We start from the raw sequence: 144,179 nt of genomic DNA on the forward strand, positions 1-144,179 counted from the left end.
CGCGCGAAACTGTGATTTCCGCCTATTAAAAACACAAACCCTGAGCTCACCCTGGTCGTCATTATGGAGACTCGTTTCCGTGAGGGTCAACGTTGACATGGTGCTTGGCTCTGATAGCGTGTCTCCATCTAATTGTAAGAACACTCATTATGGCTGATAAGGAAGAACATAAATCACTCAGAAAGGTTTGACCTGCAGCTGCCCCTGGATGTTTTTGGCTGGGAGGGGGGCTCTCATTGGCTGACTCAAAAGATCTCATTATATCTTTGTCTTGACCAAGATAGCCGCATCTATCATAGAGTTGGAAAGACCTGCTGTCATATATTTGGCCTCTTTTCTGTGTGGTCGGATAAAAGCAACCTGACACAGAGTGGCTGTTCATCGCCCGGAGAAAAACATTTATGAGTTTCTGAATACAGATACGGACTGTAGTATGTAATGGAATTCTTCCATCGTTTTCTGCTATTATACAATTTAATGATGGCATGCGCTTTTAATTTTTTTTTTTTTTATCAATTTGCTTTTTCCTGGGGGAGTGTAAAAAAACTTGACTTGACTGCAGATTTCACTTACCGTCACTTTAACTTGTAAAATCTATGTTGAGTTTTCTCAAGCTAATAATTTATGCTTACCTCTTCTCGGTAATTTGCTGCTTTATTTATTTGAAATTTGGTAATTTGCTCCTCTCAAGTTTCAATGTCAGGTTTCAGCTGTCGCTAGGGGTGGGAATCTTTGGACACTTCACGATTAAATTCTGATTATGATTCAGGGGCTATGATTCGATTATGAAACATTTATTTATGTATTTTTAATTTATGTATATCGATGCACTTTTATACAACACACATTTATGTTTGTCTCAATAAGCTATAATCACTAACAAAAAGCCTGGTCTGAGTTACAAAAATGGCTTAATTTTATTTTCAAACTGTAACAAACAATGTGGCCCCTACTTACAAAAATAGGAACTTTACTTCACACTAAGTGCTTGGCACAGAATCCATTCAAATGACAAAACATCAATTCCTTTTAAAAGTGCTTTCAACAAGCCATTGCTACAAAACCCCAAAAGACAGGTCACAAGTCAATTGAAATGTGCTTAGCTATAGTGAGTGTTGTGCAAATTTGCAATTTCTTATCTAAGATCAAAACTTGATCAACATGCTTAGATAATAGTGTGCTGTGAAATAGAGTCGAGACGGTTTGTACCTGTGCTCCAACATTTGCAGCTGTGTTCAAAATCCCTTATTTTCCAAGACGGAATAAGAACACTAATCCTAGGTAATAAATGACATGAGGGCCTTTATAATTTGCTTTGTCTTTTCCGATGAGGCTGTCAGCTTTGGAATTGCTTCCTCGAATGTTCTCTGGTTGTACTCACAGTAACAACAGCTGTCTCCCCAACTCCTCCGCAGGGTATAATTGAGTTATATGAATTCTCATGTTTGTTGTGGTCCAATCAAAATGATTTCATTTTAGCGTGACACAGCTTCCATATAACGTGGCTCTTGTTCGGTTCACTTCCGCTCTCGACATTGTAGAAGCCAAAATGTTTCCACTGGTCTAGTCTAGGCTTCCTTGCTGCTGCCCTCGCAACGCAACTCCGCAAGTGGAAGAAAATGGATGGCATTATTTGGCATGCCATAGGCAGGACTGCACTGCATTTTTTTTTTTTTTTTAGTAGACATGTGGTTTAAGTAATGCTTCCTGTCCTTTATCTAAATCGTCCTTTGTGGGAACTCGATATGCCTCTCAACCTTGCGTTTGAAGGCTGAAAGTCTGAATGAAAAAATACAGAAATGTGGAATGATATTGAATGAGTTGGAATATTGTTGAAAGATATGGTGCCAAATGGTAATAAATGATTAGGAATGATATTTAATGATATAAAAGAATGATCTTGAATGATAGTGGTGACAATATGCCATATTTTTGTAAAAATGTTGAATGATATGGAATGAATTTTAAAAACGTTGAAGGATATGCAATGATGTTGAATGATATATAATTATATTCTATATTATAGTATATTACATAATATCATATTATATTACATTACATTCATTCATGGCGGCCATGCCTCAGGGTGTAGAGACGGTCGTTCATTAACCAGAAGGTCGGCTGTTTGGTCCCCGCTTTCCCCAAGTCATGTGTCATTGTGTCCTTGGGCAAGGCACTTCACACGGATTGCCTCTAGTGCTACTTACACTGGTGTATTAATGATCCGAATGTTTGGTGGTAGTCGGAGGGGCCGTGGGCTCACAGTGGCACCCACGCTTCAGGGCAGCTGAGGAGCGTTGTTCATGTTATACCCGATTTGGCTACTGAGGGGCAGTGTGGTTCCACGCGGTCTAAAACATTATTAAGTTGTGGCCACATTTAGAGAGTAGAAGGAAAAAGACACGATCAATTTATTCCAATAAAATGTTGTTGTTTTTTTTAGCGTGGAGCCGTTCTTTTGAGTGATAAAAGTGCTGCGAGTAGCGCGCTAATTAGCATTAGCGAGTCAGACTGGAGTAGATCATTAGAATTCCTTGCACATCTATAGATTGAAGCAAAATCATTGTCAATCAAATCATTTTGAATAAATAAATCATTCTTAATCAAAATCGATACTGCATCGAATCGCAGACCCAAAAATCGTAATTGAATCGAATCGTGAGACATTCAAAGATTTCCACCCCTAGTAATAATGTATCCATTCCATTGTAAAGCCGTCTTTGAGTGTCTAGAAAAGCGCTATAAAAATCTGATGCATTATTATTGTTATTATTATTGTTATTATTACTATTCTTCTATATATTATATGGAATTAGGTGAAATGATAGCGGTGAACTCAATGTGAACTGAAGGTGAATTAAATGAGTTGAACATTTTGAATGTAAAATGAGAACAAATTGTTTAATGTGGCATGTCAATGAATGGGGAATTTGTGTATGGCAAGGTGAATTGAATGAGGAATGGTACAAGCCCTAGCCTAACTTAACCTGCCCCTCGGAAATGAATGAGGAATTTTTGGGGTAAAAAATATGCAAAAAGCTAGTGAAAAATGTGGAATTTTTGCTATTTGGGAATTGGATCAATGTTGAAAATTAATCCCAACATAAACTGAATGACCTGAACATTTTCAATTTCGAATGGGAGCAAAGTGTTGAAAATGCCATTAGAAATGAATGGGAAATGTTTGGATAAAAAAGCTGAAATTGCAGGAAAACAGTGAATACTTGGAATGAGTAAGATAGAAGCCCAACTGGCGTGAATTTTTGGAGCATGATGAAGTTGGAATGATGAGAATGGGTCGAAAATTGTAGAAGGAGTAGCACGTCAAAATAAGTGTGAGGAATAAAATGGCGGAATACTAAAAAAGTCAAAGTTGTAGAATATGTATGTAAAGTCTTCACACTAAAGTCCATGTTCTACAGTATGTCCTCTTGAGGTTTACGGAGGATTTTTTTTTTTTTAAATATAGTGAGCAAAAAACTTTTGGGTTTTGGGGGGAAAAACAACAACCTGACGCCTGCTAGTAGGAACCTTGTGTACCTAACTGGACAGACACTAGCTAGACAGAAAATGTAAATTAGTGGATTTATTTAATGTGCATCAATTACAACCAAGACCAGAAAGAGAGCGATCCTTTAGTGCAGCTTTAAATAAATCTAATGTTATGAAATGCATTTGTACAAATAGAACATTAATAAGAGCAAATAAATGAATAAACAGTATTTTTGTCGTGTTTTACAATGACAGAAAATGGTTATGTTTATTTGTCCTCTTTTTTCCCCTAGGTAAATTTCAGTTTTGAGTTTGAGGGGGATATGGCACTGTTCAGCAGGGAATGTGTTTCGTTATGAAAGTGGTTGGCCTTTGACCCCGCCTCCACGCTAATTCGCCGCTTGAGCGTTGACAACGCGTTTCTCGGTACGTCCAAACACACCTCCCCTGTCTCCTCCACGGAGCAGACCTGCACATGACTGCAGGAGTCTGACACACACTGTTATTTCAGCACATGGATAATTTTCTTCTTGACACACCGTAATCCAGGACAAATATTCTCTTTCTTTCTCCTGTGTGAATTTGGATTTGCAATCAGCGATTTGACTGAACAGTATGGAAAGAACAGACTGGAACATTTTGCTTCTCAGGAGCACTGTTTGGACTCAAAAGAAAAACAATCATTGCACTGGACAAAATGTTTATTTTTACTTGCCAAATGAGACATGGATGTATCCATGAATCAATGCAAACACTCACTATTAACATTCCAGTGCTCATTGTTCTCTACCCAAAATCTGAACCAGCACTCTCTTTATTCCAACTTTACTTCAAGAATGCATTCTACTATCTCACTACAACAATGAATGATGATTCTCATGCTGTGGAACAATTTTCTGCCTTGTGTGTTTCATATGAAGCGCAAAAGAGCAGTAATTTCACTTGAGTGACTTTGCGCTATATTATGCTCTATGCTCTATAAACTTCTACAAGTATCTAAGTCAATTCCAACATCTTCTCCAGAAGACACAGAGAGACAAACGCTGCTTTAACATTTCAGGCATGGAACATTACACCTCACTGGGCTGTGTAAACAGACAGAAATGCATGACAGCTAGCAGTTCTGAATGTGGGACAACAATTACAACTCATGAAGCAACTCATTCCAAAAAAATTTTTTGTATCCACACAACACACGAGCACTTGAGAGTGCGTGTTATCACACAAGGGGGAACACACGAGGAGTGGTAAGTAGGAATCTGGCTCCTTCTGAAAAGTAGATTTGGGTAAGGTAACCAAAAATTGTATTGGCTATTGAGTCAAAATATGTATGACTCAAGTAAAAATAAAAAGTATTACTTGAGTTGAGTAACAGTAAATATGTATTTAGTGAAAAAAAAAACAGTTTAAAAATTTTTTATTGAGTAATTGGTAAGTTCTGATTTAGTATATTTTTAATCAGCACATGAATGTCAAATATATATATATATATATATATATATATATATATATATATATATAAAGAATATGAAAATTCAAAAATGTCACAAATTAAAACAAATAAACATATTAAATAACAAATGAGCACAAATGCCGTATTTCAAATAAATGATTCATAGTGAAAACTGGATCTCACGTTTCTTAATTACGGAATTCATAGCTTCTCTATGCTCCATACTTAAAAGGAGCATATCAGTCACCTTAAATGTGCATTAAGGTGCGAGGTAGTGTCATGTTTTTTCTTTTGGCATTTTTATAGGCACTGTTAGAAATGGGCATCTGCGCTGTTGAGGGCATGAATACAGCCGACTAGCCCCCCCACGTAAAGCTGGCTGTTTAACACCAGACAGCCACAATAATTATGGCCAATGAGACAAATTCAATCAAAATGTGCAATCCGGCGGGCTCACTCTCTCAATATTTTTGTGTACTTTCAGTGACTAAGTGTACCAGTGAGCTTAGCGCTGAACTTTGCACCAACTTTTGAAAATGCAAAGAATTTGAGTTTAAATATAACATTAAAATCCTCGTTGGTCATACCTCTGGAATTTGGTAAAAAATGTGCCCTGCCAATGACCCTTTTTGAGGGTTGAGAAGGATCAGCTCACAACTGACAAACACAGTGTTGTAAAGTTCGAAACAACAAGAACATGTGATATGGGTCTACCTTCTGGCATTGCTCATTTACCACAATGTGTGCGTGTGTGCGTTTGTGTATGTACATATAGTACATCATGTTTAGTTATTATTAATACATTAGCTCTCCATATACCACCGTGTAAACAACGCACTAAAGCGTAAAAACTTTAGCTCATCTCTAAAATGCCCAAAAACAAGTCAAGCATGTGACAAGTTAATGAAACATTTTAAACATTTCTACAGCCATTGATAAATTACAATATACAAATGCAGCAGGACAAATTGTCAGTGAAGAAAATTTCTTGTTACACTGCAGTGAAGGTGTGTGTTTATCTAATTAACAAACCCTGTAAATGTGTTCACACAAAAGAACGAGAAGACCTGATTCCCAGCTGGTCAGTGCACTGCACAGCACTGTAGCATGGGAAACTGACCCAGGTGTCGCCTCACTGTAAAGTTACCCTAATTGGCCCGGCAATAAAAACATTCAAGCTAATTAACAAAGAAAAGGGTTTTAAAAAGAGAGGAATGTCAAACACAGAGGAGGAGGGTCCCTCAAATTACTGGTCACACACTTAAGGAATGTAAAAGACAGAATGCAGAATTTTTTTTTAATAGAAAAAATTAGCGGATGAAAAACCAGTTTCAAGAAGAGGTGGAAAATCCAGGTCCAGAAAGTAAAAACCCTGCCGCAATTTAGCTTTAGCCATTGATGCTAGCTAGCTAGCTCCCTAGCAGGTAAACCAGCACCATGGGAGCTAGCTAGCTAGCACCTAGGGCTAAAGCCAAACTGTGGCAGAGTTTTTACTTCCTGGACCTGGATTTGCCACCCCTGGTTTAAAGTAAGAAAAAAATTCACTGTGATGAGAACAAAGATACAATATAGCTACATTGCAGGGAATCACATAACCCTGTCAACTCATTATTTAAAAAAAAAAAAAAAAGTGCAATGGATGAAAGTAGTTTGGTTCTGATTAATACAATCAATATTACTTATAATGGTTTTAGTTAGAAAGAAACGGTGTTAATTCTTGGTATGCTTACTCATTTGAAGTCTCACAAAATATCCCCAAATTTCCTGTGACGCATGTTTACAGTTTGACCTTCAAACCTGTGCGTGATTTTAGCACCAAATTTTTCGGCAAAAGTTTTGCTCTTTTTACAACCTTTACAATCATTCAAATGAGCCTCTACTACTCCACATAAATTACTAACACACCTGTCTAAAAATAACGGAGCAGTTATTTTTAATGTAAATCTAAAACTTGATTTTGACATAAAAAGATGATTATGATATTAACCTTTCATCTTTTCCCCCTGACTTTTACAATTGGATGTAATCTTTTGCTTGAACTTACATATTGGAACATGTTGCCGAGCCGAGTTGGCACATATTTAATAATAATAATAATAATAATAATAATAATAATAAAACAAATTACAGTAAATAAAACAGTTACAACCTTACCATACAATCTAACAGAGCCCTCATTTTATTCCATTTCATTGATTGCGCAAAAAAATAATATAGTACTGAATGTCAGATCCACAACATTTGCATATACCTGCACTTCTGTGTTCTGTTACTTTGTTTTATTTTGTACTAATTCTACTGGGGCCGAGCTTGTTCCTCCAGTGACAGGTCGTGTATTTGTATGTGCATGTTAAAGTGTGTTGCTCTGCCCTGTCAGTGAGTTGGCTCACCCGATCTCATGAGGTTACAAGTGTGTGTGTGTGTATGCATACAGTAACAATGTGCGTGTATTTGTGTGCCAGGTGGCCTCCTGGGTGGGAAGAACACCTGCCTCTGCAATGCCCCCGAATCCCCAGCGTTTTGTTTTGATCTTGTTGTTATGTCACGGTAACACATTGTCAAAGGAATCACTGAGATACCTGGCAAACCAAAACAGTTACCCAATGAGAGATGGTGACCATTATTAATGAAAATGAAACATTTTAGGTTCCATTTTGAGTTGCCGACACTCAAGCCTGATTTGAATATTTTCTCTTACAATCATTAATGTACTTTTGCAAAGTGTTACGCTAAACCCTGATAGTCCTTTTGCTTCTTTCATGTGCAGTGCACAAATAAGACATTAATTGTATTATACATAGTGTAGATAAGAGCTTTACAGTCCTCTTGTGTCTGAATAAAAAATTGAGACAAATTCAATGGCCTTGAGTCAATCACAGAATAGTGCTCGCTCTGCGCCTTTTCTCCTTTCGCAGATCTCATCCAGCTTCGAGCCATTGACAGCAAAAGGAGAAAGCCATGAATGTGTTCTCTTCCACTCAGTCTTTATATTTAGTGTCGAGTAGAATTGCGCATGGCCTACATAAAACTGAAAGGGGCTTCATTTCAACAGTGGGGCATAGATGTGGTCAGCGTGCCATTGTGTGGTCTCCATTATGGAATACGGGGGAGTTTAGGAATACTGATGGCAAACAATGGGATTTTTCAAAATAGTTAAAAAAAAATCAAGGTTTATGTCTGAATTCCCACAAGGTCAAAGGTCATTGCTACTAAGGAAGGCAGTGCAATTGTTTGGTTACTGATATTATCTCTTCTCCTTCTCCTAAATGGTTCATTTAGCAAAAGCTCCAGCCAAATTCCATCTGTTTAAGCATTCAACTAAATTGAAGCAGACAGGAGGAAAAAAAAAAAAACATGTAGTGGAAGCATTGAGAATTGAAGTGGATATTTTACAGGAGGCTCCCCTTGTGAGATCAAATTAACACAAGCCACAGGAGACATTCTTAGGACCGACATGACAGGAAAATTAATCAAGTTAAATGAAGGATTATAAATTCGAGGGTGTGAAACTGGTGACGTACCAGTCTGTAAAATATATTGGGTAGCTTCCAGTACGGCCTCACATCACATTTTTATCCTGGTGACAGTCGATTTATTAAGTCTTATTTAACTTGAAATCACATTACAACATCTTTTGTGTTCTTATATTTCACTTCATTTCATTCTGTGGCTATTTTTCTCGACTGTTTCTGCTTCTTCATAGGAATCTAATGTTTAAAATAAACAAACTTATTTTTGCACTGTGATTAACATATGCTGGGCCCAGGTTACAGACTGTGCATTTGAAAGCAGACTTACTCCAACAACACAACTGTCTCCAACTCCTCTCCAAAGGGCCCTATTTTCGTGCCCATGTTAAACCAAGTGCAAAGTGCAACCTAACATATGCGCATGGGTGAAGTTTTCTTTCTTTTTAAATTTTTTCATAGTTAAATCAGATCAAACTTTATTGATATAGCACTTTTTAAAGATAAAAATGTGACTCAAAATGCTTTGTAATTAAAACCCTGGAGAACCCACAGGGTCAAATTTGACCCCTATAAATTCTGCTACTCAAATAACATTTTTTTAATTTAACTTCAAAAGTCCAGAGTGCCACTTCTGACCCCTCCATGGGGCCATCTAGTGGATGAATATTGCACTTACATGAGCCAGAGTGGTGGTGACAAGATGGCTGGCAACATGCTGTTTTGTTGAGCTGGAAATCAATCCAAACAAAACCATCTTCTCAGCAAACCATCAGATGGTAAAATTGTGTTTTTTTGTTAATCTATTTCATATCATGTTGCAGAATGCCTAGGAGTATGTTTTATATATATATTTTGATAAATTAGCAACTCTGAGCTAGTTCAAAAAACAAGGGTTAAAATTGAAAAAACATATATTTTGGTGTTCAGTGAACTTATAGCAGTCATTTAATGTATAATTCATAATTTTCCAAAGAAGAAAAGGGTTCTTGGGTTCTCCAGGGTTAAAACATCCAAAATTCACAAAATACAAATTTAAATAAAATATTAAAAATATCACCAGTATGACCTGATGTCTCCTAGCAGGATATTGCAAAGTTGAAGACCAAAGTGACTGAATGCAGTCTCCCCGTATGTTCTGGCCCTCACCATAGGAACATTTAAAAGGCTATATTCAAGATAGTTTCAAAAAAAACTTTGCATTTGCAGCCGACTAGCGCACAATTGCAGTAGCTGCCCTCATTCTCATCTCATCTAGCTTTTCTCAACGTGGAGGATCTGTGGCACTATTTTGAGGCCTTTCCGGATGAGCAAGTTTCTCACCGTATCTCTATTGAGAAGACATCCTGCGGAGGAAGTCTTCGAAGTACTCTCTTCACAGAAAGTCCTAAGTTGGGAGTTTGTTCACGCTCACATTTATTGGCACATAGGAGCAATTAGTATTCAATGAACCTGACTCACATGTACAGTATGTGGTTTTGGGCTGTGGTAGGAAGTACCCACAGAGAAATCCTTCTAAGCAAAGGGAAAATATGCAAAAATGTCCCATCTGTGATTTGAACCCAAAAGCTTCTTGCTGGGAGGCTCATCGACAATGCACGACAAGTGTTTTTCATTTGTACTTATTCTGTGTTTTACATTTCATTGCAGTTTGGCGGCGGTGTTAGCTTGCAGCTGCTTTGTCAATCGACACTCCATCTCCTCTCACAGACCAAACAACAGCAGACACGCTTCCTGCTCCCTGTGACATTCTCCCAAGGCGGCAAGTTTCATCACCGTTGACTTAATGAAAGTGACGAGCCTCGAACCACCCGCCAAGTAGTCTGCTACTAGGGTTGCACTGCACATGAAGGAACTGACACAAAACAGCCTTTTGGGTTTACTGTTTTTTTTTCTAGTCTTTTCCCTCTTGCAGTGAGATGGTCAATACTGTTACATGAATGGTGAATCACAATATTCAAAATGTTATGATTATTTAAATAATGGCTGTTTTGGCATTTGTGACATAATGATGGGTTGCAAAGGATTACATCCCTAAAATAATCTGCATATTTTACAGTCTTAAACTGATTTAGCAGAGTAGGCCCAGTGAGTGGCAAATCCTGATGTGAGCATGCTTCTAGCTTTAGTCTCTGTAATTGAGAGACACACACACACACACAACTCGGAGACGCATAGGTTAAAATTAAGTACAGTATATCCCTCATGGATTACACTGATTGAATGTTTACTTCCTGACACTTTATTACATCAAAATCCGAAAATCACATAATCTCAAGATCCTTAAAGATGCAGTGATGGATCAATGTCAAGACTGCATAACTATTTCTCATCCAGCTTTTTAAATCATTGAGTCACCAATTCAGTGCTTGGAGCACAGCGGACGGGACGTGTCAGTCTGATATATATTTTCTACAGCCCAAATACGCAGATAACAAGAGACTGGTTATCAGTGGGAAGTCCAGGTTAAGACATTCCCACAATCCACCATCAATCAACATGAAACATACTTACAGGATGTGGTCGAAGTAATAGAAAAGGTTCAGAGGTAAGAGGGCTTCAATCATCCTACTGCCAGCTACAAATTGGAAAATAACTAGCTAGCTAGCTAGATGATTAGATAGCATCGATAGATAGATATATAGCACAGCATTCTCTTATTGCCAGAAAATTCAAGTCGCACAAAACGTACAACAGACTCAGCAGAACATGGCACAATTTGAAAGTTTTGTGAGATGCCAGTTAATACATACTGTATGCCTCCCGTCCCACTATGGACCGCCTCCAAGTTTTGTTTATGTACTGTCAGGTTTAGTTGCCTTCACCCCCCTTTACTACAGCTGACAATGTTTCTCATGACCTTCTCATGACTGCCGTGGCAATTTTTTTGAGTTTTGCTGGGCATTGGCAGCAATTATGGTCTGTCCAGTATACCCGTCATGCCCCGAGCGTTGTCTCACGACCCTCCTGTTTTTTGTTTGTCCAAAGTGGTCTGACAGGGGCTGCCGGGTACATAGTGTAAACGCAGTTTACATAATTACAACTGTTGATCATGAAAACACTGCATAACATTGGGACCTGACTCACACACTGCTTTAGTTTGTTGGCAATCTGGCTCCATGGCAGCAATAGCTAGTGTGCCTTTCAAAAAGACACATGATCAAAGTCTGATTTGACCTTGGAATGATTTGTAATTACATTCAAAGACAGGAGAGGCTGTTTCATATTGTTTCTCCCGTCTGTCTTGTCTAGGACATATCAGGAGGGGGGGGGGGGGGAGCCATTGAGGCATCTCTCCTTGGTTGATGGTTGACGTTTTCATTGAGAGTAACCTTCAGACAAGATGTGTGGACAGACGAAGGACTTGAGAGTGCTCTTTTTTTCTCTCTCTTTTAAAAAAAAAAAGTAAAATAAAAGCTCTTATGCTTGGAGCACTTTCAATAATTTCAAAAAATCTTAGTTGAAGATTTTAACAAGGACACTACTTAATTTTCTTGCATCTTGAGAAAAAAAGGTGCTAAATTATTAAGTGTATCCTACCAATCAATCTAGCCTATTATGTACTAAATTGTTTTTACCTCACCGCTGATACATCCACATTCCCCAAATTCCACACGGGGGCCCTATTTTCGTAGATTGGCACACATGCGCTTGGCTTAAAGAAGAGCTAATTTTCATTTTTGTTCCAGGTTAAGTCTAGTTTATCGTGTTTGTGAATGTGGTAGACCGCAAAACATCTCTTTTCTTCCGTATTCCATTGCACACCTGGCAGTTTGGTGACCAAAATTAGACTACATTTTTACACTAGCTAAAAGCAGGTCTAAATTGTGGCGCAACACAATTTTGGCGTATTTGATCTAGGAGCAGGCAGACAGATCCGGTCTTTACATATTCACCACTCTTTTGGCTCTTTAGTTAGCCTTGTAAATCATTCACTTTTGTGCAAAACTGCGCTGTTGCTAGGAATAAAAGTGGCCCTTTTGCCAAAACTACATTATTGACCTTTTCTCTGGAAATTTGCTGTTTTCATTATAGTTCCTTTTGATTTAGTTTTTTAAATTTAGTATTAATTAGCTTTCAGAACAGCTTTGTTAGTTTTTTCAGTTGTAATTTTTTTTAACCCAAAAATGTTTGGTTTTAGTATAGTTTTTCCTTAGTTTTAATATTAGTTTAAAGTATTATATATATATATTATATATACAAGAGTATTTCTTGTGCGCAAGATTAAGAAGAACATCACGGTAAGTATTGTCTAGTATAAACTCAACAAAAATATTATTTTTCAAACATTCTAAAAAGTAACATATATTTATATATATATAGATTTACCCTTACTTTCATTGCGCCTCGGGGTTCCTCAGTTATGGTTCCTTTGATCGCTTCGTTACTTGGATAACTGTGGCAATTCTAATATATATATATATATATATATATATATATATATAGGTTACTTTTTGGAATGTTTGAAAAATAATAATAATATATATATATATATGTATATATATAGCTACAAGGCATAAGAAACCCTTTTGTGGTGAACCTCCGAGAAGTGTTCCACATTCCTGCAACATTAATCGAAGCTGTTCCACCACTTCTTCTGAACTTAGTCTGTCTGTGTGATGAAGCATAACAGCAATCCAGCCAAACAGGCTCCGACTGAGCCTCTGTAATATTTTTGTCACTCATTTGCAATATCATTAATGATAGAAATCACACACCATGCTTACAATGACAAAGAAATATTTATTACATATTTTTTCCATGATTGTTTTGATTAGTTATAGCTGCTCCAACACGTGTATTTACAAATAAACGCCCTTTCTGTAGAAAAATCTAACAAGAGACTGAGCAGGGACACAGAAACATTAGAGGAGATGGGAAGGGATAAAGGGTACACACAATACAAGGGTAAAACAAACACGTTTGGGAGACTGGTTGTTGCAAACGTAACAAAAATCTTTTCCCAGGCAAAGCGCACCAGAGCTTTTGTAGGTGCAAAGGATGAGAAAACGATTCTGCAAACAAAGTGGCATTGGGCTGCCAGTTACATGGGAGCAAATTCAGGTCAAATACACAGAAACAGAACTCTTCGGACCAACACTCCTTGCGACATCATTTGTTCAGAACATACAAAACATCAGCAATAGAAGTTAAATGCATCTCCTGAAACATCGTCACAGCGAGTTTATAAAGCCAGAGGTGATGATTAAAAAAAAGGACCACCAAGATGTACTTTAATCCAACACCTGCATGAATTGGAGTGACTATAAAAAAAACAAAAAAAAAACAGAGAAGAGTTTGTAGCTGTTAAAGATCCATCTGGTCTTCATTAAGGCCCTTTTCATGATTCATGAGTGTAAAATGACCACTGCATGTTCAATATGCTCCACATTTTCCCAAGGGTGTTATGTAGCTATGTTTTATATAAAATACATATAAAATGAAAGCCTTTTCTAATATCAAACATTATTTTCTTACTGATCGCCCATCTAGAGGGGTGTGAACAAAGTATCTAACAGCGTATGTTACAATAGATGCATTGTTGGATACACAGTATCCAGGAAACTGGCTGTTTTTCTCATGGTGACATGGCCGGAGTTGAAAATTCTAGGGTGAGTAGACTAATATTGGTTGAAGTCTGATGTACGGAGATTTGTGGTAGATGTCGGGAAGTCAAACCAAACAACTAAATCCATCTTTTGTTATCTGCACAGATCTGCAGGGATGTGAATACCCCCCCAAAACATCCACAAAAGACAAAGACTGGAAGCGAGTTCAGTGAATCTGAGATCATGCAATGCAAAAATGCAAATAAGTTAGTGAATGCAGTGTTACAAAACATCAAACTTGAACATGCATGTGACCTATGAATGTGTTTAGCACCCACATTGAGCAGCGTTCTCAGCACTCGGTGAGTAAATATGCGCTTGAGAAAGAAAAAGATTATTCACATTAGAAGTAAACATCAGACGACAAAATTAAAACTTTGTGATATTGTTCCGACTTTTCTAATATACAAGCTCACTCCTATAAAGATTTTTGTATGTAAAAAAAGCTTTGACTGACATTATAGGACTATTATTTTTTATATAATTTGTATTTACCTACAGAATATCTGTCACTATTCTTTAAGTTCACTGTACTGACATTTGACTAAATCAAAACGGACATAGTTACAATAGCTGCTTGCTTTCTCTCCTGTTGCTTGGCACAACTAAAAGAAATTAGCTCAGCACATCTTGCTTCCTCTTGTTTTCCTTAAGCCAGGGGTGTCCAAACTTTCTCTTTCAAGGATCGCATAAAGCGCAATCTAAGGATGAAATGGCCACTTCAACATTGTCCAACTTTATTAAACATGCTAAAAACAATCAATCAAGCAATTATGTATTATAGTCACTTTAATATTTTTAGGGTTGTTATTTTATGGGTGATAAAGCAAACACATTTTTCATGATTTTGGGGTGGCTCACAGCGCTGTATCCCAATATAACCAACCATGTCCTGAGCAGAACGCCACATTCAGAACCAAAGCAAGAGTAATCAGTAATAAGATGACAATTTTGAAAGCAGTGTTTACTTGAAGATCTTGGATTAAGTGCAGCAGCAGTGGGAGCAGAAGGAGAAAGAGAAAATTCTGTGACAAACGCATGTCCATTTTGGTCTTTTTTGTGTGTGCATTTTAATGTTTTTGTTTTTTTTTAAAATAAAACTTAACACAGACATCCCAACAACGTTAAAAAAAATGGACGCAAGTGTTTTTCAGAGGACAGCAATGATATATTAAAAATATTTAGAGCTCGGACTCGCACCCAAAATCCCCGTTCCCTAATTGTGTGAAAACTACCGTAAATTTTTGTAGATTAAATTTTACTAGAGTGGCTGTGTTCCATGCTGAAGGTTGTGGAATCATTCCTCAACCCTTGAGCATTTTATTGTTGTTGTTTTTTTTGTTGTTGTTGTATTTTACTCTCTTCCAAGTGTAAAAATGTATTTTGTTTAGAATGGGACCAAATATAGTCTTTTTAGATTTTTTTTTTTTACTCTATTAAATTTACTGTGTGGTGAACTAGGTTTTCTTTTGATTTGAAAATGGCTTACCTTGACTAAAATCCCGCGACACATTGTGGCCTAAATTAGGACCCTGTTTGGTTATTGCAAATAGTAAATCCTTGTTGTGGCAGAAGCCACATGCTAAAATATCGATACGTCACACATTCCTTCCCATGATAACATTCTATTCCTACTTCTATTATAGTTAAGGTGAGCCATCATAAACTTTTGATCCAACTCGAACTTGATGGCCGCTACAATTAGGAAGGAGGTATTTTGAGTGCGAGTCCAAGCTTAACTGTTCTTTCTCTCGATTTTTGTAAATTAAATTTCCCCCCACAATGCGGCTTGTGTGACCTCATGTTTTTTTTTGTCTTCTTCATGGTGCATTTTTTCACTGGTGTGACACATACTCTGAAGTGGCTTCTACATGTAAAAATAAAGTTGTTGGCCCCCGGGCTATAGTTTGGACACCACTGCTTTAGGTGGTTGAATTTCAGCCGACCATGCGAGCACAATTCTGCTTTTTCTTCTCTTTCGATGTGGTTGATTTTTCATAGCAGCAACCAGCCAGTAGGTACACAAATGCAGTGTATTTTGTATAAAGGAGCTTTATACATTGCACCATATGGACAATGTTGGGGCTCTGTGTAAATTCTTCCACACCAAATCCAAGTGTGATTCTATGGCCCTTGCTTTGTGCTACCAAATTATTCCCACAAATGTCAAAATGTCTTGGTAAGATGAATAACTTATTCGCTGCCATTGACAGCTATAGATGTCAAAAATTCATTTGGACTATTTCTATTAGTCTTTTTCCCCTTAAAAAAAAATATTGTACATTTAGAACAGATATAAAATTTGTGATTTGTCGGGAGTTAACTAGTGAAGTCGTGATTAATTACAATGAAAAATTGTAATCGCCTGATGCCCCTAATTAAAAAAAAAGATTATTAAAAATTAGGGGCGTCAGACGATTACATTCTTTAATTGTAATTAATCGCATGACTTCAATAGTTAATTCGCGATTAATCATAAATGTTATATCTGTTCTAAATGTACAATAAAAAAAGGTACGTTCTAGGTTTTCATACTCTTGTTAATAAACATGGAAAAAAATAAAACTAACTAGAAATAGTTCAAATAAATTTTTGACGTCTATAGCCATCAATGACAGTGAATGAGATAATTTTCATTCGAAAGAAACAAAAGATTGATTGATGAACTGGACGACATCATGATCGTTTGTCCAAATCTGTGCTGCTGAATATGAAAAACCCCCAACAACAACAACTCACTGTTGCTATCTACATACTTGAATTTCGCTATTGAAACATCCCTGAACTCTTTTGAACATGTGTCACTATATACAATAATTGTGTCATGTCAGTGATTCACAAAAAGGAATAATGCAAGAGCAAACCTACAACTGTGCCATTCATTAATAACATTTTCCAACACATACTGTACGTATTCCACGATTTGTACACCCTGATAGCACATCAAACTTTTTTTTTTCTTTCCTTCCTGGACTTTGTTAAAACCACTAAAAACATTCAGATTAAAACAAATACACAAACTATTCAGTATTATTGTATGATTTTCCCAAATGAAATGTGTCTTATGATATCTAACCTGATGAGTTATTGTGCCAATATGTTTTTATTGCCTTTTTTTACCAGAGCTACAGACTGACTAGACCAAAAAATCACAATAAATAAAAGGCATGTTGCCAGGACAAAAAACAATATATCCTTGCACAGGTCATTGCAATATTTTACTGTACACCCGGTGTTGGCTGCTACACTTGAAATATGTGATCTATTACAAACAAACAAAACACCACTAAATTGCTTCAATTCAGACACTAAAGATGAGTGCTTCTTTAAATGGTCTCAATGTATTTTCAACAAAGGCTACTACTCCACAGTTTCAACAAATCAATGAACACCTTTCTAACCTGAGGAAGGTTACAATTGTGAGAGGCTTGCCCTCACTCCCCACTCCTTTCCTCTGACCCGTGTGTCATCTTCTGATGTGAGATGTCGTCATGTTACTTGTTTGAGTGATCCTTCAGTGCTTCTGAAAACAATGTCAACACTGCAACAATGTCAACACAAATGAATGGTTATTTTTTCGTGAGAAGAATAGTAAGAGATTCGACCTCTTTCTCCGTGGCGTACCTGCCACAAGGTCAATCACACAAGTTGGCAAAATGAAGTTTTCCTTCCTCTTTCACCGAGAGAGATTGTCAGTATTTATCTTGTTCTTTTTTCTTTTTTTTTAATGTAATAAAAAAGTGCTCAATAAAGGAGAGGAGTTGCAGGGTAGGGCAGCCCGCGGTCCAATCAGGACAGTCAATTCCTGGCAGTTTTCTCAGAACGAGCGCTATAAAGACAAGATGGCTGCCAGGAGTATGAGGGCGGAGCTAAGCAGGAGCGCGGAATTGCGGCAGCGGGCAGCAGAGTTCACGTCCGTTTTAGAAGGCTCCGGTGACTCATGGCTGATGTCATCTGAAGGCAAAAACATGACAATAATTGTTATTATTGAATTGGTCAATTATCCAATCAACCTGGAAGTAAATCAAGATTGTTTGATAAACTAAACAGACTGTGAGTGTGCCTTTATATTACAAATAAAAAGAGCATCAAGAAGTTAAACACGCATGAACCTCAACCACCCAAAAAAATCTCTGTGGGGCCAATAAAATAATGATTTGGCCAGTCTGTGGTCTTTGAAAAGCAAAATCAAGACCACAAATACTATACTGAGCAATTACTTCACACAGTGAGGCGTGCTGGGTCTGTTCAGGCACCCACTTAAACAAAGCAATCATTGTTCTGTGTTTTTTTTTTTTAATGAAGGACTAGAGAAATTTTGGTATGTGCCGCGGCATCCACTCGTGACTTAAATATTGTAAAATCACGTGGCGATGTTACGAGTCACAGTGTGAAGCCATGTGTCAGACAGGCTGTCAGGATAAAAGGTAACAGATAGTCACTGACGCTGGGGGAAATCATACAAGTAGAATCACTTCTACAGTTACAGTTCTTCTCATAATTTGTAGGAGGGGGGGCGGGGGGGCAAAAGTACTTGTGACAGCAATAGATGACCACAGAGAGTTTTATAGTTTTCATTAATTTTCTGTCTTAGTTTTTATGAGACATGGTTGGAAAAATGTAGATAAGAAAAATATATTTACATAGATTTTTTGGTATATTTTGCAGACCTCCAATTACTGTACATTACTGCATTTACTGTTAATGATTTATTTATTTTTTTATTTCTGTTTAGATTTGTGTAAAACATGAGTATCGTATATATAGTTTGCATGTGATCAGCTAATTTTCATAATAATGAATAAATTAGTTCTATTAAAAAAAAAACTCAATCATCATCATTATAATTTGCTTATGATATATAGTTTGTGATTAGACTAAACACAGCATTGTTAGGTAAAGTATAGCAAAGTAGAGTAAATCTGGGATGTTGAAATTGGTTTAACAAAATAAAACTTGTATGAGTAAATCATTTTGGCGTTGCGCTATGAGCACTTCAAATACAGAAAATCACAGGATGCACACAAAAGCATACAAACAGGAATTTATATTAATTACACAATATATATTACAAAGGGCTGTGCAATCACCGTACTCGAAATTCAATTACAATTTCAATTATTACACTCCACAATTACAACATCGGCATAATTGTAAACAAAAATTAAAGATTATTAATAATGATTTTGAGTTGTTTAAATGTATATATTTGCACCTTTTTTATTTTTTAAAATGACTAATTAAAAATAATGGACTTGTTTGGTCCAAAAGGAACTTGTATAATTATAGTGTTTCAAAGAAATGTATTTGTCTATTTTTTATGTTTAAACATTTTCTTGTTTTGTACCAAAAAACAAATGATGGTCCTAATTGTGATTTCAATTATTACCAAATTAATCTCTTAATTAATATTTTCTTCATAATCGAGCAGCCGTAATATTACATACTGGGGGTGTGAATTGCCTAGTACCTGCCGATTTGATCCGTATCACGATTCATAGGTCACAATTCGATTCAATACAGATTAATCCCGACACAAATTTGTAAGTCAATTATTGCGATTTTTTAAAAACTCAAATCTAGAAAATACTTATCAGTAAACTTGTACATGCACACATTAATTTCATGTTTGAACAGCATTAAAATAAAAATATTAAGGCTTAATGTTCTATTAATATAACATTCTTCCATGCTTAAAGCGTGAACCTTAACCCTAAGTAAGACTTTTTGTTGAATATTTCCATAAAAAATTGATGTATAAACATCGATTCAGCCTCATAATGAATCAATCCAACAATTGTGCGCTATATATAGATTTTTTTGCATACTGTATTTTGAATAGTATACTATAAAAAATTATTTTAACATTGTTAATTGTTAAACAGGGTCAATAAATCTACTTCACTGATTCTCAAGAGAATACCAAAACCCCTCCCCGCCCCACACACTCACGCACACACAAACATCTACATTGCTGTAAAACCCCACCAACCTCTGGGTTCTAGACTGTTGTGACTGTTTTCGTCAAAGTCGACCCCTTCCTGTACGCTCCCAGAGTTTCGCACACAATTGTCTTGAAACACAAAGAGGACAGAAGAAGACGTGTGATTACTGAAATCCGACGTCACTCATCTCTCCAGTTCCAACAATGTGCAACTTACTTTGGGGCCTAACAAAGACCTTAAGTCGAAGGCAGCTCCTTCTTCCTTTGGCGTCAGTGAGGGAAGCTGTGGGGGAGGGGAGGATAATAAACAGTCACTATTAATGTAAATAGTGCAAATAGTAACATACATGTTTCCAGTTTTGTGTTATTCTGGTACATTTCAAACTAACCAACAATTTACATTTTCATGGCAGCAGCTATTGAATATTTTGCTATTCAGATTCAGAGATCCTGCTCAAAATTCAATCAAATAATCACAAATTCAGATAAAATAAAAAATAAAAAATATTTTTTTGCTTTGGTTGATGAACAATTATGAATACACAAGGGAAAAAAGCACACACACCCCTAAATTTTGGGCTATGAGATGACGTGACGTCAGAACCACAGTAGCGAGTTTGCCACCTAAAACAGCACCTTTGTGTAAGCCAGGTTTATTAAAAATGGATCAGTAGGACTTGCTGTCATCATCAAAGTGTGCATAGTTCTTTTTTCCGTCTATTAAACTGTCTTTGAAAAGAAGTTCAATGGACCTGCCAGCCTATATGGAGCACTTGATTAGCGGCTACCTGCTAGCCACTAGCCGCTAACGCTTGTAACGGGCGCTACATTTTAAAATGTCAGCGTACTTACTTAATCTTTTATTATTATTATTTTTTAATCATCCTTAATTAGCGATTGGATATAATTTGAGGATGACGCTGTGTTGATGTTGGTGGCAATAGTTTGTGATAACAATTTAAACTTAAACTTGGCTCCAACTACCCAAAATCCAGTCAGGAAGACGAGTCAAGTCAATCGCCACGCCACCATGCGCTGCCACGAGGAACTTCCAAATAAAAGTGTTACAAAGGCACTGATGTCTGTCTGGTTTTGATTACTGTATCTGGGAGGATTTTATTTTGAAGTTGGCCTTAATTCTGACCATGATGGCGGCGTGTAATTGTCATGTATAGCATTGCTACGGCTAGCTTGACTGCCTTCCAGACCATGCACACCAAATAAACGGGTACCCAAGGCAGAAAAAAATCCTCAAGCATTTTTTTTTGTTTCAATCCTAGTCACAGCAGTCTTTTTTTTTTAACCTCATAACATCACTCTATGCCACTATACAAAAAGACATACAGTATACCTAATAAAACATAAATTCAATTGTACATCTACTACCAAATGAATAGTTACAATATGTAAGTTAAAATATTTTGTTGTTGTTGATTATGCGCTGACTTGGTGAATATATAGAGTGAATATCTAATTGGCATCCTCATCAACATCTGGTTTGTGCTTATCCAAAATGTGCACAATCTTTTCCTTCATTAACTGCTTCAAGTTTAGCTTCAAGAAATGAACAAGCTGACAAGGTCGATGTTTTTTCAGGGGAGGAATTCAACTTTATCTCTTTCAAAATAGTCCACCCCAGAAGAGCTTTATCTCTCTTTCTGAACTTCCTTCCCTCATCGTGGTGTAAAAGCGTTTAGACTACATATACATTCCCATGATGCAACTCAATGTCATCTGCACATTTTCATTCCTCATTTCTCTTCGGCTCACTTTCAAAATCTACAGCAGTAAATGAAGAAACGTTTGCGTTTCGTTGTTAACTGGCCTGCCTTTCATTTGTGCTTTCACTATTGTCTGGAATATTTTGATGTGTCGTTTAGCACTATCTTCATCTGACAATCTCCCCTCTCTCTGACTTCTCATAAGCATAGAAAGACTGACCTCGGTCATTTCCTGGTGCCTCAACCTGCTTAAAGGGTACATTTACAAAATAAAGATAAAGTAAAAACGGCAATGGCTTTCCTTGTGTTTTTTGTAGATTATGACGATTGTGTTAAAATGACCCTGGTTCACATGAAGCTGCAAAAATGGCTCCAACCTCACTCATCTGGACGCTATCCGTGTGACAGATTGTGAATCTCCGTGTTTCCACTCTTACCCATGACTGAGGCTCTTATTTCAAAAAGTGCAATATTAGATGCTGTATGGCCGTGAAAGGAGATAAAAAGTCATCGTAAACCTCGCCATGAGTGGAATATTGGATGTCAAGTAGCAGAGGGAGGATATAAACGTGAAAGAAACAATGTCAATCACGCTGTGTCTGTCCATGTCAACCATATCCAGTAACTTAGCTCACAGCCAGACAAAACTTACTACAGTAGTCTCACTTTGCAAGATCACGGCAACACACTTCAAAGACACCGTGTGGTCTTATTCGGTTGATTTGAACTAATCTTGCATTTCTTGGACTAATGTACAACAAATATAGACAGTACTTCATTAATTAATTTGCCCACTAACCAAAATAAAAATAAATAAAAGTCTACAAAAATAAATATATGCAACATCTAAAGTAACAGTATTGGTAATTAAAATTAAAACATTTGTTCAAGGTTCCGTAATGGATAAAAAACAAGTATGTAGAAACTTGTTTAAAAAAAAGTGATATTATAATAATAAACATTTGTGTTTCTTGATTTTGCTGTAAAATTATAGTTGCCTAATTACAGTTTTAAACTAAAAATAGTGGTTGAATGTTATGTTTTTAATTGATTTCTGAACTTCACAGAGAAGCCCACTAAACCAGCTTGAATTTGATGAATTTCCTCACTACTACGGCTACTAATACAGTAAATACCAATATAGGTAATCAGTCTATGCATGTCCAACATTTTCAAATGCCGCAGAGGACATCAACAAAATGACAAAAAAAAAAGAAGAAGCTGCATTGTTGCTGTTAGTTCTGTTGTTATAACTTGCATCAACCATAACAGAGGCTGCTGTCATGTTTTTGAATGCTAAAAAGGCCAAACCACTTTAGAAATACAAGAAAATAAACCTCAGCAGAAAGAGTGGCAAACACACAGCTGCTCTTGTTATTTTTCAACAACTTTGACTGCGAGTGCAATTATGCACCGTGAGGTGTCATATGACAGAAATGTTATTATTATTTTTGTCTGTGAACGCATTTACATTTGTCATGTAAGAATCAAGAAAAATGTTCCTGTGTTCTTATCAACAATTGTTCCAAAAGTTTATTTGGGTTTACTTTTTAACTTGGTCACTCACATTTCATTCCAGTGTACTCTGTTGAGTTACTTTCTCAGCAAATGCAAACATCCCTTCAGACTCCAACGCACCAGCAATTACGCGAGTGTCTCCTTTGCTTTGCTCATGTCTGCTACTGAGGTCACAGTCTGGCTTTTCTATCCCGGAGCGACACGGCTGAGCTCCACTACCACTCACTGAAACAACAGCTCGACCAGCAATTCCACCTCCAATTCCCACTCAGACCAGTATTACATGGTCTGTCACATGACTTAGTCATAGGCATACACAAACTCTGAATTTTTTACTTTCATACTCTTTGGTAAAAATAAAATAAAAAATACATTAAGGACCATTCATGGGCTGTCAAGTGAATGCCGAAGCAACAGGTGGTATTATAACCTGTAAGGTTAAGGCCGTCTTAGCATGAGAAACCTGAAGGGTGTAAAGTACAACAAAATACAACAATGTTTAATAAAGAAAAATGTAATTATACTGACTCCCAGACTTACAATTAAATACTGTATACAGTTAGTCAACTTTGTTGCAAAAAAAAAAAAAAAAGTATAAGCATACATGCTAAGCATTACCTTAAAATCTGAAAAGTCATTGTCCTTCATTTGATTAGGCGGTGTGTTTAAGCATTAATAAAAATAAAAAATAAAATTAACGGCATCTAATCCCTTGAAAAAAAATGTTCAAGCTAAAGTTCAAGTATCAAAATAATGATTTACCATGTGCAGCGCTATCTTGGCCATTTATGAGCTGTTTCTTTAGCATGGCTAAATCATACTCTTAAAATAGTAGAACAAAAGTCACAATATTTTTTTTTTTATTGACATCGTAAGGTTGCCACTTCATATGCCTTGCATAGAAGAAAAACAAAATCGATGTAAAAAAGCCTTGATTGATTCATAACATTTTATGTGAAAAGGCATATGTATGCCCAAACAGTAATCTAAAAATACTAGAACGAAAGCTGATTCTATTAACGTCATAACTAATATTGCCTCATTCATATGTCTCCTAGAGAACAAACATTTCGTTACTTTTTGATTTGAATTGATAAAAAAAACAAAAAAAAAACATCAATTGTAACCAAAATTTATGTGCACGTATGTATGTATGCTTGACAAAATCATAGTCCAAAAATATTACAAAGACTGTCCGAGTATTTTGTATTTTATAGATGTCTTTGATCTGCCTATGAAGAGGACACGTTGGGAGCCGCTTCCTGTCCATAAAATAAAATAAAAATTATGACTTTCATTATTTGGCCCTGCAAATACAGTACAACTGCACATACATTTTGATGAGGCTCAATCACGCTTTATGCGTCGTTGAGCTTTTCATAGATTGCCTTTTGGAAGCTCTCAGCCATTCGCAAGTTCCTTCTGCTGTAAATGTCTTTTTTTTGTCTCAAAAGAAGAATATAAATATTGAGATGGTTACGAGTGTTATCTAAATGATGACAATACTTGACAACATCATATTGCATTTTTATAGCAATCTCATCACACATATCACAGTGATTACATGAACTGCTCATTCAAGATGGTGCTGCACAGGGTATGTCATTATTTTCATATTTCATTGGCTTAAACTTTTTTTCAGAGAATCAGATTCTATTGATGTTTGCACCGTTAATGTTTATACGCGCTGAGTATGTTTTATGTAACCGTTATAAAACCTGAATATTGGCAATATTTGAGTTTTGAAAGGCCATGTAAACACACAACATCTTAATTATGCTCTTAATTGGGTTGTTACCCCTTTTCTAAACTGAATTCTCTTGTCATATAAACGCATAAACACATTCAGAATACCTTGATTGAACTGTGTATTAGTTTGCCTTCTACATGTCGCAAGGAATCTTAGTCTTTTGAGCACAGAAAGGACTTGTATGCGGGGCCGGTAAACGTAGGTGGTGTCAAGCATATGTCCGCAGGACAGACCAGGCCCGCAAAGGCATTTAATCCGGGAGGATTTTGGATAGTAAAAAAAAAACAAATTGTAATGTCGGACCAATTAATCAGCCGGCCACATTCAAAACATAAATTTGTAATTTCACAAGCAGTCCTCAAATGAACAATGCAACTTGTGCATTGAATTGTCTTGGATGTCATTATTTTACACACAACCTTAAGTTACGGTTTGTTTATTTTTTTTCTTTTAAATCATAGACCGACATAAACGAGTTTAATACGACAAATTCAATTACTGGTAACATAAACACATATGACAAAGATTAACGTCCTTTTAACTTCATTAACTGCGCCACACAATGCATTCTGGGAACAATATATATGCAAACCAGGTAGATTTAACACGTCAACAAACAGGCAAAGTGCTGCCGCGTTCCATATGCATTTGTGATTTTTTTTGGGAACAATATGATTACAGTTGAGCTACGTAATTCAGGGCAGGCCCAGAAATAGCGAGAATCTGCGTATAATTGATGGTAATTGTTTCTAAGTTAAATCCTTTATTTTACAAATCTGGCCCACTTGGTAATGAATGTTCCTCCATGCGGCCCCTGAGCTAATATGAGTTTGACAACCCTGGCTTAATCGAATGAAGACCAAAATCTCATTGGTGTGTTGCTTTTAATGTAAAAGTTTACAAAAGTGCCGTCAAACAAATAAAAATATATTCCAGCTGTAGAAAGTGTTCCTATCTTTAATTTTACAAAAAGTACCTTCAGTGGGCAAAAACATGTTTGTCTATGGGCAAAAGGTAATAATACACAAATATATAGTCTGTATGGTCGCAGTTGCAGCCTCGTGATCACCATTATTTCTGGTTTGGTGCAAACAGAGCATAGCAATGAGACGTGTAAGGTCTCTTTGTAAGGGGAATTAGGACGACCCTGATATAAATACTGTGGGATCAGATGTGTAAGGATCGGTTTATGCCGGGGCCTTTTGTGCTTGTTTCTCTGTGAGAAGTTAAAGGGAAAGCTGCTTGTGCTATCCAAGCCCGCGTCATTATCGATGTAGATCTGCGCTGAGTATACACAAGCTCTGAGCCAGGCCGTTTGAAGCGTTGGGGGCTTTACGGGGAGTCAGTCATCTCTCTCACACGGGGAGAGCCAGACTCTCAACTGTCTCCGCTGAAAATTGGATTTCTATCCCCTGAGATTAGGATCAGGCTTCCCCTGCTCTACTACAGCTCTAGAAGAAAAACATGCCGCCCTCTGAGGCCTTGAGAAGCCAGCAGCAATGACTTCATAGTCATCTTAGTAACCTTTGGCCTTGCTGGACCAGCCGGCAATAGTGCTTGGCCTTTATGCCTGTCTGCCAGACGGCCAGTAGCCAACAGCAGGTGTCATCTATTTGACGTGACCCCGCCTCCACTTCCCTCCTGCCTGGGGCCAGTGACAATCACCGTGGAGGAGGATAAAGGAGTATCTGTCTCACTGAGGCGGGCAGACATGACCCCCACCCCCACCTCACTTTGTCACTTACAGAATCCCAACCCGAAGTTGACGCGTAATTCTTCAATGAGCTACCAGCTATTGTTATGCTTTGTCCCAGTAAGACACAGTCTGCAGTGGGACCAATAGCAGCAGCTGCTAAAACATACTTTAATGTGTATACAATTAACATAATCATAGCATAATACAAACATCCAGTCTGAGTTCAATATCTGATTCATCACTGAGATATTCAACAGCCGTGCCACATTATTTTCTTGTCCATTTTGTACAGCGCAGCACATCTGATTGGCTTCCTGTCAACAACAACAGTTTAAGCTAAGGATTCTGGGTATTTTCCCTTTCATAACCGTCTGTACACGCTTTCAAAAACAAATACAGAACGAGGGGAAAAAAATGGCCGCACCGTATGTTTGCCTAGCTTAAAGCAGGAAACAATGTAACAATGTAGTTCCATTCATACAAGTACAGTGAAGCTCAGCTCAGCTCAGTGCACATCAAATATTGAGAGCCAATAAAAAAACATCTTGTAATACATCACAATACCAAAATCATGCAAACATTTTACAGACTTAAATTTGAGACTCAATTCTAAAGGATCTGTAAGAAACAAAACATTTGAGTTTCCACATGAATATTCCATTCTTCTTGCTACAATTTAACGTTAAATGTCTGTTGTTGATTGCCAAACAACTTATTTTTGGTTCATTTTACTTGTCCTTGACTCCAAGTGTTAACAAAATACCTCAAATCTACCATCGGGAGCCACTGTATCTGGTTTAGTCCCTCTGTTCTGCCCCTGCAGGGCAGTGACATCACTTATGAAAACAGAAGTTTCCAGCTGCTTGTTTTCCCGAGTCTTCTCACAAGGACAAAAACGAAAGCTGAGCTCATCCAGGCAGCAACAAAAGTCAGTTTAGTCCAAAACCTAAACAGTTGAAGTATTTTTCTCCTCGCGACTTCTCATTTAAGTTGAACGTCACTCCAAGGAACCAGAACCAAACAGTTACAGTAAAATGTATCTTTATTTTTATGCAGTGTTGCTCTTAAATATATAAAATATTTCTAAAAGCTTAATATTTTCCAAAAACTGTATAATGGGAAGTGAAACACTCATGTTGGATGATTTAGAATGTATCCAAATTCTTTGGGTAAACATACTAAATTAATACTGTATGAAGTATTAGTGAAATGTGAAAATTTTGTAATTCACACCACTGTTACGCATGATGTTGCTTTTGACACCGAACCACTGTCTTTAAAAAAAAAACTGTGTTAAACTTAAGAGGTACCACTGTATGAATAATGTTGAAACCTGCATAACATAACTCATAGTGTTAGCCATCATTATAAAGGCAGACTTAATAGAACAAAGTCATTCGTTTGTCAATGATACCGATGAGTACTGTAATGGCCATACTCACAGATGTAGTAGTACTCTCTGCCAGGACGGAACTCAAAGCCTAATGAGAAGGGTGTAAATAGCTGGAACTTTTCGGAAAACTTGAGTGGTCCATTTGAAGACAAAGGCCTGTTGCACTCCCAGCGCTTGAAGCCCTTGGCGGTGTGGTCACATGAGCTGTAGCCATCATAGTTGACCATGTAAAGAACATAGCGCTCGGTCCGCTCATCCGACACCGGGCTGATGTAATGCGGACAGTAGACGTCAAGGTAGTCATTTATGCAGACGTCAATGTGGTAGTCCCCCCGGTAAAACCTGAAGAAAAGACAGAAAAAAGTCAAATATTAGCATATCTAGATTGGACGGTACAGAACAAGTGTCAAATCTCCAGGTTTTCTTACAGGTGAATTTCCGAAATGACGTTCTGGGATTGTTAGATTTTACCCAGTCAAACCTTGCAAGACGATTTTTCTCAAGTCAGGTCAGGAGCGAGACTCTAGAAAGTAACAGTCTTGAACGGGAACTTAACCAAAGATGTCAAAACTTTGTTGTTATATTTTAGCTGCTGTGTACATAAGTGAACATCTTTTTATTTACAAATAAGAGGACACTCGGCTCAGCCTCCAGAAGTCCAGATACTTCAATGATATTCAAAGTTTATACAAAGATGCCATAACTATATTACCGTATGCCTCCTCTGTATATATATTTAAATAAACATATTACTCTCTTTTGACATAATGTTGTAAGCTCAAAACTTTATTGCTATCGCGGCTGACCCGCTTTGTTTAATGGGGTGATCCCATGCCCTCCATTTTTTGGGTTGCTAACACAGCTCACTTTATTTGCATGCTTAGGAAGTGAGGTACAAAAAACGCTGACCTACTTTTTTTAATTCCCCCCCCCCCCAAAAAAAACTTTTTAAATATACAATATAACAATAATAACACACACAAACAAAACGCCCCTGTCTTGTTTCCCTACACCCTCGCCATCGACTTGGGAACAGTCAATGGTCTACTATTCACGGTAACAAGGTGGACTCCGCCTTCCATTTGTCACAAAATGAAAACCGGACATTTTTATGACTGTATTTAAAACAAACGAACAAAAAAAAACAGGACACCCAGACAGGATATAAAAAGTGGACATGTCCAGGCAAAAGAGGGTGTTTTATCACCCTAGTTTACTTAAATCTACAAAGTATTTCTCCTAAAAAAAATACATTTAAAACATTGTATTGTGACTATTTTCGACAAGGTTAGGCAGGTAAGGGCAGTGAGGAGGGATCTAAGGTAATGTGATTTAAGTTGTGTTTAACACGTACAATAAGAATCAGGTGCCCTGTGCCAACAAGACTATAAGTTAATATCGCTTGTATTTGACCTTTTGCTTGATGCATGATGACAGTGTGCCTGCATGTATCCACTACCCAGTGCAAATTATCGTCCAATGTCACTTGCAGTCATACCTGTACTCCAAGTTGTAATGTAAATAAACAAAGACGAGCTAATGGTGTAATGTAGAATGACAAGTTTTATAGGTAAAGTTTTTTTTTTTTTTTTTTTTTAAATAAAAGTAGACATATACATTAACATGTACATTAGACATGTACTTTGCTTGCCCACGACACAGACGCCTTCCGGCACTTAGTCGCTACGATCGGCTAACATCGGTCATGCGAAACCTTGACTTTGCCTTGTACATTAAAAATTGAATGGAAATCTGTGAAGATTTCTTACAAGAATTTGGCAGATTTTTGTGGTAACCGACGGGCAGCATACAATATTTGATCCCAGAAATGTTTGATTGATTTGTGGTCAGGGTTCTGTGTGTACAAGTTCGGTTTCGCCACTCGAAACGAATCTGGTCATTCCTTTGAAAAGCTTGCTTTGTCTAATGATGCACAAACTGAGCGAGAAAATTGACGTTCACAAAATGTACCAATAAAGTTGAAAACATAGATAAGATGAAAAATGATGATTTAGGCAGAAGACTTTATTTGTGATTTTATTCACACTAATGCCAATGCTTATACAATTACAAGCCTCTAAATGTCAAACCTGATGACAAAATGATATTATTGAAAAAGTTCTTGGCTACGTCTCCGTAGTGTTTATAAAATCTCAATACGTCAGACTCAATTACCCAAACCCTCTCATAAGACTCCACTGAATCCCTCTGCAACAAACCAGCGCCCTGGCAGAAATCCTCCTGTGATACCCCTTCATCAGTCGAAAGCCATGTATCAGTGTCAGTGCTAACTGCTAAGCAGTGATGGCGTGCCCTGGTGTAGAAATGAAGGCCCCATACAGGGTTAATTGTCTGGTTAGCATCCGCCTTAAGAGGATCCCATTCTGGAATGTGATTTTCATTAGCAAATAAGAAGTATTGAAGACAGCTTGTGCAGGAGTTTTGAAAAATGAGGCATGTGTTAAAGCTTAACTATGCCCCCCAATTTTGCCTACTGTAAATTGCGTGGAAAAGAGATAGGGAGTAAAAATTCAGCAGGGATAAAACAGGTATTCATTCGAGACAGGAATGAATGGAAACATATATTCCCCCAGGCGCCATATAAGCTTGCATATTTGAGGCTTTTAGCGGACGGCGATTAAGGCTATTGCGGCTGGTTGTGTCACTATAACTGCTAATGGGCCTTGGATCAGTATCACTGACATGCTACAGATGTCTTGAATACTCCTCTGTTCACTGACACAGAAGTCATGAAGAAGGAGAACAGGCCGGCAACTGTGTCCAAGCATCCAACGGAATGGGCCGATGCTGTTGCCAAACAACACAACAGGTTTGCTTAGTTTGGTAAGACCGCAATTAGCTGACTCAAGATCAGAAAATTAGACAAGTCCTGTTCCTATTAGAGAAACAGTAGCTGTAGTCAGGTGAGACTGGAAAAGAAGAGGTTTGATACACAGCTGTTGCAGCTGACATGTTGCAGCTGACATGTTCAGGCTACATGAGACGTGAGTAGCATGATGGGAGGTGTTCGGGGTATCAGGTTGTCACTACACAGATTGTACACGTGCTGCAGGATTAGTGACCACAAATGAGGGGATGTGTGTTTTGTAGCATTGTCATCAACTTTCAAATCTTTTTTTTGTCTCTTTGATTACAGTCTGGTCACATACGAAACCAAAGACTTTGTTTTCTCTAAAAAAAAAACATCACCCTGAGAGTTTGGCTCCAGGCAAACACAACATGTCCTCCATAGCCTTATAGTTTCAGTACGGCTTGCTGATGTTATGACTAGCAGGGGTCAAGTGTCTCCACGATATCATGACCTTAGCCAGAAGCAGTGGATGGTCTTGCTTTGTCCTTCTGTCTTTACTGAACCCCATATGTCAGCATTAACACGGCTAGTGTCAGCAGCTGTCAATCAATCCTGACCCAAATTGACGAACTTCCACCTAATCAATGATAAAATTTGCAACCAGTCTTTGAAAATGATGATCAACCTCTTAGTACACACACCAAGATTGTGTCTTGAGTGGGCACAGTGTTTATTCCGAGTTTCAACAAGTGTCTACAAAAGTAGTCTCTAGTGAACAATTCAGACTTCCTCTGCATACAAATGCATTTATCACCAACAAATGAGAAGTCAAGCACCCAGGGGCCATTGTTGCGTCTTGCAGTCAGGTCTAGAAATACTGTAGGTTGCTCTGTGCCAAAGGATTGGGCCCTTTTGCTACAGACAAAAATATAAATATATGTCATGTCATATTTGACTAGATTTATACAGCGAGGCTGACAGCTCAAAGGCAGTATCTAGCAACACACCAAAACATAATACAAATGCCTCAAGAGACATGGGAAAGATATGACAAGGAATTGAGGGAACAGTAAAAAGAAAGATCAGGCAAAGAAAAGAAAAGGAGAAGTGATTTATCTTCAGTTTTTGAAAAAGCACTCCAAAAATGCTTTCCCAGTGAGGATCGTACAGACTTTTATTTCCATCAATTGATGACATCAATAGCAAGATCGACCATAATGGAAGGAAGTCCGGGGCCAACTAACCTTAGCTGCAGGGATCACTGAATGATTTGTTTCAAGATGTGGGTCAAAACATGTCTTTAGAGTGCTGATATATTTTTTTGAGGTGCATATAATCTACGCATTCAGACAGCCCATTGTCACTGGTTGTGTCTTATACTGTGTATAATTTAATGCTGGTTTCTAGGGGTGTGCATCTCTCCACAAACGATTTGATACAGTTTTCGCAGATGGGGTGTGAAACAATTCAAGGAATGTTTGATTTAAAAGTGGAAAGATTTGATGCAGTTTGCCTTAGTGGTCTTACGACCAATTCGATATGGTACGGCTCAGTTCGAGGGGGTATGACGCAATGACTATTTTGCTGTCATTTTACATACATGTGAATGAGCTTGTCAGTAAGGGTGTGCCATGTCTTACCTTCTATGATGTTACCGCTATATTTTGTTCTGGGTGGTAAAAATTTTAAATATGGCAAAATTGACACTGTGGGGATGTGATGACGTAATCTGTAACATCAAACATCATTGCGTCCATTTGGAAGTACATGTTCGCTACTGCATAACAACACTGGAGAGCATGAGCGAGCAGCCAGTTCTGTCACATTCTCGGCCTCAAAAGAGGATTTAGTGCCATAAGTGGGAGCTACAATCGTTTGCAAATTATGGAAAACTGTTACAGCTAAAGTTAAGATGAACCACAAGCTAAATCTTTAACTCAGCCGAAAATGCGCAGGATAAAGACACATGAGGAGGACATGAAAACAGCTTGTGTTGTTCGGCGCAAAAGTGAACAAAAGTTTTAACTGAGCATTGCTGGAACACTTGTTAGACGGACTCCTTATGACCAAAAAATTTATATAAAAATAGCACACAATGGTTGAATAATATTGACACGGTCGCATATTGTTTGGCCAAGATAAACAATCCACAGTAGTTATTTTTCTTTAACCGGGAACTCACCACCTACTTGCCATGACTTTGCTAAGCTAAGTGCTCGCGTAGGGTGTCCATCTCGAATTTCTCACTCCTTTGATTGACCAAGAGCTGTTCACGGCAAAATAACGTAAGCAGGAGAGTTGCCAGTCACAGCAAAATAACCACTGGCTAATGAAAAAAAAACATTTTACAACAACACATTTGCCTGCGATGTACAAAGCACTATGCCACAAAATGGCTACTGCCATATCATCAGTTTGTTTTTTGCTACTAATCACACAGGAGAAAATATTGGATATGACTGACTCGTGGAATCTGCATATTGTCAAAAATATCATCACCGAAAATTTCATGATATATTTTTTTAAGCTATATCGTGCCATTTCCTTCTAAAATATGTCTAACAAAAAAAAAATACTCGCTATGTATCTTGACATATTTCAAAGTAAAACGATTTGATTCAGTTCGATTTGGCGCCATCAATTTTTTTTTTAAATAAAAAGAAATGATTTTCTGATTCAAACCATTTTTTGTTACTCTCCTACTGGGTTCCCATCCAGGGGTGTGAGAATTCAGATTTCACAAATTCCATTTTATTATAGATTCTAAATATTCATTGATCCTTCTACTTCAAATGAAATGTTGCTTTACTGTATTTAATAACAGTATTGTAGGGCAGTGAGACAGAAAATTTTGGGGGAAAACAATATGCACATTAGGTGGATAATATTGCAATAGACAGTGTGGGAACTGGGAAGAATAAGCACAGCAGGGTGCCCCAGATGTTGGCCAGATGAACGTATGATGACGCTTTTTAGCAACAGAAATAAAATACGGCAAAGCTACAAAAGCACAGCTTTAAGTTTTTATTGTCCTTTGGTTTCGATTAAGGAAGAGGCTGATCAGAGTTTTCTTTCTGCTGATGTCTACTTTGATGTTGACTATCTTTGCCCTAAGAGCATCCGGAATCCCCCACTGTGTCTTCTCGAGACAGTTTTCCTCCCAGGTCATCAAATACAGATGTAAAAGTGAACCGCTGGCAGTAATATGAGACACACCAAGATTTCAATTAAGTGAAAAGTAAACACATCGAAGATAATGTGAAAATGGGAATTCATGGTAAAACCCAATCTGTCAATGTAAAAAAATGTGTTAATTTATTTTACTTGGTATTGTTATTATCAGAGCTGAGAAAACCATTGTTACATACGTTGAAGGATGCCCTTCATCGAGTGCTTCCACATTTTCGGCGAGTGCTTTATGAAGCCAAACCATGTAAAAATATACGGACTGAGAAGGACCGTCTGTATTGATTTTTTTGAGGCTTCGCATCATAAAGCACTCGCTGAAACACCCGCTGAAAGGTTGGCATCCGTCAATTACGGGCCGATGTATTGACGGTTTTGCCCAGCTCTTGGTATAAATTGGTTTAGTTGGTTCCTTGGTATCTTTGACTACAGATAAAAGTTTATATTTGCAGAAGGTATAGGCTCGGTCACCTTGTACCAAAACAATTCAAGATGTGAAAGTCTTTGACAAAAATGTTGACAATGTGTTGTGGATTACTTTGAAACTTCAAAAACAACTTTCTTTTATGAGTATTTTTAGATGGCTTAGTTTTTTGGTGGAAACTTGGTGACATTGAGCATTCATAGGCAATTTCAAGAGTGGGGATTTCCAGTTTTTTGTTTTGTTTTGTTTCTTTACAGCTACGGGTGGTAGTGTTTAGTTTATTTTTTTGGGATGGGGCAAACAAACCTTAACTTTAAAAACAACACCACAGTTCACCACTCTCGTCTATAATGATCCCTCTGTAAATAAAATAACCTAGAATCCTAAATCCATTTGTTGTGTGGATTAATGATTCCGGATTGGTTGAATGACTCAGCCAGTAAAAGGGGCTTATCAATGAATCTGTAACTGGAGCTTTTAGCAAGGCACATACTGTAACTACAGATAATCCCCCTTTTCAGTCAACTCCCTACCTTGTTTGCTTTCTTTATCCCCATCTGTTGTGTTGGCCTGGCACCTTTAAGGTATGGCAGAGTCAGTATGGAAGGAGACGAACACAGTGTTTAGTTTGTGTGCATTTGGAGAAGGGAAGTGATAAAAAAGAGAGAAGGAAAAAGACTGCAGAGGGAGTGATGAAAATAAATTACGAGAGACGGGAACGTTTTGGAACAGGTAACCAATAAAGAGAAATGGACGGGAGCATAGGAAGGAAAATATTTCTATTTCATTTATCATACATTAAGTGTGCTTTTAGATGATCTGCTGGAGATCTGATATGTAAAGTGCTGATTTGAACCAGAGACAGGGGAAAGAATCGAAAAAAGATGGTGTGAAGGAGAGGAATTAAAACTCTCATGACTACAGTTAAGGATTCCCACAGACTTACTTGTCCTTTCAACATCTAACCATGAGCTCCCCGGCTTTCCCACTAGGGGGTGGTCTGCGCAAATAGGGGGGGAGGCAAAGGTTGTGACATGATGTCACTAAATGAGGTCAGACAATCTGCCCACGGGGTTGGGGTCTCCATCGAGCTCACTCCCTCTCTACGCATGTCCCATCATTCGTAGCATTGCCTCAAGGAAATTAAAGTCATTATTACAGAGTTAGCTAATTATATACCCACATCTGTTTGTGGGTTTTTGCTCATGTGCACACACACACTCATGCACACGTACAGTTATTAAACACATAATGTTCTTGTCAATGGACTCAGTCCGATGTGGAGTTGACAGCAGTAAGATGGGAAAATAGCGCTTGTAAAGTATAGACAGTCCTCAATTTTTTTCTCTCTCTCTCTCTCTCTCTCTCTGCTGGGAACAAAGCCAAAGGAGATGAATAATTGGTCTCAGATTGAAAACACATTGCTGCTTGTGGGAAGGCACCTAAGATACCTAAAAAATACAAGTGAGGCCAGGGAGCGACCAAGAGGAAACAGACAGGAAGAATGTGCAAGTGTTGTCTGTTTATGGAAGCTGGTGGTCCTCACTGTGCAAATCACTTCTCTTTGACTACAGCTGGCTCCAGCGTGTGTGTGTGTGTGTGTGTGTGTGTGTTATGTGCTATGCAAATCTGTGTGAACAGTTCTCTATCCGTATGCATCATCCAAGTCATTGTATACACAATGTGTGTTTTCACTAAATTATGCAAAATAATTTGTCAATCATAAATTACATATCTTAAGTGAAGCCATTCAAGCATCAAGGCTAAAAATAAGTTCATGGGTCGAATTTTGTATTTTGCGCCTCATTTCAACACACTGAATAGAAAAACTGCGAATCAAATGCCAACTACCGAAACAACCGTCAAACAAAAATAGAAGAAAAACGAGAACCACTGTGAGGGTGCTAAAAAGCTTTATTGGGCTCACGTCACCTATCGGGTGAAGGAAGCTCTGTGCTACTTACGCAGAAGCAGCTCACTAGCAAAACGCTTCCGCTGGCTACTAGAGTGGCTAAAAACATTGCAGTTGCACCTAAGTCAGTAATCATCAAGCTACATTTCTGATGAGTGTCATACTCACAAGGGAATGACGATAAAAGATAAAGACGCCATGCTAAATGCTAAGCTAACCTAACATTGACATGACTAGTGTATTTAACACCATAATTAAGCTTTTGGTGGATCGATTACACTTTTAAGTTTTCACCGTCTGATTGGAACTGTGCTAAAGCGGAGCGTATCCAACAAGATTAAATGTTACTTTACATTGACATTACATTACAGCAGAGCTTTAAAAAATAAATAAATATATTTTTCCCTACAATTATTTTTGTTTTGTTTTACGGTACAAATTACTTTTTCGTTTGATTATATGTATATATTAAATGAAACCAAAGGTTTTCTCATTTTATTGCCTTTATATATATATATATATATATATATATATATATATATATATATATATAAAACTGCTGTTTCTGTTCCCTGGAATTATCTTGCAAGAAAATAAAAACATAAAAAAAATACATTGCTTACACAAAGTTAGAAGTTGCTCCTCAAACAAGGTCGATGTTGATTCTCAAAACTGCTTTGCAAAGGGGGAGAACAAATCTAATCAAATCTATCGAACAAATCTAAGTTACCCTTTTCGAGGAAACCAAAAAAAAGGGCAAAATGATTGTGGGACCACTTTTCTTGTTTTTTTTGTGATCAATTAAGTCCTTTAAAAGGCAAATTTACATTCAAAACTGACATGAAATAGTTATAGTGAGTAGCTCACGCAATAATGATGCAATAATGATGAATGAATTATCTTAAATTTAAGGATAAATATTTTTTTTCCATGAAATTAAGGGAATTTTAAAATAATGATATTAAAACTGGTTCACAGTGGAAACATGTCTGTCCACTCTTAATTACTGTTATTACGATGCAGTGGCGAGCTCAAAGCCACAATAGCAGCATGGTGTTGGTGTCAGTCAACATACATGCACATACGCACGCACGTACAAGTACACACACACACACACACACACACACACAACAGGGCACCGTCCTTCAGCCGGTGTAAAACCGCAAGGGTCGAATTCATAAAACTTCTTCTGTAACAACACTGCCTGTCGTGGTTGCCATGACACCAGTTTACAGGATAAATGCTGATCAAAGAAAGCTTCCGCCTTTGACCAGCAAATAGTGTTCATACTTGAACCGTCTATACATGACATTCACGGACATACAAGAACATGCACCCTAATGCCAACATAACTCCAGGAGGCCCAGAGAAGGTCCCGTTAAAATAACCCCATTAATAATGTCCCATCATCACCTGCAGGTTGCAAGTGTGCTGCCGAATGCTAAAAGACACGTTTTAGTTATGAATGTGTTAGTATGATAGCCGTTCCTTTTGAGCACCCAGAAAATGACCTCTAAGAGCGAGCATCCCACGCTGCTGCTCAGCAAGCTGATATTGATCTGACACCGAAGACTGTGAGCTGAGGTCAAGGGTTAGTGACAGTCCATTATTCAGCTGGAGAGCCAGTCTTTGGTCAGTTTCTGAGTCAAGGTGATGGACTGACCTCACCAACGTCCATCACAGTTGCTGATGAATGAAAGGTGTAGTGCAAAACGCATTGGCCTCCATTCACTTCCACATTAATACCCCAGGAATTTCTCTACCTGGTTAAACGCCACAAAATGCTATTTTTAGTCGCATATACAATTAGTATAAGGCTGATCTAAAATGAAAAAGAAGCCATTATCACACAATAAAGTAAAGCCCGTATCCCACTGAGCGGTGAAGGTTTGCAAGTGTTGGCGAAGTTAGCGAATTGTTTTTGCCAGGGTTTGTTCAAGGTTGCAAACTCCTGCAAAGACATTGGCCAACAGTTTAAATGGTCGCAAACAGTTTTTCATGGCACAACGAAATTTTGAGCATGTTCAAAATTTCAAGGCGGTTTCAACAATGTTTTGTACCAAGAAAAAAAAAAATAATAAAGGTTTTGAACATGTTAAATATTTCAAGGAAGTTTTGAACATGTTCAAAATGTCAAAGGTATTTCAAGAAAGTTTTGAACATGTTCAACATTTCAAAACAAGGTTTCAAGATTTCAAGGACGTTTGGAACATGTTCAAATTTTAAATAATTTTTTAAACAAAATATTTATTAATAATTTTGAATGTTCAAAATTTCAAGAAAGTTTCAAAGGAAGTTTGATGTTTCAAATTTTTGGGCGACAAGAAAAACTGTTTGCAACCAATAAAACCGCTGCTCAGTTGGATATGAGCTTAAATTTGTAGAGAGAAAAATGTGATGTTACAAGAATTTAGTTCTTAGTTTATGACTAAAATGTAGGATTACGAGGATATATACAAGGCTTATGATTGTAATGTATGTTGGGACAAATATATAGCTGCATTAAACTAAGGAGTGATGATGTCATCAGGTTACACTACAGTATAAGTTTCACGTTCCACCAAATGTTATATACTTAAATTCTCATAAAGACTTCATTTTTTCCCCTTGTAATTTGTATATATTTGCAGTTGACAATGAACAAAGGACAGATTAACGTTATTGATCGTTTGAGCTATTTTATGGTCTGTCAGAATGTCTATTTGGGTATACATGTGATACATCATTTTCATTATTTGTGATCTGAGTTCATTGGGCTGAACTTTTTGGGAGATGGCATAAAACTGTGAGCTGAGGTGAAAACAAGACTACATTTAGTCATACGCACATTCACACACTCGCACAAACAGCGGTTCACACCTGAAGTGTGTTTGACGAGCATGGCCCTGATCACCGCAGTGCAGACTCAGACCCCTGACCTTTCTCCCCAGGGGCGATCGCAGCTCCCCGGGCCTCCCCTATCACTTTACTGCACCCCAGGGAGCTCCGGCCGCCCTTCATGCTGCTGCTCCCCACACATTCTAAAGCCGCAACCATGGGAGGAGGGGACGGCGGCAAAAGAGAGGAACCCACAACGTCTGGAGTCAATCACCCGCCCATGACAAGCCAGCAAAACTGCCCCCTCCAACACACACACACACACACACACACACACATATTATAACACTAGCACTTATCCACGAGTGAGGTCTCACACACTTCAAAGTGTGGTAGAGCTGTCTTGGTTGAGTAATATGTGCTCTATGGGGAGATCCTAAAAAATAAAAATACAAAAAAATCCCCGAAGCTTTTGTGTTGGAAGTTTGGAGCAGCGATAGGAGGAACAAGAGGAGACCATGTGAGTAATGGTGAGCGATAGAGAGCAGCAAAGTGGCAAATCAACTATTGAGGAGTGAGAGGAATGTGAAAGACAAGAAGCCAGAATGATGTGAGAAAATGTGAGCGCTCCGGAAGAAGGGAGTGGGAAAGTACACGTGCGACTTAGGCTTCCTGTAGGTCCTGTTTGTGTGCGTGTTTGTATGAGCGCATCCAGTTCGGTTCTCAATTAAAACTCCAGTGTCGCAAAATGCAAAAGAAACAAACAAGAGGAAGATTTGAATAAATCTTATTATAAAAAGCCAACTTGTAACTTGCAGCATGGCAGCACAGCTGGGGCGTTCCACAGGGAGTCTGCTAATTCATGCATGCTGAGGGCCACTTGGTTAACTGCGGCAGGTAAGGGCATCAGTAGGTTAATGCGACTGGTAGAAAATAACTGTAAGAGCAATATGCTAAAAGGAGGCCACTGAGACTGTCCTTGAGTTTCAACTAAAACTCACTCATAAGGTTCTGGAAAACATTAAACCATAGCCATATGCCTGCTTCCTCTTGATTTTCCTCTTGAGGGTGTTTAAGCAGACCAGGGGTCATATTGGTGCAGGCATGTCACGTTCCGGCTTTACAATACATTGAGTGGATGGCAAAGAAAGGCTATTACAAATTTAAAAAAGAGGGCAAACCTAATAATATGATTATTGTAGTCAACCAACTCTAAAATATCCAATAACCACTTAGTAGCAACAGTTCCTTCCCTTTCAACTCCCACAGCAGGCTCAGAAAAACAGCACATGTAACATCATGTAAGGGCTAAACATAGAAGTGCCCCGCATGCCAGTATGGAGCTGTAACGCCACCTGGTCCGCTCAATCTGCCCCCGCCGGGCCTCATAACACCACACAGGGTGTCTATCAAAGTCTTGCCCATCAGTCAGCAAATCAGAGACCGTCGTTCGTCTCTGATCTGTGCATGCCGCTAAAAAGTTGAGACCCATCTCCGATTTGTAAATGAGATTTTAAAAGTAACATGGTGTGTTTCATATTCGCACCCGCTGAGGTATTCCAGTTCAAGGCCGGCGGTGGTTCTTTATTCACATGTTCCCCAATGAGCAAAGCAGTCAGTTATAGTACTAGTGCTGTTTGTGGGTAAATATTCAATGGATACAAAATGAATACAAACTGTTGCCCGACATAATTGGGCCAGAGACGCATGTCATAAAATGTTATATTGTACCTACAAATGTTTACTTGTTACTTGTGACAAATACTGTATGAATAGCAAATACCTCACCAAGCCATGAACTAAGGTACATCAGTAATTTAATACAAGTGGTTCCAGTTTTTAGCAGAATGGGTCCTACGACAGTTGAGGCAAATAAACAAAATTCAAAAACGTTTTAGTCCTTAAAGCTTTAAATGTTGTTAACATACAGAATGAATTATCTGTGTGCTACCAGTTGTGTTAGATTTAGTGTTGATGTGGACACAAATGCAGGGAAGCAAGGTGGCAAGGCAAGCTTGAACTCAAAATAAATAAATAAATGAATAAATAAATAAATAAAGCAAAAAGGCAAACAAAGTATTTTGGTATTTAGAAAATATTAAATGAACAAAAGTCTAAGGTACAAGGTAATTAAACACACACTATAACGATTTAGGTAGACACTCTACAAGACATGAGAATGACGTGAAATGGACAAAAAAACAACAAGAACCGAACGAAAGCAGGGAACTAAATATACACAAACTGAGGAGACAACGACAGACACCTGGACAAGACTCACGAGTCTGAGGGAGCTGATTGGATAACATGAGGGACCGTGATGGCAGGCAAAGGTGGATATGATAACACTTATTTATTTATTTTTATAATATAATAATAATGTGTTTAAAACAAATTTGCTCCCAAAAATGTATAAATACATTCTATGTGAAATATTTTAAGTGTACCAAATATGTAGTTATATGTTTTTTATTTATGCTAGAGCATACAGAAGGCTTTGATGCAGCCTCTGAACTGCACAGAACGGGTGAAGCAGTGGTAGTAATTACAAAAACGGCCAGCAGGTGGCAGCAGAGTATAAGAGATAAACCAGGGCCATGTTGCAAAAAGGCTTTCCTCCCCAGTGTTTTGTGATTTGTGAAAAATGATGAAACTTAGCTATCTTCTAATGCTAATTGCTGCAAAACGGAAACAGATAAAAAAATATATTTTTTCCTGATAAAAGAAGAGACTCTAATCTTTCTTTTGGTGTTTTTATAGCAATAGAACACAATATTCTGTGGGCCTTGCAAAATCAGTCAAAATCCAGTAAAACAGCCGGGAGCAAAGGGGGTTGCTTCAGTGAAAATAGCTGGGCGTGAATGAGTTAAGTGGGGAATTTAGCTATGTCTGCCTAAACCAGTAGTTCCAAATGAAAAAAATCCACCTCTAAGTGAAATGTAGGAAGAAAAAGACATTAAATGCCCAGCACGAGTCTAGTGCAAAGCACGATCTAACTGCGCACGTGGGTGGAGTTTTCTTTCTTTAAATTTTTTCTATAGAGTTAAATTAGGGTCAAAAGTTATGTACTTGAAAAAATAAAACTTGAAACAATTTTTTTTTGTGTTAATCTTGAATTTTTAAAATAAATGATATATATTATAAAATAATAAGTGTGTGAAACTGTTTTTTAAAAAAAATTCAGTTGAATGTTTTTTCTTTTGAGATTCAGATCTTATTTTTTTCAGTTTCAAATCTTTTTTCACTTTTCAGTTCAAATCTTTTTGGGGAGTTTCACTTTTTTTTATGTGGGGGCGTGGTATCAACTGAGTTGTCATTCACAACGTAGTGTTTACGGATGTAAATAAATATGATCCAGCATGTCAAGACCACAGACTCATACTCATCTACTGTCGTTTTGTAATCTCATATCTAAAGAGGAGCGATTTGGGAGGAGGTAATAATAATATTTTGGGGAAATGAGGCGGGGCTTTCGATATCCTGATTTCATGGAGACGTCTACTAAAGATGATGCCACGTCATTGCCTCATGTAATAAATGAACCGTCTAATTGGCTGAATTACTAATAAAAGTGGGATTAAATTAAAGTAAATTATAAAGTCACCACTGCTACTCAAAACAACGATTGTTAGTATTCTCCCGACTGCCATTGACTGCCCTAGCCGTTCATACCGAGGTCGCGTTACAAAAAATCGGATACATATTTGACACATGTTGACACTGTCATAAATTCAAATCAGATATATACGGGCAAAAGAAAAAAAAATCTGAGTTGGGTCGCAATTGCCTGCAGTGTGAACCTAGCCTTAGAAACAGTCGTTTGTGTCTTTATGGGCATGAACGCAGCCTACTTCCTTCATTGCCAATGAAAATGGCTCTTCTTATTCCCTTTAAATTCAGTGCAGGAGAGGTGCACGCTCTACATGGCGCAAGCAGAAAATGACAAGCTGGAGTCAATGCAGGTGATCGACGCGCACACATTTATAAGGTGTTTATAATTATAAGTACGTTTATAAGGAACATCAAGAAGATCTCCACTTGCGGATGATGTTAAGTTGGCAAGGAAGATCACTAGTGTGAAGTATGCATTTGGAGATTTCTACCCCGATCGTTCGTGTCCGTGTGTGGACCCCCCCCCACACAAAAAAAAACTACTGTGGCTAGTTTGTGATTTGAAAAATATATTGTAAATTATAATAATAACATTGCATTCAGTAAATACATTTCTACAAGTTCACCAAAATCACATTGCACTACCTGCGCCACAACTTAGACCTGCTTCCATCAGGTGAAACATGTAGTGTATGTTCAACCAGCAACTTGACAGGTGCGCCTGGGCGTGTAAAAGAAAACACCCTCTGTCCGCCGGAATGCCCAGCATGGCGCAGCGCAGTCTGCCAAAATCCTAAACACGCTAAACGAGGCTTGAACCTATATGACCGTCAAGATGCGCCAATTTTTACGCCCGAGCGCACGAGTGCTGACTGCGAAAATAGAGCCCATTATGTCAAGTATTAGTGTGAGCAGAGGGACCACAAAGAGCAAGAGAAATCTGGATCTGATAGGGAAGACTGGCCAAAAGTAATATCACCAGCTGCTGGCCACTCACATTCAGTAACGCACATTTCAAATATTTAACTAAACTTGCATCCAAGACACGCTATCTACACCTCCTGCTCCTCATATCTCATGACCGATATCTCTGAAGTGCACAACTGACCTTGGATCAGCTATCAACATATTTCTCACTGTGATGAGCAACGTCCCTTGGATCAAGATTTTGGCGATGACAAAAAAGGAACCATGTCAGCAGATGCACGTTAGTTTGAAGAAGGATTTACAACTGGATGTGCTGATGGAGAAGGTCATAAAGAAGTGATGGAACCAGTGCTGATAGATCACCTCATTTCAGGCCGCTTTCCATCTCTCAGAAAACACATGCGAGGAGACGTACGACACATGTGCGTCTCTTTTTCATATGTCTTAGTCAGCAAGTGCTCTTTCCTTGCCTGGGTTAAAAAAGGCATTTTCAGGCAGTCAATTCCAACACTCTGTCGGCCATTATTGGCCTGTTTTAGGGATAACGGACTGCAATGATTAGCCTCAGCCGCTGAACCGCGAGCCGCCTCGTTTAACACACCGCTTGATATAATTGTTATAGTAGTCTGCTGTCCACACCGCAGCACACCTGCTCTCACCCTCCGACCTGTCTCTTGACAATGAGTGGCAGCACCATCAGTGTTGGAGTAAAAACATGCGGGTACTAAAAAAAAAAAAATAGATCAAAGGTAATTTTTCATCCAAGTTTAATGTTAATCTGAAAACATTATTTATCGTCATTGATATTATTGTCAACGTTGCTTTCACAATGTCCACTTTTACAAGATGGAGTATTAATACTGTCTTGAAAAGAAAAAGAACGACTCCACTGATTGGTTGCAAAGTAGGAGGAAGTGATGAAAGCACCTTTTGGCATTCTGATCGCTGTAGTAGTTGGCAGTGGTGGACCAGTACTTACTGCAGCTCAAAATGTGATGGTATCGACAAATATTCACAAAAATCAATAAAAAAAAAGTTTTTCATTGTTAAATATTGCCTATAGAATATCGTGAAATGTATGAGCAAATTAAAATACAAACAAGCTGTTGTTCAGAAACGCTGTCTATAGTTTATCTTTAAGGCGAGTGCAGATTTATAAGATTTGTTTTGTAGAATATCGTCAAAATATTGTTAAACTTAAAAAAAAAAAAAATTGATATATTTCCTTTTAGCCTATATCCTCCACCCCTAGAAAACATTACCGAAAAGCTGTTCACACAGAACTGTAAAAATGAGAAAAGGGATGCCTGGTTGGTCATCAAATAATTTATTAAAGTGACTTGCCTGGTTTGAGGATCAAGGAAAGTTGGAGGGCACCGCTGATTCCGGTATAAAGAATGACCGACATACAATAAAAAAATGTATTTAAAAAAAACATGCCCTCCTTCAAAGTGTAGCATGTAAGATGAAGCGGTGTTTACCGGTGAAGACACATCGGCTACAAAAGGAATTTTCATATTCTAAGTGTGCTATATTTTCCAAATGGATTTCTATGACATTCACAACTCTCAGGAAATCTCAATGCTTCATGATTTACAGCCAGCTCCAGATTTTAATGATCAGTGCCTCTTTGGTGGCTACGCACAAATTTCCAGGTGATGCAGGGTGTGTGTATCATAAATCTGAATGGGAGAATGCATGTAACTAAAAGGTGCACAAATGTGACATATTACACATGAAACAAATCAAATTACGAGAGGGGACAGGGGTTTTGGTGGAAATAAATTCTTATATTGTAAAATTGTATAGCCTGTATTGTTACCTATTAATGTCTCTTTACATTATAGTTGTCTTAAAATTGTCTTTTCTCCTGGAGTCTGCCCTCTGTTAAACCTTCATTCATGACTAAATATTTGGTTTTAATCCACAACTTTGAATTTTTCAGAGTTCCTTTTATGGAGTCCCCCGTTTATTTATGTAAATACAAACATAAAGTACCTCAATGTTTAAGCACTGAAAGTTCAGGAATAATTTTAATAATCTTGAATAATTCCAACATGTTTTATTGTTGTAATGAGTCTGCAAATCCAGCTGATAAAGTAAGATTTTTAATAACGCAATATTGCATATCTGATATGTAATGGTAAGTCAAATTGGCCATTTATAACAAATGAAAAGAGAAGGGGGGAAAAAATCTGATATAAAATGGAATTCAGTGGGAGTGAGTGGAGGTCAGGTTAAGAAAAATATACAGCCATACAGTGAATGACTCCCTCATCTCTCATCTACTGCCCTAAGGGAAGCAAAAAGAGAGCAGCAGGGTGGACCTGTCATCTTTATCCTTCATCTCTGCTCATTTTATACCACCATCACTTCTTTCAACTCTCCACCTGATCTTTATTTCAATCATGGGCAGCCGTTTTACCCTTCATAATGCTGGACTTAACCCTTTTCTCTTTCTATATCAACATTTACTACCACCACTATGGACACTCCTCTGTTCTCAATGGCTTCACCATTATTACCTTTTGGAAAAAGCACCGTCATCTTATGTGCAATATTTTTTCATCCATAATCATTAGAAAGGCTGTAGAAAGAAATGAGCACTCTCACTGAGTTCTCACATAATGGGCCTAAGCACTGGTTGGACTGTGGTTGCTCATAATCATCAGCTATCATTATTTTTTATGACTTTAAGTACTGTGGCCCTTAATGTACATCCTTCCTCTCATTGCATTTGAACCCAAAGAGGTGGGGGGGGGGGGGTAGGGGGTGGGGCATCCGGTTATCAAAAGTCCCACAAGTTTGATGTGTGCAACAATTAAAACTAATTAGTCAAGCCATTTGACCAAGGAAATGCAGCAAATACATTATTGGACAATATATATATATATATATATATATATATATATATATATATATATATATATATGGGGAAGGCAATACACAGCCACTCTGAATAAAATACAAGTATACAAAGGATAGAAAGCCGTAGTTGAAAACACTTGGAACCTGGATCAATCAGCACATGCATACACACTTGCTCACAAACGCACGGTCAAATACACAGTGTGCACACTGCTCTCAGCACTCACCGTGCTAAAACACACATAAAACACTTCAGAGGATCAACACTTCTCAGATAGCGTTTACCCTGTGAACAACAGCCAATTACGCAGACACAGAGGCGTTCAGCAGCTGACTCAGAGCCATTATAATCACGTACGGACACAAACATTTGGATATATTCCATTTTTTCTGTTTGCTTCCACGGTTAAATTAATTGGACATCACTGTAAATGAAACATTTCATTGTGGGAATAATAAATGGATTGACAGATTATTCATATGATCACGTGGAAAACTGGTCAATGTGGCTAAAACTGAAGACATCATGTGACACATTCAACCTGTCCCATTGCACAGTCAGGTCATCTCAGTTGAGGAGAGGTCTCAGTTTAACACTTACAGGTCACAGTGTGCTGCATTTCTATATCATCTGGCACTTGCTGAGTCTAACCCTGAGCGTAACCCGAGTGCGGGGCTTCAGGCGGATAATCCACCTTAACAAAGCTTCTCTGCTACCCTGACAGTCAAAGCCATCATCAGTCAGGTAAAGCAAACTGCTCAGATCCAACCATACACACAGGTGGCTTTACTGACCACTCTGTGTAGGCTATGGGTGTGGACTTGTGTGTGTATTCAAGTGGCTGGAGAGAGGAGGAAGCACATTTGTGCCTGTTTGCTTTTGTGGCTATATGTGTGTGACATGCCCGGACCTGAGGGTATATACATCACTCGCTTGCAGATTGATTAGATCGCCTTTTCTCACGGCAGGTAAGTTAGTCACACAAAGACCTGGTCTCCCCAAAACCTGACTTACTAAAGTGTTTGCTTCGTTACGCCGCCAATCAATCTACATACTCTTGGATACAAATCTGTATTCTACCTTTACAAACATTAATTCTCTCATTTTGGATTGGTTTATTCTTGTGGTGCAAAAAGCGTGGAATTGCCAGTGTAACCATTTTTGACCGGCAAATAGGTTCAAATGTACACGCAAATCAATACCCCATGGCAAAAAACACTGAACGGCAATCACGCATTACAGACATGAAAATAAATCTGAAAAATTACGAATAAACGTTAATTTATTAATTCTCCGAATGTATTAGTATAATGTAGACCAAAAGTTAAAATAATAATAATAATAATAATAATAAGAAGAAATAATAGTTTTTTGTATGTTTTTAGCATTTACTACAAGTACGTTCAAATGTACTTGCAAATATGTTCAACATATTTGCCAGTCAAAAATGTTTATTTACTGTCATTTTATTTTAAATGTCTCATCTATACAATGCTAATTGGATGGGGCCATAATTATACATATAGTTCAAATACTACAGGTAACAATCTCATTGCACATTAACGACCTACAAACACTCAATATTGAGACACTGAGTTGCTGGAACAGTACAAATGGAAATCAACCTGGCCTTTTTAACGGATTTGCTGCTTTTAATAATGTGACATTACGGCAATGATATTGTGGCAGTTTTAATATTACAATATTGCTGTTATTCTTCCAACGTTATAATTAATTGCAAAAATATTGCTGTAGCATAATTTGGCGTACTACATACAAACATGCGACATCGTAATATTCTGATTAGGTTTAAAAGTTCTTTTAATTCCTCTTCAATGCTGCTCATTTTATGTTTGAGTTTTATTGGTTGTTTCTATATTATTAAATGAAGTGCTTAGTTTCACGCTACAGGATGAATAAGATAACAGCTCAGTGGTGTTACAAAGTTAATTAGATTTTTTTTTTATCCAGCAAGCTAGTCGAGATTCAGATGCCAGAGGCAAATAATAAAAAATATAAAAAGACTTGCCCCTAATAAACTAGGAAGACTAATTCTTACGACCCGCACACCGGCAGAGTGAAACTGCATTCTTGTGTGCCTTCTGGCTCTCGTCCCTCTACACTTGTCACCAGGAAGCGCAGGGCCGTGTGTGTGTGTGTGTGTGTGTGTGTGTGTGTGTGTGTGTGTGTGTGTGTGTGTGTGTGTGTGTGCGTGCGTGCGTGCGTGCGTGCGTGTGTGTGTGTGTGTGTGTGTGAATACGCCTGCCGGCCTGAAGAGCCTCTCACAGGCCCCGTTAGCATGCAGCCGGTGTCAGGTGACAAGAGCCCGAGTAGCAGTGTGCAGATGGGAGGCAAGTGGCTGCTGTAGCCAGATTACAGATTTGTTTTACAAGAGCAAAAGTAGGTTGGTTATGTTTAAAATTCAACGTCCTGCATTAGCAGGTCTGGAAAAACCTTCAGTGAATGTGTGTGTCTTCATCATTAAAAAAAGTGAAAATTATGCCACCCAAAACGGTAATGAAACTTCCAGGCAAATATTCATACTGTGAAATTGTTGCAGACATTCAGTTATTGCTTTAGTGAGGTGTTACTTCTGCTAACCTCTGACCCGTGAATAAAGTACCAAAGTTTGTATCAGAGGTGGAACTGAGGCGGCCCGCCAGTGTGTAGACTCACTGCTCATCCCTCTTAATTCTGGAAGCTGCTATCATGCTGACATTGCCGCACATGAAATTGTCTGAACGCACAAGCCTGCAATGGTGGTATGAATGCATACATACCTAAGACTACGTTACACCTTCAATTTGCCATGAAACCAGTGTAAAAATGGCTTCTGTCTTTCACGTTCTACAAGTTACGCACAGTCTGAGAGAGTCTGACTCTCGTTGCAATCTACTTCTTTAGCCAGAAAACTCATTGAGAGCACTGTAAAACAGTAATTACTAAACAGTGTATCGTGGGTGAAAGATCATCAGGTGTGCCGCGCGTAATTATCCATTGTCAATTATTTGGATGAAAATGTATTTATTTTCCATTTAAAAAAAAAAGTCTGTTAATTTATCCACACCAACCACGCATAGTAAAAGTCAGAACAATCAAATTCTCTTCCACTACATGACAGAAGGTTTTTGCAGAAAGTCTAATTTATATGAAAAAAATTATGGTAGGTCAAAAAAGTTGTCTTTATTTTATTTTTTAATAAAAATCTTATCATTAAACATTACATTGGAAAAATCAATTGTCATCTTTATGTTAAGTGGATTTGTCAGCGTCTGCTGAAAGTAACTAAAGCAACTTGTAAACTCATTGAGTAACTTTTATATTCAAGTAATCAGCGAAGTAAATTATGCTTTAATGATTGAAGCGTCTAAATGAATTCAGGGATGACACAGGCATCTCAGTTGTCATTCGAATAGACAGAAACAGTAAAATAAAAAAAAATAAAAAAGTCTACATAAATATAAGTTATATAAAAGAAAAAAAATGGACACATGACATTGAAATTCAGATATGCCATACTTATAGTCATGAGAACTTTGAATACGATTATGGCATAATATTCACAATATATGGCAGTAACAGGTAACATTTAGGAATGGGTCACGTGATGTTGGATGCATCCGGTCGGAAAAACATAGGTCAGCAACAAATACGGTCTTTCCCTGAGTAATGTATTGCAGAAAAGATATCAGGCACTCAATTACATAAAGTAGGCATTCAGATGACTCACATTTTGAGAATATATTTTGTGTTCAGGAACCAGCCAGCGTGAAGTTGGGCCTAGTAGCTCGCCTGGACAGCATTAACTTGTAGACTCTGAAGGACAGCTAGCCAAAGCTATGCAGCGGTCTAGGCATGGTAGAGCAGCCGTACTGTACTCCATCGAGCTAAAGCCAGATGCAGTGTCATATTCGTTCAAGACTTTACAATGGATTCCTCTTCCTTTAATGCCTTAAGTAAAGGAGCTGGAGCACATGGAGAGGATTGGGGTCATCAGTAGGGTGGAGGAGCCCACTGATTGGTGCTCAGGCAAGGTGGTGGTAAAGAATGATGATCCACAAATATGTGTCGACCTAACCAAGCTAAATGAGTCAGTGCGGAGAGAAAAATACATCCTCCCGTCAGTTGAGCAGACCCTGGGCTCACTAGCTGGAGCCAAGATCTTCAGTAAGCTCGACGACAACATGGGGTTCTGGCAAATACCGTTGGACAAGGAGACAGCAAAGCTGACTACCTTTATCACTCTTTCCCATAGCTTTATTGTGTGGCTTATCAGCTTTATTCCTCTGTAGTTGCCACAACTCTGCACGTCTCCCTTGTTCTTAAAAATGGGCATCAGCACACTTCTCCTCCATTCCTCAGACATCTTCTCACTATCTAAGATTCTGTTGAACAACCCAGTCAGAAATTCTACCGCTACCTCTCCTAGACACTTCCATACCTCCTCAGGTATATCATCAGGACCGAGTGCCTTTCCACTCTTCATCCTCTTCAATGCCCTTCTCACTTCGTCCTTGCTCATCTTTGCTACTTCCTGGTCCACAACAGTCACCTCTTCTACTCTTCTTTCACACTCTAAATACTTTCATCAGTATGGCTCAACAGCACTGCAAACTATCCATTTCTGTAGCAGTCCGTCCTTCCAGTTTCTGTAACACTTAAGCCCAAGCTTAACATTCTTAGACTATATTGGTATTAAAAATTTCCTTTTTTCATTCATTTCATCTTCATTCTGCGTTCTCTAACTTCACCTTGACAAAATGCACACACATTTAGTCATTTGTATCAAATTTCTGTATAGGCTCCTAAGCCCAGTTGGGCCAAAGAGCAAAGGAAGTGAGCTAAGACTTCACCGATGGGTCACACGCCAGCTGTGTTCCGTGTCACTTCGGAGAACAGAAAACAGAACATTAAGGAAAATCAGATGTCTGTTTTCATCTCACAATAATAATGCTGTCACTGGAGCACAAAATCCATATTATGAAATTTATGAAGCACTTACATAATTAGTCAGTTTACATGGTCTTGTTTGTCACATGTGTTTTGCAAACTTTTTTCAGAAAGTGCTGTCAGCAACAGCATTCAGACAAATTATTCCCTGCTCAGTTTCCTGGTGATTAATTGATTTTTGATGAAAATTCCCTCGTTATTCCGCATTTCATTATCCTAAAATGTGACTGAGATCAGAAGATTGGCGACATGGAGAACTATAGAAGCAAAACAAGTACATATTAATGAGTGCAAATGAATCATTTTATTCAGGCCATCCTTTATGTTTCCACTTTGTCCTATATTTGTCTTCGTAAAGACACATTATGTCACTTTGGAATAAATATTCACTTCTTTGCTATCTTGTTGCAGCAATGGTGTGGCATTGGTGAGAGTGTGCACACCCAGAGACACACACACACCTCGGGCTATTCTGCTTCTCATTAGCACTACACTGAAGTTCACAGATGTATGCATACAAAAGGCATGCACATAAGCGTAAAGTTAAAAACGGACACGGGGAAAGCTCGCAAGTCACAAACCAAATGTCTTTCCTCCATCACAACTCACATCATCACATATTTGACATAATTCTTTGAGTGTGCCACACACTTCAAACGGGGCTGCATTCAATCACTCACTAGCTTGTGCTCTAAAACCTTCTTGGGCATTGCCAGCTCAGCCCCCGGGCCTCTCGTCACGAGTGAACCACTCAAAGCCACACCATAAATGGAGCAAAGCATCAGGGTGGTCAAGCACTTAGTGGGCCCGCTTCACTAAAATGACAAGTCATAGATTCTGACTCAGCAACGGCTGATAGGCACATCTGTGGCCATGCTAAGTGGGTGGCGCTGACAGCGAACACAGCACAATTGGATAATAATCCCACGGATGAGTTTTTAAATGGGCCCAAGTGGTTCCTAAGCACAGAATGGTTGCTCTAACACCAACATGAACCCAAGAGTAAAGAACAAGCTGAAAGTGTGACTTGACATCATTACTGATTTGAAGGATTAAGATAGTAGAGAGGTGGCATGGTGCCTGAGTGGTTAGCGCATCCGGCTCCCACTTTTGAGGTTGGAGATTTGTATCTGAGCACCGGCCTTCCTGTGTGGAATTGGCATGTTCTCAACATGCTTGCGTGGTTTTCTCAACTATCTCCCCAAAAAATAGCATGTTACTGAGGTGTGAATGTGAGTGTGAAAGGTTGTTTGTTGCATTTGGCTGGCAACCATTCCAGGGTGTATGCCAACCTTTAGCCCAAAGTCAATTGGGATCGGCTCCAGCTTGGCTAATGAGGATACGCAGTAGGGGCTGGACTCGCTCCTAAAATGACGATTCGCTAATCGAATCGGACTCAGCGATCGAATTGGATTCATAATTTAATATGACATATTTCCGGGGTGAAAAAGACATACTTCCTGGAAAATTAGCTGTTTTGCTGCCGAATTGTTCTAACTACAGAATAGTCGTTCTTTTAAGTTTCAAATGGCTTACCTTAGCAGAATCTTGCATTGCATTGTGGCCAACTGTAGAATGTGTCAGGTATTGCACACTTTAGTGTTGTAAAATAGTGGCCCTCACGCAAACATCCTGATTGCTCGATGAGTTAGCCCGCATGCTGCTTGATACAGGAGCTAGCTGTCAAGACCTTAGATACATTAGTTATTGAGCAAGCTGAGTGTTAGGATCCAATAAGTTCATACTAACTCATTGAATTCTTTAGCAATTTTGACACGGATTGGTTTGTTACAAATGCGATGATACAAGCCACCTGTGTCATTTTAAAATTGTGGCTTTAACATATAGATCCTCACAGGACTTGTTCAACATGGCGGCCACTCAGAGTGAAGGCTCTATGTATTGATAGCTATGCCAACGGCCATTTGTTTTGCTTCCTTTTTCTAAATGATCGTGTAGCATTTCAAAATGTCTTGTGCATCTTGGCAACTTTTTGCGCTATTGGCATTTCAATTAACAACCAGGAAGAAGAAAGCACCGGGATCAACACCCGCTTGTGTTTGCTTTACGTCAAATCAGTGGACAAGATTTGCAGGGTGCTATGAAATGATTCCAAGCATTGTCAAAAGAACATCAGGTACGGTTTCATGTGTATGGACTCAATACACTTTCTGACGTTCCCACATGCTGGTAGCTTAAGTCTGTATCTGTCATAGAAAGTAACAGTTACCATGAAAACAAAACAAGATGATTGGCTGCATTACGATAGTGGGGAGATGAGAGAATACTGGTTATAGTTTGAGATTCTTTCAAAACCTTTTAAACAAGATAAAATGCTGCAGATCTTTCTAAACTCACCTTATCTATTTTATTTATTTGCCAAGATTAAAATATTTCTTGCACACATTTCCACCCTGCAAAGAATTAGCTCCAAGTAAATATTGCAGAAACCCCCCCCCCCCCCCCCAGCAGGACATATTTACTAGTATATTTTAGGGACTTCTGGCTTCCAAGAAACTTGCTGAGCCATCCATAATTTAAGCCAAGAAGTGCCAACTTCAGTTTCCATTCAGTTGAAAATCACCGAAATGCCAGGTAGTTTTTTTTTTTTTTTTTTAGCTAGTGTGACAGGTGAGATAAGTTGCACCACACTCCTACGAGCAAAAACCGGAGGCTGGTTCAATAAATTGAAAGGCATGGTGAGGAATGATGGGAGCCATGGAGGAGGGGCTGTTAGGGCCTCAAATTGGGATCTAATCTGCATGGGCTCAAGTGAAGGTGTCGGCTTGGAGTGCCGGCCTGTCAGCGCCAACATCCTCCACCGTTTCCCCTTCATTCCCACATTCCTCAGATAAAATGGCAGGTAGGAGAGTAGAGGTGAAAGAGAGACTGTTGAAGGGGGTTAAGGCCAGTGGAGCTGTGTTGGTAAAGACTGCCACTGAGGTCTGATAAACGTATCTCCCTAACTCGTGTGTGCCAGACAGAACCCATTTGTTTCTCATCTGTTCCCTTGATTTGGGCCTGACAGGTTAGAGTGAGCTTTGGTGTTGCAGCGAAAACACTGGGAGGTACCAAAAACAATTACAATTTGGTAAATTGGACTACTGACTACAAAAAGTAGGCATCAACTATACACCGTTTATCTTTTACAACTACAGTAATTTCTAGACTATAAGCCGCTACTTTTTTCACTTGCATTCGACCCTGCGGCTAACATAAAGTTGGCTTATCCATCAGATCACAAGGTGGTGCACTATAATGGAAGCGCAAGAACGTCAGGCAGAGTAAAACATACCAAGTGAGCCCAAATACAGTAGAAGAGACAGAACAAGAGCAGGACAATTTGAGCCCTCATTATGGAAAAGAAAGTAGCGGGAACCCGGTGAGTTAACATTAAAACACCTGCAGCTTACAGTCGGGTGCGGCTTATATGTGTAACAAACTCGAGTATTCCCCAAATTTAGCTAGGGTGGCTTATAGTCAGGTGCGCCTTATAGTCCAGAAATTGCTGTAACTATGACCATATTCATAGGATCACCCCAAAAAGGACAATAATAATGAAATTAGTGCTGTCAAGCAATTATTTTTTAAAACTAATTAATCACAGTTTTCCATAATTAATCGTGATTAATTGTAATTAATCACATTTTTCTACTTCTACTTTTTTCTCCAAAGATTGTAGCAGATATTTCTTGAGTAACATCTTGGAAATTAATGCAAACTCATCAAATAGAAAGTATATTTAGAATCAAAGACTGTTCTAATAGCTTTCTTTCATCCTTGACGAGAATTCCCTCTCCTGTAAAATCATCCATTCATCCATTTTCTTAACCTCTCATTAATTTTGAAAAAAATATATCAAAATGGACTCTTTTGCTAACTTTATGGGCTTTTTTTCCTCATAGAAATAATTCTCAAAACTTCTCGTTTCCAGGTTTAGTTGTGCCCACCAGTAGCACACTTCAGAAGGGATGATTTGCAAGGCCCTGTGGAGGGAACTTGAGAAAAGTATTTTGCTCTGAGATGATACGCCAAAGATGTACTATAACATATTAGTCTAATATGGTATTTGAATTTGGCTGTGAAAAGTGCACAAATTACTTGAAAACTGTCCATCTGCGTGTTACTGGCTAAGTTTGGATGCAGGATATTGGCCGAACAGGAATTAAATAAAACAGAGTTCATTTTTTTAACCTCCTTAAGAATTTCAATTAATCTCCAGAGTAACGCTTTAATTTTGACTGCCCTAAATTAAATGTTGTTTACAGACATCTGGGCATTAAAAACGTTCATAGACAGTGGTCTTGTACAAACTTACATAAATTCTGCCAACACTCCTGGGGAGGCCTGCGCTGATGGGACTCTGGGCCATCATACTGTTCAATAGTGGTTAGTGCTCGTGTTTTTTTTTAAATCTGAAACCACTAGATCAATGCATTCACAAGCTGACGTCACAGATGTCCAGTGTCCACATATATAGATATGTACAAAACGTCAAGGTCTTGTACTTTAGGTCTGAGCATCAAAGTTTAGGACAAAAATTGGACAAAACCAGAACCCATCCCTCTGTTATGCATACGTGCCAGACGAGCTGAGTGTTTGGGCAGGTGAGGAGTGGCTTGGGGGTTCCCCCTCATGAAAATGTATTCATGTACAGTATGGAGAAGTACTTAGGATAAAAGCTGGCTGTTGCAAGAAAAGAAAGGAGGAAAGGGGACAGGCAGAGAGCACGTCTGTTGATAGGAAATGAACTCTCTCTCTTTCCGGGTTCTCCCCTTCTTCATGTTCTGCACGGATGTAGGTCTCTCATCCCTCATAATCCCTTCTTCAAACACAGATGAGTAAGTCCTGACACATCGCCACATTGTACAACTCGGCCCTGCCTGCTGGGGATTTACTTTCTAAATAAATTCTCCACACACAAACAAATCAAAGCAATGCACACTGATCTGTTACCAGTCCTCTTAATTTGATACGTTTCACTGTACTACAGACTGATTGTCAGAAGCAAAATAGCACTATTCAATTTTCCATTGAGTGGGACAGTCGAGCAATGTCCTTTCTGTTGAATTGCCTAAGAGATGCATACATTTCCCCCCCTCCTTTCTTCTTTTTTAAGACCAAGTGAAGTGAAACCTGAAGCTGCTACCATGGTAGCTTTCTACAATAAGAAAAAAAAACATATATGTGTCTCTTCACTGAGAGATATAATTGCTAGATCTAAAAACATTTTAAGAGTCTCTGTTTACATTTACTGTAGGCTAATTAGTTAAGTATCAGTCACCTGTGTACATACATAGGGTGTTTGTCCAAACTGTATTTAATTTTGAACTATTCTACACTGCCAAAACATTACATTGGTGACCCTTGTAAACCATACAGCACAAAGGGCTGCATTTGTTTTCTTCACTGTTGATACATACAACCCATCCCCACTTTTTCAATTTAGAGGTTTCAATTAACCTAACTAACATGCATGATTGTTTATTTTTATTTTGTTTATTTATTTTTTGTTTAATTTGGGAGGAAACCCGAGTATCCGGGAGGGGTAAAACCCACACTCAGGAAGACCTAAGCCGAGATTCTAAACCAGAAACTCTCCAATGCAAAGCACAAGTGTTAACTACATGCTCTACTATTCCCTCTTTTTCCAAAAAAACCTTTCAACTTTGCAAAGGACTTTATTTTTGTACTTTAATTAAAAGATTGCTTGAGGTTAAAGCTATATGCAGAGGGCATTAATTATCCTGTCTGTGGCCCCTTCTTCAACAAAAGTTGATAACATATTGATGAATTTTTTTGCTGGCGCTTACTATTGTCTACTATTAGTTTATCCACATTAGTGGAATGTGGATGTTATTTTTTGTTTTACAAATTATTAGCCCCGCTAAAGATGAAAATGGCTTGCTCTCATTGATGATGCAACATTAATGGTTGAACAAACATGGAATTTTGGGGTCTCCTGAAAAATGATGATTTCAGAAGTATGTGGTACATCAGTGCTTTTTTTTTTTTTGGCGAACCTGCATGTTTGAAGAAATCTGTTTACTTTGTGTGAACATACGTCACACTACCTGAGGAATTAATTAGTGTCACTTTCTGCGAAGACCTGAAGTTCAACTGATATGTTTTATACAAGCCGCTGTTAATTCTAGGCCAGAATTCAAAGTTAAAATCCTTGTCCTAGTCAAAGTTTTATGTTTGTCTTAATGTCAAACACAGTTACAGAGACAGGAAATGCCTCCCATGAGGTTTAGGTTTCCCTCTTTCTTCCATCTTTTTTCGCTGTCTACTTCCTACTAATGACCATGCAGTCTGCTGGCACATGGCCCCTCTCCATCAATAAGCACCTATTTGGCTTTGTACTGCCTGTGTGGCAATTTGATGAGCCCATGATGAATGTGTACTCTAATTAATCAATAAATAGTGTGAGTTACACCACATACAACCTAACAGAGATCCCAGCACTGCGAATGCAACGTTTTGGGGTTAAGCTGGGTTCTCTGGACATGAATGAGTGAGGAATGTGGCACAGATGTCTCTTGACTCTTGGACCACATGCACTAATGGCTAAGACAGCAGGGGATTTCCGTGGATTTGATATGAAACCAACAAAGAAATCTGAAAGCTGAATTAAATCATGAGGCAAAGTGGTACAGTCCACCTGCCCGTTTAACAAAAAAGGTATTTCATTTTATTCAAATTTTATGACCAACATATTGTTGTATGTACTTGGATAATACAAAATTAAATTAATCATTTGGCATTCAATGAGATGCAGAGTTTTTTTTTCTTCATAAAATTATGCCTTTAAAAACATGAGAATATTTAGCCTTATTGCATATGTATTTTTTCTATACTGAATTAAGAGGTATATCTAGCATTTTGGATTATTGAGTGAGCTACAGGGCTAAGCACCAAACAGTGTAAATCTACACCACTACTGACTACCGACACAATCATCCAATAATAATAATAATAATAAAACATATAAAATCAAATACAATCAGTGCTTAAGATTCAAGTGAATCCTCATTTTTACAAATGATAAATTGATGTTTTTTTTTATATGCTATACTTGACAACAAAAATAATAAAGTGTGTGTGTGGGGGGGGGGGGCAATAACTACTTTGGAGCATTGATAGATCACAGATTAACCTAAACAAAAAATAAATACATTAAAAAAATATATACAATCTAAACTGTGAATCATCCGACCTATCTCAGCAATGCTGCAGCTCCTGCTGCATTCCAAGACAAAAACACACAAACAACTTCAGCAAGGAGACAATGGGGCAATAACTCTTCCTCCCTAAAAGGACTGTTATGGGAGCACACCCATTAGCTAAATGGAGAATATGTACAGCATTTAGCGCTAGCTATTTCAAACTGCATCCCTCACACTGACCTCCAGCAATCAGTACCCCAAAAAGAGTCAGGTATAATTCTAGACACTTCATGACGGCCTTCCCTGAGTTAGGTTGCATTGTAAATCTTACACTCAAAAGGGGACCTCTCTTTTTGAAAGCAGATAATTAAAGTCATGAGTACAAAGTGCTCAGCTCAGCAATTATTGGTCCGGAAGACAATCACATACGCTAGCTTTTATTTTTATTTTTTTAAACACAGCATATTTGTTTTCTTTCAGTCAGCGTAGTCAGTGAAGTCTGTGTGCTTCCAAACAGCAATTTGAGTGTATATAACAGACACATAATCTATAAAAACAAAATCTAAAGATTTAGAAGAAATTTGGAAAGATCTTGAACAAACTCTGGGACCTCAAAAGCAGACCGGAGATGGACCTCAGCTAGGACAGCTAGACTGACAGATGAGAACAAACCAACCTAGGATCCATTTCTCATATAAGCATGACACCAAGTCATAGAAATGACATCAACTTTCATGTACTCTGGCAACAACCCATTTTGCCCTTCAACCGTATATATCAGAGATGGAGTTGGACCCAGAAACTTGTCAAATTGAGAAATAAATCTCTGTGCATAAGGATACACCAATGTTTTATTTACACTCTCATCAATCACTTCTCATTTCCGGGTTATCCATCCAGCAATCTTGGTCGGTTAGTGCGGCTAAACAGCATTTTATGAGCTTCCATGTAAAAAGGAAGGCAGGCTAAAATCTACATGAATCACCATTTTTATGAGCTACGTTGAGTCTGACAGCATGTATAAATTACATTACCAAATTATAGTGTGGAGCTGAAATCAGCATGTTTGGGGTGCATTTAAGTCTTGAAATGAAACACACAACACGAATGCTCAAAATGCCACATTTCATAACAAGTGCAACTGTCAAAACATGCAAAACTCCTCTAAATCTATGCATACTATTTATCAGTATTGCACATTTACCTCACTATATTAGATAACAAAGTGATATCAACTCTGATTAAACCTCATATACAGTGTTGCAATGAGAGTAAAACTCTGACCACAGACGGTCGTTCTGTCTGGGTGACCACGTTGCACCAACCCAAACAAATATCTGACATTGACCAGTTCTGGCCAGTCAATATCACTTGTCTGGATGGCTCTCTGGATGCATCACCACACACCGTATTGCTGCCCTTTCAATGGGAGTGTCACAGGCAGCTGTATTGAACTGTTTTGGAGCATTTCCTCTCATCTGCTGCGTGTGCCTAAGAATGCCTGTGTGCGTTGGGGGGATGGAAAGCAGAGACACCCTGATAAAGTCCGTCCCTCATTACATCTATGTGCTGATAAAGCAGGCAACACACATGCTGAGACACCTACAGCAAATCATCAAAAAGACAGATAACACACTTGAGTTTATCTGTACCTTTGTCTTTATCATACAAAGTTTTCCATGTGACCAGTTTAAATCAAAGTAATCAAACATTAGGGTGGAAAATTATTAAAAACAAACAAACTGTTATCTAATGATATTATGGCTGTTACCATTTAATGCAAAGTTGTTTTTATTAATGGTAAATTATTTGCAATGAGATACCGTATCCAAATAAAATTCCTTTTGGATTTTCACGAGAATTATTTAAATTTTCATCATTGTGTTTGCAAATGACCCCTTAGTGTACAGCAGGATTAATTCTGATGATAAATAAACTAGACATTCTTTGCAATCCTACAGAATCTCAGACTTTCTTCTTGAAGGAATTCCAGTCTCTCAACAAAAGTCGTATTCCTCATTCAGTGCAAAGCCCATTCAGTCAACGCTTTCATCTGTGCAAACAGGGCTGGCGATGGTGAAAACATTTGGTGTAGCCAAAGTTAATCTTTGAACAGTTTTCACTCGCTGTGCTTTGTTGAAACAGCACCTGTTGAAGGATCTTCACAACACTTAATTTTTTTAATGTTTGTGTTTAAAGGCATCAATTTTCTTTGAGATTCATGATCTTCCCATCATGAACATTAAAGACACTGTAAGTGGATTTAGAGATTTGTTACTTGATAGATGTTTGAAAATTCCAAAGTAATGAATTGTGAAGTTGTTGTGATTTTCGGTTTGTCCCTTTCGGGGTTAATTGCCACTACAACGCACTCGCATTATTTGCATATAGTTTTTCACCATTTTAGTTGTCCTGATTTTTGGATGCATGTGGCAAAAACGTCACCTTAGTTGCCTTTCCCCCACTAACAATATGGAAGAACTTCAGCGGCCCAGTGACATAGCGCCAGGCCCTCATAAATTTCTTCCAATACAGCGTGTGTTTAACTAGCTAGAAAGTAGCAATACCTACACCTGAATGTGCATCATCCCTTAATGCCACAGAACAGCTCTGTATTATTATATATACATGTACCGGTACATATTACATAGCACATTACAAATTACAGTTATAATACCGCATTTTCACTTTGCTGGGACTTTAATTGTGCTGTGGATTGGGACAAAGAGTTTAAATACATGCTATAAGTAGAACAAAGTAGTCTGTAATCTATTTAAACAAGGGAAAAAAGCAATATGGGGACATACGAGTATTAAACTTCTGAACCAGACAGGTGTTCTGTAAGCACTATTGTGTGATTTCAGTTCAGTGGTGAATCGTGCTTGCACAAACTTTGCAGGCTAAAATGATCTGACAATATTTTTGTGGGTTTATTTTTTTTTATCTGAATGTGAGTAGGTGATCTTCTAAATGCAAAATGCAGTTGACTGAAGCCAAGTTCAGTTTGTGCCCAAGTCAGCTAGGATAGGATAGGATGGATGGAAGATAATGTTAATGAGAACATTTTCATTCTTTAGCAACATGCCTATCTTTGTCTTATAACAATGGATTGTTGACTATGGAACACAGCGGCTTAAACAGTATCGTATGTTTCACAGCTGTAGGGGGAGCCCTGGATCAAATAAATAAAATACATATTCATTGCAATTACAGAAAAAGTAAATATTATCTTTGAGTCATTTGTGCGGTTATGTGTATTTGTATGACATGTGTGAGAAATGACCAGTAGACACTACAGTATGATAAAAATAAAAATAAAGATGCCAAAAATATGACAAGAAACCCAAAATGAATGACTAGTTGGGAAATTCAGGACCAATGACTTCAATGACTGAACTCATGCCATCACTTTGACCATATTAAAATTGATATCCCAGAAACAGATGCGCAAGTTTTGAACATGGCGAGACTCTTTGTAAAACCCGAAAACTGAGCTGCATGATAAAAGCTGTCCTGGCAAACTGTTGATAAGGTCATACATGTAAGTTATTAAAGGGCATGAAGTAAACAGCCAGACAGAACTCGACTCCTGCAGCACACCAAGGATCTATGTCACCCGAGCCTGGGGGAAGTCACTGCTGTAAATCAAGAGCATCCGAGATCAGTTTGTGAGACCAGACCACAACAGCACAGACAGGAACCGAGATGCGTGTCTCTAATAACACGCACGTTCATAAAGGTCTTGCTCATAGCACACATATTTGACACAGCATTCATACTCGCATTACAATAGAGCCTGACATACAATAGGACAAGGAGAGATCACAGGACAACTGACATAGCTGTATACACACTAATTAGCCACACTGGCCAGGCCACAATGGACCTTTTCTTGGCCTCCATTCGCAAATCACTCGGCACAACACATACTCATAGGATTGCTATCATGTTCGGGATCGCTGCCACGTTTGCTATGATACCCTTTTTGATCCCGGGTGAGAAGGTCTAGCCCCCTGATGCTAAAAAAGAAATGAGACAAGCTGGTTTTCTTCTCCTTTTTAGAGAAGTTTGGACTGTTTATTCAAGTGTGTGACAGTCGCAGTGTGAATGGAGGATGCTGTGTTTTGTTCCGGCTCTGTATGAACGAGTGTTTTGTTTGCAGGGTGACATTTAGACAATGACGATGGGGCGGTTGCAGGGAGAGGGTGGGGAAGGGGAGGTGGTACGGGGGTTGTTGGTGACGATCATATGAGCAACGTCTGAAGCTTTTGTGGAAGGCTGAAGAATGGAAGGTCAGGAGGTGAAGACCGGCCAACATCAAGGCTCAAAACATAATGAGCAGGAAACAGTATTTCCTAGATGCTGATGTTCCCATTATTGTCAGAATGCAGTGAGAGTCCTGCTTTCATGTTAGTGCTTATCTTCTACATAAAATGCCAAATGTTTACACTTAGTGGCAGGATTGGCATTTCTAAAATGATTAAAACTCTAATAAACAACAAGAATGTGCAGTTCATTCCACAGAGATGAGTCTTTATTGTTCTCTGCCCAAATTCTTATTGGACTCTATGGAAAACCAAATTTAAAAAAAACAATGAAGAGATAATGGCATTAAATTATTTATTTAGTCCAAAACAAGATATGTGCAAAGTACCTCGGGATTGATATTATTGTGATCAGTAGTGTGGGATAGAGTAGTGAGTAGGAATTGACAAGACTTAAATAACACATACTTCACAGCCAGAGTGCTTATGCCACACATGTAATGTACTTGTAAAACGACAAGCAAATGAATAATGAAGTACAGGAGAAAACCTGATTCCTAACATTATAGTACTCACTTAAGTCACCAAGCAAATAACTATAAAATATAGAACACAAACGCTGGTATTGAACATAGTGAAATGCACTGTGGGAGTACAGTATTATCGTTATCAGCACATTGACGACTCACGTCTCCATATACAGTGAGAGGAACAAGAGCGATTCACACTTCCAAGATGGTAGTACAGTCACTATTTTGAGTTTGTCAGTTAAAAACTAATATATTAATACCACAGTGTGTAAGCTTTAGCACCATCTAGTGGTGAACTATTAATTCATTCAATTTAAAAACCCTCTCTTGATTTCAGTAAGATGCAAAAAAAAATCTATCACATCAATGTAAATTATTTTATATAATTGTATGTCTAGTAATCACTAATTATATTACATGACTGAAGTCTCACCTCACAAGAGGCTGCCATGTTTTGCAGCCATCTTAATGCTACAGATGCTCAACGGACAACTTATTGAATGTCGTTAGCTCTAGTGGCGCTTGCATCGAATGTTGGACCCAATGAGTCGACCGCCGCTTATTTCTACAGCTGGGCCTGCAGGTGGTCGTCGCTGAGTCTCCTCGCTTGTCACGTTCTGCTTTACTCTCGCAAGCTTTTACTAGTTTTTTTTTTAGCTTCTCCGGCTAGCCACTCGTTAGCCACTCCAGCCTATGGCTCTGACTAACTCCGGCCAGCCACTCTTGTTAGCTGCTCCTGCTAAATCCGGCTCACGCCGGCTGCCAAGTCGCCGTCGAGCCGAGATGCTCGTTTGCTCACGCAAAATAAGAATTGGTGGTAGGCTTGTGAAATATGGTCTCTCTGAGCCACCGTAGGGTGCATGCTTCTGCGTGCTTCTAAATGCATGCATTTCGGCTGCATTTTGTGTTATAGCGACAACTAGTGGTCACTTATTACACGTTGTGCCTTTAAAAGGTTTATTGCCTGCACATAAACTTAGTCATTGTTACATAACACTACTCTTCGTACTGTACTCAACTAAGATTGACGAAAATCAGCTGATTAAACAGTCTTGGACATTTCATGGTAAAGGAATACTATTCACAGGCTGTCAAATTATGGCTTTAATGACTGCTGCAATAGTGCCAAGTGGTTTACAGTTTTGCCACTGACAACCCAGCTTAAAATCAGGGGCAGATCACAATGATAAACACTGCACTGCACACATGTATAAATGCAAGTATTCATGTAATTCCTCAGGCTGATGTGTCGTGTTACAGATGGTCACCAAGCTCGCACGTGTGCACACACAGCGGCGGCGTGGGTCCACGAACGATGATTGATGCAAGATTAGAGCAGCATGCATGGCGAGACACACGAGCAAGACTCAGCGTGACTCCACAGATCATCGCTGAGGTGTATATGTTTATATTATTAAGTCATAAGGTTTAATTGCAGGAAAACAAAAGAAGATAAGGCCATTAGGGAGTACAGTAATCCCCGCATATTGACATTTCACTCAAATTCAGTTATGTTTTTATGGAACCTATTTGCTTTTCTAAAGGTTACTAAGAACTTTATACAGTATGTGTGGGAGGAGCTAAGTTTAGAGTTGTCAGCGCAAAATGCACTTACTTTTTTTGATCATCAAGTCATATGTAAGTCATTTACTTAAAGTTTGTAATTATATCAAATTGTTTTGGAATCACAATTTGTGGTTTAAACTATTAATACAGGCAATTATTTTTATTTTGTGGGGCAAATTACTCGTGGTTTTTCACTATTCGTGGCAAACCTCATTCTCTATTCTCCGCAATTACTGTATTAATAATCTTCAATGAAGTTCATCCCTGAGCTCACTTTCCAACTTTAGCTACAATTCGTTTGGCATGAGAAATGTGCTATTGCTAGCTAGCTCTCATACGTTAGCTATGTTCCAAACATAAGATTGATGATGATGGTTTGGACTGAGGATTTTTGTTTGATCAGCAAACTATGTGACTTTACTGTATATTCTACACATCATAACTTTCTATAAGCTCTTAGTGATAAAAAGATCCCAAAATATATACTTTGCATAGTCAAAAAAATAAACATAAGTTTCTCTGTCTGCTGGCTTAGAGGAGACTGACTCTTTGAGATGCTACAAGGCAGCGGTTAAAGGGAATCACATGTTTGGCTTGACATGAGGAAACTGTCAGAAGAGCAGAAAGCAAAACATTGAGGAGAAAGAGTGTGAGAGAAAAGAAGAAACCAATTTTCAATTCAGTTGTTGTTGCCTTTATGGCCCAATTCTGACCTCCAGTAATGTGGCCGCTGTTCAGCAAGATGATTTAAAAAGAACCACATTTTCTCGGGAAGTTTTACTGTGTGTAAAATATGAGGTGTTGATAAGGCGCTGTATGTTTGTTGGGGAAAGAATAGAGTAACCTAGAAAGACATTTTTTAAATAGTAAATTTTATATTTCACATTTCATATAATTTTTTCTCAAGTCTCTTTAAAAGTTTCAGAAGAGACAGAAGCCAAAGTGGCATCCATCTCCTATGCATCCGCACAGCCCAAAGAAAAGTAATGAAAAAAAGTTGGTCAAGTTGTATGTGCCGGTGCCCACAAGAAAAACACCGTCTTTTGAGTAAAATCCTATCAATGTCACAAAGGTTACGCTCCCTCAAGATAACCCGCAGCGTTGCTGTGAGCTCAGACAGATTTTTTTCCACTCCTCTCTCTTTTTTTATGTGATTAGGTGTCAGCAGAATTTTCTTTGGTGTGCAGACGACGCCTTTCATGTCGGAGGTTTCTCATGGTCTCATGCACTATCGAGTTGCCCATTTAAAGTCCACAAAAAGTGTGAACAAAGTACACAATGTCCTTTTGGAGTGTAGTCTGGTCAAATGTGAATCCGTATGTATGGCAGCAAAATAATTATGTACTTTTGTCTGTATGCGTAGGGGAAGGTTCGTTTCACAGAAAAGACACAAAGATGAATTTGAAAGCTTAAGGAAACGAAAGATCAGGTCATTTCTAAAACCAGTGGATTAATTGTCTGGGACTGAGCTGGGGATTCTCATGTCATCTTGACACTTCGCTTCGACAGTGGTATGGTATGACCTTAACTTTTAATGTACTTTTCTACTCAGCTGTACAGTATGATCATCGTAAAGACCACCACATGGTTAGGATTAGTATCTATCAAGTCTGCACTCACTGATGCTATATTAAGAGCTTTTCACAAAATAAACGTGTCTACGGAATGAATATATCTGTGCCAACTTACTTACAAGACGGGATATTTTAGTGCTCTGAAACATTATTATGTCAAGTATACTGTACACTATATCCTCACGTACTTACTCAATTGCTTACAGTGTCAGTCGTCTATTAAAGGAGATGAGTTTGCTGCAATAAAAATATGGACAAAAAAAGATTAAATGCAAAAAAATTACCGGTACCTATATATTCGGAAGGCAGTTTTATGGTTAAAATTTTTTTTGTGTGAGGTAAGCAGCCTGAAGAAAGGTCCGTACTGAAAATTACTTTGTGATATTTAATGCCTACTAGAGCCTGAACACATACACCATGTATATGTTTGCATATTCGTTTACCATCTAACAAATCGACAATTCAGAACATCCGGACATTATTTATATTTTCGCAATGCAACGCTTCATTTCCACTGTGAATTGTATTCCTTTTGCCCATGACTAGCATACAAAACAGGCATATTGTTATAGTAGTCAAACATTTTAGCATATTTTCAAATCAAACTAATCCTCACAAATCAAATTACAACAATCCAAAGTCCAATGCTTTTCAATGAGCATAGAGCGATCCTTTCACCGAGAAAAATGCTGCATTCGAAGAAAGTGGGAAATCGGCTTTATCCCACTCGGATTGGGTCAGTTCCGACCTCAAAAAGCGTTCGAGGCAAATGTCATATGTTCACTTGACACAACATGATTTGGAATGATTGCGTTAACCAGAACAAACAATTAATCAGATTCGGCCATATTTGTTGTTTACATTTGCCTCGAACACTTTGAAGGAGAAATGGGACCCTGAGTAGGACAAATCTGACTTCAAACCTTCCTTGAATGCAGCATAAGACCGCCATTTTGACTTGTGACATAAACTCGGAATTGTCAATACCACATCCATTCGAATCGGTTACTAACTGCTTTTGCCAAAAAATAAGTCATAGTCCCCAAAAAACAAAAGAAAAATCCAATTTGATCATAATGGTAAATAGAGTACATTTATGTAACGATTTATCTATACCAATGTTCTCCAAAGCACTTTTTGAAAACATGTGTGTACACAGTGTACACATGCGGTTGAACACAACCACGTCAACCTACGGAATGGTTTTCCTTATTATTTTAAAATAACTTTGATTGACCTCCAGGATCCCTCGCTATACACTGGCCAACGAGGATGTTTTTTTTATTTTTGGTGAAATTTTAAATCAAACCGTGTTGTGGCTATCGTAAAAGCTAGCTAGCGCTAAGCTTACCCTTGTAAGAGTTTGTCTCTCCAGTCCAGCATCTGATTTTGGAATCTCCCTAGGAAGTCATCAGAGGCAAACCGCGAAGTTAACGACAAGGGTGTTGATAAACTGCCTAGATTTGCTTTATTGACTGATTGCTTAGCAGTTTAGTATAATGCTCATTAGCCGGCTAAATGTTGCCGTACACACACAAAGACTTGTCAGGTCTCAAAGTGTGCGCGTCACAAGACACTGTGCGCTTCTCACATATGTATTACGTCACATGCGTGGCTGCTCAATCATTCCTGTGATACTTTTTTTTTTTTTTACCTGGCAACCAGTGCACCAGAGCAAGGGTGAGCGGCTAAAGACCGTAAAAGCATCCACTTGTGTTTTTACTCATTTGTTAACTTTTGCGTGGTTACAATACCCGCCAAGCAGCTCAGATGCGATTTGTATGCATGCAATTAAAAAGTCAGTTTTCCATAAAATGTCCCCCTTAAGTGTTATTTCTTTCATTCGTTTCTGCCAAATGTCTGAACTGATTGATATGCGACCAAACTTTTCTTTGGCATTTGCAGTTGTACATATGATAACATCGCAGGCCGTCCTAAATAGTTTTTTAATGCAGTACTGCTGTAGGTTAGCATTCAAAGGGATGCTTGAAATGTTAATGGGAATGTGATTTACCATGGGAACTTCATTGCATTCTTCTTGTTTTAGACAACACTGAAAAGAAGCCGACTTTAGCCAGATGAAAAGAACAGTGAGGTCTCACAGCCAAGAAGCGGTAGCAGCGAAGCTAAATCGAGAGCGCCATATAAATCTTGGCTTTAAAGGGTGCGGCAGCAATGCGCAATTGCACACACACATGCAGACGCATGCACACATTGCAGCTCTGCGGCAACAACTGCTCACAGCTGATATGTTAATGGTTCATGTGAGGCCAGTTTGGTGCCAGGGTTCCACACCAGGCCCAGTTCTGTTGAAGAGGCATTCATAAAATGTATTCGGAGGCCGGGGGAAAACACGAGAGGTGGTTGTGTAATTAAACAAGTCTTACAGCCAGTCTGCATGTGCACATGTAAGATTGTGTGAAATGTGTGTGCGTGTTCAGTGTGTGTGACCGAGAGGGATAGAAGAGGTTCGATGGCAGGGAAAAGGAGAGAGGGTGCAGTGTGAGCGTCAAATCTAAACCGCCATCCTAGTGCTAATGTGCACCTAGGGCAGAAATGTCATTGGCAAGCGGGGAGGGAAGAATGAGTTGGGGAGTAGTACGAGCGGTCAGTGTGTGATCCCAAAAAGACTCAGGTGAATAGAACTAGCAATGGAGGGGACAGCAGAATTGGAACAGGTCACCTCGCGGCTGGAGAAGCAGCATGTGACGAAAAGGTGAGGAAGAGCAAGTCGTTAATGTGACGATGGAGGAAGCCAAGGGTGAGAAATGTGTCATGTGGGGGAGGCCTTTCACCAAAGCTAACCTCTGACTGCCTCAGTCTGCTTGATGCCTTTCAAGTAGTGGTGCAACTATCGTGATTTTATTTTTGGCTTCTGTCGAAGATTAAAACATAATGAGCGAAAAAAAAACGATTAATGTTAACTAATTACCTCCCCTATGTTGTGAAAGTACCCTGAATGCACCATGTTGCTTGTAGCAAGCCCAGAGCAACTCAGTGTGTTTCGGCCGTCTCTAAGTGTCATTTAAGGGGGTTACTTGTGTATAAGTCTCAAAATTAAATTTTTGGTCAGAACGATGTTTTTTAAAAAAAAAATTATTTACTCAAAATTAATCTCCGCGCCATACGTCTGATTTTGTGAAAACACATCACATATGCAAAAGGCAAACCAATTGTGATTTTATTTTAAGTCTATAATGCTGTATATTTCTGTAAAATAGACTACATCTCCACCCTAATTCAATATGATAGTATGCATAAAATTTAACTATTTAATACAATTAAGATTTTTTTTTAGAAACATTTAACAATGTTGAGTAATTAATTACCATGCTTTTTGTTTTTAGTACCATTAATTCAAGCTCTTCGTTAGATCAGTGGTTCTCAAATGGGGGTCCGTGAAGGCACTCCAGGGGGTATGTGATATTTCAAAATATATTTTAAAAGTACAGTATATGTAATTATTTCAGAAAATTGTAAGCTTATCAAATTAATTTTTATATTCAGTAGGCTATTCTATTTTTTTTTGTCCTAAAGTCCCACCATCTTCCCCATACCAGAATGGTTCAACCCAACTTGTCATATGCCACCTAGAATCACCCGTCAATCACTTGAAAACTTTTTTGGAAGTTCAGTTATTTATTTTTGAGAACAGAGCTTTACTATTATAACAAAGGAGAACACTTTGTGTTGATTTATGTGCACAAATCTTTGTTTAAAATAATTTCTTTCTTTTTAGCTATATCTTTTTATTTCCAAATAATTCGAGAGATCATATAAATACAAATAGAGTTCCAATGTTTAATAAATCAGACAATGATGGCACAGCACTCTTAATTATTTATATTTTTTTATCAACCAGAAATGGCTTGCGTTGGTTAGGGGGTACTTGGCTGGAGAGAAAAAAATCACAGGGGGTACGTCACTGAAAAAAGGTTGAGAACCACTGCGTTAGATAATGAGATAAGACAAAACTTTTTTTTCCTTTTTTATATGTTCTCTTATGGTTTTCCCCTCATTCCCCAGCTCAGTCAGCACGTGCTCACACTCTATCTGCAGGCCAAGGCCAAACACCCTTAGGGAGCGACGCCATCCTTCTTTACACATTATGCAGCTTCTTACCACCTCCCACTTAACCCTCACCACAATCACAAATATGCTTCCTGCTGCCCGGAGACCAAACAAATACGCTGATGTAGTTCGGAAATGCGAATAAATGTTGAGATGCAAAGCAAAAATTGGACGGACGCGAGAGCCGACAGCTGAAGGGATGCTGGCGAGTCACCATCACAATTTCACACAAACACACTCACGCACACACGCACTTAGGTCTGCAGCAGAGCGAGGTGTCAGAGCCCGTTAGAGGCCTTTGGCTGGACGCAACCAAAGAACAAGCTGGACAAAAGCGTTGCCTGTCTCCCCTCATTAAGTGATTTAGGATCCCATGTTCCCCCTACTCCTTTCATCGCCATCCAAAGTGAACACACTTAAAAAGCTCAAGAAGAATGCCAGGGCCCGCTGACACGAATGGGGTGAAGAGGGGCAGGAAAGCCAAGTTCATGGCAGAGGACCAGGGTATAAATTTGAGCTACGCTGGCCATGCCTATAAGCCAGCATTCAGATTAAGGGGGTGGGTGAATAAACTGGGCTACGCTAGAGGCCTGGCCCTCGGGTGGGAAACAGCAGCCACTTAATCCATTAACAGTTCTTCCTCCACAGAAGAAGCCACCATTTCCCATGAAAGTTGAGTTAAGCTGAAATGTGCCGTTCCAATGCTACACATTAAGTGGGACACGAGATGAAGGGGGCGGGGGGGTGATGGAATATCAGCGAGAGATCCGTAATCGGCCTTGTGAAAGGATGGACTTGGTCAAGCCGTTCGAGGCTCAAGGGGTTAAAGTGGCCTATTGTATGCCATACAGTTCGGAGGATTTGCAATCCAAACTGCGTTAATGCATGTGATAGAGTCAGCCTTAACATATATCCACAAACACATCTCAATCTAATCTAGTGCTACACTATTGAGCCTAATTATATTTAATTAAAACAAGCTACTATAAATGTTCCCTTTTCAAAATTCATCTGTATGATTGATGAGACAAGACAAAATAATTGATAGATCGAAACAAAAACTTTCTAGAGATGACAGACAAAATCCTGAAATCTGTGGTGCTACATTTTGTGATTTTTATTTCAAGTGCCTCATAAAGGCTTCTGTTTGATTAGCCACGGCAGTCTCAGTAGTAGACGCAACAGTCTCAATCCAAACAGCCACTTTAATACATGCACTGCACTATTTTCTTCAGTAAAATAAAATAGCTCATGACTTAATAACAGCAACGTCCCCTTTGAGAGACAGCAACACTACATTTTAGCTACACGACATAAAAGTAGAAGAAGACCCAAAAGCTTCGTCTGGGTCATTATGTCATGGGCTAGCCTAAGAAGCAGCTATCTGTAGATGAATTCTCACATGCCTTTGAGGACAGATGTGATGTGTGATGTCGGGAAACCTCTAATTTGGACTTCTCGATACAGCCCTGTGATGCATCCGAGCCATCACTCCATGGAAGAAATCTTTAAAGTGCCATTAAAAGGAGGCCTAATTGGAGAGAATGTGTGTTTGGAGGTGTATGGAACATGCATAATCTGGACATGGAGGAAAGAAAAAATCCTCTTAGGAGCCAGTGTCCAATTAGTGCGGCATAAAAGGTGGAAGCCAAAAATTTGTTTACAACAAGGCTGCTTTTTTTCCCCTCGCGCGCTGTGAGACGAAGGGAACTTGGTCGGAGACAACGGAGTGGGTGTGGCTATACGCCCTTGCAAACCTTTGACATTAACGCTGCGCAAACCGTGAGGTCAGAGGAAGGTTGTTTCTTCCGAGGCACAAAGGAGTGATTTTTCACTCGCCCTGTGAGAACAGCGAATAATAATTAACTGTCGAGCCCACTGCTGCTATCACGTTCGGATTCGCACGCGTCAACCGCATTCTGGAGCGGAACAAAAGGGCGGTAGACCAAACATCGGTGGGGAGGGCACGGCATGAGCTGGACATGTCGTGCCGGGTGAGTCGAACTCATTTTAAAGCATTTGTGCGAACATTGAATGCTATTTCATAATATTTCTCACTCAACAAAGACATAACAAACAATCATCTGAGGTGACGTGATGGTTCGACAGCTGCTGTGTAACTTGTAGCGATACAAATAAAAGCAGATGTTCATAAGTGCACATCTGCTTCACACAATATTTCATATTGACAAGTCAACATGACTGTGACAATGATTCTTGACCAATAGGGAGTCATTGAGTTGCTCATCAAATACAAGATGGAAGAAGACAGCTCGTCTGGTGATTAAATGTAGCAGAAAACTAGCCAAGTTTAAACCTAAGCCAAAGTTTTGCTAAGCAAAAAAAAAATTCTTTGCGTACACGTTTATAAAAAATATATATATTTTCACTACTTTTTTTTATGTGAGCTGGTTTTCCTCATTTGTATGTTATATTATTTATTTTGTATTTTGAATTAAGCATCAAATCAATAGAAGAAATGGTCCGTAAAATCCTGCCACCCAAAATCAACCTTAAAAAGCATTTTTATTTCTTCTGTACTACTAAGCTCCCCTGATTTGCTATCTTTTTTTTTGTGTGCAAACAAATAGTATAATTCATTGGCATTTACAGTAATTGTATGGGTAATTCCAACTACAAAGGTCATACGTATAACATCTGTATCACAATTTACAGTTCAACCCCATAATGAAATCTGTTCCAACCAAGGGTTTCCAATTGTTTGCAATTTAATGTATTCCAGTGTCATAAAGTGAATATGTGAATGGTACCTAAATAACAGCTCAGTATCAGACCAGTAATTGGACACCCTTTGCAAATGTATCAGTAAATGATATGGTACATAAATGGTGAATCGCTGTTAATCAACAGAAAATTGTCATTGCGTGCAACAACAGAGATTTTTAAACAAATGTTTTTCTTCTCTTCCAATTGTATTAATATATATAACTTAATTCATTACAAGTTTTCATTGTCTTGTGCTGGTTTGATGTCACACCTTGGTCACACAGCTTTCACGATCCAGTTGAATGTTTGTGTACCACTTTAGGAATGAGACTTTACGTTCTCTCAAGCCTTGATTTCCATTGCTCATCTGGGAGTATTTCAGCGGAAAAAGTTTGTGGCCTGGCAAATGGCTACACTTGAACGAACAGCTGCAAGTCTTATTCCCCAAGCAGATGCTGCATCCAAGGCAAATGTTGGTGAACATTTGAATTGATATAAAATGTTTTGAAAATTATTTTTAAACTGATTGAGTACAAAATAAGAGAATTACGTATGAGTAATCCCCGCCGTAAGTGCATTGTTTTCGTCACAATTTTAGGATAACGCAAACAATTTTTTTTTTTTAAAGCTATTCTTGCAAAACTTTTCAAAAATGTTGGAATTGGGTAATGGAACATGTTCACAATGTTTGGTTTCTGCATGAACATATAAATGAATGAATCTGGTGTTGATCTATATCAGAATTATTTAACCTTAGTAAAAGTTTAGGATCTGATTGACATTCATTTGAAATAAGTTTCATCAAAGGAATAACTCATATATTCCAAATATCAATAAATATTCTTCTTTTTTCCTCAGTCTGCTGCACATATCAAAGGGGCAAAAATGGATTGTTCTCAAGAAACTCCAGACTAAACCCTGCCGCATTCCAGGTACGGGCCGCCACCATGCACCCTCCTCTGTCATCGTCTGCTCGGCTAAACTAGAAAGCATTTTGGACTGGCCAGACGGCTCAAGCTGCACTTACTCTGACATGAAAAGCCGCGCTTAATTCGGACTGTCTCATGGCTGATTAATCACAATTTATGATCAAACAGCTGACTTACAGGATCAACATAAGACACCCTGCTCACAAGTCCATGTGGGCTTCCCTCTTGTGCGCAGGCACGAGTGGCATGTTTGGGTCACACTGTCTCCCCAAAGTTTGTTGGCACTGAAATATGCATATGAGTGTCCGTGTTAGATAAACAACCTTGTTCTTTAGAGGCAAATAGAGGCAGAGATAATTAAAAAGACCTACAATAAAATCATTCCACTGACCCAAATAGTTAATTTAAAAGATAAGTATTAATACTAATAAAGGTTTAATCATTGTATGTCTCACACATGGAAAAGTGAGAATTGGCAGAGTCCTCTGAATAGTCAGGGGTTAAGGATTTTTGTTTTGTTTTTTTCTTCAGAGCAATGTGAATTCTCAGACAGAGCAGCCTTAATCAGTCTGTCGTATCTGATGGCCGAGCAGCAGCAGTTAGCATCTGGATGGCGGGAAATGTGACAGAGTGCATGCACGCCACATTAGACATTTAAAACGTCATTTATTTGTCTTTATTTCAGACTACAACTGTGCTCATTCATGATGGTTTCATAACATCGACTTTTGACCATAAAATATTTTAATTTCCATATAGAGTATTGTATACCTTTCCATATATTGGTTGTCATAGTTGCTACGGCCCAAATACATACATACATATTCATCTGTTCTTGTTATGTTAAATTGTATGCAAAAAATAAGTATGACTGCAAGATACAGAATTACCCACATTAGATGTGTGGATTTTGGTTTGTCGTCATCTTTATATAATATAATATAATATAATATAATATAATATAATATAATATAATATAATATAATATAATATAATATAATATAATATTTGAAATAAAATGCATGTTGTTTGAAACAACTTAACTCCATGAATTGATAAAACTGTATATAATGATGTATACGCGACGTTTGTGGCTGACATATTGAAACCAAGTTACTGAGATGGAAAGACTCAAAAGGATTAATGAAGAAAGTATTTGCTTTAAATATTGTGTGACTTGAAATAAAAGAGTTGACAAAGCAGCACTTTTATTAGCTGCATAGTTCAGTAGAGGTCCCCATGGTGATGCTATCAGCAGTGTGACAATAATCAAGCAGATAAACTTGAACCTAAATAGATTAACCAAAAGCTTTTACACTTAAATGTCTCATTTTTTTCATTAACCAATAACTTAAATAATTACCATAAATATGCCAAACTGTCAGCCTCAACAAATGACAAAAGAGAAAATAAATCAAAATATCGGTATATAATGGGATGGGAACAACTCGTCAAACTACATACTGTATAATAATATGGAAACAAATGTATTTTTTGTAAAAAATAAAATAAAATAATAAATATTACAATACATATAAAACGGTCTCCGGATTATTTTTCTTGTTGTTTTTAACTTTAACTGTGTGTGTAAGAGACAAAGATCAGTAATCGGGAGGATTTGGGACTCCCACGACACATTTAAATGAACAGTAAAAAACGACGGCTCCTTGTAACCTTGTAAAGTCCTTGGCAGGATACACACGCAGATCATACAAATAACAAATTACTGAAAAAGTTGTTGCCTTTCACTTTCTCCAAGGAAGCGTCAAGGATGAATCCATCTCCCTGCTCCCTTCGGGCGAAAGGAATTGTGGGTTATTTCTGCCCTGGTGTATCTGGCATGGTTTTGGTGATCCGTCCTCAGCGGGCCAATGACAGTACAGCTGCTTCATGGCTCATTGGTTCTTTTAGGGGTGCAAGCTAAATCCTGATTGGTGACTTTCGGAGAAGACGCGGCACTCCTTCGCCCCCTCCCGTTCCCCCCTTAAGTGAAGGGAAATCATTTACATATCGATCCCTTTTTTATAGCAGAGATGAGGGACAGGAACCTTTTTTTGTACATTTTGGGAGCCAGATGGCAAAGTCTTTTTTTACATGATGATGATGTAAATATAAGTAACTCTGATCTGTTAACTGCTACTGAGTTTGTAATTCATACTGTACAGTAATTAAAAAAAAAACGATAGAAAATGTTTTGCTACTTGACAAAATATAATGTAGTCTAAAAAAGAAATTATGCTATTTTTTGTAATTCTAAATACAGTTTCTAGCGGTGTGACCGCGTAACTGTGTCAAACAGCACCGCATCTCCTACTATACACGGACGGTTGCGTTGCTGGGCAAACTTTCCAGCGGGTCTGCCTCTATACAGGAGTGGCTTGGCGTATGGTAAACGTGTGTGACGTCTTAGCTGCCGTGTTTCTTGAAGCACCCCCACCGCCACAGCGTATCGCGTGTCAAGACCTCACTTGCACTACTTCTTCAAGGACCATGCGAACCCGACGATCGGCCATACGACCACAAGTATCTTTGTAGTTGATCAATTTTTTCCCCTTTAGTCAAGCTCATAACCGAACAGGCTGAAATCATGAAACTGAGGGCAAGTGACAGAATTGGAACCTGAGGCCAGTGACACATAGTGCTATCAAAGCAAGGTCCACACATGCAAATTACATTTTTGCCTAGAACATTTTTTTTGCTGGTAAATTCAATATCATTCTTTATAAGACAAAAAACTGATACATTTGCATGAAGAGTCCAAGTTTTAAATAAAATAAAATAAAAACAATTGACCAAATGATGCATGAAAATCAAATAAGAAAACTGTTATGTACAGAATCCCACTTATCCCATATTTACCCATTTATAGTAAAATGATGAATGAATTGAATAAATGTTTTTCAAACATTTTAACATTATGAGTATAAATATTGGTTACTAACAAAAACTTTAAATAGATGGCCACAGTTGATTCATGAAATTAAATACAATAATTTGCTACATATGCAATGTTAAAAAATATATTATGATTACTTCTTTTTTTTTTTTAAGGGGAGCCAATATGTCTTAAAACCAAAATTATATAAGCATGCTTACAATTGTATTAACTAAAATAATACTGAAATAATATCACACATTTTTAGCATTTGGGTATTTTCCAATGAATTATACACATACTTTCTCTCTCTTTTTTCTCTCTCCAAAATCAGGATTCATGCCAAAGGGACACAGAAAATGACTTGTCAAATTTGGTGACCATGTTTTTGTAACTTACAAAAGTCCACTTAAAGCTTTTTGTCCTCCCACCCGTGCCAGATTCAGAGACAGAAATATGAGCAGCAAAGCCATAAAGACTACTGATGGAAACCTAAGCAGCCAGCATACTCAGGAAACAAATAAAACATCTTTATGAGTTTGCTTTTATGACCTTAATAGGCTGAGTCAAGGTCCAGTGACCTCTAAGTGCTCGGCTGGACAAGTCGGTTTTTCTCAAAAGGCTTCAGACACCAGCTACTGTCGACACAAATTCTTCTACAAGTCTGCACAGCGTCACTGTTTTTTGTTTGTTTTTCATTAGGCTGACATGTAGTCTTTCAACAAAATGACAATAAAATCTCATTAGCAGTATTTAATGTGTACTTTACACTTAAGGGCATTAAACAAAAATAAATAAAAACAATACATGACCAGTTACATATAAGTAGCAAATCATTGAACTATTATAGGAAAGACACTCAATAAATTACAAATTTTAAATCTTTATGTACAAGAATTACAGAAGTATACAATAGTTTAAGTGCTGTTGCTGTTTTTTTTGTTAACTATTTAAATGCTTTTGTTTTTTTAATTATGATAATTAGTACTCATTATAACAGCACAATTTGCGATATACTTGCATTTTCTTTATTATCATTACTTTACCTGCATTGATCTGCTAGGAGAAATTATGTGAGCGGATCCTATTTTTATTAATGTACTAAACAGTAATTTCCTGAATTAAAAAAAATCATAAAATCTGAAATGACTACATCTTGTTTGATATATAATATTAATATATAATATTCAACAGTTTCACAGATATATCAAACTAATTTATTGTGAAGACATATATAGTAAATTTTGCTTTTAGTTTTGAACTTGTTTATTCATTCATTGTTTCATTACAGACAATAATAAATATGGATTATGATTCTTCCCTATAAAAAACTTTTCACAATTATTTTATTGTATTTTAAATAATGTAATACTTCACTACTAGAAATGTTTTCAGCGCTTTATGTATGTAGGCTTTTTGTTTTTTTGTAAGCAGTCTCTATTTACACCTAATGACAATTTGTGGAATCAAATAAATTTGTCTAAAATGAGTTACCGTATCTGTTTTTGTTAATGATTTAGTGAGTAATTCATGCTTGCAGGTCTATTTCATTCAAATTCACATTAGCAAATCTCTTTGCTACATTGCTATGTTACATTCTCTGAAAGATAAGCGCCACACAGAACAAAAGTTGTATGTAAAGTGAGCAGAAACCGAAACCTGTGTCCCCTGCTGCTATCAGGTTGGCTTTCTGTGACATTGTCTCTTTTGTTTAACAGACAATACAGGCTTGTTGAACTATTAGCTTCTCTTTGTGGAAGCTGTGATGTCCGCCCTGTCACCACCCGCACTAAAAAAGCCTGCTAAGAATTCTCTCTGAGCGCCAAAACCTCCCTAAGGTAAAGTCTTACATTTCAGCTTTCTGTTCAAAGTCTTTAGTAAAATGTGAATGATCTTGCGAAACTGCTGTGAAGCCTTACTGGCACAAGTAACTGGCAATGGAAGCCAATATTATACTATCAGAGAATGAACGGGTCTCTTGTTCGAGGCCGTAGTACTCCGCTGGAGTAGAGGCCTGTCATTGGTGGAGAACGGACCGCTGTGGTTGGCTAGCGCGATGACATATTCTGTGTCGACTCAGCGCTGGGACCTGTTCCGCCAGATGCCCTCCTCTCGTCCCCTGCAATGTTTGCAGCCCCACGCACGCGATCCCTCGCTCCGCTTGGCTGCACCCTCTCATCGCATTACTTCTGCTATTCTAACTCCTCCATCAATTATGCACAAGAATAACTCTGGGCCCTGATGGAGCCAAGACATAAAAGGGGATCATGGATGTGAGCGCTCGCAGCGTTGGCCCACGTGCTGCCGTTGTGCTGCTCCCCTGACCACTGATATGAGCACCAAGGTACCAACTCAAATAGGTGCACCAGGTACCCGCACAACAGTTTGTGCAAAAATGCAGCTTGGACAACGTCATTGAGATAATGGGACACAAAATAAGACAAAAATTTTTTTAGAGTTATTACAAAAGATTATTTTTCAACTGACTGGTTTTGATTATATAATTTCTATATTTATGGTGTAAAACTTTACCAAAACTTAAATATGGTAACTTAGTTGAAAACGCCGGCCATGTTTCAGTAGATTTTGTCACAAAGTCATTCCAGATTATACCACTTTTATAACATTTATTTACTATTTATAATGATTTTTATAGCATTTATTATTATTATTTTTAGTTCTAGTTTAAATCGTACCAAACATCAGATACAGTTCGGACTTTTGACTTTTTTTTTAACAGTGTATATAAAACTTGCATGTGTGCTAACATGTATGAGCTTGTAAATTATAGAAAAAAATATATCATTATTATTGTATAAGTGAAGTTACTTACATTTGTATGATGGGGATTAGAATCTTAATGAAAACAATAAAAGCTTAGATATTTCTGGGGGGTACTGAAAGTTTATTTCAGGAATTCAAAAGAAAATCAATGAGAAAATGCCAAACCAAAATCTATGTGGATTTGAATAATGCAAAAGATAAAAACTACACTGCTAGTTTAAAACATTGTATCACTATTTCAGAAAACTGGACAATTCCTACGTAACTTAAAGATGCATTAGGTTGAGTGTCAGATCTTAAACTGCTCACGTGATTCTCAAGATTCGTAACCTACTTTTTAATTCTTCAAGACAAAATGGAGTCTAAGTCGGAAAATGGCGGCCTCAGACGGGCGCTCCGCCCCACAGTGTGGAGGAAAGGCAAAGCACAAACGTCGCTGGAAAAAGCTCTAGACAGTCTAAAAGTTTAGCAAATGAAACTGCTGGTTAGCGATAAAATAACTATTTAATCCCCTGAATCAAAGTAACAATTCCAGAAAAGTATTTGTGTTGGGAAAAGAAGAAAAGTTGACATAACGGCAAGGCTTTGATTAACGTCATGTCATGGTGGTCCTGACCTGGATTTCTCCTGGTTGCGTGTGAAGGTTTGTCCAAGCTCTATCGTGAGATCACAAACAGCCTATTTAATATTTCACAAGTCCCAAAGCACCAAGTGAGCAGAAATCCTCCAGGAAGAAACATTCAATGGGTCTCAGAGTCACACGAAAGGTCCGACAAAGTCACACCGAGTTCATCATCACCTGACACTGACGAATCACGTTCTGGTCGAAAATTAATCAGACAGCTAAATTGCAGAAGCCCATTAAACCAAATGATATATTCAGGGAAAAGATTGTCTATCGTATTGAAACTATAAAATTAGCTGGCTCTGCGTTTTTAATGCAGTCCAAGAGATGTATTAAAATACATCGCTCGAACAAAGAATATATGAAGTTTATGTTGTGATCTGTAATGAACCACGAGTTTGAAATATATGACAGAAATGAAAATATTAACAGTGTAATTCTCAGTCTTGACTGAGAAATTAATTTTATATGTTTATTATTGTGGTGTAGTTTGCAGTGGAATTACACACTTTTGCAAACGGGATTCAAATGAATATTAATGGTACTAAAACTGATTATAAGAATGTTAGGACAGCGCTCCCATTATGCGTGGACGTATCACTGCTGAGTGTATTTTAAAGAAATTTCACATTCCAGATGTAATCTCTCTTTTTACCAAACAACACATAGGCAAAAGCTACGAAAACCAAAACACAGTACATAATGACATTGTAGTTGACAAATTGCACTTCTTTAAAGATTTAGGCAACAAACTGAACTAATGTTTTGCAATTTTAAGAACATAAGGTGAAGGCGAGAGGGCGCAAAGCAGCCACTTCGCTATGCGCCCTGCAATGTGCAGCAGGGTTGTGCAAACTGTTAGCAGCTTAGTGGCTCTTTAGGAGTGTCTTGGAAGCAGTTTTTAGGAGCTTTACTGCAGTCATTAGGAGGTAAGACTGATTAATGTGAATGGTCAGGCAGGACCTGGCTTTCTGAGGGAGGAACACAGAGGGGTGAAGGGTCCCACAGGAAGTGTTTTGTGTCTCCGCACAAAAGGAGGGCTGACCTCTTAAGCCCCTTAGAGCCTCTTTGCTAATACCCTCACCGGTGCCTACAAAGACACAGGGGATGCCATTTCAACACTCACTTTTAAACAGCATTCACAAAAAGCCTCACCGAGATTCGAACAGCAGAAAAGTGAATCTCTGTGCAGCGGAGTGAAACTGAGATTAGGGCTGAAGAGTCTCCCGCTAATCCATTGACTGGGGCGCATATCAAACAGAAGAAAGCTGAAGTCACACAATATCTTATCACAACACGGGGGAGACTTATGAGACCTTTTTGGTAGCATAGCAAATCTTCCAGAAAAAAACAAAACAATATAATCTTCTTTTTTTCCCAGATCAAGAAGCCTTTTTTTTTTCTTTTTCAACACAACCTTGTGCATGGATGTATCAGAGTCAAATGAATAATCGATAAAAGCCTTTGTGTTGCAACACTAAGAGGGCAAGAGGTGTTATGTTTTTTTTAGTCAACTTAAGTTAACAATATTTTTTTCTGAATGTCCCTTCAAATGTAATCGTATGTGAAACTTGATGATTCCAGATATGAATACAAATGGTTGACTGCATACCGTTTTATCTGTTTTTCAAATTAAGTACTAGTACTAGATTTTGTTTTTTTTTAAGAGAGAATACAGAGATACGTATTTTCTCTTTCTAGATTCAGTATGCTAACACTTGAGATCGACCCAGTCGCAATAAAACTAGTGCTTTCAAAGTTAAAGCGTTAACTAATTAATTAATCACAAAAAATTATTGCATTAATCATGTATTAACTCAGATTATTCACACTATTAATTCTGGCCACAGATTATCCTTCATCTTGATAGCAGATAGTTACGTTAAAGGTAATATAGGTTGTGTTTGAGCAATAATCATAACTACATGCATTAAAGTAAAGCATTTAATAAATGTTTGCGTATGACATTCAGAATATTTGTTCATGTCAAACTATTGGGGTAATTTTTTTTCTATTTTTAATTATGCAAGTAACTAACTGATTAGAAAAGTGGACGAGCGTGTGCAGTGGATCAAAAAAAGTTGAAGACGTCCTTATAACATTAAATGTCGAAATACACATAACAGGTACCGCAAAAAATGTTGATAAAAAGACTCTTTAATTAAGCGATTAATCGTGATTAATCAAAATTCTAAAATGTGATGAATCTGATTTAAAAATGTAATTGTTTGACAGCTCTAAATAAAACCAAAAATATGTTTCACTTCCTACACCTAACAAATCAGTGAATACAGAGCCAGTGTACAAATCCAAGTCCAGAAGGTCCAAGGAGACAATCAGATTTTGCAGCAGAACGACGCTCGACCTCTGTCATTAAGTAAGCACTTGCCCGATCTGCAAGTGCGCTGAAAGTTCAGCAGACTTTAACTGGAGCATTCACACATCAGAAAAGGTCAAGCAATTTCACACATTTGCCGCTACCTACTGTGATGTCACTTTTCATTTATAGGTAATACAACCTGTATTTTTGTTTCAGAAAGATTGTAGAGTTTGCGTGACTGTTAATTTACAATCGATGGGTCATGCAAATAATTAGTGGGCATTATTTAAATGCTGGACTAGATGAGCTAATTATTTGAAGCTTAATGTTTTGTCAGGTGATAATTACAAGCATTTCTACAGTTTGCTGAAAAAAATAATTATGAAAAATTCTAATTCTATAAATCCTGTTGCATAGATATTTTACTTGCGCGGATTTGTGTGACAGATAATTAAAAATAAATAAATAAAATATTTTTTCCCACGTTACAATGCTAGTTCTACCTCTTAAATGTGCTGCAAAAGAGACCAGATCTTGTATAAACCAGCATTCTTGCCACACAAGACATCACTAGTGGCTGTCAATCAAAGCCGAGCTGCCTGAGGGCCTCGCCTTATTAGTCAGAGCGTAAAAAAAGAGGGCTGGGGTCACTCCTCTCTGCAGGCAGGGTCATCGAGAGCATGAGGAATGACGGGCGTCTCCACAGGACCATTGATAACCGCTCTGCACGGAGTTACAAATCAGGCACTACTAATAGAACGGAAATTCACTGTTTAACTCATCTGGCGGTTAATTCTCTTGAAGTACATAAATAGATGCTGTTGTGTTAGCTACACCAAGTTGTAGGAAAATTATACAAATATGTAATTGTGCTATAAAGCAAAACTAACAATAAACTACAAGGTTTGAAATTTTGTTTGTGGTCAAAATTTTGATTTTACAACTCATAAAAACCAGTGATGGGAATAACTGCGTTTAAACTAACGGCCTTAGTTTTTTTTTTTCATTGACGGACTATCCATCCAAATGCACCTGCCAACCGCAATAAGAAAGAAGAAGTCATGCATTACCGCCAGTGGCCTTCTTTGTAGCCATAGGTATCTATGCTAAAGAAGGGGGCGCTAATGAATCAAAAGTATTTGACAACCATCAAATGGAAGTAGAAGAAGTAGTCCGTAGTCTTGTGTAAATTATAGTGTAGTATGACTTATTTACTATTTAGAGCAGCAAGATGCACAGTAAATGTGACGCAGAATTTAAGTTAAGGTAAGCCATTTAAAACTACTGCAAAAAGAAAAGCTTTTCCATAGTGCATCTGTCTAAACAGTGTGTGTTTGCATGTGTGTATTTTTCGAGAGGGAGACCCGCGATGCAATCCGCTTGTATTAAAACGCAGCCCATTTTTAAAGTTATAAAGCAATCAGCAGCTCGGAGCAGCTCATGCTTGTGCTGTTTCCTTTCTTTGTAAGCACTGGGCTCCTTTTGGGGTACTCTGAATAACAGAAGGGTACATTTGAACAACGCTCACACGAGGTTTTGAACAAGTACGTGCTCGCGTCAAAGCACATTAATTTACCGGAAAAGGCCATATTAAAAGTATCGATACATGGTTTTATGAATCGATATTGGGCTATGAAAAGCAATATCGATTTGATATTTTAAACCCAGCCCTAGTGATGAGTGACAGTAGAGATTTGCCGAAAAACGGCCGCCATGAGGAGTGATTTGTTGACATTTCTGTTCCACCAAGAACCATTAACATCGCGACTCCACAAGCAATCACCATAACAGCCAGTGTTACCGGCGTTTGGTAAATCATAGCGACATGCTCGCCTAGTGTAATTAATAGCGCCGACAATTGTACTTCTCTTATTTCACGAGTGCTAAACACGTGAAAAGTGTTGAAATAAATATCCAGTCTCGGCAAATCACACTGACGGAGGCCACGGAGGCGAAGTCTGTCGGAAACACCGAACTAATTAAAGTGAGAACGGTGTGCAGTTATATAACATTTGTATGTGAATGATGCAAGCCCAGAGTTGGGCAGTTTTCTGACATATATCAATCAATTAAAATGTCTTTAAATGTGTAGAATTATAAACTGAAGATATATCACTCAATTGAAAGTGTCCAAACGTTTTTCAGAGAGATTATGTGGAAGGTGATGATTTGAGGAAATGGAGTAGTAGTTTTTGGCCATGATAGCATTAAGCACTGTATATTTCATAGCATTGGTGTATTTTATATATATATATATATATATATATATATATATATATATATATATATATATATATATATATATATATATATATATATATATATATATATATATATATATATATATATATATATACACACACACACACACACATTATTGATTATTTTAGCCCGCAACAATGCGCGTGATATCCTGGAGGGACTGGCTAGGACTGTCTACAAATTACCTATCGATGACATATGTGCCACAAATCACCATATATCCAGTATTTATTTTATTTTTATTATTATTATGATTGTTTTAGTAATTGGCAGTGGTAGAATATACATCACCACTCAAAATTGTATTTATTATTATTATTATTATTATTATTATTATTATTATTATTATTATTATTACTATTATTATTATTATTATTATTATTATTATTATTATTATTATAATATGATATGTCATGGAGTTAGGCATTTGTGTGACATAATTTTTTTCAAACTGCGAAGACTTTCCTAAAAAGCTTTGCTGGGTTCGACGCATGTTAAGGTTGCCACAGCGGACTTAGGTCCCTGTGCACGTGACGCAGGAGGTCGACCGGCAAGCTCGGTGCTACTCTCTAGCAACAAGCTTTGCTGGTTACTACTCTATTGTGGACTCGCTCCTGAGTCATTAATCACCAACCTCCATAGTAGCAAATAAGCTGCACATCTAACAAATATCATTCTCATGAAGGGATGACGAGGAAAGCTTAAGAAGCCATGCTAACTACTAAGCTAACCCAAGGCTGACAAGGCTAGCATGTTTAACACTGAAATTAAGTGCTTGGGGTGATTGACACCACTTTTCACAGACATGTAGCTGGAACCGTGTTTAAGTGGAGAACATTCAACAAAATAGCAGGCAAATAAATAAGTGTTTGGACTCTGCAGAGAATGTCTACTTGCTAAACATGAACCGGAAACAAATTATGCAATTGTACGATGTACATCAGCCAAGAGCAGTGGCCTATATGCTTAAAAATATGTTAAAAAAGTAGTTTGGAAAATTAATGAATGAAAGAATAATATACAAGAAGTATACAATATCACTAATTGTATTTGTTTGTTTTCACAATAGAGTCCTGAGTTTTGATTTTTGATTTTAGATTTTCTTTTCCTTCTTTTTTCTATCAATTTATCTTTGCTTTGAGACAAGAATATGCAGTTTGCTGTTAAACACAATGTGTACATTGCTGGTGTCGCTGGTGAAACATTGTACCTCCAAAATGGTCAAATTTCAGGAGACCCCAAAAACAGCATGTTTGTTCAACCATTAACATTACATTATCAAAGACAGCAACACATTTTCAACACTTTACATTAGTCAATAATTTGTAAACATCCACACGTGCGGACTGACAAATAGTATAGTTTTTTTTTTTAATGAATTTTGCAAAATGGTTATGATGATTGAAATGATTATGAGGTTTCGTCTCGATGCCAGCAATATATAATAATATATAAAAATGAAAACCTATTGTTCATTCGTTACATTGTCATATTCTTATTGTAAACCCTTGCTTTGGGTCCCGGGGATAAACGTGGAAAAAAAAAACACTCCACAAATTAGAAACAAATGAAGTCATTGATTTGCAAAACTGCTCCACAAAGAAAAATTATTATTTCGAGCACGGAGATTGTTTGAGGTGGGAATATTATGTACTCCATACTTGATCTATGTTCTGTCTGAACTATGATTCTATAAGAAACTTATTTCAATACATGATAGAAACAGTGTTTCTTTTTAATTCATAGTCGAGTTATTGCAGTCTATTCAAACGAAGCCCATGAGTGGAAATCCTTCCCTGCGTGAGATGTGATAACCTTTAATTTGGGAGCCTAAAAGACTGGAGCCCAGCGAGAGGTATTAATGGTGCTTCACTAAGTTAATAAAATGAAAGATAAACCCCAGATAAAAACCTTTATCCTTTTGACCTGCACTTATTGATACTTTCTAAACCTCCTGGGCAGGAAATCACATTCATTCACATCTCTTTGATCCTCCTTGTCAGATTGACACTTCCTCTCAGTGGGCACGCTGGTTTTGACCACACCCTGTGACTCTCAGCCTTGTCGCGTAGCCTCTGGCCTCTTCCAAGGAAGCTCCTGTGTTGTCCTGTTGTTATAATTCCCCTTCTCTACCTCGGATAACACATTCACACTCTGCTCTGTCTCCTCCTTCTCCCGGTCTGTCTCCCTGTGCAGTGAAATGCCGGCTATGGGCTGCCGAGACAACAATAGAGGTCTTTCAAGCAGACTGTGCTGGCTCTGGGAGAGAGATTCGGTCCTGAGACCCAGTCAATATTTGGACGTGGTTGCCTTTTTGTGTCCGTTTTTAATCCAAGCGGAACCAAGCGGCGGGGAGCCGGGGAAAGGCTGAGAGGGGGAACGCGAGGGTAAACACTTGACACAATGCAAACGGGCCAACTCACAATACCACTGGGAAACTATCACAATATCACTCTGTCACCCAGTGAAAAGTGGAGTATTGTTCCTTTAAGTGAAGATTAAAAAGAGAAAACAAATAGCGGAGGTCATTGCGCGATGGAGAGGAAAAGTGAACGAGTGTCATATTGAGGGACTCACATTGTGGGGGTATTAGCTCCAACACAAACAAACACAAACCTCAAGTCCGCACTGAGAGTGACAGCGGGAATAAACAGTGCATGATCAGAGGTCATTTAGGTCAATAAGCGCCCTAATCAAACATGAAAACGAGCCACTGAAAAGATTCTTTGATTGCAGGATAGAGATCTGGCTTGCATCTGCTGCAGAAAGCTTTGGATGACTATTGTCACGGATTAAGGGAAAACCCCTGGGGTGACGGTGCTCCCACAGAATGCTGGGATACCTTCTCGCCCCAGCTGTCATCTTGTTAGTCCCACCCAATGAGCTTCTTTGAGGAGTACTGGTATCAGTTTCCATGGCGTCGGAGACACAAACAGCTTGAGAGATTAGGAACGGAACCCGGCCCCGAATTCTCCTGGTGATCCCACCTATCAGCAACAAATAAACACCTTAGGCCACATCAGTGCCTACGTGCGGACCATATGGACCCAGGTGGGTTTTAATGAAGCAGCTAAATAGCGGGTGAGCGGGGAGTTCACTAATAGCTCCTTGTCAGAGCAGCAGTAAATACCCGACTCACACAATTTCTTCCATCTTTTGGTTACTGAAACAGACGGCGAAACTGACTGGGAACATCTGCGGCTCATTTTTCTCACATGAGCGTTCTCGCCACAAAATGCAACACTTTTATTTCCATTGCTTTGATTGAGATGTTTATGTCTTTGTACCAATTTCTAGTGGTGGGCCATTAATATGACATTTGGAAATTGTACCGAATGAACGGAGGATAAATGCAAGCAAAACCTGCTTTGTAGGTCAGATATCAAAGACAGCTTTTGATTCTTCTGCTCGGTCGGATCTATAAGGACGTGCCAAAAACATTTGAGATGTGCGCAACTAATGACTTATTTTTGTCTGTCATTTATGTAAAAATGTTTCATGGATTTTGACGAAGATTTTAGCCCATTTTTGTCATCTAAAAAAAAACTAACTCCTTACCATTTGGTCAGAAAAGCTTGTTTTGTAAAAGGGTGTTTAAAATAATGACAATTGAGCTGGCAAGCTATTTCAATGCTGTTTTCACTCAAGAGTTCAAAGTGACTCAAATCCACTGTGCTGCACAATTACATGACCTAGCAATCTAAAGAACAAAAGATAAAGATAAATTGATTTGAAATTATGTAAAAACTTCTTACATTATACGATTTCGATTTTTGTACAAGCAGTGTACATATGTGTGTTAGTAAAAAGCAAATTTTTGAAGAGAGCTTTTCTTGACATTCTGCATTTGTAAAATTTCCGCACAAGCGCCATCTCCATATTTTCGAAATCTGCGTAGCAACTACAGTTGAAGCGCACCATACAGGATCCCTCGAGTGGCAGATCAACTCTGATGGGAGCAAACAATATTAAACAGTTCCAAATCATGTTTTCTTGCTGCCTGTAGACTGAACAAACTGCTCAGCAAAGTCTAATAAGTCTATATTTGGGCCAGTTGGCATAAAAAAACAGGAGGAGTCGCATCACTCGAGTCTCATGAGTTTGTTCCCAACAACATTCCCAGATATTGAGAGTTCTGCACAGTATAACTCCATTCAGTTTTATGAGCTCCGCCGTCATTGTGGAAGCTTTTCAAACAGTGGGCAAAGCTGAATCATCCTCGGGTTGTAAATCCATCCTCTAGCACGCTGAGTCTTGCTGTCTGAGTCTTATCAGCAGCATGCATCAGCACAGGGAAAGATGTTTCCCACATATCAAAGTATCACAAACAAAGATGGATTTTTATCAAAATTACAATAAGGCTTCTTTGTTGCCCCCTTTGAAACAATGTAAACAAAAACAAAAAAAAGTATTTCCATATTTCACGAATCACTTGCCATTTCAATTCCGGAGCTCCTGTTGGGAATTTCATGAATGGCTGAGTATGGACTGCTGTTTTGGATGCCATTCCTCCTCACTTTGGACAAATGTGCGGCAGAGATAGCAGAAGAAGGGGGTAAGAAAGCTAATCTAGAAGTTGGGACTCAAACGCAGCAGGTTCTCCGAGCTCCAGCAGTGGCTGTGGTTACATTAAGCAGCAGGGTTACGGGCGACGCAAGCATGGTTGGAATACTGAAGGTCAGAAGGGAACCGGGCTTTTAGAATGGCATTTGCTTACATTATGCAGCTCAGGTCAGATTTAGATTAAAGTCATGAATGAGAAAGGGACACAGTCATTTAGAGTTACTCATTTATTTAGCTGCCTTTCTATCGAGACAAAGCCCAGGCGGGGTGCCGTGCCGAAACCGTCACTGGGCCCCCCATAGCTGGCGGTACTGCCCCAGTTTTGACCCTGACAACGGGTCCCCTTCGCGCTGCTTAACCTGGAGCTCGCTTAGTTACTACCAAGTGTGTGACCTCAGCATGTGTGGATCTCTCACAAGACCCAATATCATGCTGTGTCTTGGCTTCTGCTAAAATACCCCTGTATGCCCCCTTATTGTCTGCCCCAGCTTGAGCCGGGTGGAGGGGGTAAAGGCGGTATTGGGGTTGGGGGGTGTGAACCAGACTTGGGAACAGTTTGAAGACCAAGAGAAGGGACGAAAGCCAGTGAGAGGAACCGTGAGCCGTTATCAGCCACAGATATCTGCCTTTTAGCAGCCCACCGGCTACCTTTGATCTTACTCTCATTTGCATTTGTATCTCAAACATCCTGTCAATGTATGGGGCTTTTTAAAAAGCAAGCTCTCAGCAATGGCTGTCTTAGTGAAATACAGCGGATGCCTTGTTGGGTGTTTTGACTGTAAATCTCATAAAACCATTTCTTGTTCTAGAAAAAATCAGAAATGAAATTTAAATATAATAGAAATAATAACAATAAAGCCTTACTAAGTTACTATAGATTTATATGCACTTTTAAATGGGACAAATTGAAGTTACACACACTCATAGATAGATAGATAGATAGATAGATAGATAGATAGATAGATAGATAGATAGATAGATAGATAGATAGATAGATAGATAGATAATCGCATGCCTCTTGTGTTTTGATTTTCAAATGAGAAGTGGTGCAATAAAGCAGAATATTAAATGTGTAGCCTAAATGGTACGTAATGGCGCACAGTGTGAAAGAACTACTGCGAGTCAGCTGTTAATATGCATATACTTTTCAAGGAGAACAGTGGTTGGGAAATACGATTCGTGAGTCTATTGGGGGCGGGAGTGTAGCAGTAACGCGTTTTCAAAGTATTGACTTCATCATTATGCTAATCTAAATTAAACACATCTTCAAATAACAAGATTTACCATTGTTTTGTGTTGTTGCAAGTTTGTTTTGTTTGAAATGAAGTCATTTTCACCGAGTTCTGTAAGCCGGTGTGTCCGTGCAAGGGAAGCCGACGGACGAGCACTTACTTGGGGTTAGTGCGATTCCAGAAGACGGCGTAACGGTCGGACACCACCTTGGAAGCGGGGTCCTGGCCGTGCACACACACTCCGACGGTGAGGACGAGGAAGAACATCATTTCCACCTGCGGCATGCTTGTAATGAAGCCGAACTGACGACAGTCCTGGTTTGATTTAAAGGTTCTGATGGATGCTGCTGGAAGTCAAGTCCGTTTACCTCTGAAGTTAGTTCATAAATCTCTCTCTCTCTCTCGCTGGTAAAACAACACTTGTTGTGTTTTCTTCAGGAAAAGTGAAACAAAGTCAATTTCGCGGAGAAGTCCAGTTTACATAAAGTCAACTCAGTTTGGCCAACTTGCGCGGCGAAATTCCCTGAGAGGAGGCACGCTTGTCAGCGTAAAACAGGGAGCAAAATATCACAATGAATCATCCGCTGCGTAGTGATCAAGACTGGAAATATAGTCCTTATGCTGCCATTGTAGCTGGAATCTTCTCAGGTGTGGAGCTCGAGCCGATGTTACTACTCACCAAGAAGCCGAGGAGAGCAACACTAAAAGCGACAAAACGCGTGGATGCAAATTGAAACAAGTCCCCGAGATGGTTGACAAACACGCAGGCTCCACGCTGGAACGTCCACTGTCCGTGTCACACGGTCGAAAGCGGCCGAGAAGCAGTGTTAGCAACCAGAAGGAAGCAGCCCAAGTGTGCGCTTTGGATCTTGCAGCCATGCTCCCCTGGACCAACCCCCCACCTTAACCCCCACCCCCACACTCCCTCTCCCTCCTCACTGTTGTACCACCATAGCCCGCTGCAAAAAGTGTCCACATCCTAGTAGTTGTTACTGTACCGCTCTTCAATTAGGGTCTCCAAATTAAAACGGAAAGTTTCCCAATGAAAATACAGCAATGCGAAATTAAAGCATCGAAAACCCATACGTACAACCAATGCATTCTCCATAAGTTGCACATGTATGTTTTGAAGCATCCCCGATGATTTTTATTTTTTTTTGCAGCGTACAGTCCAAAGCGTGCACGTTTAGATTTTGAATGACGGCGGTTTCACTTACAAGAACAACATCCTTCCTTGCGGGGTGTATCTCAGATTCCCGAACTGATCATATCGTAAACATGGAAGCACAACGAGAGTCTTTTGACAGCTCATTTTAGCACAACAAGGAGGTACATTTCTATTTGTGTTTCCAAAGCTCCCCTTTCTATTTGCTTATAGTTTTCTTTCATTTACAGGTGCTGACATATTTTAAAATGTTCACTATTGTTGGAAAGCTGAATGAAAGTCAACAATCTGACCAAAAAAACTTGTTTTATTTTCTGTATTTATACGATACAGTTTGTTTTCCATCCTGAAATTACCATTTCAAACACACACACATACAATCAATTTCATTTCTTTATTGCTCATTCCCTTGTGGATTTCTTTTTCTTTTCTGCTGCATGCAACATTCCCTTAGGTTGTATATCTGTGGAACTGGAACGTCACTGCAGCGCAGCTCATTTGCCCGGTGACTCACTGCGCCGCGCAGTGGTGACCATGGAAACAGCATCGTGTGTTAGAATCCACAAGTTGCCTTTTGCGTGAATTCAGTCTCCTCACTAAAATGGATAATTCAAGCTTTGTTGAATGGGGTAATAAATTATGCTTTGTAGAATATATTAAATTGTAAAACAGACTACAACAAATTCATTTTTGTGAGGTTTGAAAAAGAAGGGAAAAAAACAACTAAACGCAGCGCAGTGAAAAAGTACATCCACCTCACATGCAGTTCCGAGATTTAATCTGAGCTCTCTGTGTGGAGTTTGCAGGTTCTCGACTTTTTAATTCTGGGTAGACCGGCATCTTGCCATATTCCAAAAGCATGCTGATTAGTTGAAGACTCTAAACTGCTAATAGATGGGAACAGGAGAAGCAGTATAGAAATGGATGGATGGAAAACACGCATCAGTTGCTTAATCCTCAACAGTAATGGCTGCTTGCCAAAGCAGCCAATTTCTCCCCCAAATATATTCTAAATAATGTTGGTGACCCTTAATAAAGCATTTGATGACCTCCAGTGGCATTGTTTTAGCATTCAGAAGTAGTGAGCTGACAGAACGCATGAACCAAAATAGATTATGAAAATGAGATTTCTTATTTATGGGCAAGTTTCAGCAATGTGAAATGATATTGAAAGGGATTTGGTAGATCCCAGACATTCACTAGCCACTTTATTTGCCGCACACAGACACATAGATTAAATGGTATCCGGTCCAAGAGCTGTGACACAAAGTTGGCCTTTAAAAGTAATTTTTGCTTTTGTTTGACACTCTTAGTAAAAATGACGTCACATTTGCTCATGGCTCAGGTAACGACCAATCATGGCTCAGCTTGCGAACATACCATGACCAAACTCATACAACTGGTGAGCTGTAACGACCAATCATGGCTCAGCTTGTGAACATCACATGACCAAACTCAGACAAAAGGTGAGATGTGATTGGTCGTTAACTGAGCCCTGAGCAACTGTGATGTCATTTTCAGTTGACAGAAAGTGGCAAAATGGCTGCCGCATGAGATGGATAAAACGGGGTGGATTTTGTTGCTTAATTCAAATTACACAATCAAAATATTAATCAGAATACCGTGTTTAGACTAATAGGGCTGCATAGGACATATTATTGTGGAAAAAATGGATTGATGTCCTCTTTAACAAAATCAATTTAAAATAAAATGCTCTAAAAAAAAAAAACTGACACTAACTGAAACTGCATCTTACGTTTATAAAACTAACTCAAACTAATTATACTTATAATTTAATATTTAATATTACATGACCTTTCAGGGTTGATTTTAAATGTTTATTTCAATGCATCTGTAGCTACAAATGAAGGGAGGTCTGCTGTGTAAGAATTGTAGTTTAATGTTATTACACAATAGAGATTTTTTTCTATATCTTGTACTCAACAAATAAAACAAATAGATCGGTTTATTTTTCACCCATATTGAGTTATTTTGTGTACAATCACCGTCAAAGATGTTACATCTTTTCTTTATTAACACTCACACAGAGGTTGTCAGCCAAGCCCTCTAATCTCACATCAGTTACTACTGAAGTCTCAAATTCCAACACAACGTATCTCGAGAAGAAACTTTTACAAAGCTGGATTTGTTTTAGTTCCACTTGTGGCTGGCAGTCCTAGTGAACCAATGAACATAAAAACTATTATTTTCAATTGTTTTATAGCAGTAGTGACGGTTACTAACTGGTTTGTAAATATTTTCAAGTCCAATTGACATCCATCTTTTTAAGGGTGAGTATTTTTGTGACTGGCTGTAAACCCAAACATGTCTCAGATCACCTCACATATGAACAGCTGACCCCAAATACGCTGGAATAATTTCAATCACAGAGCCCAAAAAGTGCGTCGCTGACCCCGAAAGCTGCCATGACCATCTCTGTGGGCTTTGTTTACAGTAAAGTATACTCCACATCGGTTTGTTTGGGTGTCGGCCAGTGTGCTTGCAAATGAGCGCGTGTCACGTAAATGCATAAATTGAGTACATGCAAGCGTGCGGCCGTGACACTTGATGAGCTTGCATGCGTGATTCTTTTGTGTGGGAGTGTGCGTTGTGTGCGAACGTGGGGCTGATCACCCGGCTCGATACGGCAGACTGTTGCATGAGCAATAATCACCTCATCTCCTCTCTAAAGTGGCTGTCCTACTTCATTTATGCCTGATACACGTCTGTGTTCCCCAAGACAATGGAGTCGTTATAAATTAGGGTCAGTGGGTCTGCCAGCACAAACTGCAGCGGTGCATGCCAATGTTTCTCATGATCGGGGCGTCGCACTCACAAGAGCAATTAGATCTCCAGATGAAGTACATATGACATGATGTTGAGGAGGGAGGGTAGGAGAGATTGATCTTTTTACTGTCCCTTTGTTTTTTTCTAATGCAATCTGTAATCAAACATTGGTAATGCCACAGTAGCCTCTAAGGGCTTCATTAACTGCTATTATTTACTCGTAAGCAGAATGTAATCACATTCAGTGTTGAAAAGCACAATGTGTACTTTTAATACAGTGGAACCTCGAAGTTTGAACGTCTCGGAACTCGTACAAATCGGACTTCAACTAAGAAATCTGAGTAAAAAATGCCTCGGAGTTTGAACTAATTTTTGGAGTTTGAACACCCAAGCAAAGCAAGCTAAGCCGAACATACCTTGAAAACGGGTAAACGAGCAAAGCCGAGCAATGCCAAATGCTCACGTTGCGGTAGTTGAGACGATGCACTGCTCATTTCCAGTCAGATTGTAAATACTCCCGGAGGTGCTCCATACTCGCGAGTGCATTTAGATTTTTCCACGACAATTTTCTTCACCATGGGCCCAAAGAAAGACAAAAGTGCCAGTGGCAGCAAAGAAAAACATACAGGGTTATGAACCACAGTGGAATTAGGAAGGAGATTATCGCGCCGTTGTAACAACTGTGACTACTTAGCTGTTTAACAACGTGCCTGACGTTAAACAACGCACACAAGGACAGTTTAGTAGTCTAACAATATGTCTAATGTAAGATACACAAACTCAGCACTGAATTAAAGCTAGCTTTAACACAGCATTTATCTTCCACTGAAGTCATCACACCACAAAAAAAGGTAAGGTATTTTTTTAAATACTGTACTGTGCTATAAATGTAAAAAACATAAATGGATATTAGGATTTTTTTTTTTCGAGCTTGGGGACGGATTAATTGCATTTACATTATATCCTATGGGAAAAAATATTTCCGAGGTTGAACAATTCGGACTTTCAACACTTCGCAGGAACCAATTATGTTCAAACTCCGAGGTACCACTGTATATCAATTTTGAACTGAGAGCTATTTGTGACTATATCAAAATATAAGTTCATCCACTGCATGATTACAAGTTATATACATGGTTACATATATTATAATGTAGTTCACACTATTGTTTCAAAATTCTGGGAAAAAAGGACACTGTAAAAAAAAAAAAAGTCAACGCAGCGTCACATGATGCCTTGTATTGGTTTTGGTCAACCACTTGGTGTCAGTAAGGTGGGGCTTTAGGACCCAGATGCGGGAAGGCAGAGCAAGGAGGCAGAGGTGCAGTCCAAAAGAGGTTTTAATATCTACTCAAAAAAAGGCTAACTTCAAAGTACAAAACAAATGGAACTAACAAAACCTGAAGCAAAACATGAAAAAACAACTAAGGCGAGACTAACAACATGACATGGATCCGGATAAGGCAAAGAGGTCAGCGTGACGTGGCGAAAGACTTACGAACGTGGCAACAGCAAAAATGAACCGACACAGACAGGGGGGAGACAACCGACTAAATACACCAACACTAATGACATGACAAGACACACCTGGCTGAGGGCACTGATTGGATGACACATGAGGGTAATGGGGAAAGGTGGACACAATCAGGGTTGACACAGACACCACACGAGGAAGGGCAAGTGACCAGAAACGAAAGGAGTCAGACTTTTCACACTAAAACAGGAAATGACAAGACAAGGGGAAAACATGACAGGGAGTAAACAAGACTGAAAGTAAACATGACACTTGGTTGATCAAATAGTACTTTTTAATATGGTAAAGGTTTTGGATCATAGTAAACAAAATTCCCAACCTCATTATTACGCAAAAGCTTCAGAAAAGTAAACAAGTCATTTTTCACTAATGAATTGCAGTTTGTAATAACACTGTGACAACAAAGTTACAACATGATTATATAGTTTCATATTTAAATTTTGGCTGAATGTAAAGTTGTTATATTTGCACTGCATGTTCAATTGTTTCACAATAATTGCAATTTTTGAAACATATACCCCACATTATTATTAGTAGTTTAAAACAATAATATACCAATGTAATAACGTTGTTGTTAATAAGTTTTTATTATATTACTTTTGTTGTTCATTGCTTGGAAAAATTGTCATGGTTACCTTATTGAAAGTATGGTATCAGTTGAAACACATTCACAATGCGGCATTCCAACAATGCTTCAGCCCACTTGACACCTACAGTAAAGTCCAGTACGTTTGGCTTGTGTGAATGCTTTGATGTGAGCTCTGGCACAGGAGGCGGACCATGGCCTGGCTCCATTACCACACACACTCAAAGCATGGCCGTGACGTACAATAACTGGAATGAGATTGTTCCTTCAAACTTACTTATGACTTATTTAATTATGCTTTTATATGTTTAAACGCATGACGGATAGGTGCTTAATCCTATTCGTCAATGTGTGTAGGCGGTGTGTGTGTGTTGTTTGGGTGGACCGGCCATTCAGGAAACACCAGAAATTACAGGTGGCCAATCCAGCCTAAATTCTCACATTTATCTATCTATTACTTCCTTTGATTCCCCCTCCAACAGTAATATGATTAGGCTTCTTAATAGCACTTTTCAACTTCTTTGAAGTCATACTAAGGTACTACATACTAAGGTACTACATACTCATTTAGAGTAAACAAAGATACCTGAGATGTGCCACTTGGACTGCATGATGCTCACATGGCGTGGGAAGAAACGAAGCTGAACCTGAGGCAGAATTTCCTCTAAAATTTTGTTCATGAACCAGGGCGTTTGTGAACCAAGGTTTCACATTGCCACTTTATGAGCAACTGTCTGCATGTTTGGAAGTAAGAGTTCCAAAAGGGTTTTTCATGAAGGACAGAGGTTAGATCCAGAACTATGGGCTTCTGGGGAACCCATTTTAGGGGGGGGGGTCTTCAAGGGTTCTTTTGAGGGTAAGGGTTCCTGTAAGAACCGTTTCAATACAGAGAACTCTTTTTGGAAGAAGAGAAGAGAGTATTGAGTACATTTTACCAGTTAATATATATAATAAAAAAAAAGTTGAACTGATGACCTTCAGGTTGGGAGACAAACACTGTACCACCTGAGCTATACCAATCTTGTTTGTCCCTGTAATGCATTGCTGGTGTGTCCAAAGTAGCAAGCAAGCTAGCTAGCTAACTGTTGTTAAAACTCTTGTGTTAATGCCAAAGCACTGTTCTTTTCACATATCTCACTAACATTTCCTTTTTTAGTTATTAGCTCAAGTATTGTTGCTGTGTAGCTGTGACATGCGACGCGGTGGGGTTTTTGTTCCTATAGTTGCGGTCCCAGCAGCTAACTTTCGGGTATGATGATGTGCTCCCACTAAAGGCACACACAACAAGGGAAATACAGCATAAAATAAATATATAAAATCGGGACTGAAAGAAAGAAAGAAAATACCATTTTGGAGGTGCCTGGTGAGGAATTAGCATTTTAGCATGGCAAAATTCTTAAAAATAAATGAATAAATAAAAATAAGTTCATTTAGCATGATATAAAACCTTAATGCACAAAAATCTGATGTGTAAATTTTCCTGTGTAAATTCCAACTTATTTGAAAAAGGTTACTATTGCAATCTTTTGTCTTGTGCATGCTTTATCATTGTAATGTATGATATTTAATGTTTTTTGCTGGCCAATTTACTATGCATGTTGACGTTCACTATTGTTTCCCCTCTCCCCAGGTCATATTGTCGTCTGCCTTTTTTGGATAAAATTCTACCTCAATTTTAACACGATCTGATGCCACCTGTTCTGTAACTGCCTGATCTTCCGTAAATCCTGTCCATTGCCTTTCAAGGTGTGCAAGTTCTCAGGTAAAAGAAGATACATGGATTTTAAGGTTCAAGTTACCTTAATTAAAGACTGAAAATGAACTAGCAAAGCAAAATTTGTAACTTACCATGTCTTTGTGTACATTATCTTGCGAGTTTTGATTTTGTATTTGTATTTTTCTATTTGGTATCGAACTACACAATGAAATAATTTGTGAAAGAAACCAAAGCACATTTGATGTAATGATAGCATCAGTCTGTGTTATAAATAAGGGGAAACCCCGATAATCTGCATTTAAAAATTTTGCATATCATGGTGTTATATAGAAACCTCACATTTCCAAAATAGTTTTTTTTATGAATTTGACAAATAGATTTGTAAAAAAAAGAAAAGAAAAAGAAAAGAAAAAGAAAAGAAAAAGAAAAGAAAAAGAAAAGAAAAAGAAAAGAAAAAGAAAAGAAAAAGAAAAGAAAAAAAGACGTTTGGACATTAGAGATTGCAGCTCAGCAAGAGTGATATACTTTGTGTACATTATCTTGCGAATTGTCTTTGATTTTGTATTTGTACATTTGGTATCTACACAATGAAATACTTTGTTAATGGAACCAACGCACATTGAAGTTATGATAGCATCAGTCTGTGTTTAGAAATAAGGGGAAAACCCTGTAATCTGCATTTACAATGTTGCACATCATTGGGGGTGTTAGATGGAAACCTCACATCTCCAAAATGTTTTTTCAATTAACAGAGAGAGAAAGGAAACCCTTGAGCCATGAACATTCCATTGTCAAAGAAATTTGACAAATATATTTGTTTAGAAAAAAAAAGGACTGACAGAATTTGGACATCAGAGGTTGCAGCCCAACACCAGACGCTTTGTGTACGTTATCTTGCGGGTTGTCTTTGATTTTGTATTTGTATTTTTGTATTTGTACATTTGTTAGATAAAAAAAAAGCATTGATATACTCTTGTTTAAAAGTGATTTTTTTCTTATTTATAGCTATTACCTTTGCTGAATGAGTAAAAGTTTGCAACTAATAGTAATTAATTTTGAGTAGTAGTTTACTAAGAAATTATGAGTACATTTTACCCAATTATTATTAGTAATTGGTTGTAGAATGTAAGCATAAATGTTGGGTAAATTCTACTCTGGTGTACGGATGGTGTGAATGTTTGGTGGTGGTCGTGTGGATTTTAGTGTACGGGACCTGGAAGCTGGCTGCAATGTCAGAGTTGAATGCTTGTTTTGCTGTTGAATATATGCTCCGCCCTCTCCAAAACAGGTGTGACATGTCAGTGGTGATTACTTTCACACATGTGAATTTGTACTACAAGCTGGATTGAAGTGAAACCTCAAGCGATCAGAAACCTCAAATAATCAAGGTAAGTTAAATCTTATTTCAGCAAATGTGACTCTATGACCCTTATGGTGAAAGGTAGACTTTTTTTTTATATCTTAACATTTGTTTCTTTTTTGTAGACATGAGTTAGAGGCTTTGGACAAAAAAGATGTGTACCACTGGCTTCAACAAGTGAGTTAGGGTGAGTATTGAACCTCCTTTTCCAGTAGTTCATTTTTACTGAAAAGTATTTCAACGTTTTTGAAAGTAATCACTATGAAAACCTTGTGGGTTTCCCTCACTTTCACCTTATTTTGTACCAGTGGAGGCTCTTGTTATAGGAGTTAGAAGACAGGCTGATTCAGTCTGTTCCATTGTCACCAATGCGATGTGCTGATAAAATAAATAAATAAATAAATAAATAAATAAATGCATACCCTGACTGCTCTCATTGACCATTCATGGCTTTATTTTACTTTTTATAAATGACTTCGTCTGGTGCAGTATGTATGCCTTGTATTGGTGCTACTAACTGTCTTTTTTTTGTCCTCCCCGTCTACGTATGTGGCGATTGCTGGAGATGATACGAATTCACCTGCTGAGGACAGCCTGGTGTGCATGGTTTGTATGCGTCTAGCTGTCATGATACTGATTCCACTGGACCTGTGTTCGCTTCTGTCCTGCCCTCCATTTGGGACCTACATAATAGTTTTTTTTTCCTTAGACAGTCTGCTGTTCTTATCCATCTTTATCTGAAGATTTTTAAATAATAAAAACAAAATCCTCATTTAAAAAATTGCTTGAATGTTTCTCAGTGTCAACAATAATGATGAATGACAATCATTTTTGATTTGTAGAATGGACTTTATACCACAGAGGAGGTGGTACTTCCGACTTCCGGGTTTTCACCCATTAACTTTGTTTCCGTTTCCAGTTTGTAACGTGTGGGTTGCGTCCCAGTACTTGCACTTCTTTGCCTTTGTCCCCCTTGGTTCCCGTCGACGGGTTCGAGGCTGCAAGTTTGGAGTGTCTGTCTCAGTGTCCGAAGCATTTCAGATAGCCGAGACGCCCTCCTGCCGATGAGCGGGGGCGCAGGGGTGGGGGTGCAAGTGTTGGAACGCGGCCAGCAGTGGCCGGAAACGGTGCTGATGTTTAAAATCCAGAAGTCCGTGGCATCTACCCCATACAGTATGTTTTTCATAAAAACCCTTTTAAAAAAAAACTCCTTGTGCAGATTCTTGATAAAACCCTTGAAACATAGAAGGGTTCTCAGAATAACTTGCTGTGTTAGTTCTAGATGAAAGCCTTGCAATATAAAAGGGTTCTTTGTGGAACTCGCGGTGAAGGTTCTAGATGAAATCCTTGTAATATAAAAGGGTTCTCAGTGGAACTTTCTATGAAGGTTCTCTCTGAAACCCTTAACTCTTTCACTGCCATGGACGTTAAAAGACATCAAGTAAAAACTTACGGAGGACCGCCAATGACGTTAAAAGACGTCATCCAATTTTTAAATTTTTTTTTTTGAAACGGGTGGAGGAAAGCCTTGGCCAGCTGTGGTGATAGTTTCAAGCAGATCTAGTTAGCCTAATGACTATTTTTGGCCCCTAGATGGCAGCAATGACTCTCTTTTGACAAGATTGGGTAGGCGTCAGTAGAAGACGTGAGGCGGAGCTAGAGGGGACAATGGCTGGGGAAGGGAAGAGAACATGGCGACCGGTTGCAAGCAGCTCACGCTCGAGCAGTTTTTTTCAAAGACGAAAAGCATCGACCAACGCTAAAGAGCACATTGATGACGACGATGATCATCATCGATGATGATGATGGTGACTCCGAGGTTGGAAGCATTGATGCGGCAGTAGAAGACGTGAGTCGGAGCTAGATGGCTGAAGAAGCGAACAATGGCGACCGTTTGCAAGCAGCTCACACTTGGGAATTTTTTCAAAGACGAAAGGCATCGACAAACGCTAAAGAGCACATTGATGACGACGATGATCATCATCGATGATGATGATGGTGACTCCGAGGTTGACGGCGAAGTTGGAAGCGCTGATGCGGCGGCTATGACGACGTCATAAAGGTTCACGGGCTAGTTTGCGAAATTGTTTTGTCAAATTGTTACACTGTTGAATGGAAATAAACTTATTTTGCAATCTAAAAACACTTTTTCATTGTTGGTGGTGGTGTATTACAGAAGTAAAGCACTATTTAGGTGTTTGTGGCATCATTCATGGACAAAAAGAAGTGTAGAATTCACTAGGGTGCATGAAATAACATTGTTTCACAAAAAGCTCTTTTTCTCCGCTTTTTGTTTCAAAACAGAGCATTTCGGTGAAACTAACCATTTTCTATTGTTGATTACTGAAGAACAGAATAAGGTAGAAACAAACTTTTTTTTCTGATGAAAGATGATAGTTCAATCTTTCATTTGGTAGTATGTGTGTTTCCATAGTCCAAACACAACATTTTCTGTGGACCTTGAAAGATCAGTCAAAATGCTTAAATCGGCTGGCACTGGCGACATCCCATTTCTGAAAACGTCTGGCAGTGAAAGAGTTAATATATAAAAGGGTTCTCAATGGAATTTTCTGTGAAGGTTCTAGATGAAACCCTTGAAATACAAAAGTGGAACTTGCTGTGAAGGTTCTGGAAGAAACCCTTGAAACATCACAGGGTTCTCAGTGGAACTCCCTTAAAGGGTTCTTTGTTGAACCTCTCATACAGGCTTCTGGGTGGAACCCATTATATTCTCAGTAGAACCCTTTGGAAGGGTTCCAGGTGGAACCTTCATAAACGGTTCTAACAGGAACCAAAAAAGGGTTCTTCTATGAGGACAAGCTGGGGAACCTAAAAAGGTTATAACAAGCACTTTTACTACTGAAATTGTAGAATAAATGCAATCGAACACAATGAGTTACAACAGCCATAATGAACTATAGAAAATAAACATAGCGACTATACGAATAATATAATGTTCATCTACAAAACATACCACCAGAAAACTGAAAAGGCAAAACAGTTACAAAAAAAAGTTGAAGTATCATATATTTTAAGTTTTCTTTTAACAAGAACAAACACAAATAAAATCTACGCTGGTCTTATTGAGTCATGTTTCGGTTCTGTGGAGGTTGGGTTTTTGTTTGTTATGGGTGTTCTTGATTTTTTTTTTTGTGTCTGTGGTTGGTGTTATTTGTTTCGTGTTCCTGGTTTCTTCCCTTGTCTCATTATGTATAACCACGTCCACCTGTGTGTGTCTCTTCCCTTCCCCAGGTGTGTTTCATTAGTGTTGGTGTATTTAGTCTGTTCTTTTTGTCCAGTTGGTGTGGGTGCATTGTCTTTGTTATGTGTGGAAGTTCATGTGCTAAGTCTTTGTCGCAGCCAAGTCGTCTTTGTCGCAGCCAAGTCGTCTTTGTTGCAGCCAAGTCATCTTCGTCGCAGCCAAGTCATCTTCGTCACAGTCAAGTCGTCTTTGTCGCAGCCAAGTCGTCCTCGTCACAGCCAAGAAGCCATAGCCCCCAGCCAAGTCATAGCCACTCCTGTCAATCAGGTCCTGTCACGTCACGCTCGTTCCAGTCATGGCGACCAGTCTACTCACATCCTTTCCAGTCATGGTGACCAGTCTACTCATGTCCTTTCCAGTCATGGCGACCCATCCAGTCATGTCCCATTAGATTCCTGTTTCCCTTTATTTGGGTTCACCATCCCTCAACCACTCACATTCTCTCATGACACATTGAGGCTTACAGGCACAAACATTTGAGTCAGTATATGAAGGGGGGGTGTGACCCTGGGAGGATGCAGCAATGCAGTGACAAGTAATAATAAAATATTGCTGCCTTTATGCCTTCCATAGAGACATCTGTGTTGGTAACCAGCCTGAACTGAAGATCAGTTGACTTTTTGTTGACTGGAATGTTTTAAAAGGTTTCCAGGGAGAAACAAATCAAAGTGTTCTAATGAACTGCATGTCTGCTACAGTCTGATGAGTCATGCATTTCCTTTTCTGTCCCTTTTACTTCCAATCCTTCTGACTTTCTTATATTTTCTCCTCTGTATTGGGTTTCCCATTTTCCAACTGCTTGCGACGCTATTGCCAATTCCTCATGGAAAAGTCAATGTGTATCTCGCTCACATGGGATTAATTTCTCCCTCCATCTCATGTTGAAAACTTCCCAGCTGGTCTCAAATGACGCTCGGTTCAGAAGACAGCAATATAAATGATAGACAAAAAAAAGTCAAAGTGATAGAAAGATACAGATGAATGAGGAATAGTGAGTTGGGGTCAGGATGACCAGAAAGACGTGGGAGGTCTGAGATATTCTTGTCCAATCTGCACTTGTGGGTTTGTGTGTGGCACCTGGTTGAACTCTTTTTGTATATATGACCTCCTGCAAACACAAACACACAAAAGCTATAGAGTGTGTGTAAACTCACAAGGACAGGCGTGCATACACATAGAAATTCACATGCGCACACACCTCATGTGACCCTTTCTTAGCTTCATCCATGTTTTCATAGCAATGTGGGCCTGTTTGTAGCCGAGTAAGGTCCATGACCCACGGAGCTTGCCATGTTTGGAGCCATTACCACTTAAGGGCTGCTGACAGTGGAATGTTAGCTATGTAGTTGTTGTGGAGGAGGGTGGTGGTGGGGGTGGCGGGCACCAGAGTTATACATTTTTATCATTGGCATGTAGAATATGTCTGTGTCCAATTGGAGCAACTTTTGGCTCTTCTGATCCTGTTGCCACGTCATCTTGGTAAACCAGCGTGGCCCACTTCCAATTCTGCTGTGTCAAAGCGTCTCACTGCATGTTGGAAAATTATTGCCTGATTAGGCCTTCAGACAAATTACAGATGAAAAAAATCTATGCCAGTAAAAGCAGAACAATTACACATTTCAAACTCAACAAAGATCAAAACACCCAATTCATTTTGAATAGGTGGGTTCTTACCTCTCCCATCACAGCAGTAAGAAAATGAGACTTACTCATTTGTACGAGAATTTGGACAGGGAAGCAATGATTGAAACTGAAGCATAAACGTAAGATGTATTGTTGGGAGGATTTGATAGGTTGCAGCAATGGCGTTGTTAGGCCTATTTTAGGGGGGTTGAAGTCCCCTTAAAATGTTCTTAAGCCACCCTAAATGATTTGGTTGCATTTTTTTTTTTTACCAAAATACATTTTTTAACAATATAAAGTGGCCACAAACTAATTTTAAATACATATTCTTGTAACCTACTGTATAATTAAGGTTGTTTGATAATACTTCTTATACCACTAATACTGATAAAATTAATGATGAAAAAAATTAAAAATTATTCATATTATTTAAGTGAAAACGAAAGACCCATATATCCCAACATAAGTTTTTTCTTTAAAATTGCATGAAATTAATAGCAATTTTGTAGTCTGGCACGTGGCCAAGGAAGAATTCATTGAATTTTGCCAATCCAGAAATGTCACCTTTTCACTCACGGTGACACCAATACACCCATTCACGGTATCCTGAATAAAAAATGACACCATGTATGTTTTTTTTTAAGATGTTCGGCCACATACAATATTCCAGTATCACACACCACAGATTAGCTGCCCTCTTGTGGCCATTTCACAATCAGGAACAAGAAATTAGAAGAAGAAAAAATTGACGTTGATTTCATGCAATTTTCAGGAAAAATGCTATATTATGATGTATAGGTGTTTCTTTAAAATGATCTGACATTGTTTATTCATCAAAAGTACTATTGGTATTACTGCTTGGTATCGGTATCTGTGACTACAAAAGAGTAAAGTCAGTTCCTAAATGATCAAAATGTATAAAACATGCGACCCAAAAGGCCTCTATCAACTATTTGTATTCATACATTTGATCACTAAAAGTACGCTCCATTCTTGATTTTTAACCAAAAATGAATCATGTTATCAGATACAAAAGGAAGACAGACAGGGTTTCAACTCCTCTTGAGGAGTTGGAAAGAGGGGAAGACCATATGTCAGGTTGGAAAGGAGATCAACATCTGCAGGATGTCCATAAAAAAAATACAGGGATACAAAAAAAAAAATAGGCTCAGGCTTGTCCTCCCGAACACTCAAAAAGTATCAAATCTGGTTGTTGTGCTCACTTGGGTTATGTGTCTTCAGAAGTTATTTTTCCCTTGCCGAAATCCACAGAAACAAAGAACAGAATTGTTAAAAAAAAAAAAAAAAGAATGATACAAGAATGGTGACTGACACACCTGAGAAGATGCAGCTGGAGAAGGCTCACAAAGAAAGACAAGATAAAAAAGCTGAACAGGAAAAGCAAAAGAATGAAAGAAGAAAAGACCTCTGAAACCTGCAAATCAATGTTTTGTATTCAATTTGTCTTCCTTTTATAGAGCATTATCGTTTCTGAGATTGAAATGATTCTTTTACTTCAGTTATATGGCACAATTTACCCAACTAAGTTACATTTCTCAAACAGTTTATTGGCATTCCTGTAAAAATTGGCAATACTTACCCCACTCTCCCCTATTGCATAAGAATCCACAAATCAGGATGAAGAACAGTTTAAATTATTTCTGACAAATTCTTGTTTCAAGTCCCACAGGTATCTGAAGCAGTTGACCTCAATTTGTTTTGCTTGCTAACACCCACCGATCATTCAATCAATGAATCTGCCCTTGGGTTTGAGGCCGTCACCTAATTGTTGACCAGCACTTCCCCGAACCCGTCACTGTTTGATTGAAGTGACCCTGACATCATCCAGGAAGTGTCTGTAAATGCATCTTGTGATCAGCCCAAGTAGAGGGCTCAAAATGTCTTGTATTTAATATCATACGTTTGGCTTTATTGAGTTAAAAGTATGTGGATGTTTCAAAGTATTTCTTATGGTCTGACACACGATATCCCCTATAAAGTAAACAAAATTCTGAACATTTATAAAGTCACCAGTCTAACTATTGAACTTTCATCCGAGGAATTTCAAGCTGGACTTTTGGTCACTTCGAGCAAGGTAATATACTATAGATTGAAACCTAAAGACGGATAACTCATCAGCTCATATGTCTCTGGCGGGTCAAGATCTCGACCTGACATGCTCTAAGCTTTGGGGGACGGGGCAGTGTCAGGTCAGTCGTGCTGTGTTTGCAACAGATACCTGATCCACCTCTGGGAAGGTCTGAGTGAAAATAGAACTGATGCTTTTCTATAAAATTGGTTGGTTTTAAATGTTGGTTTTGAAAATGAATTGCTAGTGTAATAACCACTTTGTGTAAGAGTCCTCTAAAATGTAACATCATACTAAAACACACATATTAATAACAAAACAAAATATCTTTGTAGAGCCCTGATGGAAATTAGTCATTCCTTCTAAACATGTAGTTTAGATTCAGTACCAACTAGCATTTATGTTGTGGCACATAGGTACAGACTAGAGTCATTAAGCGATGTAAGGATACCATTAGTGCAGCAGTCCCGGACAATGACAGCTATGCAAATGATGCGGAGAGTCGAGGGCAAAATGAAGTGGCCAGCAGTGCAGTAATTAATATGATACAAAGACAATTATGAAGATGATGCAGTGTTGTCACACAATTTAAAGTGACCAGTAGTGTAGTCATTATGATACAGCGACAATTTTGCAAATGATGCAGAGAATCCTTGAGCTGTTTGAAGTGTGTAGTGGCATAGAGTAGTAATCATCAACACGTATGCAAAAATGCAGAGTGCTGAAGCTCCAATAATGAATACCGTAACACTATAACACAGGGATATGCAGAATTGGCAAAGTTTGGAAAAAGCCACCAAGTCAGCTGATTGTTAACTACAACCCCCCACACTCTTCCACTTTATACGTTAACTCATTCACTGCCATTGACGGCTATAGACGTAAAAAAAATAATTGGAACTTTTTCTATTAGTTGAACTTTTTTTTTTACCACTTTTGTTAACAAGAGTATGAAAACCTAGAATTTTTTTTATTGGACATTAAGAACAGATATAAAATTTGTGATTAATAGTGAGTTAACTATTGAAGTCATGCGATTAATTACAATTTAAAAATGTAATCGCCTGATGTCCCTAATTTTTAATAGTCTTTTCTTTAAAAAAATTAATAAATAAAAGATTATTAAAAACAAAATGTCTAGGTTTTCATACTCTCATTAGCAAAAGTGGGAAAAAAATGTTAAACTAATAGAAATAGTTCACATGAATTGTTTACGTTTATAGGCGTCAATGGCAGTGAATGAGTTAATAAACTCTGTTCATAATCTTAGACTATTTGCATATGCACACCCTTGCTTGTGAAAAACTGAGCTTTTCAGGAATGCGCTTTTTACTTTCTATTGCCAATCACGACACCTGTTTCCAGTTAAGCTTGTGGAATTTTCCTACTAGACTCAAATAAGTTTACTGTACCATCTGACATCCAATAGAAGAGCGTTTAATTTAATGAATGAACAAAGATAATTTTTTATTTAAAACATATTAATTCCAGACAAATGATATAAAACTGGATTTTATTTTCCCGCGGCATCCTTGATGATTTCTCATAGCACACCCTCATTGTGAATCATTGCTTTAGTAAACCACCACAACAGCATAACTGTGCTTCTCCTAATTAGCAGACAGCCTGCAGTGAAGTGTGAGATTTAACTGACGAGCATTAGCTGTGGTTAGTAATGATGGATCACAGTTGTCTGTGCCAGCCCAGCAGTGTTGCACAGCCAAGACTCAGGGATTCATTCTTTCCTGAAATGAGTCAAAGAAACTCAAATTTCTAAAGGTTTTAGTATGCATCATATCATCATAAATATACATCTTTAGTGCTAAGATAAAGTTAAAAAACGGTCGATGCCTGCTTTGTTTGCTTCTTTGATTAACAAAAGTGCACCAAGCTATTGGAAACAAAAAAAAATCAGAATTCTGTTGTAATCTCATTTAAGATTTTAAGTTACGCTGAATCAACTTGTTTTTTGAGTTACTTCGAAATGTGATGTACTGGAGCGATGAAGTGGAGCGATTTTTCTATCTGATTAAAAATCACAGACAAGTACAAAACTGGGCGGCACGTTGAATGACTGGTTCGCACGTCCGCCTCCCAGTGCAGAGGACGTGAGATCGAATCCAGGCTTCGGCCTTCTTGGGTGGAGTTTGCATGTTCTCCCCGTGCTTGCGTGGGTTTTCTCCAGGTACTCCGGTTTCCTCCCACATTTCCAAAGACATGCATGGCAGGTTCATTGAACACTCCAAATTGTCCATAGGTGTGATTGTGAGTGTGGATGGTTGTTCTTCTCTGTGTGCCCTGCAACCAGTTCAGGGTGTACCCCGCCTACTGGCAGAAGCCAGCTGAGATAGGCTCCAGCAACCCCGCGACCCTTGTGAGGACAAGCGGTTAAGAAAATGGATGGAAGCACAAAACTGTATGTTTTGTTATAAATTAATGGTGCACAAGGTTTATGACAATAAGCATTAATACTGTACAAAGATCAAATCTCAATGATAATTGTCTTTATATTACTACTTGGGAAGGATAGATTTGTTGTCCACTTCATGAAGTATTATTGATGTTGTTGATTGTTGAATGGAATTAGAAAGAAATTAATGTAATTAAGCCATATGATAATTTTCCTGTGACAACCTGTGATAAGAGTTGCAGTAAATGTGAGAAGTGATCAATCGGCATTGTACATCTGAAAATTTTTAATTTATTTTATTGTTTTAATTGTTATATTCATTGTTGTCACTCAAAGAAGAAATCGGCGGTGCATGCGAAAATGCTGGCATCCCCTGATTGTCGTGCAGGCGTAAAGGCTTGTTTGCCAATTTGGCAGATCGTTTTGTGCCATGCTGGACATTTTGGCATAGCGAAGATGTGTCCTTGAAGATACACCTGGAAAAAATTGACAGTTTGGTAGCAGAAAGCCGGTCTAAAGTTATACCTGCATGGACCATGTCGAAATAGTGGCGCAGCTGATCCAGGTTTCAGTTTGTTGTATGTTTTTGGAATGTGGACGGAAGCTGGAGAAAATCCACGCAGGAATGGAAACCTCACAGAGGTAGGCCAGAGCCCAGATTTGAAATAAAATAACTAAGAGCTGATTAATTAATTTCTAGTTTATCTTCTAGCAACCCTAATGGAGGACAAGTAATACAATTATAGCTTGTATAAAATCCATTGGTATTGTTTACTAACAAGGTAAATGATGTTGAGATGATGTTGAACTTTTTTTCCAATTTTTTTTATGCAAAGTAATTATTTAAATCCTTCGTTGTGGGATCGACATAAAAATGGTTGTGTGTCTGCGCATTTGGAACATGCCAGTCTAGTATTCCCTCCTTTTTAGCTACGTGTTGGCTTTGTATTGACCCACAGGGGATGGACGGCTCTCAAGCTGTTAAATGTTCTGCTTAGCACACCAGCCATGCCAGCATGTGCATTGCAGCCAAACAGTGGGTCAACTCCAGATTGGCCTCTTATTCTATGGGTCATGTCAAGAGACACTTTAGAAATACAAAAGTGGTTTTATGATTGAATATATGTGAATGTGGTTGCTGCATTTCACTATGATCAATAAACTGCTAGATATCATTGTCTGTGTTTGTTCTTCTTTTGTTTTGTTTATTTTGTGTGTTTGAAGAGCAGTGCCTGCAAATGGATTACATCATTCCTGCATGTACCTTTCACCAGATCCGTGAAAATTTGGGGGCATGTGTAACTGCCCCAGACCTACAAATGTGAGGTTTCATGTTGTGGTGGACCCAAATGCAGGGAGGCAAGGCATGCGTGAACTCAAAAAGGCAATTTAATTAAAAACTAAACAAAAAGGCAAACAAGACGCTTGAGTATTCAACAAAAAGAAAGTCTAAAACAAGATGCTAAGTGACAAATGAAAACAGAAGGAGCGAGATGTGGCAATGATGTGACCAACATGTCCTCCAACAAATATGACCATACTGGTCGTTTCACCATGCACGAAAATACGACCAACAAGAGCGTATTGCACGACAGGTCCCCCACGTCAAACAAGACGTTGGTATGTCCTACGCATGCTCCTTCTTGATGTCAATTCATTGTCACTTTTGAGAATTTGTCGTCACTTCTCAGATGGGATACCAATGGTTGGGGGTTAGTATTAGGCTTTCAGTGAGGTTGTACATGTTACGTCTTCACATTGGACACTAATGGTTGAGGTTATGAAGAGGCTGAGGTTGTAGTACGGTTGACGTTACAAAATGTAATCAACATAACACAATTATTCGCCTGTTAGCTCAGTCAGACAGATGCTCGTCTTCGAGTCCCGGTAACCCATATAGTTCAGTTTACTATTTTTTCGCTATTTACATGGCCGATAGGGGTCTCTAACTACAATGCGTAACACTTGGTCGTAATTTGGCACATTTCAAAACGACCTATGTGGTCGTATTAATTGGAGGACTGTCTTGACGTGACATAGACAAGACTGGACAATTAACCAAAAAGGTCTGAACAGAAACAGGAAACTAAGGCCCCGTCCACACGAAATCCCGTTTAAATGTATCTGCGCACAAGTTTCTTACAATTTGGGCAGTTCGTCCACACGGTGGCGCCGTTTCGGAGCTTGAAATCAATCACTTTTGGAACCGTCCACCAGAGTGGAAAGATTTCAAAACGCACGTTCCAATGTGGACACCATATGTGGGATACTCCTCTAGTTTGATGACGTACGCCCCAATTCTGCTCGCGAACCGCCAGTCTTTCAACAACGGCAGATAGCCGTGTCGTAGTCATTTTGCGCAACGTCCTTAGCCTTTACAGCAAAATATTTTGCGTGATGTTGTTGTAGTGGAATGACCCACCATAGTCACTTCTCTTGTGTTCGTCTTACTGATCTGTTTATACTACTGGATAGGCGATACACGCCCGTACAAGCCGCTGAAGCAACAGGGCCATCTTGCTCCTCCCATCTCGCGAGCAGACTATAAACGATACGTATACGTACAGATTAGACATGTATAGCTCGTAGGCTAGTATATATATATATATATATATATATATATCGATACTGTAAATGTATAGCATCATATGCCAAGAAACGTTTTTTTGGGAGGAGTAATATGGCGGCCTCGCGGCTTCAAAAGTCTTGGCCAATTGGCTATTGAAATCAGTAGTTTGTCTTCTTTGCTGATTGTGGCTGCGCTACAGTGCCACTCCAGACTTGGCATATACATTACAGCCGTTAAACGTCCTCAGCGTCTTCTTTTGGACACACGCATGTCTTGAAACATTTCTGTGTGTATAAGATTCTTTTGAGGAACGAAGCCGGCTTTGCTTCCGTGTGAACAGGATTTGACACACGTGGCTAAGGGAGCTGATTGGATGACACGAGGGGCCAGGATGACAAGCACAGGTGAGCAAGATAAAACTTGATGAGACACTGACAAACGGAGACACAAGGTAAACATGACAACTAAAATACAACCCATACCAAACAAAACACAGACCATGACAACGAAAAAAGTAATTTGGCGCCATATGCTAACCCTAACAGGAAGTCCGCCATTTTGACTTTATATTGGAATTTTTACGCCATTTTTGGCCATTTATAGAAGTTTTTTTCCGATCATCTTCAAACTTTTGGTGTTTCAATTAGATGTTTTTAAGATGAAAAGCTATTGTAAGCTTTATTATTATTATTATTATTATTATTATTATTATTATTATTATTATTATTATTATTATTATTTTGCACGCTGTTGCCACGGCGATATGCCATTTGCAAAGAAAGATTATGCTGTTTTTGAGGGTCTAAACCTGGGATAAAACTAATGAAACTCTATGCACACATTAGACCTCGCAAACACTTTATTATTTTAGAGGGTTTTTGTGCAGTTTAATATAAAGGGCTCAGTTGTGCCCGCTACAAATTTTTAACGATGCATGGTTGTACATTTCACCTAGGTCTGTGAAAATTGGGAGGCCAAAACCAACAGGAAGTCCGCCATTTTGAATAGGATTTTATAGAGGACATACAGTATTAAAAAAAAAAAAAAAAGGAGATTCTCCTCCCATAGATTTTAATTTACAGATGTTTAAGGTGAAGTTTTTAAAAAGTTTTGTTGTTGCACGCTGTTGCCGTTGCAATGCACTGTTTGCAAAGGAAAATGAGGCTGTTTTTGAAGGCCTAAAGCTGGCAACTAATCATCAGACTTTGTATACACATTAGGCCTGGCAAAAAACATTCATACTTTAGAAACTTCTGTATCAGTACCCCAACATGCCAGGACCCCAATATGTTAGTATAACATGTAAAGATCAAGATGATAATTAGAATAAGCTTCTTGATGTGGCACAAGCTGCCTTTCTGTGCCCGCTCCTAGCTGTTTCAAGCACTCAATATTGCCTCTGTGTTAAAAATGAAAAGTATTGATCTTTTTTTTCTTTTTCTTTTTTTTTTGACCCCAGTTCTTATGGTTTTGATGAGGGGAGTCAAGGAGTCATTTTCACCATCCAGTCCTTTATGCCACGCTGATAACAGCTTTATCGCTGAGACATTTCTGTCTTCCATCACATTTGGACACCTTTCAGGTGTCAAATCGACTTGTATTTTTGAGTGAGGGACTGGGCAGATACAACAACATGTTTATACTGTAGACAGCACTCCAACAGGTGCTGGCAAAGTGTCTAAACTGAAGCGAAGACCGCTCCTTCCTTTGCAGTCAGTCTGGGATGTGGCTGCGGGCTATCAGAGTCAGGCCAGACACAGCTTGTCATTGAGCAAACGGTAAGATGGTGACAGACTGAGATCCGTGTTCACCTCGGCTGCAGTCCATTTCATAAATGCCTTCTCGCTGAGCTCACAGCTGGGTGATTAGATTAGTGTGACCTGTAATCCAATGATAGGGTCTGCTGACACACAAACATACAAACACAGAGTTAGGAGTTGGTTTCTGCCATTGGCTCCACATCACAACCACGCACTCCTGACATGCTCAAATCTACCAGATAAATAACAAGCATGACACACAAATCAATTGGATATATTGTATGAATTATCTTGTCTTTTATTGTCTCTATGAGTTATGCAGCTGTAATATTTGACATTAAGAATGAGCAGTAAGACTATTTGATTAAAAAAAATAATAAATACAACCGCAGTCCGTTACATTTACTTGAGCAACTTTTTTGAGGAAAAAAAGCACTTCTAAGAGTAGTTTTACCACACAATACTTGAAATGCAACCCTGGTTCAGGACTGGCAAGCATGATGAGAACCCAAAAGAGTCAACTGAAAGATGACGTCTTGGTGTGTTCGCTTTAAGAAACTTCCACCTATGGTTGTTAGACTGGGAGGTAACACCCAGCGAGTTACACCACAATTTGTGAAAGGATTGTGCATGCTTGGGCTAACGTGTCTGCTTGCATTGTTGTGCGAGCTTAAAAAGTTGTTTTTTTTTTCATTTTATGATTTGAAGATGCCAGCATTTGCACATAATTTTATTTTTTTGTCTGATGACATTTTTTTTAAAAATAGATCAAACTTTATATTCAAGCAGTTACTCAGTACTTCAGTATTCTTTTCACAAATGCTTTTTTACATGTACTTTTTTAATGACTACTTTTTACTTCTACTTGAGTAATATTTTGAAGTAACGCTACTCTTAATTGAGTGCAATTTTTGACTACGTAACTCACCTCTGACTACAGTGTTTCCTCGCTACTTTTTGGTTCAGTTATTGCGGCTTCACTCTATCGCTGGTTTTTATTTATGACCATAACTTCATCTATTGCAGTTTTCCTTCAGTATTTTGAGAAATTCTTGCTATTGTTCTTCAGACCAGTCCAGAAATGTATTTGTGTTGGGGTACTTTGTTTTACAAAAGACAAGACATTAGAGGAAATTCACGCTGATGCCTGTGCACTACTCTAAGGCCCAGGCCAGACGGAAGCAAAGCCGGCTTCGTTCCTCAAACAAATCTTGTACACACAGAAGCATTTCAAGACTTGCGTGTGTCCAAAAGAAGACGCTGAGGACGTTTAACGGCTGTAATGTATATGCCAAGTCTGGAGTGGCGCTGTAGCGCAGCCACAGGGAGTTAACGGAAAGCATAGAAGAAGACAAACACTTTTTTTTCTAACTTTATTGCAATCTACAGAACAAACATGGCTATGCATGTATCAAAACAACATGAAAAAGACGAACACAGGAGAAGTGACAATGGAGGGTGAATCAAGTACAAAGTACAAAGTCGCTTGTTGAACATAGGAATAAAGAAACTAAATATTTATTATTTTGACGGTTCATGCGCAGTCACGCGAGAATTGGCGCATGCGTCATTAATCTGCGACAATGCGTCGTCATCAAACTGCGACCATTACGTCATTACTGGAGGAGTATCCTGCTAATGGTGTCCAGACGGACGCTTACGGGGCGCGTTTTGAAATCTTTCCACTCTGGAGCCCGGTTTCAAAAGTGATCGGATTCAAGCTCCGAAATATATTTCCATCGCGTGGACGAACGGCCTAAACGGTAAGAAGTAATGTACACATTTGTCACAAATGTCCAGTAATGTGAGCAAGATTTATATCTGCGCACCTGCTAAGTGGCTGCAGCAACTGCCTGCAGACCAAATATATGTTAAATATATGTTGTTTGTGGTGCAACAAAATAGGAATGGCAGTAATTGGCCGACAGACTCCCCTTCAACAAAAGGGTGTAATTACATTTGCTTTAACGTAAACAATGTGATTACTATCTAGTATCTACAGCACAAAACAGCCAAAAGCACCATTTTTACACCGTTCTATTGACATCCAAATTGAACTACAGGAAAGACTTAAGCAACTTATAATGTCAACGAGAATGATGGTAAAGATATGAGAGGTTAAGAGTGAGATGAGGAGTCGGTGGAGGTAACACGAATAATAGGAAAAAGAATGACCGGTGAGATAAGATTAAGCGCTGAAAGAAGATACAGAGCAGAAAAAAGTGTCAGCAAAAAAAAAAAAAGTTTTGTTGAAATTAAACAGAGAAAGAGGAGAGAAAATATAATCTCAAGGAGAGGGAAATGCGAGAGAATGACAACTTCAGGAAGATGAGATTGAATGGCAACAGAGAGATGGCAATGAAGGATAGGTAGGAGATGAATGACAAGTGGGAGGAAGAGGATTCAACAGGCCTGCAGGTCATGGAGGCCACAGCTGAATCCACAGATGTTCCTCACACTGGAGGATCCAATGGTGGCCTCCTCCCAGAAATAGGAGGTGATTTATCACAGAGGCCATAAATCAGCATGTGACCTCCCCTGCACTCAACTCGCACCCTCAACTGGTTATTCTAATGCCCGACTATCCATTATGAGACATTTGCTACAAATAGTGTACACCAAACTGTCATATTCCCTTTTTATTTGTAATTTCCTATGTAGTTTTTCATATGTTGTAAAAGACGTTTTTTTCTTCTTCTTTTAACAGATGAGTAGTTTTCTTATGAATGTCGGGTCAGGCGTGGCATTTTCTTCAGGATCTCGTGCAAGTGCATTAAGCAGGATTGTATATTTGATATGGAAATTAAAATTGGAAAGGCGTATTTTAAGCAAATCAAGTTATATTTTGTTTTAATTTGTTGTTCTAACATGTTTACTTGGAAGAAGGGCATTCAGAGGTCTGAGCTGCTTTGACCCTAGAATAGTTAAAACAATAACTGAAGCAAATGTCGCCTCTTCTCAAAGAACTGGACAAAACTTAAAAAATGGGCAGTGTAAATTTTGACTTGATGAGTGGTTGAAGGATGAGAGACTTTATGACTTACTGCCATCATTGAACAGACCTGAAGTGACTGAGAGCATAAATCACAGCTGTCTGTTTGCTTTGAATAGGAACAACATGTTAACTTTATTCAACGGGCCATAAACTCCAAGGTTGAACCCAAACCATTTTGGCATGTTGCTGACTTTCATTTTCTTGGGACTTTCTTGGGAAAATAATTGTCTATAGAAAATAAGGAAAATATACTATTTCAAGTGAAGAGTTGCTGTGCTATTCATTTCAACTCCATTGTATAGCTACCTTTTTTGAATACTGATTTGCTGAATAGTTTTAACAGCAGGTCTACATAAATACTGTACATTTTACTCAGATAATACAAATTGATTCACAACATTTGGGAAAAGATCACTTCAATTAAATACACTGTTTAAAAAACGACAAATATTGACTTGAAAAAAAGATAGGAACGTTTTTTTCACTCAAAAATTCTCAGTAAATTTTACAAGGAGTGTTTTGCATACAGTTTAACAGTATATCTCTTAAAAATAAATAAATAAATAAAATAAAAGCCACTCAAGGGTTCACTCTACCATATGGTCCACGCTGCTCCTGCTTTGTGTTAGTATATTGTTGTTGTTAGTGGAATTACCGTCCCGCCAAGAGCCCGTTTTTGGTCTCATTTTGGACACAGCAGCAATGTAGCATAATGGCATGGCTCAGGTGGTAGAGTGGCTATTTCCCAAGCTGAAGGTCATGAGTTTGTTCCTCAAAGCTTGAGCAACTTTTTTTTAAATAAACTGGTAAAATGTATTCAAAACTTTACTTGTAAAATAACTTGAAAAAAAAATGCTAGTTTTTTTCAAGCAAATATCACTTTGTTAACAGTGTACAAATAATTTACATTTATACTGCATATGTTTTTACTTTACAGGTCATTTTAAAGTAATAGTTTATATTTTGGAATAATATTTTTTCTATGACATTTTGGGCTCTATTTTTGTCCATCCATCTATCTTCTACCGCTTATCCGGGGTCGGGTCGCGGGGGCAGCAGCTTTAGCAGGGAAGCCCAGACTTCCCTCTCCCCAGCCACTTCAGCCAGCTCCTCCGACGGGATCCCAAGGTGTTCCCAGGCCAGCCGAGACGTTGTCTCTCCAGCGTCTCCTGGTTCGTCCCCGGGGCCTCCCGCCGGTGGGACATGCCGTCCCGGAACACCTCCCCAGTCAAGGAGACATCCGAACCAGATGCCCGAGCCACCTCAACTGGTTCCTCTCAACGCGGAGGAGTAGCGGCTCGACACTGAGTACCTCCCGGATGACTCGAAGCCATCCGGAAGTCGTTTTCCATGGCCTCACCGAACTCCTCTCATGTCCGAGTTTTTGCCTCAGCGACCGCCGAAGCCACATTCCGCTTGGCCAGCCGGTACCTCCGGAGTCCCACAGGCCAAAAAGGCCCAATAGGACTCCTTCTTCAGCTTGACGGCATCCCTTACCACTGGTGTCCACCAGCGGGTTCGAGGATTGCCGCCACAACAGGCGCCAACCACCTTATGGCCACAGCTCCGATCGGCCACCTCAACAATGGAAGCATGGTCCACTCAGACTCAATGTACCCCGCCTCCCTCGGGACAAGGGAGAAGTTCTGCCGGAGGTGGGTGTTGAAACTCTTTCTGACAGGGGATTCTGCCAGACGTTCCCAGCAGATCCTCACAATACGTTTGGGTCTGCCTGGTCAGACCAGCATCTTACCCCGCCATCAGAGCCAACACACCACCAGGTGGTGATCAGTTGACAGCTCCGCCCCTCTCTTAACCCGAGTGTCCAACACATACGGCCGCAAATCCGATGACACGACTACAAAGTCGATCATCGAACTGCGGCCTAGGGTGTCCTGGTGCCAAGTGCACATATGGACACCCTTGTATTTGAACATAGTGTTCGTTATGGTCAGTCCGTGTCGAGCACAGAAGTCCAATAACAAAACACCTCTCGGGTTTTGATCGGGGGGGCCGTTCCTCCCAATCACGCACCTCCAGGTCTCACTGTCATTACCCACGTGAGCGTTGAAGTCCCCCAGCAGAACGAGGAAGTGCCCAGGGGGAGTGCTCTCCAGCACACCCTCCAAGGACTCCAGAAAGGGTGGGTGCTCTGAGCTGCTGCTCGGTGCATAAGCACAAACAACAGTCAGGACCCGTCCCCCCACCCGAAGGCGGAGGGAGGCTACCCTCTCTTCCACCGGTGGTGAGCCCATGGGAAGGGGGACCCATGTTGCCTTTTCCGGCTGTGCCCACCCGGGCCCCATGGGTCTAGGCCCGGCCACTAGACGCTCACCTCCAGGCCTAGCTCCAGAGGGGGGCCCCGGTGACCCGCGTCCGGGAAAGGGAAACAAAGATCCAAAGTTTGTGTTCATCATTGGGGTCTTTTGAGCCATGCTTTGTCTGTTCCCTCACCTAGGACCTGTTTGTCATGGGTGACCCTACCAGGGGCATGAAGCCCCAGACAACATAGCTCCTAGGCTGATTGGGACACGCAAATCCCTCCACCACGATAAGGTGATGACTCACGGAGGGGCTCTATTTTTGTGACCGGTGTAAATACTGCTTGACCCTATTTTTGTGACCGGTGTAAATACTGCTTGACCCTATTTTTGTGACCGGTGTAAATACTGCTTGGCCTATGGGATGCCCGTGTGTGCAGGTGGGTTAAACCTGGTACTGATAATTTTGCAGATGATTGCAGGTTTGCATATCTGCATGAAGGAGGTCTGAAACCGCTGTAGGAGCTGACACAGCCAATCTCAGTTGGCCAGTTATTTCTTTGTGTGGAGCTCTAGTCACACACTAGAGCAGACATGGGCAAACCCCGGCCCGCGGGCCAAATACGGCCCGTTATGCGTTTCAATCCGGCCCGCTGAATTTATCCAATAAGGATAGAAAAAAAAATCAATTTTTATTTATTATTATTATTTTTTTTATTTATTTATTTATTTATTATTATTTTTTTGTATTTTTTTATTATTATTATTATTATTATTTTTATTTTTTATTTTTTATTATTATTATTATTATTTTTTTGTTCGGCCGAGTGGTTAGAGTGTCCGCCCTGAGACTGGGAGGTCATGGGTTCAATTCCCAGCCGGGTCTGAAAGAGGATTAAAAGTATATGTCCTCTTTGCGTGTTCCAAAATTTGAAGACAGATTTAATGTAAGAAAAAACACCTTTGCAAAAATGATTTTTTAATCTAACAGAGATCTCTGGACATTTAACAGCCTCTAATTCATCACTTAAACAGGTGGTATTCAGAGCGTCGAATGTAGCTCTTCCGCGTGTACAATGGCTTCTTATAGTTAAAAGACCTCCTCTCTTTCATTTGTAGACAAAACATATCTCTGGGTACTTTTCCATGAGCAGTAGCGAAAACAGAGTCAGGAGTGCGTGCTCGAAACAGATTCTGTTCTCAAGGACCAATGCACAAAGCGCTGAGAAGGAACTTTTTTAGACTAAATAGTATGTCCCAGTTTAAGGTCAGATTACCGAACTCAACACCATCTGCTCTGCACAGGACACAAAACATCTCGACAAGGTTAATATAAAGAATTAAAATATTAATAATGTATAACAATGGTTAATATATGAAATGAAGAATTAAAGATGTTATAATATCTATCAGGTCATACCAAAGACTATAAAAATGGGACCGATTGTCACTCTGCTTGACACTCAGCATTAAGGGTTGGAATTGGGAGGTTAGATCACCACATAATTCCCGAGCGCGGCACTGTTGCTGCTCACCGTTCCCTCAGGGGATGGGTCAAATGCGGAGAACAAATTTCGCCCCACTTAGATTGGTGTGACAATCAGTGGATCTTATCTTATCTTATTGGATTTGGATTTGGACATTTACAGCAGGAGACGGCACGGTTTTGTGTTGAACACAGTAATAATGTCCTGATAGTCCAGAGAATCGGTCAATTCTTTTTTGAAAGAAAGCAGGGACAAAGAGTTCAGTCTATCAGTCAACATTGTGGCACTGTTGCGTGTTTTGATCCTTTTGACAGCTGAAGATAGTCTTTCTACATGTTGTCATGGGTGAGGTGAGGAGCGCGCATGCAGGAGACTGTTGATATTGGTGAATACATCCCCGGGGTGTGCGTCGAGCACTTCTATGAGCGTTACCTCGTTGGCTTTTGGCTTCTTTTTGAGCTGCTGCACAAACACCGTGTGCTATGCGTCCCCCACGGAGATGGAAAAGTGGTCAGAGACGGATTGGATGTACGCGCTTTGTCCTCAGCGCGTGACAGGCAGCAGCGGCTATCATGCAGCCGCATGTGTCACACGTACTGTGGGCCCGGGTTAAAAATGGGTGGGCCAATGGAAAAAAATTCTTTAACTTTACGCCTTGAATTGAAATCTATTAATAATAGATGCAGTCACCAGGTTTGACAGATCACAGTGTATGTGCTATTATAATCTATTTACATTTCTCTTCCCACTTTGCTAAATAGTGTGTAAATGCCACATCTTGCATATTCATTGAGGCAAACGTACTACCTGGATTAGGGCTATTTTATAATAATCATAATAATAATAATAATACATTTCATTTAAAAACAGCACCTTTCAGAACACCCAAGGTCACTTTACAAAGCATAAAAACACAACAAAAGTTGAGCTAAAACAATAAAAATGAAGCTATTGGAAAAGCTGTTTTAAATAAGTGGATTTTGCACGTTTGAAAAACGCAGTCCTTAGTGCACACTATAAGTAAATTGGGTTGTACATTTATCTGTGTGTTTTTACTGTGCTATGAGGTCCAAATGCTCCTGGTCCGGCCCATCTGTCAAAATTTCAAACCCATTGTGGCCCGCAAGTCAAAAAGTTTGCCCACCCCTGCACTAGAGTCTCAACATTGTGGAATTAGGTCTGCACCTTTAAATGGGCACTTGGAGACTGTTCCATACCTGTGCCACCCAGTGGCATGATTTAAAGAATATAATACACATAAAATAAGAGTTTTATTTTGAGTGACAGAATATATTCTCAAATTTATCAGAACATATCAGCATCATGCTCCCTGAGCCTATACAGTATGTGCTGTTCTAACATATTAAGAAGAGACAGGGTGCAAGGCAAGCAGACTATCACGGTCACTTTACCACCTAGAACCGTGGGCACACTCGGTCCTCGAGGGCCAGAGTCCTGCAGGTTTTGGATGTTTCCCTTCTCCAACACAGCTGATATATGATCAGCTCATCAGCAAGCTCTGCATAAGCCTGATAATGATCCTGTTGATTGGATTCAGCTTGTGTTGGAAAAGGGAAACCTCCAAAACCTGTAGAATCCCGGCCCTCAAGGACCGAGTGTACCCACCCCTGACCTAGAAGCTCTCAGGGTGGGTTTGCAAAAAACTAAACGGAATGTCAATATCACTTGGTATCTCTATCTAACTAATGCGACACATTCTGTACATGAGGCCTGTGAAAGTACTCACGGTGGAACACATGGGATCTTGTTAGCTCAGATCCGCAAGGCAAACAAGTGGCCACCTTCAGATGGAGAGAATTAGATCAGAACCGCACATGCTTGGAAACATCGCTCTGCACCGTTACATTGACGGCATACACACACATACATAACACAGACAGATAAAAGAGCCACGAGTATTCCAGCTTTTTTTGTTTTGTTTTTTATTATGGTACGTAATTTGGTCTGAACATATGGTTTCCGTGCACATGTGAATTGGATGAGAAGATATAATATAAAATCTGACAGTATGATGCAGTGTAGTTCACCAGCACTGAAGACTATTCATCGGATCCATCCATCCATTTTCTAGAACAAAAGCACAAAAGACACATAATGAAGCTTTATTGTCATTATAAATGGACAATTTAGAATACAACTTATGTATAGGGTGTCATTGTGCAGTTGGACCAAATGAAGTAGCAAGAGCAGTGGTGTCCAAATTATGGCCCGGGTGCCATTTGTGGCCCGCCATCCATTTTTAAGCGGCCCGCATTGTATACTAAAAAATGCTATCTGCTACTATGCTGTAGAGCTTTCATAAAAATGCAAAGATGTAAATTAATTATTTGAAAGGAAACAAGTAACAATATTTCTCTTTATAACACTGTGATGAATAAAAATAATTAATGGTGTCCTCCAATTTCTGCTGTCAAGATCCAAATTGTGAACATATAACATGAATTCCCAATGATTCCCAAGTAGGTGCTTTAAAAATGTTCATCTTATGACGGATTGCTCCTGTTTTGGTTCTGAATGTCGAGATGGGATTCGGGTGCTGATCAGTGCAGCGTCTGATATTTTCTGGTGGGTTACAAGGTCTCACCCACCTCAAAATCTTGTAAAATTCTCAACAATATGCCTTTAAGTCAAAGAAAGCTGTTCAGATAACAGTTTTCTTTATTTAACCCCTTTGGACCCATACATGATTGCAGTGGACATTAAATATTTGCTCAACCAATGAAAAAAAGCATCATTTGGATGAGGTCAACACTTCTGGTTCATAATTGGAACTTGGCTAACCAATCACAATTGCAAGTTGATTTCCATGATGTTCATGTTAAAAATGTTACTTATATGCTTGGTAAGTTTACAAAAAGCTACAGCCATACTATCCTGGCGTCCACTGTAACAAATAAAAACACAAGATACCCCCCCCCCCCAAAAAAAAAAACAACAACAACAAAACAAAAAAATCCCAATCAAATGTTGTTCTTAAGTGGGGTAAACCGTCCAAATCTGTTAAAAATAAATAAACAAATGAATAAAAATTGCCCAGCAGAAAAAAATGCCGGTCTGAAGGGGTTTTGAACCACTGTAATACATAAACAATTTGAGATTGACTGATTTTGCTGTGCTTGATCAATAAAAAAATAAATAAATAAATCCAAGTGGCCCTCGAAAGAAAACCTTTGCACACCCCATATCTAGAGGCTTAAAATATTTGAAGGCTAAAAAAATATAATAATAATACGTTGAAAATTCAAAAATAAATTAGACCACATGTCCAACTGCTGCTGTTTGTCAAACTATACAACGTCAGCTCCCTTCCCCTCCACGCCTGTGAAATCGTACAGATGTAATGCACTGTCACCTTATCTCGCGTCATGAGAGCAAAGCTGTGCTAACTTCCCCCCGGCGCACACGAGGAGTCCGCATTCCACTGGCCGGGGCTCGCCACAGACCTCCAAACAGGGGTCCTCATTAGCAGGAACTTTTCTCTTAATAGCTCTTAATTTCACATGAGCGTGGCGACCTTTTGAATGTGGGGGTCAAGGGTCGTGGCCTGCCTCTCGTTAGCTCCATGAGAGAACATTGGTTACATTTTATATCCTGGTGATTGAACCTAAAGCTGGGTCTCACCCTCATTTCAAAAGAGTCTATTAGTTTACTCAACCTTAACACTCAGCTCTGTTTAGAGCGGAGGAGAGGGACACGACCTTACGCATAAGCCGAAGGCTTTAAAGAGGATGACTCACCCCCTGCTTTTTTTCTTTTTCTTTTTCAGCAGATACGTCAGTTGTAACCATAATGACTGTGCATCTTGAGGAATGGCCAAGTTGGAAATAGGGCAGCTATAATTTTATTAATTACATACAGTATATTCTTTCAAGTACATTGGTCAATAGGACGAAAATACAATTATCTTATTAGTGTAATTGTAAAACTGCAGATGCAGAATGCAGCAACCAATGTCCAGTCATTTTTACGTAAAAGAGCTCATCATAGCAGAAAAAAAAAAGTGTAGATATTGAAGGTCAGCTAGCAGAGCGAGTATATATTATTTGAGAAAAACACACCATGTATTTAACAAACAATGAAGAAAACTAGGAAGGGTTATTTTGGAAGTTATCAATAAATGTTTAGGAGAAAAGTCAGGGCTTTCTACATGACCTCATCACTTGAGTTAGGGGTCTAAGTGCGGAAGCTGCAGTAGAATCAAGACCCAGTAGAAATTCACACATCTGAAAAGAAGAGAATGTAAATACAAGGATGAAGTTACTTAATATAAGCAAGCAGCAGGACAGAGAGTTCTCTCAAATAAACCTTGGAATTTATTAATGCTTCTACTGTTACTTGATAGAATAACTGCAGATTAAGTTCGGTGGGAAAGAACGTCAAATTGAATCAAAGTGAATAAAATTCTCTTTTTAAGAAGTAATCATTATGAAGCACCATACGGTCAAAAGTGAAACGTGGTGGTCAAAGAAACAGTGTGTAATATTTAGCGCCATCTAGTGGTGAACTAATATATTCATTAATAAAATAAAACTGTTTATTTCAGTAATGTGCAAAAAATATGCTCTATCACATTAACGTACCCTTAAAAAACAACAACAACAACGTTATTCGTGAACATGTTTAGCCTCTGGTGGTGCTTGCAGCTAGTCTCAGACCTAATGATCGATCATTACTTACCTTCCACAGCTGAGGCCTTCAGGTGGTCATCGCTGAGTCCTGTGATTCGGGCTCCCGCCGCTCAAAATGATTGCATGATTAGTTCACCACTAGATGGCACTATATAATACACACTCTCTCTAGATGGCACGAAATAATACAAACTCAACACTAGTGATTCTCAACCCTGGTCCTTTAGGACCCCTATGCAGCCATGTCTCCCTCAGCCAAGACGGGTGAGGATCGTTATCAGTCTTCATGCAGAGCTTGCTGACAAGCTGATCGTTTGAATCACCTGTGCTGACTGAGTTCGCATGGTGTTGTTGGATCAAAACACAGGAAGCACGACAAGCCAGAAAGGAGAGCAGCTGTATTCACCAGTGGAAACTAGTGGCCACTCATCAACAGAGTGTGCTAGGGTGCCACACTCCCGCCCAGCTGAGTCACATTGAAAGGGACAAAAATGAATTAGTGAAAGTGAAATATTATAATAATTGTTTCAGTTTTTAGATATGCAGGATAATCATTATATAGTTATTGATGAGTAATTGATTCATTGATTCATTAAAAGTATGACATGCACAGTCAATCTTTGTGTAATACAAACATATTGGGTGCCAAATTCCATTGCCTATTCAATAGAACAAAAAACATTTAAACGGAGTTACCGTTAAAGTCATGTCACTTCCTGTCCAGCTCCGAGTCCACAGCCAAGATGGACAACACGTCTAGGTATCTTCCATATTGGAAAGGGCTTATATATATATATATATATATATATATATATATATATATTTATATATATTAAGCTTGTATAATGGCGCTTGTATAATGAAACTAACAAGCGAACTCACTTCTAAACGCTGTACAGAGCGGTACACAAAACGGCAGTGGCAACTCTGGAGGAATACAAAAAATACATTCATGAATTAATATCATCTACTAACAGATAGATTACTACATGTGGCCCAAACCGGCTTTCTCATCAACCAGTCTCTGCTGAAAATGTATTTCACTTGTTCTCCTCACGAGATATCAAGCACGTGCAGGAAACAAACTGACTTCCGGGTGTACTGTAACTAGAAATGAATGGGGAACTATCACCACCTATTGACACAAACAGGCATTACATTGGTGAAATTGCACACCCAAGTAAATGTTTTGTTATTATCTGCCTCTTTCTGAAAATGTGTTTGTGGGCACTGGGCAAGCTGTTCTACACTTTAGTCCTGCTGTTACAAAACAGTGGGACTAATTAGCAAACTGTAATAACCATCTATACCAACCAACCGACAATTTTTCTCAGTCAGTGACTTGCCAGCGAGGCTGGTTGAATTTCCAGAGCTAAAGCTGAAGCTCATAATGTTAAAGCCAAAATATAAATACAGCGCTAGTGTTAGCACAGATTAGCATACATAGCAATGGTAAGAGCATTAGCTTCTAATAATGAAGTCATTATAATGTCCAGTTGAGTTGTCGGTGTAGGGGTGGCGGGTATTTGCGTTTGGCGATGTAATGTACAGTGAGTGTTGTGGATGAATGTAGTTCACTTTTTTTCTTTTTGTGTAGTTCATACACACTTTTTGCACAATATAGCAGCATTAGCTTGTCATAAATGACACTCAACGTCACATTGAGGAAGTGAGGGGGCTGTATGAGGGAGAGTTTGTGTTTGGTGATATGTCAAAGCACTACAGGCACAGAATGAATGACCGTCTTCATGATTTTATTTATTTATTTTTTAAGCTAAGGGCACTCATTTGTTTTTCACACTGTAGTCTGTCAGTCAGCACACCACCGCAAACACTTGTCACCGAGCGAGACAGAAGACGAGACGAGCCAAACGATACAGCCCACTGGTTGTCAAGCTAATGAAAGCCTGACTCGCCAATGGCCCAGCAGTATGAGGGGCAAATGAGGGGCTGACCCACTTGCATGAGATAGATGACATGTAAAACTGCTTGGTTTTTGCGTCAAAGTTTAATAGTGTGTAAAAAAAAATCTGAAAGTATTTTCAACAAAAGCATGCCACTTTATTTGGACACATGGGACCTGTTTTAAATTGTGAATGAAAGCATAATATACTGTATGTAATCATCAAAAGGAAACATAAGATAAGGCATTATTAAGAAACAGTATGATCATTTCAATCTTCAGTTACACACAAACACATCATGCGATCTCCTCTGGGCCCAACAACAAAGATGTCAACTGGAACGAAGAACTCCTAATGATAAACAAAGGCACACACAAACATCACACACTCCCACAAATACTGAGAGTCTAATAAAAGTGGGAATTAATCCTGGCAGCTGATGTGCGTCTCAGCTGGTGGCGTGACGGGAGACAACAGAGTGTTCAAGGACTGATAGAGAACATGCTTATGCATACTCGCTACTAATATTCACTAGCGCCTACTAACTCCTCAGCACTGCAAGCAAATAATACCACTAATGATTTTTGCAAATGCAACTGGGGGAATCATTAAACACTGTGACGCGTAATGTACGCATCAGATACTCTTTGATTATATTTTGTGAGGTTTTCTATCTTTTTTTTTTATCAAATGAAAAAGATAATAGGATCAGAGTTCTGATGATAGAGCTGACAACAATACTCCAGATCTTGTTGACATTTTCTGCACTGATATATCCTTGAACATCTAATTGTTTCTGATGTCTTGTTGTCAACATGTGTGTGTCTATGTTGTTGTTATTATTAGTGGTATTATTTTTTATTATTATTTATTTTTGAAGTTGTGGGGTTGAGCGTATTAGTGATAGCACTATATACTGTATGATACATACTGGAGTGGCTGCAGAAAATGAGCAAAAATAGAAGCTACTTATGTTGCTATGTAAGCTAAGTACTATAATTATCATTCATCTAGTGCCACTTGAAACAAAAAGCTCATATCTGGAAAAAAATGACACTAAATTATAGGCCTTTAAATCAGTGATATCTGCAGCGAAAGTGCAGGGCATCACTTTGAAGGGACATGCTAATGGTTGGAGTATACATATATGAATATATATATTTATGTACCAAATATCTTATGTAAAACCAATTGTACAAACCTCGTGGACTTAATTTTGTTTCTTAAATTATTGCGCTTCCTTGGCTTAATACATTCTACAATTGATTTAGCTTTATTTAAGTTTTGTGGCACAAGCTCCTCTACTGCTCCAGATTTGAATTTACTTCAATGTCAACGTTTGATTCTTGTCTTCTTCTGAGACCAAAAATGTGTTTTATTATAGTGTTTTTTAATGCAACATAATCAAAACCCAAAAGTAAAATAAGCAACAAATGTTACAAACATGCAAATGATTTTCATTTGAGCACATCCGTTTACGGACTATTCCATTCCAATGATTACAATTACCGTGCCTCTGCTGGCAGGACAATAAAAATATAGTTCTCTCCTTTCTTTCCAACAATTATGTAAAATAATGTTACTGTGGTGATTAAATGAAATAGAAATATCATATAACTGATCACAATTTTGACTGCAGGGAAAAACCTAAGCAAAAAAACAACATTAATTTGCACCAAATATGGACTAGAGGTCCCAGAATCAAGATGGCAGACTCGTCCGAAGGTGGTTGAGAACAACGAGGCCGAGATCATGTGGGACTTCCAGATCCAGACTGACAAACTGCCTGACACAGTGGTGGTGGATAAACATCAGAAGACAGCAGTCGTGATAGATGTAGCGATCCTGACTGATAGTAAAATCAGGAAAATGAAACAGAAAAAGTTGGAGAAACACCAATGACTGAAGAAAGAACTAAATGTGGAGTGTAAAGGCATCAGTGGTGCTAGTAGTGATCGGGGCACTGGGGGTAGTAACCCCTAAGATGGGTGGTTGGCTCCAGCAGATACCAGGCACAACATCCGACATCTACATGCAGAAGAGCAAAATATTGGGAAAAGCTTGGATCCTGCTCAGAACCCTCGAGCTCCTAGGCTTCTGGTCGAGGACTCAAGCTTGAGGGTGAGACGGCCCGGGTGGGCGAGGAAATATATATACTCCACCAGGCACCAATGATCAGGATTTATCTATGTATACTGGATTATGTTCTTGTTGCCTGAGCACACATACAGTATGGTGTAGTTGCACGTTCACAAATTAACGATCTACCTCATAATAGTCTATATGCAAATATACATCCACATAAAATATGCATCCCTAATGTGTAGGAATCCACCAGTATATCACACTTGCCTGCGGCTGCATAAGCAACGCTATTATCAGTATCAGTATCAGTGTTAACGTCTGTGCAGGTATGTGTGCGCGTAGAGTCATGTGACAAAGGAACCCTATCTGAATGCAGTCAGCATATTTGTATTATTGATTGATAATCTTGTTGTCTAGGGCTCCTGTGGGCTGGTGCACAGGGATTTGCCTCAGGCTTTGTTAAATCCATTCAAATGTTGCTCACATGCCTTGTCTCTGAGAGTATCCACAGACCAGCATCCAAGCTGAAATTAGAATATTTTATATGTATTAAACTACCAAGGGACAAAAGTTTTGAAAAACTTAAAGCAACACTAAGGAACTTTCAGTTTACGTTGATTATGGAGACGCCATATGGACAAAAACGGTAATGTTATGCCTAAAGGAAAACCACATTTCCCATGAGAACAAGCGTATTGCGTTGTTTTTGAGCTCACGCTAGCAAACGTTGACATTCAAATTGACTTTTGTCTTTGGAACGAATGGGGAAAGGAGGAAGTGATGTATGCCATAAAGCAGTCAGCACATTTGTAGATTTTTGTTTGGAAGTGTTCCTACTATCCTCCTCAAAGCTGCTTAGTGCCAGTAAAAATGATACAGACCCCCTTAGGCCATGGCAAAGGTACCATTCAACTAGTTTTAAGTCAATGTTCCATCAGAAGAGTTATGAAAATATTTTATTAAGGTTTAAAAGTTCCTTAGTGCTACTTTGAAGTTCCAGTAGACCACCATGTTTGTATTTACAGTGAATGAGAGAAATTGGATTTATAATACAGTGGTACCTCAGAGTTTGAACATAATTGGTTCCTGCGAAGTGTTCAATGTCTGAATTGTTCAACCTCTGAAACATTTTTCCCATAGGAAATAATATAAATGCAATTAATCCGTTACCAAGCTCCAAAAACAGAAAATTCCTATTTTAATATCTATTTGTTTTGTTTTTTACATTTACAGTAGAGTGCAGTATTTATTAAAAAAAATACCTACTTTTTTTGTAGTGATGGCATCAGTGGAAGATTAATGCTATGGAAATGCTAGCTTTAGTTCAGTGCTGAGTTTGTTTATTTTACATTAGGCATATTGTTAGACTACTAAGCGGTCCTTGCATGCGTTGTTTAACTTCAGGCATGTTGTTGAACAGCTACGGGGGTCCTTGTGCCAGTATTTACAGAAGTAGTCATGGTAGTTACAATGGCGCGATAATCTCCTTCCTAATTCCACTGTTGTTCGTAGCACTGTATGTTTTTCTTTGCTGCCACTGGCACTTTTGTCTTTCTTTGGGCCCACGGCGAAGAAAATTGTCGTGGAAAAATCAAAATGCACTCACGAGTATGGAGTACCTCCAGGAGTATTCACGATCTGACTGGAAATGAGCAGCACATCGTCTCAACTACCGCAACGTGAGCATTCGGCATTGCTTGGCTTCGCTCGGCTACCCGTTTTCAAGGTATGTTCAGCATAGCTTGCTTTGCTTGGGTGTTCAAACTCAGAAAATGAGTTCGAACTCTGAGGCATTTTTCACTCCGATTTTTTTCTGAAGAAGTCCGATTTGTATGAGTTCCGAGACGTTCAAACTCCGAGGTTCCACTGTATATAATATTAATGAAATATTTCAAAATTGTTGGTTATTGGATAATCCTATGAATCTGAGTTTGTGTTGCTTTGTTTTGTTCTTACCAATTGTATGAAATCAAATACTCAGAATCACGATTGTTGAGGATTCAACCTCTGAACTGATTTTTTAAGATTAATTAACCAACACAGGGCTCCGGTAAGAGAGAATGCAAGTCTCCAGTTGAACTCAACCATTTGATTAACTCAAAATGCAGCCTTATTTGCATGTGCAGATTTAAAGTTTCTGGAAAAGTAAAATAAAGAAAACAATTACATTTGAAGCAACTATCTGATTGCTTCTATCATTCAAAGCAAATTACACTCCTAATAAAATTTAACTCAAATAAATTGTTTACAGGCTGTTTTGGGATGAAAAACTAACTATATTGTTAGTCTACATTAGATTACATTGGCAAATTACTAACAGCCACACGCTAGCAGTTAGCTACCAACTACTGATACGAAGTGCAAACATTACACAAAAGACGAACATATAAGAGACATTAACCCTCATAGTTTCTGACTAAGCACAGATAAGAACTTATCAGCATTAATTAAAATTGGAACGAGTCAGAATGGACACTCATGTTGTCATTTCCTACTGCACGCTCCCAGCTGACTGACGAACGGAGGACGGAAAAACAGGAAGCTGAAATACGGCGCAGCCTTTCTAAACAAAAGCTTTTGTTTCAAAATAAGACATGAGTAAACATTACAAACGAAACAACTTGAAGAATTCTTAACAACGATCCAGTTGTAAACCTGGACGATTCTCTGAGGTTGTGTTCACGGTGCAAGTCTAGGGGTCTTTTAGCCTTCACTTCCTGCAGCAGTACTTCGACTATTATTGACTATGTTTTATAGACAAAGGTCCAGGTGGCTTTAAAATATGAAGTCGATGGATTTATTTACAGAGGTGTGAGCAATTCTATAGGAACTATTCATGATTGAAGCTCATACATTGGTGAATGAAAGACATTAACATAAAATCATAGTTTTATTTGATTAACATCCAGGAATTATATACTGTACAGTCTAAAAAGTATTTCAGCTCAACCATACAATGGAAAATTCTTATTGCTGACTATATGAAGTACTGATGTGTTGCTGAAATTGGTTAGAATGCTCAAAATTTCCAAAACTATTACTTTGATTTCATACAATTATACACTGCATATAGCCTACTAATGTCAGCGGCTATGGGCTCATATAACTATCCTACAGTTTCATGCAGACCGTGTGATCCTGCCGACCTTGTATCTTGTCTGTTTTTTATTATGTGCTGAGACATGGGATTAAGCTTCACACATCAGCCAATAAAAATGTTTTATGTGCCTTGTGGAGAAATGCAGTAATGTACCTTCAATCTGATGTTTCAGTTTTAGAGTCACAATGAAAATATTATCATTTTAATACACTTGAGTCAATTTAAAATAAAGACTGTATTTATTTTCTATTTATAGAGGAAATTTAAAGGTTGAACACAGTCTGGTCCAAGATTCTGATACACCTCAGATTTGTATTCATAATTCAAAACTATTTTTCTATTGGACCCAACATATTACGTTGCTGTGGGATGAGGACCCAGGTGCAGGGAGACAGGGCGAGGAGGTGCAGTAAAAAAAAAAAGGGATTTAATTAAACAAAAAAAAGGAGGTAAACAAGGATCTGGCAGACAAACAAAACAACAACATCCAAAAAACTAGCAAAGCAAAATGTGGGGGAACTAGAGGACAAAAAAAACGACAGCAAAACAATCAAATATATTGTCTGTTATTTAAACCTTTATTAATGCAAGTGCTAAAGTGGCAAAACATCTTATATATTTTGTAAATAATAAGACAATTTATGGGTTATCAGAATTTTATTCTGCCAAATATTAGAATAAATCCCCAAAAAATCTATATTGGTTGTTATTATTAGAAATTAATGATACTCATTTATATGAAGACAGTGACCATATTAACTACATGTTAATGATTTCTCATCATGATTGGGAAACTTATCATTATCAATATGCTCTACAAGAGTTTATTTTGTTTGCATAAATATCTGCCAGATATAGATCTCAGATCCAAATGATCATGACAATATTCCTGGGAAATCACAATTGTCCTATCACTGGCGAGCCCTTTTTAGAACAGGCCTGCAGGGTACATATGTGGGCCTTGGGGACCTGTTGCTACTTTCTACTTACTCCATCTAAGTAAATATATATATATATATATATAACTGCCTTTAGTTGGCAATGTTACCAAATCATCACTCAAGGACATAAACATTCTCAACCTAGTAGAACCTGCAGTGACCTTCAAATGCATTTCTTCCCCTTGACCTCCTATTTTATATTAACCTTTTCAATGCAAGTGTCCCTTGCCTTTCTTTATTAGAATTCCTCACCATCCCAGGGGCTCTTGCAATCAAAACTCTCTAAACCCACAGGAAGCCAGTCAGTCTGTTATTACTGGCAACTGCTGGTGCAACCATGACTTCAATCCACCAAACCCCCCGTATCAAATAATTTAATGCTGGAGAATGAATCGACCTTATCAACAGTTCCAAAAATGCCCTTGGTTGGGGAAAAAACTACATTAGAGTTGCAGTTACAAAAAGGGTTATCATTAGATAAGAAGCGAGAATTCCTCTGGCAAACTTTCCCCCCATTTTAAAGGAGAGATATTATGCATTGTGCACAAAGTTTCTTAAATACAGAGCTACCCAACTATTTACTTGGTTGTTTTTACACTTGATGAGACACTTTTTGTATACAAGCAAATAAAAAGTCAAATTTTCCAACATCCTCTTTTAAGATAACATATGAGCATAGTTTGCTCTCAAAAACATTGTGGTTGACATAACGGCAGGTGACTGTGTATACAGTTTATAGCCACAGTTTGTCAGAGAGAAGAGCGAGAGTGAGGAAAAAATACATCTGTTTACACTATTTATTCATTGAGGGCATTTGAAATGCAAATGACAAGATCATACATCAAGCACTATTCAATTCTGGTTTGACCACGGTTAAACGTAAGCCGTAATTTAGACACATATCGAAACTACAGAGTGTAACGGTGGAGTAATATCACAATGGAATACCCGCTTGATTAATGAATCATCAATAGTTATCCTAGTTACATCATCATTCGACTCCCAGACTGAAACTGACAGCTGGATTGGCTCTGTCACATCACAGAGTGAAGGCCGATATCCAGAGTGGGCTGCAGTTAATCCTACTGGGCAAACAAATTGCCTCTCATCTCTCCTCAGAGAAATCAGCTTGTCAGATCATGCCGTTTAAACACATAAAGCCATTAGTGTGCCATGTTGGAACTTTTCAAGTCCCTGGGAGTTGTAAACCCAGTTTGAACGGGGTGAAGATCAGCAACTTTGAATGCAGAAACTAGATGTGATTTGTCACTGGTTAATAGGTCAGCCATGTTTTTTTATTTTTTGTTTTAAAAATATTGCTCTTAACACCAGGGACAAGACTTTTAAAACCCATTCCCATTTGACAGACCTTAAAGAGCTTCTTCGATCCTCAGAGACCCTCAGTTCAGTCAGAGGCCGGCTGTCATTTATCTATTTGGGAAAAAATAAAGGATTTAAAGCCTGCTCACTAGAGGCATGACAAGGGGCTTATTCAGGTTTTTAGAAACCCGAATAAGATCATATTTGGGTTATTGCGCGTGTTTATATGGCTTTTTTAAAAGGGTTATTGCCTGCATGTGAACATAGTCAGTCTAAACCAGCTCACTGAGTGATACAGCAAGAGGGAAGTCAGACAGTGGGGGGACCTCCACCATGACATTATTCTCACTGGGCGCCTCGGCCGCAGCCTTCAGCATGGCACGTGTCACCTAACATGCTAGGACGATCTCCTGTGAGTGTCAAAGGTGGAGGGGGTGAATCCGACCACATCCTACTACCGGCCAACTCATTGCCCCAGATCAAATAGACTCCCTCTATGGGCAATGCGGGCCAAACCCCAACGGACACCTCACCCTGCGCCAGTTCACAATTGAGAACCACCTGGTGCAGGGGAATGGGCAACACTGTCAAACCCATCCCACGGCTGAGAATGCAGTCCCCTGTGTCAGTCTGATCAGAAAAAGGAAGTACAGAAACCCCAATGTAAGAAACATAAGCCCCCGTATCCCTATGCGATTTTGACAGAGACCGGTAACTCACTGCCTATCAAAGACACAAAACCATCCCGAATGAATGGTCCATAAGCAGCCAAAACATTGGGCTCACAAACAGGGACAGGAGTTTCAGAATCTGCAACTCACAGGCATTGCTGCCACTGCAGGCTTTACCTTTGGTTTGGACATCTTACCTCTGGCCTACAAAACAGGACAGTCAGCCTTCCAATGCCCCACTTGATGTCAGTAATTACACATGCTGCCTTTGTCAAAACCACGTCGTGGAATGAACTGACCAGGGGCTGCCTCCCCTGCCAGCCAAAATCATCTCGCGCAACATCATCTGTTTTCCGTAATTTCTCGAACTTGTCAGCGATCATAGCAGCATGAGATACAGTTTTGTTTTTTCTTTCGCTAACGAACGGGGCAAACTCGACAAACGTCTGGTTAGGACGCCTCTCCCACGACCTAAATTATTGTCTATACGCCTATACGGCACAAGTTCATATGCCCTGAGCCACGGCCGCCACAACAGCTTGTTTGCCCCAATCACTAGTCAAAATGAGCTACATTCTTCCCCCCCTCGCCCCAAACGCACATACGAATGTTTACAGCCAACACGTAAACAAACAAAAATGCAGCAAACTGTCTAACGCATGTGCACGCGCCCGCGCTGTTAGCAGCACCAATGAAAAAAAAAGCGGAAACCCATTTCAAACAAACCCAGACATGCAACCAATTATCTAAAAGCTGCAAGTATTAATTACTCCAAACATGGCAATGTCACTTACTTGCGTGACTAAAACAGGGGAAAAGATCCCAGACGAGCCCCCATTTTGTCATGACCCGACTCGTAAGCCATGACAAATAACCGGTGGAGACCGCTTTTGCAAATTGATCAAAATAATTTATTACGAATGAAATGGTGTGTGTCTTGTCTGCAATATCAGTAGTGCATGATGTGAGTGTGTGGGAATGGTGTGGTGTGTGTTTTAATGGTGTGAAACTAAAACTAAATAAATGCGAAGTTGAGGTCCCTGTGGCATTATTCATCAGTTGAAATCTTCTTGAACCTTTTCATTACTGGTTTTGGCCTCGCTTGGACATTCTTCTCCAGTCAAGTCCAATGTGGTCTCATCCTCTCCCACAACCTCGAGCGTCGCCGCAGGGAAAGGCAGGCTACTGGTGACCTCTTTCATGGCTCACTGCAGCTGCTGCTCCTTGGCTTGGCTTCTCTCTTATGGTCCCACCTAACAAACATACAAAATTATATTACACTGAACAATCACCCCTGGGCGTTATTTGACCATTTTTGGGCTTTTTGTTGGTTCTGACCAAGCCATTTCAAAATAAAATAACGCCCAGGGGTTAAGGAGACAGTTTTGAGGATTTTTGCTGTTTTTGTTGTTAGCAACAGGGTTAATATGTGTTGAAACAGGATGCACTTCCCCTTATGAACTCTCCGTTGACACAAAAATGGGGCATTTGCACAGTCTAAGCTAATTTTCCCCTGCACACTTACGTCACAGGTGTCATCGGGAATATCAGGTGTCAGGTAGGCTTACACCAGGTTGCACTGCAGGGGCCCATAAAAAGGCCATATGTTTGCAAGTGGCTTTCTAAGTGGGAGAGCACAGCCCAGGACCTGATGCTGTGCACCAGATGGTTGCATTAAGCACAGTCCGTATTCCACTTACTCTTTTCTGTGAATACCTTCTGAAGCACGCAGTGGGGAGAGCGGGTGAACAGAGCTGAGGACACGCATAAAGTTGACGCACACAAAAAAAACAGCTCTGTCCTAAAGTGTTTTAAGTTTGTCACGTCCTTCCCAGTGTCACAGGTAAGCTGGAGCCTATCCCAGCTAACTTTTGCCCAGAGGCAGGGCACACAATCAGTTTTGCGGCAATTTCATCCAGACCTATGGACAATTTTTAGACGTCAATTAACACAACATGTAAACTCCACACAGGAAGGCCAGATCTGAGATTTGGACCCCAAACCTGAGAACTGTTGATTGCGAAAGAAATCACTTTTTTAATTATTTGTACCCATCAAGTGTGAAATTAGGCAACCAACTAAATATTTTGCAAGCTATCTTAATTCTGACATTACAATAAAATACGATAGACATATGACATACAGCGCACACGTCCACGGAGCTCTCAATCTGTTTGCCTGCTCCTGTCACGGCTTGAGAAGGGAGGACCCAGATGCAGTGAGGAAGGCGAGCCACGGCAGGGATGCGGATAACTTTGATTTAATGTTGCGATAAACGCAAACACAAAATCGCGCACACAGGCGGACAAAAGTAAACACAAACTCACGCACACAGGCGGATAGCAAACAAACTCAAAATCACGCACACAGGCGGACGAAAACAAACACAAACTCACGCGCACAGGCGGATCACAAACAAACTCAAAAGCACGCACAGTGGCGGCAAAAAGGTAAGTCATGGGCAGCAGGAGAAACACTTGTAAGACGAGTACAGTCGGGTCAAGAGAGCGGCGTCTCGGAGTAATCACCCGACACTCCTTGCTGTGTCCATCAGGCTTTTATTGAGGTCTGATGGCAAGATGGCATGATGGGCAGCAGGTGTGTATGGTGGGTGGAGCCCACCAGCTGACCCAAATCATGACAGTACCCCCCCCCCCCTTAACGACGCCCCTAGGCGCCGATGGGTGTGCTAAATGGAAATCCCGAACGAGGGACTGGTCCAATATCCAGGAGCGGGGAACCCACTGGCGGTCCTCGGGTCCGTACCCCTCCCAATCGACCAGATACTGAAACCCTCTGCCCCGCTTTCGAGAGTCCAGAATGTCCCTTACTGTGTACACCGGCTGCCCCCCCACGACCCGGGGAGGCGGCGGGGGCGCGGTCGGCGGGCACAAGGGGCTGGCAGAGACAGGCTTAAGCAGGGACGTGGGAACACTGGGTGTACCTTGAGAGTAGGGGGCAGGTTGAGCCGGACCGCTACCGGGTTGACCATAGCGTTGACCTCAAACGGGCCGATGAACCGCGGCCCCAGCTTCCTTGAACTCCCCGACAACTGTAGGTCCCTAGTTGAGAGCCACACCTTCTGACCCGGTCGGTAGAGCGGTGCCGGAACCCGGTGCCTGTCCGCGAGCCGCTTGTTGCGGTCCGAGGTGCGGCACAGTGTCTTGCCAAACCCTGCGAGCCCGGCGGAGGTGGGTCTGGACTGAGGGAATGGCAACACCGCCCTCCTGGGAAGGAAACAAGGGGGGTTGATAGCCACAGGCCGCGTTGAACGGGGACAGGCCTGTGGCCGAGCACTCGAGAGTGTTGTGGGCGTATTCGACCCAAGGGAGGTGGGACGCCCACGAGGAAGGGTGCTGATGGCACACACATCGAAGCGCTGCCTCCAAATCCTGGTTGGCACGCTCCGTCTGCCCATTGGATTGGGGGTGGTAGCCCGACGACAGGCTAGCCGTAGCCCCCAAGGACTTGCAAAAGGCCTTCCAAACCCGGGACACGAACTGGGGCCCCCTGTCGGAGACGAGGTCCGCTGGAATCTTATACTTCATATCTGGTTTGGCAGCTGTGATCGCCCTGCCGGGAAGATTTTTGCCGCATAAAAAAAAAAAATTACGAAATAATTTGTATTGATTCGGGGACTAATTTTGGCGTGTATATTATATTGTTGAATCTTCTTTTCCTTTCGCCTTTTCCCTTCAAGGGTCGCCACAGCGAATCAATTACCTCCATCTCACCCTGTCCTCTGCATCCTTTGCTCTCACACCAACTACCTTCATGTCCTCTTTAACTACATCCATAAACTTCCTCTTTGGTCTTCCTCTAGACCTCCTGACTAGCATTTGGAAACTCAGCATCCTTCTACCAATATACTCACTATCTCTCCTCTGAACATGTCCAAACCATCTCAGTCTGGCCTCTCTGACTTTATCTGCAAAGCCTCTAACATGTGCTGTCCTCTGATGTACTCATTCCTGATTCTATCCATCCTGGTCACTCCCAAAGAGAACCTCAGCGTCTTCATCTCTGCTACCTCCAGCTCTGCCTCTTGTCTTTTCCTCAGTAGCACTGCCTCCAGACCAAACAACATCGCACCTGACACTTTCCTCCACCCGTTCCAGCCTGCCTGCACATGCTTCTTCACTTCACCTTCATTCTCCTCCTTTCCAGGGCAAACCTCCACGCCTCTAGCTTTTCTTCCACCTGTTCCCTGCTCTCACTTCAGATCACAATGTCATCTGCAAACATCATAGTCCATGGAGATTCCTGTCTAACCTCATCTGTCATCCTGTCCATTACCATAGAGAACAAGAAGGGGCTCAGAGCTGATCCCTGATGTAGTCCCACCTCCACTTTGAACTCCTCCGTCACACCTACAGCACACTTCACCACTGTCTTACAGTCCTCATACATGTCCTGCACCACTTGAACATACTTCTCTGCCACTCCAGACTTCCTCATACAAAACCACAGTTTCTCTCTGGGCACCCTGTCGTACGCTTTCTCCAGATCTACAAAGAGCAAATACAGCTCCTTCTGACCTTCTCTGTACTTTTCTATCAACATCCTCAAAGCAAATACTACATCTGTGGTACACTTTTTTTTGGCATGAAACCATACTGCTGCTCACAAATGTTCACCTCTGCCCTCAGTCTAGCTTCAACTACTCTTTACCATAGCTTCATTGTGTGGCTCATTAGCTTTATTCCTCAGTAGTTACCACAACCCTGCACGTCTCCCTTGTTCTTAAAAATGGGCACCAGCACAATTCTCCTCCATTCCTCAGGCATCTTCTCACTATCCAAGATCCTGTTGAACAACCCAGTCAGAAATTCGACTTCTACCTCTCCTAGACACTTCCATACCTCCACAGGTATATCATCAGGACCAAGTGCCTTTCCACACTTCATCCTCTTTAATGCTCTTCTCACTTCATCCTTACTCATCTTTGCTACTTCCTGGTCCACAACAGTCACCTCTTCTACTCTTTGTTCTCTCTCATTTCCTCATTCATCAACTCTTCAAAGTACTCTTTCCATCTTCCCATCACACTACTGGCATCTGTCAACAAACCTGTTGCACTTCCTTCCCATCTCTGTCTCTTTCCCTTGCCAACCTGTATAGATCAGTCTCTCCCTCCTTACTATCCAACCTAGCATACAAGTCATCGTAAGCCCCTTGTTTGGCCTTTGCCACTTCTACTTTCACCTTACACTGCATTTCCATGTACTCCTGTCTACTTTCTTCAGGTCTTTCAGTGTCCCACTTCTTAATTAACCTCTTTCTTTGGATCCATTTCTGCACCTCCTCATTCCACCACCAAGTCTCCTTATCCCCTTACCATCCAGATGACACACCAAGGACTGTCCTACCTGTCTCCCTGATCACATTTGCTGTAGTCACAAATGATCACATTTGCTGACATCTGGAAGCACCACCTGATCATCCAGAGCCTGTCTCAACTCCTTCCTGAAAGTCATACAACACTCTTCTTTTTTCAGCTTCCACCAGTCATCATACACACCACTACTTTGCAGTCGCTGATCTCTTTCAGATTGCACCTTCTACACAAGATGTAGTCTACCTGTGTACTCCTACCTCCATTCTTGTAGGTCACCCTATGTTCCTGCCTCTTCTGGAAGAAAGTATTCACGACAGCTATTTCCATTCTTTTTGCAAAGTCAACCACCACCTGTCCTTCTGCGTTCCTCTCCTGGATACCAAACTTGCCCATCACCTCCTCATCACCTCTGTTTCCTGCACCAACGTGTCCATTATAGTCTGCACCAATGACAACTCTCTCACTTCTAGGGATGCACTGCATCATTTCATCAATGTCCAAGCAAAAATGTTCCTTCTCCTCCAGCCCACATCCTACCTCTGGCGCATACCCACTAAGACCATTGATTATCACACCTTCGATTCCTAGCTTCAGGCTCATCACTCTATCTAACACTGTTTTTGCCTCCAGGACATTCCTAACTAACTCCTCCTTCACGATAACTCTTACTCCATTTCTCTTCCTATCAACACCATGATAGAATAACTTGGACCCTGCTCCTAAACTTCTAGTTTTACTCCCTTTCCCCCTGGTCTCCTGAACATACAATATGTTCACCTTCCCCCTCTGCATCATGCGAACCAGCTCTCTACCTTTTCCTGTGATAGTTCCAACATTCAAAGTCCCTACTCTCAGTCCTAGACTCTTGTTCCTTCCTCTTCTCTTTCCTCCTACGAACACACCTTCCTTCTGTCCTTCTTCGACCAACAGTAGTCCAGTTTCCACCGGCACCCCGTTGGTCAACAGCACCGATGGCGGTCGTTGTTAACCCGGGCCTCGACCGATCCGGTATGGAAGTCATATATTTGATTTGCATGTTTGATTTGGCCAAAGTTTTTACTTTGGATGCCCTTCCTGACACAACCCTCTGTATTTATCCGGGCTTTGGACTGGCACAGGAAGACACTGGCTTGTGCCCCCTTGCGGCTACATTACATTGTTGAATAGAGCATATTAAAATTTGTCCCGGTGTCCCAGACACTTCAATCTCTTGTCATCTTGTACTTACATGTGTGATGAGAATGTTGAAATGGGAGTAAGGGACAAACATGACTTGCATTATGTGAGTATGGACTTATTTTAAAGCATGAGAATACAGTACATACACACAAGATGTGGACAAGGCAAGAGACAAACATGATTAGTGATGACTAATTGTGTGTCTTGCTCTGCTCTACCCTTCAGTCATTGTCATATCAAATAAGAAAAAGGGCAGAATTAATTCAGGTGACTCTTATCATTATCCATGGCAGGATATGATACTCGTCTAATCTCCTCATAGCCAGGGGTGAAGGAAACCAAGCAAAAGTGACAGAGCAATTTTAAGACACTTGATCATTCATTCATTAAACAGGGTTTAAACAGAGCTAGGCCTGGGATCCTTTCTAATATTTACTTCTGTGGTAAATGGTTAAGTGTCGGGCCGTGCTAGTTAGGGTAGGCAATGTACATTTGTATAGTGTTTTATTTTTCCAGGAGGACCTGGTTAGATATTGGAAGGTTGTCAGTTGAATTCCTGCTTTTCAATTCAATTCAGGTGGTCATATTACACTGTCCTAGGAGTTTGTTACGAGCTATTTTGCACCCATTATAAGTTAACAGTCAACATTGCATACAATACAAAGTGGGCCCCATGTATACATGGCTTGGCATGCACAAATATACCTGTATACACAAAAACTCCTCCTATTCCACTCCATTTTTCTATAATGTGGCAAAAACGTCCAAACAAAAATCAAGTATTTTGGGATCATCCTTTTGTGGTATATTTATTGTTAAACTATTAATATATCCAATTACAATCCCTTTTAGTTGAACGCCAATTATTATCTTTAGGCTCGATCCCTCTTTCCGAAGAATAAGTAGGCTACTGTATATGGAGAACCTTTATGATTGTAGTATATTATACATTTTATTATAGACAACTACAGTAGAAATATTTTTAGAGTGGGAGGTTGGTTACTTTCTTTTAAAAAATAAAATAAAATACAATTCTATTAGTATTGACTGGAAGGCTTTGTCTGTACCCCACGCGGATCACATATTCTTTCACTCCCAGCAATGAAGATAACAACATTGATTGAGCAACATTGATGTCATTTTCAGTCGACAGCAAGTGGCAAAATGAGGTGGATAAAAACGGCCTGATTTTGCTTCATAACTCATATTCCACAAACGTAATATTAATCTGAATGTCATGTTTAGACTAGTGAGGTCACAGAGAACATACTGTATTGTCAAGAAGTGTTTAAGGTTGACTTCCACTTTACAGTAGATGGACAAAGACCAGGTCTGCAGCTATAATACAAAGTACGTTATTTGTTCCATATTTACCTATGTTAAAAATAACACTGTACTATTCAGCATGAGTCCTAGACATTCATATTGCAGTGGTAGTCAGAAACATGATTATCCATTGTTTTTAAATTAAGTACTCATTGATTACTCAACAGCACAATTACAAAATAAAAACCTGGTTTAGCAACTTTTGTCATTTTTTCTCTGGCTCTTCATCTTTGATGAAGCTAAAAGTCAGGACTGATTTAAAGTCAAAATTGACTCAAGTCAGTTATGACATCTTTTTTTCCCCGTCATGATGATGATGATGGTCAGATACGACATCATGACATTTTTTATTTGTTTTTTTTCCTGTAATGATGGACAGGGCATTTTCTTATATATTGTTATTAGCTTGACTTCTGATGATAGACATTTATCATATTTTTCAGGTTTTTTTTCTTACTATTTCTGTGCTGAATGACAGTTGAGACATTTTGTTGTTTACGTCAGTAATGATGGACAGCTATGACATTTTCTGGTTAATTTGTTTTATCTGTGGGATGAAGGCAAGCTACTGCATTTCTCGTTTTACTGAGGGTCCTCCCTTAGCTCTTGTATGTCACTAACCTCTTTTGCTTGCCCCCTTGTAGCAGGTGCTTCTGCTTTCTGTGCCGCAGACAACAACATGACTACTAAATTCATTGTTTCAATTCATACTGGACTTCCAGAGGTTCACCTGCTCCATTTATAAAGTGCCTTTTGAATATTTCTGTTGTGAACTGGTGCTTTATAAATAAAAGAGACCTGATTTGAACCCTAGAGCAGACAAGCGTGAAGAGTGTGCTCATTACTCAGGCAAATGCAGTCACGGCATGGTCAATTGTTGAATGAGAGTTTCAGCTCACATGTGGGCACAGAATGATTACTCTGTAAAATGTAGTAATTACACGTTTTTTTTGTTCTTTAGATGAAAAGACTGTGAATTTCTCACTGTAAGCTGCTGAACTCACTGTCTAAACATGC

The 144,179-nt window shown here is 39.1% G+C and overlaps 1 protein-coding gene across 1 annotated transcript; it reads right to left on the bottom strand.

Moving 5' to 3' along the window:
- Positions 1-13,135: 13,135 nt before the first annotated feature.
- LOC144034303 (ephrin-A5b-like) lies at positions 13,136-91,938 on the bottom strand. Its single transcript, XM_077543031.1, has 5 exons — positions 91,205-91,938; positions 28,093-28,385; positions 20,183-20,248; positions 20,014-20,094; positions 13,136-17,975 (listed from the first exon to the last, which is right to left on the bottom strand). Exons 1-5 carry the CDS (start codon positions 91,327-91,329, stop codon positions 17,851-17,853), a joined length of 690 nt encoding a protein of 229 aa, XP_077399157.1. The 5' UTR covers positions 91,330-91,938; the 3' UTR covers positions 13,136-17,850.
- Between the last annotated feature and the right edge of the window lie 52,241 nt (positions 91,939-144,179).

Source organism: Vanacampus margaritifer, chromosome 14, assembly GCF_051991255.1.
Source record: "Vanacampus margaritifer isolate UIUO_Vmar chromosome 14, RoL_Vmar_1.0, whole genome shotgun sequence".
Taxonomy (NCBI): Eukaryota; Metazoa; Chordata; class Actinopteri; order Syngnathiformes; family Syngnathidae; genus Vanacampus; species Vanacampus margaritifer.

Excerpts from the sequence above, each read along its gene's own strand:
- LOC144034303 (XM_077543031.1), bottom strand. The coding sequence starts at position 91,329 with ATGCCGCAGGTGGAAATGATGTTCTTCCTCGTCCTCACCGTCGGAGTG. Across the intron at positions 20,249-28,092 it reads CAGAGAGTACTACTACATCT|CTTCCCTCACTGACGCCAAA; the intron begins GTGAGTATGGCC and ends CCTCCCCCACAG. Across the intron at positions 20,095-20,182 it reads GGTCTTTGTTAGGCCCCAAA|ACAATTGTGTGCGAAACTCT; the intron begins GTAAGTTGCACA and ends TTGTGTTTCAAG.